At 37.3% G+C, this 144,179-nt stretch overlaps 2 protein-coding genes, 3 long non-coding RNA genes and 1 other non-coding gene across 9 annotated transcripts in view; 3 read left to right on the plus strand and 3 right to left on the minus strand.

Annotated features, from left to right (window-relative positions):
• Positions 1-8,960: 8,960 nt before the first annotated feature.
• On the minus strand, positions 8,961-49,504 carry LOC132002452 (uncharacterized). 3 transcript variants are annotated; one of them, XR_009399899.1, is made up of 6 exons: positions 49,455-49,504; positions 42,953-42,988; positions 34,018-34,205; positions 33,006-33,107; positions 11,356-11,418; positions 8,961-9,688 (listed from the first exon to the last, which is right to left on the minus strand). It is a non-coding gene; the product is annotated as an uncharacterized LOC132002452 (long non-coding RNA). The 3 variants fall into 3 exon arrangements; XR_009399897.1 differs by having other exon boundaries at positions 8,984-11,418; XR_009399898.1 differs by lacking the exons at positions 8,961-9,688; positions 11,356-11,418; positions 33,006-33,107 and adding an exon at positions 33,119-33,646.
• LOC132003029 (U6 spliceosomal RNA) lies at positions 22,305-22,411 on the plus strand. Its single transcript, XR_009400108.1, has one exon. It is a non-coding gene; the product is annotated as a U6 spliceosomal RNA (small nuclear RNA).
• Positions 49,500-84,080, plus strand: LOC132002451 (uncharacterized). Of its 2 annotated transcripts, none has more exons than XR_009399895.1 (7): positions 49,500-50,169; positions 51,033-51,119; positions 56,106-56,200; positions 63,777-63,843; positions 72,644-72,790; positions 75,762-75,845; positions 78,339-84,080. It is a non-coding gene; the product is annotated as an uncharacterized LOC132002451 (long non-coding RNA). The 2 variants fall into 2 exon arrangements; XR_009399896.1 differs by lacking the exon at positions 49,500-50,169 and adding an exon at positions 50,760-50,833.
• A 17,849-nt stretch (positions 84,081-101,929) lies between these two features.
• KCNRG (potassium channel regulator) lies at positions 101,930-109,376 on the minus strand. The gene is made up of 2 exons (XM_059377433.1): positions 107,042-109,376; positions 101,930-104,620 (listed from the first exon to the last, which is right to left on the minus strand). The coding sequence occupies exons 1-2, from the start codon at positions 107,620-107,622 to the stop codon at positions 104,380-104,382; spliced, it is 822 nt and encodes a 273-aa protein (XP_059233416.1). The 5' UTR covers positions 107,623-109,376; the 3' UTR covers positions 101,930-104,379.
• Positions 109,377-109,994: 618 nt separating this feature from the next.
• On the minus strand, positions 109,995-123,507 carry TRIM13 (tripartite motif containing 13). The gene is made up of 3 exons (XM_059377431.1): positions 123,290-123,507; positions 122,610-122,713; positions 109,995-111,586 (listed from the first exon to the last, which is right to left on the minus strand). Exon 3 carries the CDS (start codon positions 111,578-111,580, stop codon positions 110,357-110,359), a length of 1,224 nt encoding a protein of 407 aa, XP_059233414.1. The 5' UTR covers positions 111,581-111,586; positions 122,610-122,713; positions 123,290-123,507; the 3' UTR covers positions 109,995-110,356.
• Positions 123,508-130,364: 6,857 nt separating this feature from the next.
• LOC132003008 (uncharacterized) overlaps positions 130,365-144,179 on the plus strand; it is a 15,391-nt gene continuing 1,576 nt past the window's right edge. The window contains exons 1-2 of the long non-coding RNA XR_009400095.1: positions 130,365-130,445; positions 143,842-144,011. This is a non-coding gene — a long non-coding RNA (uncharacterized LOC132003008). The remainder of the gene's footprint in view (positions 130,446-143,841; positions 144,012-144,179) is intronic.

Below are 144,179 nucleotides of genomic sequence, written 5' to 3' on the forward strand. Positions count from 1 at the left end.
GCCCTAGTGGGGGGTTAACCCAAACCAGGGCGCCCAGAGGTTGGCTGAGGCTCTGCGGGTCGAGGCCCCGCGCACTGTTTGCTGGAGGGAGCCCCCAGGGATCCGCACGGGGCATGTTGCCACGCCTGAAGCAGGCGTTCCCTTTTCCAGATCATATTCCCCATAAAATCTAAAGCCAGATGCATCGCTTGGGCAAGTTCCCATTTCACCGCGAAAAGCACAGATTTGTTTCCAAACTAGACTCCAAATCGAGGTTTCTGGTGCGGGTTCCAGTGGAGTAGGCAAGGTTGGGCTTTCGATGGCTCAGGGGACTGCCCGGGCTGATAACGTTTTAAGTGCTGCAGTTTCAACCTAGAGCAGGAAATGTATTATTTGGGTGTGAGGAGATTTAAAAAAAAAAAAAAAAAAAAAAAGGAGGGTGGCGGAATAAAGGTAACTAGGGCTTTCAAAGCTGTGCATGTACTTTTTATTTAAGTAGGGGTGTAGAATAGACCAACTTCATAATTACAGATGCCCAGGTAAGCAAGATAACTTGATGGAACCTCTGTTACACAACAGTAAGTTACAAGAGGAAAAAACTTGCAAGAAAGTGAGAACAGTGGCCAGGTATGAAGCCAAAGGGCGAACATGGTGAAAGACATTTTTATCAGTCTGCTGAGTCAAAAACAGCTTCTGATGAATATATTTTTAAAGAAATAGATGGCTCTTTACAAAAGGGTAGCCTAAGGGCCGATAAACCCAAGGGTCTATTTCACCTGTAGCTCGCTTCTCAACATTGTATAAAGAAATTTGGGTGGAGTAGGCCGTCTTTTTTTTTTTAACAGTTAGAACTTTCTGGTATTTGCACTTGTGGTGAGAAATGAAGGAACAAAAAAACGAACTGCTGCTCTGGGATTGAGTACTGCCTGTTACCAGCAAAACACTAGCAGGAAACCAAAACTGCCTTCCCGAGGCTCGCCCAAGCGAACTCAGTTTTGCATCTTTAAAAATTACAGCTGTTTTAAAGTCACTTTGGTGAAATGAATAACCAGCAATGCGGGATCTAAAAGACGCAAACAAATACACAATTCCAAGTCTCTATTTAAAGAGCGAAAAAGCGGGATGCCAAAGCGCCTCTGAACAGCTAGAGATGTAACAGTGGTGGGCTGTACCGTGCACTAGGTGCCCCGTGAGAGAAAGCACAGACCCAAATCCTCACACAGAAAACTGTGTTTCCACATTCGACTCATTTAGGATCAAATGATTTTTTTAACACTTGCCAGAACTCACAGATATTGCTACAACAAATGCACCATTAAATAGAATAAAGTTAGTGGTTTATTAGGGTAAGGTGGTGCTTTTCTGCCGTTTGGCATTACACGTATGTACCGGAGTGACAGAGCAAGTCTCTAGCAGACCAGTCTTCCAGTGTTGGTTCACTGCGGGGATGGATGTAGAAGCGAGGACTTAATTTGGGACCGGCTGCCAACCCTGAGAGGGTTGTGGGGGAGTACCTTCACCTTGTGAAGATATTCTCAAGCCTCCTCTTAACTGAAAAAATCTGCGGCGGGTAAGGCCGCCCAAACGGGCCGCGCCTCATCCAAATCTGCGCAGGCCGCCTTTGTCCCCGCAGTGACTACCGCCAGGGAGGAGGGCGGGAGCAGAGGATGTCACCAAAGTTTCCTGAAATCTTTTCACCACGCAGAACTCTGGTATTTGCGGGGAGTCTGGGTGTTTATCCAACGTCAGTGAATCAACAATTCTGTGGGCCTCTGCGGCCTCTGTGCGCACTGGCTCGCCCAGGCCTCTCCCCGGGATCCGCCTCCAGGGGCCAACGCTCGCCTCCGCGCCACACTCCTTGGCCTTCGCGTCCCCTCCGCACAGCCCTAATCAGTCTCGAATTTCAACTCCAGACTCAGGCCAAACTTTCCCTTCTGGACTGGCATGCGCTTCTCCCAGGGGAAGAAAGAGCCCTAGGGCTCGTGGCAGCCCCCGGACGCCCTCCGGAGACCACCCCCGACCGAGTTTCCGCACAACTCTGGCGCCCACCCTCGCCTTCCCCACCCCAGAACTTGGCCTCACGCGGCCGCTCTCAGGGAAACCCAGGGAAGCCGCTGCGACTGATGCGCCTGGGTGCTTTCGTTTTACTTTCGCTCCCTCCTCTCCGCAGCTGAAAAGACTGCGGAAGAACAAAGTGGGGGTGAAAGACACGTGTCCCGACAAAGTGGCGGGGACACCGCGGTTTGGCCTGAAACGCGAAGGGGGAAGGAAGGCTAAGGCTCCGGCCTGGACACCCCTGTCATTTACAGGGGCGGGAAGGACCAGGAGGCCCTGGCTTATTTTCTTCCTGCAAAGAAACGTGGTTTGTAGGTATGGATGCAACAAAATTGGCGCGGAAACGAATTCGCCTTCATAGGCAGGCTGTCTTTTTCAAATACAGAAGACAAGGCAGAGTAGAAAGGCAGGAAGAGGGGTGGCCTGGACCTTTCACGAACTCGGAAGAGAGAGGAGGCACGAAAGCCATAACATTAAGAGTGAGTTCCCCCACCAGACTCGAAGACCCGTCAGGTGTCAAGGGACCTACACGTCGTCCAATTTGCAGCGGGTCTGCTGAGCTCTGCGCTTTGCAAATCCAGCAGCTACTGTACAGGTTTGCTTTATTTCTTCTCACCTCTCTTTATGGCGAGCCAAGCGCACGTTGCTAAATTGATGAACCCATATCAAGTTCTCCCCCTTAAAACAAACAAGGCCCAAACCAGGAACGGTTAGTCAAATAGAGACATATTTATTGTTGTCCCGTGTGGCCCGCGCGAAAGCACTTCTAGGTTTGGACAAGCAATAGTGCACCGCCAGGAAACGTAGGGCGCGGGTGCGGGCCGGTACCGAGGTCTCGCCTCTACTCCCCTGGTCCGCACTTGAGCCAGAACGAGGCTGAACGCACGTGTACAGTCTCTCCAAACTCCTCAGAAAATAATGTAACTCTTCCAGACTGTTTACCACACTGTCCAGCTGCCCAGAAAGGTCCAACGCATTTCCTGCACTCGTCCCAGCTCAGCCTGGGCTTTCCTCCATCCGTGATCTGATGGGCTAAAATATTTTACACCGACTCGGGAAAGTTAAATAGCGATCTAAATAAATAAGTTAGGGAAAAGGCCATAATGTGAGAAGGTAAATTACACTCAAACTAGCTACTTGCACTTGGTATTGTTCTAAGGCCTTCTTCTCGTATTTACTGCCCTCCTTGTTTACATCGAGCTCAGAAACAGAGGCTTTAGGCCGGCAGGGAGTTCAGTTTCATTTCGGGGATATGGCGGGGCCTATCATTTCATCAGGTTTTGAAGGAAAGTTCCAATGTTTGTGTCACATATCTAACTTCCAGTACCTACTTTAAAACCATATTCCCCCACCGACTGCAACTTAGGTCTGCAAACTGGTCGGTCCCTAGTTGTCCGGGAAGCGGTAACTGAACTCGCTCAATGCCTCGCTGCACCTGCGGAGTAGAGAGTGCGTCTCCGCGCGTCCTGAAACGGCCGCACCGCGCTTCCCGCGCTCTGCGGACCAGCTTGAGAGCCGCCGCGAGCCAGCTCCGCAAGTCTCAATCCCCCGCCCTCAACCTATCGTGCGGGGGAAGATGGGGGCGGGCATCCCAACGCCTGGGGACGCGGCTGGGCGAGGGACAAGTCAGGCCCCTGACTCCGAGGCGAGGCCCGAACGCGCGCACACTTCGCGACCAGGGCGGTGGCGCTCCCAAAGCGGGGTGGGGGGGGGGCCGGGAGGGGGGGGGGGGGGGGGGGCGCGGGGGGGGGGGGTGAGGGAAGGGCGCTTATGAAGGGCGGAAACGCCGGACGTTTGTGAGCACACCCTGGAGCCGCGGACCAGGGGTCCCCGCGGACACGGGTGCCCACGCTGCGCGCGACGCTCGGGCTTCAGCCGGACCCCACGAGCTGGGCGCACAGCTGAGCGGAGCAGCCGCGGCCGCCACAGAGCCTGGCGGGCGGCGCGGAGCCCCGGGGAGCTGGTTTTCCCGGGCGGGCACGTGACGGGGTTGGCAGCGCTCTGGCCCGGGCTAAGAGGAGGGGGAAGAGGCGAGCAGGAGGCCGGGGACGGGCGGGCGGCTGGCTCGCTGTGTACTTAGGTCGTGTGCTGGGGCTTTTCTCTCCCAGGAGCCGGCGGAGGGAGGGGGAGGGGCCACCGCTCCGCCTTCTCCTTTTCGCAATGTTGACGCAATCTATAAATAGTGGAACAAAAGGACCAACTTCCTCGGAGCTTTGCTGAAACTGCACAAAAAATCGAGCTGGGGGGTTCCCTGGTCCCTGGCGACGGGGCGGGGAGCGCGGCGCCAGGGGAGGGGGCGGGCGCGGTAGCGCGGGCCCCGCCGAGGGGGGACACCTGGCTGAGGCACAGCTGCCGCCGCACCGCTCAGCGCGAACCCAGGGCTCCGGTCCCTGCGCGGGCTCGAGAGTTCGCCCCGAACCGGGGTCTTCCTTCTCCGCCGTTGACAGGTCAGTTCGTACCGCCCCTTTCTACACTGGGTTTTCTTTTCCCTCCCCCAAGCCTCTACTTTTAGAAGGGAATTGAGGGGAAAAAATAGAACAAGGCGAAGCAGTGACAGCCACCAAATCTGCAAACCCAGCAGTCCACGGCGGGGTGGCCGAGGGGGCTCAAGAAGGCGGTCAGCGCCTGGCCCCTCGTTTTACGGCCGGTACCCGTGTCGCGGCGGGAGACGAAGACAGGCAGGACTATCGTGAACCGCCCAGGCAGCAAGGAGAGCGGAGGCGGGAGCGCTGCGGAGGCGCGGGTCGAAGGCTGGCTCCCGGTTGCCGCTCCCGCCCGGGGGCCGACCCCCCGGCGGAGATATGCCAGGTCCAGGAGGCCGCCGAGCGCGCCTCGCCTCCTCCGAGCTCGGACCTGGCGTCTCCGCCTCGTCCTGCGGCTGCTGTGGGAGGGTTGAGCAAAGGAGCTGTCGCCACACGCCGCTGCGCACCCTGGCTCCGGTGCCCACGCACCCAGAGTGCCAGGAACTGGGGGGGCAAGGTGGGGTCAGGGAGCAAGCTCTCACTCGGGAGCCCGGGACCTGTGCGCTAGCGCCCGCCGCGCCGCCGTGGCGGTTACTCAGGGCGCGGGGGAGGGGGCGGAGCTGGCGCTGTTGACAGCAGTGCTGGAGCAGGGAGGGCGAAAGTTGGGGAGAAGGGGCGGGGGAGAGGTGGGAGTCGGAGCTGGGGGAGGGAGGCGCGCGCGGGATTTGGCGGGGGGGGGGCTGGGTCACGTGATGGACAGACGCCCCCGCTACAGGTTAACTGTAGGGGGTGACGTCACCATCCCCTGACTGCAGGGGGTGGCACTTCCGCTCCCTCCCCCATCTCTTCTCCAGCCTCCAGTTAACTGCGGCTGCAGCCATTTCGAAGCGTGGGAGTGGGCGGAGGGTGGACAGGGGTTTTCCTCACTGCTCTAGCCCCTGGCTGCTTCCCCCGCAATCCAGAGTCCCGGGCCTGGACCAGAGTAGGAGCCGTGGCCACCCCCTCCCTACGCGTCCCATTGTGTGAGCCGCCGGCGCTGGGCGGAGGCTGGTGCCGGCCCCCCGCGGCTCCCAGCTCCGGAGGGGGCGGGGCGGCCCCGGAGCAGTCAAGGCCAAGTCTCGCTGCGTCCCGAGAGCGCCTTCCGAGCGTCCGAGGTCCCACACTTTCGACTCCGGGTTGGGAATTTGGCAGCCTTGCCCGCGTTCACGGGGCGCCCAGTGGTTGGGGACCCAATCAGTGGCGCGGGCCTACAGTCCTGCGGGTGTGTGGTAGGAGTCGGTCACGGTTCCAGGGGACGCGATTCCAGCAGTCGTTACAAGCTATTTGGGGAAGCTGGGGTTTTGGTGACTCAGCGCGGTAAGCGCTATTTATAAGTTGATGCGTTACTAGCAGGGCAATACACTTCACTCAGATCCGTCCGCGGGAGGAGGGCAAAGAGCTCTGTTAGAAACAATTTTTAAAAACAACTTTTTTTTTTTTTTTTTTTTTTTTTAAGAAAAAAAGGTTTGACTGTTAGAGCCTATGCTGTAAGGTCTCACAAGTATGCTAGTCAGAACACGTTTTCTCTCAAAAAGTTGGAACATCTTCCAGGGTAGATGGACAAGTTTAGGAACACGTCGTGATGGTAGGCTCTTTTGGTGCTGCGTGAACCAGGAGCCCTTGTAGCAGGTTACAAAATATTAGAACTGCATTTTTACAGGATTTCTTAAATAATACCTAACACTGCAGTGGCTAGGCATAAAGTAAAGGAAAATTGGATGATGCTGAAAATTCTATACAATATTCTGTAACAGGAAGTTGTGTGTGGTATTTATCATCAAAACTGCTAACAGGGTATGTGCTACGGTGAGTGCTGTGAAGTGTGTAAACCTGGCGATTCACATACCTGTACCCCTGGGGATAAAAATATATGTTTATAAAAAATTAAAAATAAAAAAAACAACAAAAAACTGCTAACAAATATAAATTACACATTTACCATCCAATTTCTTCCTAGAGAGTACTGTAAAAATGTATATTGCAGCCTAGAGTTTTACAGTGTACAAGTGCTGCAGAAACGATTATCAGTCCTTGCTTGTTTTACAGGCTTTATGTTTTTTTTTCCTTTTCTCCCCCCCGCCCCACAACTGCCTCACCCAAGTTCTGAAATCCAGAGGGTAAATGCTAAAAAAGAGCAATTGCTAGGCTACACAGTTTTCTCTAGGTAGCGTGATCTGAGGTGTTTCTTGAAAGAAAGAATGTGGTCTTCTGGATGGTCAGTTAGGCTAGCTAGGAAATGAAGGGGATTCCTAAGCTGAGAAGGCAAAGCAGAATGTATAAAGGCCTGGAACCACAGAGAGAGAAGTACAGCACAAGAAGGGAGTAAAGACCTGTGAGAAAGGAACCGGACAAAAGGCCAGAGGAGTCTGAACTTTATCCTGAGAGGTACACGTTTTTAACCTTTTTGTAGACAGGTACCCTTTTGAGAGCCTATAGGAAGCAATGTGGCCTCTCTCCAGAAAAATGTGCCTACAGATCTATACTACAGTTTTACATACATTTTCAGGGGGGTTGTGAGTAAAGGACTAATGGGCTTCAGGATTAAACCTAAAGGAAAGGGAAAACCAAGAAAGGATTTTTTTTTTTTTTAAGATTTTATTTATTTGACAGAGAGAGATCACAAGTAGGCAGAGAGGCAGGCAGAGAGAGAGAGCAGAGAGCCCGATGCGGGACTTGATCCCAGGACCCTGAGATCATGACCTGAGCCGAAGTCAGCGGCTTAACCCACTGAGCCACCCAGGCGCCCCAAGAAAGGATTTTTTAATAAAAATGCATGGTCAGGTGTGAAAAGATTACAGGTCTTTAAAAAGATGACATTGCCTGGGGTCCTGGAGACTCCCAAGATGGAATGTAAAACAACCTGAATTCCAAGTAAGAATGGATTGGGACCGCTGCTGTGTACCTAATGACAGTGGGCATAGAGAGAAGAGGGAATCAAGAAAAGTAATTAAAATGAATTGGTGGAATGGTTTTATGAGCAAGGGCAGGAGATCCCCAGGTTTCTGGTCCAGTGCATGGATTGGGATGAGTGGGCCTTAGATCCAGGAGGAAGAACCAACTCTCTTCTGTTCTGTGGGATTTGAGCTATTAGAGAACTGGCCCAGGAGCATTGGAAGTAAAGTCTGGCTCTCTAGGGTCAATAAAATGTAGATGGCAACTGAAGTCATGGGAATGTATAAGATGAACCACAAAGTACAAAATGTGAGGTCTGAGAAGAGAACCCTGGGGAGTGCCCACATTTAGGGGAAGGGGAGCCATAGGAACCTTTCAAGGACACTGATGAGTAACTAAAGCCAGAATGGTGTCCTTATTGTGTAACTTTGGTCAGTAAATCCTGCTTCCTTGATCAGGAATGAAAATATGTTGCAGGTTTGGTCCCTTCATGAAATTGAAAAGTCTGTATTCTTTTAGGGGAGTAGGGGAAGCACCTTTCCAAAGATTTGAATTCAGGAGAGATGAGGGCAGGAGATGATTAAATCTTGCTTTCCCCTCATTTTTGAAACTAGGGATACCTAGAGGAGAAGAGAAGGGGAAATATACTCAAGCTTTCTCTTTTCCCTGCTCAGAGGCGAAGCCTCCGAGGAAAAGAAGTTTAGATAGGTCCCCATTATGGTATTTTTTTGGCTCCTGATGGCACTTCAAAACCATACTTAATCACCAATAGTTAATGTTAGTAGGTGCTAAGGTCCCAGTATGGCTAAGAAAAAGAGGAAAAGTGGAGGGAAAGCATTTTCTTTTGCCTCCTCCATCTCCTTCCTACTTGTTACACCTAACCTGAGCTAGAGCTAGTCCCTGCAAACAGGCACTCAAGTACATAACCAACCACCCCAGAACCTATTCATTACTTTACTTGAATATGCAGTCTGGGTGGGGCTCTGCAGGGATAGCTTGTTTCTAATCCACTTGGCCTCCTCTGGAGCAGCCCATAGGCTGGAAGCTGGTATCATCCAAAGGCTTGTTCACTTAACATATCTAGTGATCAGTACTTACTGATGACTGGGACCTTAGCTGGGACTCTCAGGTCAGAACACCTTCACAAAAACCTCTTCTTAAGGTTTGGGCTTTCTTACAACAGGCTTGCTGGGTTCCAAGTGTCCAGAGACTCAGAGCCAGGTAAAGCTGTATCACCTTCTATGACATAATCCTCCTTAGAAATCATGCAGCATCATATCCATCACATTCTGTTTGTTACAGAGAAAAATTACTAATGCCATACATATTCTAGAGAGGGGAATTACACTCCTCTTTTAATGGAAGGAGTGCCAAAGAATTTGCAATGTGTTTAAAATCACCATACCTATTAACTTCAGATAAATAGATTTATAAACAAAATACTGTATATTAAAAATGTTTAAACATAAGAAACCAAACATCCTCTTTTGATAGCAGAATGAGATACAAAAACCCAAACATTCCATTGTTACAGCAAAGCTAATTCTAAACCAATCCAAGTAGGCAGTTTGTCTCATCTTTCCTCCTTCTCTCTCCTGACCATTCTCCCCACTGCAGGTCAGGTGTCCTATACACAGATACCCCCTCTCTCACAAACCAAGTAGGATCCCCACAGTGGCTATACCTTAAAGATAATCATGTCCTAAAAGTTTTTTCTGTTCCTTCCCTGAATAATCCCTGATTTTATACCTCACCAAATCATTGGGAAGGCCATCAATGACATGTCTTTACTTCTGAGTTAAAAAGCAAAATGCTATAAGGGGACTATTCCAGTAAACAATTTTATAACAAATTTCATGTTACATAATTAAAATGACACTTCTTTAAAAGAGCTGTATAAGTCAAGATCTTGACTTAGGCTTGTTTATTCATAAAACTCAATGATTCTAAAAGGAATGGTTGAAATTTTTGGTATTTTATAAGAATTTGTGTGTTGCCTTTTAGATGATATACCACTTGATTATTAAAATACAAAATTTAAAATGACTCTTCTTCCATGTTTACAATGCACATTGCATTATTTTTCTTTAAAACCAGTACACAGGGGTGCCTGGGTGGCTCAGTGGGTTAAACCCTCTGCCTTCAGCTCAGGTCATGATCCCAGGGTCCTGGAATCGAGCCCCACATCGGGATCTCTGCTCCACGGGGATCCTGCTTCCTCCTCTCTCTCTGTCGGCCTCTCTGCCTACTACTTGTGATCTCTGTCAAACAAGTAAATAAATAAATAATCTTAAAAATAAATAATAAAACCAGTACACATAATTATTTGGTTGGTAAAAAGGCTCAAGAGTTCTCTTAGGAACTGAAAATACTACCCTTCTTTGAGTAATCACAAACAATCTTTTCTTATAATCTAATATCTTTTTAAATTCTCCTAAAACTGGTATTATTATAATTTACACATCTTCGATGTTCTCTTAGAAAGATTTCATTTATGACTTAGAAATAGTGCTTTCTTGGCTTAGAAATAGAATTTTAATAATTTGTACTTTCCTAAAGGCTAATACCTCTACACAATTTGGTCATTTTGCATAACCATTTATAATTATATTGAGTCAAAATCATACTGTGAATCCATAGTATGGAATACAAGTTTAAAAAATAAGCACATCTAAAAGATGAGCAAAAACACATTTATGAACCCTTTGAGTATTTCTTAATGATTTTTGAAGAAGCATATGTGTTTTTAAAAAAAATGAATTACGTATATTTTTGTTTTTAAAGGTTCTTATACAGCAATGATAAAAAAAAAAAAAAAAAAAAAAAACTTGACAGAGCATTCACATTAAACAAATAGACTTTGTTATCAGGCCCTAAACTGTTCCTAATTCTGTGACTTCATAGCTACCATGGAGGCAGCCCAAAGGAGCTTAAGTAAACACTTTTAAATTACATAATGAAGTTCTGAGGGAGGAACAGCCCCAACCAAACTGTGCCATATAGTTTCACAGATGCTATTTTTCTACATGCCAGAATGCTTATTACCCTATCTATAGAATGACTTCATAGTAATGATAACATGAAAGAAAATTAAAGTAGGCAAGTCTGTTTCTAGGCACTAGGAATGAAAGCAGAGTTGAGGCAATTATTTCAAAGTAGTTACCTAGTGAATGTTTTTCTTAACCTTATAAAAACTAATAAGCATTTAGGAAACATTTTGGATAGTGCCATAATGAAAATGGCACATTAAGCAATAAATTCAATATGATTTCAGAAAAGAAATTCAATAAATAAAATACAATATTACTAGCTTATTGTAATAATGCTCTATTTACCACATTACGAATGATACACAGTCTTGGGGCATCTGGGTCGCTCAGTGGGTTAAGCCTCTGCCTTAGGCTCAGGTCATGATCTCAGGGTCCTGGGATCGAGCCCCTCATCAGGCTCTCTGCTCAGTAGGGAGCCTGCTTCCCCCTCTCTCTGCCTGCCTCTCTGCCTACTTGTGATCTCTCTCTCTCTGTCAAATAAATAAATAAAAGAAATCTTAAAAAAAAAAAAGAATGATACACAATCTTACCTTTTTTTTACTAAGTAAAATAATTTGGATCCTTCCTTATGCTATTTTTCTTCACCTTTGTATGTGTTCAAAATATAATTTATTTTAAAAGAAAGACTGCCAAAGTCAATAAAAAATACATTTCTTAACCAGCTGAGTAAGCATCATAGAGAAGACAAAGAATATTAAGTCCTTGAGATAGTAAAGTTATTAATATGAGTATATGTGCAAAAATGCAATTTTATCAAATTAAATTACACAGGAGTCTCCCCATCAGATTGATAAAGATTGAAAATAAGTAATAAGTGTTAATAGCTAGTGTTGCTAAGAATGTGTTCACATTTATAATCACATTTAATACTGTATTACCTTTCTGGGGTCTTAAAAATGTCCAAATCTTTGATACAGTAGTTCCACTTCCAGGAACCAATCCTAAAGAAATAAATATGAAATCAAGATTTTTTTTTTAATTTAAAGATTTCATGTATTTATCTGACAGACAGAGATCACAAACAGGCAGAGAGTCAGGCAGAGATGAGAGGGGGAAGCAGGCTCCCAGCTGAGCAGAGGGCCCCATATGGGGCTTGATCCCAGGATCCTGAGACCATGACCTGAGTGGAAGGCAGAGGCTTTAACCCACTGAGCCACCCAGGCGCCCAAAGGCAAGATTTATATATATACTCACTACAGTATCTATACAGAGGAAACAACCTGAATATTCAACAGTAGCGCAGTGGTTAAATGGTATATCAATCAAATGGAATATTATGTGATATCTAAAAGTACTTAATGCCACAGAAAAATATTAATAGTAATTTAATGCACAGTTAAATTTTTTAGGTTATAAAACTATTTCTCATTTATTTGAAAATGCAGCTATTTATATGCATAGACAAAGGATGGGGAAAAACATATCAAAGTGTGTTACGTGTGGTTATAATTTTTGCTTTTTCTTTTTTAAAATGAGCCAAATTGGGTGCTTGGGTGACTCAGTCATGGGATCATGCCCCACACTGTACCCTCCCTCTCTGCAGGGAGCCTGTTTCTCTCTCTCCCTCTGCCTTGCTGCTCCCCCTGCTTGTGCTAGCTATCTAAATAAATAAAACCTTTTTAAAAAATGAGCAAAAATTATCTTAACAATCACAAAAAAACCCACTAAAACTCAAAAAACCCACTAAATATGTAAGTCAAATGACATATATTTACATTTTTACACTAGGATATTTCATAAAGTAACACATCATTAAAGTTATTCTTCGTAAGTACTTTTTTCATTTTGTATACTTGTAATAATGCCTACCAGTGAATAATCTCTGCTCTCTAAAATTAAATTAGATAAAGTATAGGCAAGTGGAGAATATTCTGTGAATGGCATAACCTGAGAGGTAACCTTTGGTGGTAAAATTGATTTAAGAAAAATTTAGCATAGTCAAAATCTATCTGTAAAGCTATAATGGCTGGATCTATTTTATAACAGTATGTTTAAAATTTTTTATTTTTTATTTTAAATTGTAGTAAAAAACACATAGCGCAAAATTTACCATCTTAGCCATTTTTTTTAAAAGTACAGTTCAGTAGTACTAAGTATATTTACATTGTTGTGTATAATAGTGTTTTTATAAAAATAACAAATGTTCGTAATACATGTTCACTTACAAATATTTTAAACAATATAGAAAGTTATAGGAATGTTTTAAAATATCAGATCCTAGATCTTAACGTCAGTTTTAAGTGAACGTCATGGTAGGCATTTCTATGCATTTATACAAATAAGATAATCTTATTTAAGATCAGAATGTGTACATTACACTTAAGTTAAAAAGTATTAAATTTAAAATTATTTTAATTTGGTAGTGGTAAGATAACTGAAGGAATTGCTGAACTTTTAGGGAAATGTTTCTTTACCACAAGAGATCTTATTTTCTAAAATACCTGAAATTTAAATAGGAGTTTGGAGACTTTGTTTTAAATCTATGTTTCAAATTTAGAAATGCTAACAGACTCTGCCGTGAAAAATGTATTTTTACATCATCATTTTTACAAAGTTAAGGTTTTAATGTTTATTTCTGATTTATAATTCTAATTTCTTTGAACACTTGGTCTTGATCTTAATGCAGTGCTCACAACATGGCTTGATTCTCAATATCCTAGTTATTAATTTTGATTGATCAGTTATCTGCTCTTCACTAGTTTCTTGTTTTTTGCTTTTTTCTACATGGATCCATGGATGCTGTGTTTGCTTTTTTCATCAGTTCTCAAATGACACTTACTTAAATGTAATAGTTTGGGGTCATGCTGGCTTTGCCTCAAAACTGTACAGACATTTTTCCTTTGTTTTCTGGCTTTGAATATTGCTTAGAGGAAGTCTAAGGCCAGCATGATTTCCTCCCTCTAGATAAGTTATTTAGTTTTCTGCCTGGAGATCTGAGAAGTTTTTCCTTCATTCTTTATGGTTAGTAGCTTAACCAGGATATGCCTCAGTTACTGAATATTATGTGTTCATTATTTTTCTGCAGGTTCAGTTCTTTCATTATTTTGTGGAAATTCTCTTCCGTTACATCTTTATGTGCTTTTTCTGATTCATTTGTTGTATTATGTGCTCAGGAAGATGAATCAGATTTATTGTGTTATCTTTGTCTCACTTACATGATTTTCTTTGCAATTACTTTGGTCTACTTTTCTCCTACGTTCACTGCAATTTATTAAATTCATTTGTCACCTGGAATTTATTGAGTACTAGCACCAGTGGTAAATAAGATATTCTGCCTTGATGAAGCTTTTAGTTAAGGATAGGGGAGAGAGAAATAAATAAACTTGTAACAATGTCAAGTAGTAATATGAAGAACCCCAAGTAAGAAAGTGGAAGGATAGGGGAAGGAATTGTGCATTTTATATGGAACATGAGAGCAGGCCTCTCTCCGTGTAAAATGACACCTGAGAAGAGATCTGAGTGAAGCCAGGGAAAGACCTGGGCACTCCAGACACAGAAAAGAGTAAATACAAAGGTCTTGTAGTGGGAAAGTGGTGTGTTCAAGACAGAATCATTAGAGCCAAATGAGTAACCAAAAAGTGGTGAGAGATGAGACTAGAGAATGGATAGATCAGATCACAAAAAGGGTTGTGAGGCGAATGAATTTTGTTCTAAGTGTAATGAGAAGGGGGGAGATGATGTATGCTTCAGAGCAGTAATTCAGGTTGCCCCTAAGTATTTCAATAGCAATAACCAGGTATAAAGAATGGTCAGATAGGTGCTGTAGAACTGAAAATGCAAAAAGGGAACACTGAAATAAGATTAACTTCAAGAAGCAGCCACTACACCTAAAACTCGATAAACACAAGGAAGGCCTAGAGTTTTTAGAACCCAGAAGCTAGAAGGGGAGACTAAGCAGAGCTGGAACCCTGGCCTCAGAAGACAGGTTGCTGCCCATTTGCTGCTGGTACCTCTGACAGGGTATGTTGGGTATGCTGGAACTGGTTCTAGGAGAGGGAGATATTTGAAATTTGGAGCTGACTGCCACTGTGAGGGTGAAGGTCCATAACTGGGACAACCCTGACATGTGCAGAAAGATAACAAGGAGAGAGTTCTTTTCCCCTCTCTTCTTGACTTTCAGTCTTTCTCTAATACGCCTTATTAACAGAATGCGGCAAGGATTCAGTTGCCAGAATAGAAATGTAGTTTACAGAGTCCCATCCTGTCAGGACAAAAGATTATAAGTGTGGAAGGGTTTATAATTAAGAGATAACAGCTTAGTAACCGGCACAGAAAGGAATTAAGGATGACTTCTAGATTTTTGTCTTGAGCAAAGGGATGAAAATAATGTCATTTATTGACCCAGGGGAAGACCTGGAGAGAAGTAAATTGAGGGTGAGAAGAAAATAAAGAGATTGGTTTTGAATGTGTTAACTTTGAAGTCCTTGCTGGACATCTCCTACGCTGGCAATTGGGCATAAGTTCAGAGTTCGACAGAGATATGAAGAATAGAATACAAATTTTAGAACATCTGCAACATTAAAAAAGGAAAAAAAGAACTTGATGAGATGACCCAAGGGAAAATAAATGTTGATAGAGAAGGAAAAAAGGAGTGAGGAATATGCCTGCCATCCCAAACATTTGAGAAGAGGAAAATGATGTGGCAAGAAATTCATTGGTGATTTCAATAAGCCTAGTTTAGGTGGGACTGTAGAAACAGTAATCCTAATTGAAATGGACTGAAGGGATGATGTAAAGCGAGGAAGTGGAAACTGCAAGCACAGTCTTTAAAAAGTTTTATATAAAGGGGAGTAGAAAAATGGGCTCACTCAGTAAGTAGAGGGGGAAAGGTGGTGATAGTATATTTAGAATGGGAAACATTATAGTATGTTTACTGATTAGAATAATCCAGTAAAGAGAGAGACAATGAGGATGCAGGAAATGGAGGAAATAATCACAGGAACACAATCCTTGAGTTTACAAGATAACAGAATGGGGACACAGCTAGGGAGTATGCCTTATTTAAGAGAAAAAATAGTTGATCCTTCATAAAGGAAAACAGTATTAAGTACAGAAGAAGAGAAGTTGGTAAACAGGGTGTAAGAAAGATGAGTTTTTCTTGTGACTGCTTCTATTTTACAGTAACACAAGAGTTTGGGGGAAAGGGGGAAATATGAGAGATTTAGCAGAAGAGATGAGGTGTAATCACTTAGAATAGAAAAATGAATTGAATAGGGGAATGTGTTGGGATTTTCAGTCTTCCCATTTGCTGAGAATTTGATTTCCAGGCATATTTCATTTCTTGGTATTCAAATGTATTGGTCTTGAAATAATAGTATTATTTTGGTCTTCACTGGCTTAGGTTACAGACATTTTTTGTTTTTAAAGGAATTTTTTACTGTTGTTTGCTTTTCCTGTATTGTAAGAGATTTGAAGAGGAAGACTTTGTGGTCTGCCTTTACTTCCCATCTTTATCTGGAGGTCTAGAATGTTTTTAAATAGATTGCACTTCATATTTTTTCAGCTCACTCTATATATAGGAATAGAACAATAAGATGTCACAGTAGTATACAGTATTATAAGAGCCACCATTTACAGAATACCTGTGTGCAGTGCATGCTAGGAACTTGACATACATTACCTCTAACACTTACCACAAGCCTACAAGGTAAGTACTATTGCTAGTTATTTCCACAAGAAACCTTTTTGCTAGTGACATCAGATCACAGAATCTTACCTGAAGCTCACAGCTGACCAAAATAAACAAGGTAAGAACAAATTTTTCTCTCTTTTGTGTTTTTAATAAATTAGCACATAAGAGACCCTTCTTTTTGAAGTACAAAATAATAGTTTGCAAAAGTGCACCACACAAACTAAGAGGAATTTTAGGGACAGCTTTTTGACACTGTAATATATCATTAAACCCTTGGTGGAAGAGGTACTACCTAACAGACAGATTCAAGGAACTTGATAAATTAATTGAGGTGCCCTTACTCTAACCATCTTCATCATCCATGAACATATTGAGAAGCTACTATGTTAAAATCATTACTAAACTATATTAAACCCTTATACTTTTATAATTTATAGGAGATATATCAGTATTTGTTTTGGATACTCCATAACCAGTAGCTCTCTTATTTACAGGCAACTGACTATTGAGGTTGACATATTTCCACATAGTTTTTTAAGCTTAAGAGATTTAAACTACTTGAGTACACTGCCTTTTTTCATAACAATATACCAGAAATGTTTCCTCAAGTTATTTAAAAGTCCTCAAAAAAATTTTCAATGGCTGTATAACATTATATATTTGAGTAGTATTTCTAGCTCATTTAAGCTGTTTTCCTTTGTTTCTTATAAGTAATGCTGCTATGAACTTTTATGCTTAAGTCTGTTTTAGCATTTCACGTTATTTCCTAAGTTAGGACAAATTCCTAGAAATGAGCTTAAAAGGCCAATATTTTCTAGGATTCTTCATCTGGTAAAAATTTTGCTATAAAAAAACTTTTAATTTTCTACAACTTTTATACTGAAAATAAGTCTAAAGAGAAAAATGTACCTTTTAAAACTGAGACTAATATTTAAGTTTGGGTTCAGTGTTTTGGTTTTGATTTTAGTATCTTACCTTTAAGGAAAAACCCACTCTTCAAAATATTTACTTGTTTTTGTCAGGTTCAAAACTTACACTTACTTTGAGGATATAAGTTTAAATATATACTTATTTCAGCCTAAGGTATCATTATCTCGCTTTTCCTATTTTCAGACATGCTCACCTAACAGTGTTGTCTCCCAACTCATCATCAGTTTAATCTCACATGTACACCACTAATTCATGGTACAGATGTACACATTCATCTGTGGATGGAAATCTAAATAAAATTGCAGGCCAAGGTTATTTCCAAACCGCAGATTTAGCACAAGAGTTTTAAGAATGCCTAAACTAATACTATAAAACAGTTCTGTTTTAACAGTTAACTTTAAACAGTTAACAGTTTAAACAGTTCTAGGCTGAAATACAAAGCATATGAACAAAGCAGGTTCATCTAATTCTAAAATTAACTTAGACTGGTGATGGAACTGCAAAGCTTGAGAAACTATCCAGAAGAAATCTAGTCTAAGTTAATACAGGATTACTGCTTCTTAGTAGCTATGATTCATTCACTCACCAAATACTTAGTGATTTGTGTGTCAAACACTTGCTGGGCACTGGAATCAACAGAAAAAAGATATAGGCCTGTCCTTTTGGAAGATATATTCTAGTGGAAGAGGCAGACAAAAGCAGATGAAAAAATGAATAGTCCTAAATTGTAATCTAAGCACTTCCACTACCAGTATTACATGAGACAAAGAAATGATTTGGGTTCTACACAAGTTGTATTAAGCGTAGGCCTTCAGCTCAGGTCATGATCCCAGGGTCCTGGGATCAAGCCCTGAACCTGGCTCTCTGCTCAGCAGGAAGCCTGCTTCTCCCTCTCCCACTCCCCCTGCTTGTGTGCCCTCTCTTGCTGTGTCTCGCTCTCTGTCAAATAAATTAATAAAAATCTTTAAAAAAAAAAAAAAAGTTAAAGATTTAGAATCCTAAATTTCTAATTTCCTAATTAGAATCCTAATTTCCTATATTAGGATATACAGATATCTCTCTACATAGATACCTCTATAATTTTTTATGAAAGGTCATTATCATCCCCTTCTGCTCTGTACTCCCCCCTCCAAAAGAAAGGATAACCGGGCACCTGGGTGGCTCAGTGGGTAAGCTTCTACCTTCAGCTCAGGTCATGATCTCAGGGTCCTGGGATCGAGCCCCACATCGGGCTCTCTGCTGAGCAGGGAGCCTGCTTCCTCCTCTCTCTGCCTGCCTCTCTGCCTACTTGTGATCTCTGTCTGTTAAATAAATAAATAAAATCTTTAAAAAATAATAAAAAAGAAAGGATAGACTGGGATATCTAGACTTTGGCCTTCCCTTCATTACTCTTTCTTCTGTGTCTGACCCAATCTCTGATGTAGCATGTAGTAGTAGAAAGTGAAAACATTCCAAATATGGGGACTTAAGAAAACCTCAGTTACAGCAACTGGCAGTGCTAAAGGGATTGAAACCTTAGGTGAGACATTTCATTCTCCAGAGTATCAGTTTCCTTTGCAAGATGATGGATTTTGTCTAAATGAACTCTAAAAATCACTTTAGGTTTTGAAATTCACTGTCTATGCATCTTTCTGTTAAACATCTCTTTCATTATGCTCCTATTTATATGGAGGATGAAAAGGAATAAGATTGAATCCTGTTTAATAGGGATAAAGGATTTATAGTTTTTAATGACCATTTTTTCATGTTATTGAATATTTTTACAAGATGCTTCTCACATCCATATATTGGAATGTATGGATATACCAAAATGTACTTATCCATGCCCTTATTCTAAAGATCTTTTTTTTCCCCCAATTTCTGCAGTATTGTAAAGGATATCTTAGAATCCATACTTATTGGGGCACCTGGGTGGCTCAGTGGGTTAAGCCTCTACCTTTGGCTCAGGTCATGATCCCAGGGGCCTGGGATCGAGTCCCGCATAGGGCTCTCTGCTCAGCAGGGAGCCTGCTTCTCCTCATCTCTCTCTCTGTCTGTCTCTCTGCCTATTTGTGATCTCTCTCTCTGTCAAATAAATAAATAAAATCTTTAAAAAAAAAATCCATACTTATCTACTCAAAATACTACTATAGGCTTTCTCTTTTGTTTTATTCCTTTTGTTTGGGAAAAATAAAAATCACTGTGATTCTCTCTTAGCTACTCCAGCCTCTACATGCTTTTTATTAATATAAGAACTCTACTTTGGACAATGTTACAAGAGCCTGTTCTTTCTCCTTTCTAAAACAGCATCCAGAGTAAGGTCCGTATTTCCGCAGCTTCCTGCAGTAAAAGAATGTGAAGAAAAGCCAAGTCCATGCCTGCATCAAGTCTGGATAATGTATAGTTTAGCTTTAACCAAAGTTGAAATCCATGATATTAAAACCCCAACTGCAGACAAATTAATTAGCAAAGATTCACTTCTGTTAGCCATACCAAAAATGTGATTTAGTGTGTTAATTATGACAAAGGTAATTATGACTTCAATGATTTTGCCAGAATCCTGAACTTGCTATATTGGCTATTGCTACATTGAAACACTGGAGCATAAATATACGATTAGGAGAAATAAAATTTAAGGCTTTAACTACTAAATTCAGTGAATAACTATATACTCTACTATTTAATTTTTTCCTTTTTTTCAATATGATATGATATATTATTTCAATAGATAGCACATTCTGCATTAGCATTGGTACTTTTCCACCCATGAGCACAGAAATCGGAGAGGTGTGACACCCACTTTAAAATTAGATACCTTTTCAACTTAGTAGTTTTTTTATTTAGGAAAAGAATGGAACCTCTCTGTGCCTCTTTCATTATGAATTGGTGCAAGTTAGATACCTTTTTAAAAAACTTCCAGGAGGGGCACCTGGGTGGTTCAGTGGGTTAAGCCTCTGCCTTCAGCTCAGGTCATAATCTCAGGGTCCTGGGATTGAGCCCTGCATCAGGCTCTCTGCTCAGTGGGGAGCCTGCTTCCCCCCCACCCCTGCCTGCCTCTCTGCCTACTTGTGATTTCTCTGTGTCAAATAAATAAGTAAAATCTTAAAAAATTTTAAAAACTTCCAAGATACTAATAAGACCTCTATAGGATCAATTTGGAATCCAAAGGAACACTCACATTAACAATTATTTCTACCAATAGCTCCATAGCTATTGACTGTCAGTTATGTCAACTGATATTATATCAATGACATTATAGCAGAATTTTAGTGATGGGATCTTTGAGTTCATATAATCCAGCTCTCATCTTACAGATGAGGAAAGCAAAACCCAGAAAATTTTTATTACAGCAGTAAGCTTGGAGTGGGTGAAGGCAGATGAGGGATCCTAACACTCTTTCAGCCTAACACATACCAGAGGGTATTAGGTTATACAAGTATAGTAGGTAGCTAACAGTTGAACAAATCTAAAAAAAAAAATTCTGATTTGTATCCTAAATATGCATTTTCCCCTTAAGATTTTTGTTGGATGATGCATTCTACCTCAGTTTGTTAGCACAGATACAGTATTATACAAACTGATGCTTGTGTACAATAAAAAGTAGGAGGGTAGCTGGAGTTAGTTTGGCAGAACTACATTGTTGCATAAGTCCTGGGATAAAGATTTATGTATATCCATATGTATACATACCTGTAGCTTCTTAATCCTACTTCAGGAAATGCCATTTATATACATTACAATGTAAATAATGCCCAATGGTGTTGTGCATCATAGGGACACTGCAAATACTAGTTTTGTATATTAAATTAATTAGGGTAAGCTAATTGCCATACAGATCAATCCCAGAATGTATAATTGCTCAAATTATATTTGCTATAATCAAGTTTCTTGCTAAAATAAACAAGAAGTTCAGTACTTAGTTTCCAAGGTATTCTATTACCTAGGCTTTCAGTACCAGACTTCTAAGGTCTCCTGTGGGGTCTTGTCTATTCCAGTCCATTAGAAGAGGAGTTTTTTAGGAGACTCAAAAGCAGTGCATATAACGGCCATTCTTATTCCACTGGCTCTAACTTGGTCACATGCTCACAACTGTCTGCAAAGGAGGTTGGGAATGAGTTTATCTATGTGGCCAAAAAGAAAGGAGAACATGGATTTGGATGTCTGACTAGGAGTTATTGCTCGCTTTCTCTCTACACACACACACACCCACACAAAATCTGAAGTGGACACCAAAAAATAAACTACATTATTATGCTTCAGATAGAACAAATAAATAAAGAGGCTTTTATTTAAGAATTGCATTCACCTCCACCTTTTCCCTCCTTCAGGTGGGACTGTTAATTAATGCGTAACAATAACCAACTGGTAATTGACATCTGAAAAGGAGGGAAAAAAAGCAAATTTTTTCAAGTATTACCCTTACATACATTATATGTGTATGCGTGTGTGTGTGTGTGTTTCAAGGACACAGGACTACCAAGTTCCCCTTCCTAACTACACTATTAGTAAATGATGTTTGAAAAATATTCAACAAAGATAGCAATTCCACCAAAAAAAGCAGTAGTAAGTTTAGTGTCCCCCCGCCCCGCCCCTTGGATAAGTTGTCATTGTAATCCTCAAACTGTTCTCAGTCACTCAATTTTTAATAGAAGCACTGCATGGCTGCACTTCTGAAATCATAAACAGGAAGTATGATATATAAATGTCAGTAAAACTAAAACTCAATTCTGTGGCTTGATATTTTATGTTAATGTGGATTTGTATGTACTTAAAATGATTACATGAAGGCAAATAGGAATATTACTTGATAAGTTTTCTTTGGCAACCTAACACTTTGGGGTTTGGAGGAAATATAGAGAGTAACCCATGTGTTGTAGACTTTCACAAAGAAAAATGGGAGTGACTCAGAAACTATTAGTTTGGCATCCTCAGAAACTGCTTTGTTATATAGCTTGCCCAACTTTATAGCCAGAAGACAGTGTAGATGGAGAAAGAAGCAGAGAGTGCATGACTCTTAATCTATTCAAAAATGCATTATAGAAAATAGTCTTAGACTTTGTGTATTTTTATTCTGACATCTCAGTAGTTCCTTGAATGCCTTCTACTACATTAACTCTTTCATGAGACAACTAAGGAATAGATTAAGTACTGCAAAACTCAGGATATCTCTGTTTCCTCTCTGAAGAAATTAGGGGTCTTTTTAGGATTGGTGATATTTTCTACATAATACTATTTTAGTTCCTTTGCTGCATGGACATCTCTGTGGAAATGACAAGAAGAGATGCAGTGCTCGCTTCAGCAGCATAGGTACTAAAGGTGTAACAATACAGAGAACATTAGCATGGCCCCTGTGCAAGGATGACAGGCAAATTCATGAAGCATTCCGTAACAACAACAAAAAAAAAGCAGAAGAGATTCAAACTGACCAGTCCAGAATTTTATATTACATTAAATATTTCTAGAGAAATGTACCAGCATATAGATACTTCTATAACTTTAAAATGTTTTTTCTTTAGGAAATGGTTCCTTAATTTCTCCTTAAATTGAGCACTGAAGGAATTTTACTGAAAGTCACATAATAGAGGAGTGAAATACCAAAAAATATAACCTATCCAGTATCTAAACTCCCTTTCAAAGCAGATCACAGTGATCCAAGAATGTCTTAAAAGGAGGTAGCCTGGGGCACCTGGGTGGCTCAGTGGGTTAAAGCCTCTGCCTTCGGCTCAGGTCATGATCTCAGGGTCCTGGGATCGAGCCCCACATTGGGCTCTCTGCTCAGCAGGGAGCCTGCTTCCCTTCCTCTCTGCCTGCCTCTCTGCCTACTTGTGATCTCTGTCAAATGAATAAGTAAAAATCTTAAAAAAAAAAAAAAAAAGGAGGTAGCCTGCCCATCTATTGAGTATCTAGCTTTCTACAGCACCTGAGGCACTGTTGAGCAGCATATATAATATACAAAATTTGAGGTGTTTTTTTTTTTTTAAGATTGATTTATTTTAGAGAGAGAGGCTGCATTTGAGTGCAAGCAGTAGGGTGGGGGAGGCAAAGGGAGAGGGAGAGAATCTCAAGCAGACTCTCTGCTGAGCACAGAGCATGATGTTGAGATCAATCTCAGGACCCTGAAATCATGACCTGAGCCAAAATCAAGAGTTGAATGCTCAACTGACTGAACCACTCATGTGCCCCAAGAATTTGAGGTATTTTTTGAAAATACAGCATATGTAAAAAGGATTTGGGAGTGTTTAAAAAGTAACATAATAAGAGTATCTTAATCAAATACAAACTATTAAGTAATTGTTAAGGAGAAGTAGAAAATGAAGTGATTTAAAACTAGATTGATAGTGGATAGAAGTTTACTGGAATAGGCATATTTTCTGACGATTTTTTAAAGTAGTGATGGATTTTGCCAGAGAGAAAAGAACCATTCATTCGTCAAAAATTTATTGAGTGTTCACTATGTGCCATGTGCTAGATGCTATTCAAGGCCCTAGAGATAAGGCAATACACAAAAACTATTGCAGAGCAGGAATGGATATTTCATTGCCCAGGAGGCTTTGATAATTTGATAGGAACAGAAAACACAAATATGACAGTAGAGAGAAATGAAAGAGAAAGGAAAAGAACTGGTAATGCGTTTGTAGTAGAAGACCTTCTAAATGGGAGTAAGATGTTTGGTCTGAATTGAACTCCTTTGGTCACTACAGTCAGAATAGACTACCTTTTTTTCCACCGACTGTCAGTCAGCTCACCTAGCCTTTTAGAAAACTTTGTAATAACAAGGATAACACAAAATATATACTGCACATATAAAGATTCCCAACTGAAGTATGTGGAAGGCAAAAAGGGAAAGAATGGGAGGCAAAAGTTGAATTTTATGTCTCCTTTTATCTTTCCAATGGCTATTATATATTATCAGTCTCTTTCTAGCAAGTCTTGTGATTTCAGTCCCTGAAGGTTCTGCTCTTCTTCTTTCCTTCAAGGTAGAATCACTGAAAGGAAAAGAGATTCTATTTAAATTCCCTTTTTCTAGTCAATCAGGAGTTCCTTATTCACCTAGCAATACTTCTCTAATAGTGTGTGAAGAGAAGTATTTTGTGTTTTGTGTAGGGTAGTGGGAAAAGGATAAGACAAGATGAGGGCTGGGGAAAATACCAAGAGGCTGTAATGCAATGCAATATAAGAGCCTAGAATACAAACTTGACAATTAAGAGTGTGGGTTAAATGGGCAGTTTTAAAAATGAAAAGAGACATATCTGAAGCACACAATAAAGAACAACTATAACAAGTAACAAGTTTAACCCCTGTTTACCGATGGGAGGATAAGAAAAGAAGGAAATGAATGTAAGATTTTAAGTTTGAAGGTCTGAAAATTTGTGTTGTCAATAAGAATAGCCAAGAAATTTGAAAGAAATAGCTTGAAGGAAAAAAATGAACTTAATGTCAGATCTAAATGAGATGTCACCAGAATATAGAGGACTTAGACTTTCTTGATAAGCCACTGGACCTATTGATGTACACGTGTAAGTAGGCACCATATAGAAACTGATTGAAACTCTATGGACTAATGAGGAAATACAATGAAGAAGATCAAATGGTTATGTATGAACTTTGTAAGGTGAGGTATCAATTTCAAAGAAGGTAATCTAGTTTTGGAACTCTTTCCTTCAGGGCAGACAAAGCTGTCTTTTATTAAACATCATCTCTTCATTTTGACTGACCCTTAGTAAGTGAGAATAACAAAACAAATGAATAAAATTGAAAGACTAATTTTTTTTTGGATTATCTCACTGGAAAATCTGGATTTTTTTGTTAAACATTTATTACTGGGGCACCTTGGTGGCTCAGTGGGTTAAAGCCTTTGCCTTTGGCTCAGATCATGATCTTAGGGGCCTGGGATCGAACCCCGCATTGGGCTCTCTGCTCAGTGGGGAGCCTGCTTCCTCCTCTATCTCTTTCTGCCTCTGTGCCTACTTGTGATCTCTATCAAATAAATAAATAAAATCTAAAAAAAAAAAAAAGATTTATTATCTGAGAGAGAGTGCACACACACAAGAGAGGGAGGGTGGGAGTGGTAGGGGTGGGGAGGCAGAGGGAGAGGGAGAAAGAGAATTTAAAGCAGACTTCCAGCTGAGTGGGGAGCCTGATGCTGGGCTCCATCTCAGGACTCCAAAATCACAACCTAAGACAAAATCAAGAGTCGACACTTAACCAATTGATCCACCCAAGCAACCCTGGAAGTTTTGATTTTTAACTGAATATCTTCCTAGCCAATTCATATGAATTATGTGCCTTAAGATACAACAAGCAAAACAAATGTCTGCAACTTTTCTTTGACTGTATACTTTCCTATGAAGGCTATGGCTTTAAAAATATAGAATTTTTTCTAGAAGTTAATTTATAAAATTAATATTATTATAAATTATATAATTTTATTATAATTACTATATTATTATATATTAATTTATTATAATTATTAATATTTTATAAATTATAAAAATAATAAAATTTACATCAGCATTTAAGTCATTCAAACTAGTTAGCTGTTAAATATGGAGTTTGTTTTATATAAAACTGTCAGAGTGAACATGAATTTCCATTCCCAAAGCAAATCTGTTATGGAACCACATAAATAGAAATTCACCTTTAAAGAAGACTCAATTATAAAATGCACTAGGCTACATATTTCTTTAAATAGAAAAGGATCAAACTTGATACTCCCTGAACTAACAGTTTTTAGAATCTATTTGATATTTTCTGTACACAGATCACATGAAAATAATTTCAGCATTTCATCATTATCTAAACTGGCTTTAGATTTCTATATTTATGTAGAAGTACCTTCATAGTAGCTAGCAGTGGAACATTTAGTAGAGTACTTTCTGTATGTTTTACACTACGTTAAGTGCTCCAATATTTACTATCTCATTTAATTAACATTCACAACTCAATTAAATATTACTAACCCAGGGGCGCCTGGGTGGCTCAGTGGATTAAGCCGCTGCCTTCGGCTCAGGTCATGATCTCAGGGTCCTGGGATCGAGTCCCGCATCGGGCTCTCTGCTCAGCAGGGATCCTGCTTCCCTCTCTCTCTCTCTCTGCCTGCCTCTCTGTCTACTTGTGATCTCTGTCTGTCAAATCAACAAATAAAAAATCTTGAAAAATAAATAAATAAATAAATAAATAAATAAATATTACTAACCCATTTCACAGATAGGCAAAACTGAAGCCCAAGTTAAGTTATATCTGCAATGTAACCTAGTTGGTAAGTGGGCAGAGCTAGGATTTGAGTTCAGATGTGTCTTGATTCCAGTGTCACTTTTCATAATACCCTTTGCCTCCAAAATTCACCTAAAAACATTTTTATTATAAAAGTTTTATGTCTGTTGAATTCATTCAGTATAATGGAATACTTTTTTTTTTCTTGTTTACTCTCATGACTTTAACCAAGAAAATCTTCTTGGGTGCCACTTGGACCACATATCAAACCATATCTCCCAGATTAGTAACCATTATCTAACACACACACACAGGAAATGAAGATTTCATGGAAAAGTTAAAAAAAATCCTCCTGTTCAATTTTAGGGATATAGGGATATATACACATCTATTTAATTCTACTTATAGAAGTGCATAGATAAATTACTGGCTTTAATATTAGCCTGAAAAAATCATCCAAAGTCACAGATTCAGTTTCTTAGTTTCAACAGACACAGCTATACTATGAATACTGAAAAGAGAATTGTCAAGACAAAGCAACAAATACTTCTTGAGTTCTTACTTGCTTATCAGCGTAAAACATTTTCTAATCTATAGTCAACAAACATGCCAGACAGCTCTATTAAGTGGTAAAAGGGGTATGGAAGAAGTGGATCACATAGTTTGAGATCTTAGTTATCTCTAGTATTATACCATCAGTCCTGCTATTGAACCACTGAATGGAAGCAATCTAGTATAGAAGAGTGTATATTTTGGAGTAGAACAAATCTGAGTTTAAATCTTTACATTACTTATAAATTCTGTGATCCAGAAAAAGTTACTGCCTTTGTGGGTCATAATTCTTTCATTTTGTAACCTGGAACTAAAACTCTGCAAAAGAAGAGACTTCCCAGGTTCAAATCTCAGCTCCGTTGTGCAGAAATTGTGACTTAATACCTCCTTTTCCTCATCTGTAAAATGAGGGTAATAAAAGTCCCCATACCTCAAAGAGTTGCAAGGATTTAACACCTTAAAATACTTAAAGTACATGTAATAGAGCTTGGCACATAGGAAATGATATATTTACATATACTGTAATTCTTAAAGTACCTACCTAGTTCTTGCCCCTTGGTATATTTCTAATAAATGTTAATTCTTTTTTATATTTCAACTGAAATTCTTTTCTTTTCTTTTCTAAGATTTTATTTTTCAGTAATCTCTATACCCAATGTGGGGCTCAAATTTACAACCCCAAAACCAAGAGTCATGTGCTCTACTGATTGAGCCAGCCAGGCACCCCTCCTTTATTTTCTAGATACATTTTTCAGTGTATTAAGCTAAGGTATAACTGATATTCAATAAACTGCATATATATAAGGTGTATAATTGATAACTTTAAACATGTATAGAATTGATTGAGAATACAATTGATAAATGTTAACATGTATATCTCTGTCAAACCATCACCAGAATAAGAAGTGAATATATCTATCAACCCTAAGAATTTCCCCTGCCATTTTATAATCCTCTCCCAGCACTTCTCTCTCCAGGCAACCAATGATCTCTCAGCCCTTTGTCCCAATAGATCTGTTTGCATTTTCTAGAATTTTATATTTTCCTCCTTCGCTCACAATATTGTTTTGAAATTAATCATGCTGGTGCACAGAACAATAGTTCATTACCTTTTTATTGCTGAGTAGTATTCCATTATATGAATATATCACAATTTATCCATTTATCTGTTGGTGACATTTGAGTTTTTTCAAATTGGAGACTGTTAAATATAAAGCTACTATGAATATTCATGTACAGATCTCTGTAGAAACATGCTGTCTTTTCTTGTGGAATTACCTACAATGAAATGGTATTGGTGTAAGTTTAACTTTTCAAGAAACTGCAAAACTGTTTCCAAACGGATTGTATTATTTTAGATTCCTATAAGGAGTGTATAAAGTTCTAATTTCTCCAAATCCTTAACAACACTTTTCATTTTAGATGTTCTAATAGATGTGTATAATTTTTTTTTTTTTTTTTTGGTATATGGATATCCACTTGTTCCATCATGGTTTTACAGTATGTTTCCCTAAAGACTAATGAGGTTAATAAAGTTGAACATCTTTTCATATGCTTATTTGCTATATGGGTTATCTTCCTATTGAAATTACTATTCAAGTCTTTTGCCTATTTTTTGAGACTTTTGTTTTCTCATTGTTGAGTTTTGAGAGTTTGTTACATTCTTTTACTTTTTAATCTTTATTTTTTCATGATCTCTATACCCAATGTGAGGCTTGAACTCATGACCCCCAAGATCAAGTGTCACATGCTCTTGCAACTCAGACAACCAGGCACCATGAAAGTATGTTACATTCTTGATAGAAATCCTTTATTACATGTTTCTGTCAGGCTGGAGCTTGTCTTCTTTAGCAGTGTATTTTAAAAAACAGAAGTCTGTAAAAATTTGATTAAGTCCAGTTTTTCAATTTGTTCATTTATGGATTATACTTTTGATGTCACATTTAAGAAATCTTTGTCTTAATTCAGAGTCACAAAAATTTTCTTACATTTTCTCTAGAAGTTTAATAGTAATGTTAGGTTTTACGTTTAGGTCTGTGATCAATTTTGAGTACATTTTTGTACATTGATTTATGAATCAAATTCCTATTTTTATAGGTGGATATCCAGTTCTTCCAAGTACAATGTATTTTTTTTTAATTATTCTTTCTTCACTGAATTATCTTTGTACTTTGCCAAAAATCTGTTATCATTATATGTGTGGTTCTATGTCCAGACTCTATATTCTGTTCCATCAATCTATTTGTCTATTCTTTTTTATATATACATTTTTAAAGATTTTATTTATTTATTTGAGAGAGTGTGAGAGAAAGAATACAAGAGCAGGGTGAGGGGCAGGAGAAGCAGACTACCCACTGAACAAGGAGCCCGTCGTGTGGCTCGATCCCGGGACTCTGGGATCATGATCATGACCTGAGCAGAAGGCAGACGCTTAACAGACTGAGACACCCAGGTGCCCCTATAAATCTATTCTTAATTAATACCACTCTGTTTTGATTACTGTAGATATTTAATAAGTCTTGAAATCAGGTAGTATCAGCCCTCCAACTGTTCTTCTTGTCAAAGTTAATTATTCTGGCTATTATAGGTCTTCACATTTCTATATGAATTTTAGAATCAGCTTATCTTTTTTATTTTTTTTTAAACTTACTGGGATTTTGGTTTGTGTTGAACCTATAAATCAATTTAAGGAGCTGGCATGTTAATATGAATGCATTGAGCCAGGTAAATCTCTCGGTTATTTAAGTTGTCTTTACTTCCTCTCAACACTATGCTGTTTTTAATGTATGGATCTTTCATGCCTTTTATCAGATTTATTCCTAAATATTTCATATTTTTTATGCTATTGTAAGTGCTGCATTTTCGGTTGTTTGTTGCTAGAACATAGAAATATAGATGATTATTGTACATTGATCTTGTATCCTGCAGTTTTGCTAAATTCACCTGTTAGTTCTAGTAGCTTTTTGTAGATTCCACCAAGTGGAACAGATGGATAATTATGTCAGTTTTATTTCTTCCTTTCCAATCTGAATGTATTTTTTTCTTTTCTTGCCTGACTACACTGGCAGGACCTCCAATGTTGAATAAAAGCAATAAGAACATGGGCACCTGGGTGACTCAATTTTTCTGTCCAAGTCTTGATTTCAACTCAGGTCATGATTTCAGAGTTACAGGATCCAGCCTAGTGTTGAGCTCTGTGCTCAGCATGAAGTCTACTTGGGATTCTCCCTCTCCCTGTGCCCCTCATCCCACTCACACTCTAGATGGATGGATGGATGGATGGATGGATGGATGGATGGATGAAAGAAATCTTAAAAAACAAAGTGGTAAGAGCAGACATCATAGTGTTGTTCCTGATCTTGGGGGACAAGCATGAAGTCTTTTACCAGAGATTATCTGTAGGCTTTCTGTAGATGTACTTTATCTGGTTGAAGTACCCTTCCATTACTAGTTTGCTGAGTTTTTAGAGAATGAATATCGGGTTTTGTCAGATGTTTTTTCTGCATCTATTGAGATGATCGGTTTTTCTTTTTTAGATTAATTTGGTGAGTTGCAATGATTAATTTTTGAATGTTAAACCAGTCCTGTATTCTTGGGATAAATAGCACCCAATAAATAATATTATCTTTTATGTATAGTTGGATTTGATCTGATAAAATTTTGTCTAGAATTTTTTACATCTGTGTTCATAAGGGAAAGTGGCCTGAGTTTTCTTTTCTTGGGTATCAGGGCAGTGCTGGCCTCAAAGAACAAACCTGAAAGTATTCCTCTCTTCGCTTTTCTGGAAGAGTTTGTGTGATTGGTATTTTTTTCTCTAAATGTTGGAAGGATTCACCAGTTAAGTCCTGTGGACCAGAACTTTTCTTTATGGGAATGTTTTAAACTAAAAATTCATTTTTTTGCTGGGGCACCGAATGGCTCCGTTGATATAAGCGTCTGCCTTCGGCTCAAGTCATATCTCAGGGTCCTGGGACCAAGCCCTGCATCAGGGTCCTTGCTCAGCAGGGAGCCTGCTTCTCCCTCTCCCACTCCCCCTGCTTGCTCTCACTCTCTTTCTCTCTCTGTCTTACAAATGGATAAATAAAATCTTAAAAATAAAAAATAAACAAAAATTCAGTTTTTTGGAAATGGATATGTGACCATTCAGTTTATCTCTTTCTTCTTGAGTTAGCTTTGGTAATTTCTGTCTTCCAAGGAACTTGGTCATTTCATCTGAGTTGTTAAAAATTTTTGCCTGAAGTTGTTCATAATATTCCCTTATTATCCTTGAAGTATCTGTAGAATTTGTAATGATGGCACCTCTCTCATTCCTGATAAGTATCTTCTCTCTCTCTCTCTCTCTTTTTTTTTTTTCCTAACCAGTCTGGCTAAAGGTTTATCAATTCTGCTCATCCCAAACAACCAGGTTTTGATAACATATTCTTAATTGATCTTTGCTTTGTATTTCATTGATTTCCACTTTGACCTTTATTTCATTTCCTTTGGTTGTGTTTAATTTGCTTTTCTGTTCTAATTTCTTTTTTTTTATTTTAAATATGTTATTTATTTATTTGACAGACAGAGATCACAAGTAGGTAGAGAGGCAGGCGGAGAGAGAGAGAGAAGGGAAACAGGCTCCCTGCTGAGCAGAGAGCCTGATGCGGGGCTCGATCCCAGGACCCCGAGACCATGACCTGAGCCAAAGGCAGAGAGAGGCCTAACCCACTGAGCCACCCAGGCGCCCCTCTGTTCTAATTTCTTAAGGTGGAAGTTGAGGTCATTGCTTTGAGACTTTAATTTTTTAACATAGGCATTTCATTTATGTATTCTGATATATTGTATTTTTATTTTCCCTCAGGTCAAAATACTTTGTAATTTCACTTTGGATTTCTTCTTTAATCAGTGGGTTATGTAGAAGCATGTGATTTTGTTTCCAGATAATCAGGGATTTTCCAATTAGGTTTCTGTTATTGATTTCTAATTTAATTCCACTGTGGTCGGAGGACATATTTCTCATGACTTAAATCCTCTAAAATGTATTGAGACATATTTTATAGTCTAAAACAGAGACTGGCAAAATTCTTTAAAGGGTCAGACAGTAAATATTTTAAACTTTGTGGGTCACATACAGTTTCTCCTGTCACATATTTTTTTCCTTTTCATAAGAAACCTCTCAAAATGCAAAAACCATCTTTAGTTTATAGGCCGTACAAAACCAGGCTAGATTTGGCTTCACAATCAATAGTTTGCTAACCCCAGCCAAGAATATGGTCCCTCTGGGTAAAAGTTTCATGTACTCTATTTAAAGAGAAAGTATATTCTACTGTTAGTGGAATGTTATTAAAGTTGGGTAATATTGGTGGATAGTGTTGATTTTACTATATCCTCGCTATGTTCTTATCCTAGCAACTACTGAAGGGGAATATTAAAATCTCTGACTATAATTGTAGATGTGTCTGTTTCTCCTTACAGTTCTATCAGATCTTGCTCTACATATTTTGGACCTTTTTATTTGGGGCATAAACATTTAGGATTGTTACATCCTCCTGATTAACTGATCCCTTTATTTATAAAATGACCTTCTTTTACCCTGGTAATATTCTTTGCTCTGAAATCTTACTTTGTTTCTGTTATGTTAATACAGCCCCACTAGTTTTTTTTTTGACTAATGTCAGCATCAGCATGGTATATCTTTTTCCATCCTTTCATTCTTACCATTCTTAAAGTGTGTTGAGTCTTGCTTTCTAGCCAATCTGACAATCTCTACCCTTTGATTAGGGTTTTTTAGGTCATTTACATTTAATGTGATTATTGATATAATTAGATTTAGGTGTCTCATCTTGCTATTTTCTATTTGTTCATTTGTTCTTTGTTCCCTCTGTTGTTCCTTTTTTTCTTTATCTGCCTTCTTTTGGATTACTTTATTATTCCATTCTTTTCTTTGTTGGCTTATTACCTATAACAGTTGTTTTATTATTCTACTGGTTGCTTCAGGGTTTATGGTCTACATAGTTATCACAGTCTGCTTTCAAGTGAATTTATACCACTTAAGATATAATAAAAGAACCTTATAATATCTTATTTCTATTTTTCTCCTCCTGGTTTTCATGCTATTGTTGGCATATATTTACTAATGCATGTTGTAAACCCCATAATACATTGCTATTACTTTTGTTTAAACAGTTGATTAGCTTAAAAGAGAATTAAATGTAAAAAGAGCTTAAACATTTACCCTGCAGTTACCTTTTCCAGTGTTCATCATTCCTTTATGTAGATCTGGATTTCCATCTAATATTATTTCCCTTCCATCTGGATTACTTTCTTTAACATCTTTTGTAGTGCAGTCTATTGGCAATGATATTAAATTATCATTTCAGAGTCTTTGAAACACTCTCAGGTTCAAAGTAAGTAATCATCAATTAATCTACTCCCTACCATACACTACTATAAATAGCCTGGGCTAAAGAGAAAACCGAAAAGGAGCATATTGTACAACCATCAAATAGCCTAGAACATTGCTCTAAAAGTCCAGTTTGAGACAAAGGGAACTTATAGTATGCCAGGGTGCTAAAAGCTACTGAATAAAACATGAGGCATCTTCTTAGATATTAATTTTACTCAGGGATTTTGAAAAAATTTATAAGTATTGTATTTATACTAAACATAGAACTATTATATATAATGCAACATTTATATTAAATTTCAGACAAAACAAGAAACTTAAGAAAATCCTAGTTTGGGGGATGCCTGGGTAGCTCGGTTGGTTGGGCAGCTGCCTTCAGCGCAGGTCACGATCCCAGCGTCCTGGGATCAAGTCCCACATCCAGCTCCTTGCTCGGCGGGGAGCCTGCTTCTCCCTCTGCCTCTGCCTGTGCTCATTCTCTCTGACAAATAAATAAATAAATAAAATCTTAAAAAAAGAAAGAAAAAGAAAACCCTAGTTTGGGATCAAGCTTCTAGGGCACTTTTTTCACTTTTCTGTAGTATGAACTACACTTTTGTGAAAAAGTTCGAGAAGCTGTGAACTTGATGATTATTCATGATTTACTAAAACCTCCCCTAAAATTGGATACTGTCAACAAATGTAGGTTATTCATAGAGTTTTTAAGATTTAATTATAATATGCATTTATGAATTGACCACTATATCCTATTATTCAGGTTATGAATCATTTCTTATTGTGCTCATGAAAACTACACTTAATTCCAAGTTTTTAAAATACCCATCATTATTCTTGTAAAGGGCTTTTACTTACCAATTCTCACTTTGTGGCTATCAGCATGCCTATATCATTAAGTACCTACAACACTGTCCAATTTCCTGATTCCCATGCAGGATAGAATAGCTAATACACATTAATATGCCTGTTAGAAATCAGCCAAAAACAAGAAAAATAGGCTGGCTATAAGATCCTACTGGGAAATCCACTTGTAAGTCTGCATCCTAAGGAAAAAAAGCAAAAATGTAGTTATTAGATTGTCCATTTACAAACAGAAAATCATATATATAATGTACCCCCAATAAGAAACTGCTTAAATTATGGTATATACTTATTCTATATGGAATACCTACTCAGCCATTAAAGGATATTAGAGCTGAATATTTATTACTGGGATGAACAACTAACAGGTATGAAAATGTAATAAAAGGGGGTTAACAGTGGTTAATTCTGGGTTTGGGTTATTAATTTTTTTCTACATCTTGTTCATCTTGTTGTATATTCTTTAGTAGCAACTGCATATAACAACAAACACCCAACGTTTCCAAAAATTCTAATACAATATGAATACTTATTCAAAATGAAGAGGTCATCATTTGTCTATCCATTAATCAACAATTATTTGCACTATTAAATAAGGCAAGTCCTTGTCCTCATGACTATTGATTTCTGAGGGCAAAAAGGACATATTCAGCAATCTTGGAAATTTATTATTCCTCTTTTTCATTCTCATTACTTAATTGCCCAGTCATTCCCTCCCTTATTTATAGAGGACTTTGGCACCCGACTTCCAGTATCTGCATTTCCTGCCATCATGTGCCACTTCAGTGTCCCCATGGACAACCCATCCAACAACCTTGAACTCTGACTCCAGCAGCTTACTATCACTTCATTCAGTGATCCATACCCAGACCCATACTCTCAATCTTTGATCACTAGGAAATTGTTCCACAGCCTTAGACTTCAATACTATTGTTCTCAGACAACAATCACTTATTGTTCCCCATTTTTTCACTCCCTTATTCCCATAACACCTGCTTTCTTATTTTAGCCTCTATTCCTAAAGTATTCACTTTTTTTTTTTTTCAAACCACAATCTTCAGCATGGCTTCATATCTTTTCCTGTCTAGCTTAGTTTCCCAGGTACATTAGTCTCTCTTGATAATAACTTTGCCCCCTGGTTAATTCCATCTCCCATTCCTTAGAGCATATATTTTTATGCCACTTTACTACAGTTCAAATGTGCTACTTCACCTACACCCTTTTCTTTAACATCTTCTTTATTAGAAAAAAAAACGTCAAAACTATAAGCTATGAACCTCTTGTTGAACCTCTAACCTTCTTGTTCCACATTTACAAGTTATACATGTAACTATCTTTTACTTACTTTCTTCTAATCTCAGGGAGGAGTATCCTATCTCTTTCTCCAGGTCAATTTCTTTACTGCTCCCTTGATCCCACATTCCCTCATCTCCTACAGATCTTTCTTTACCTTTATCCCTCTTGTCTTTAATCTCTTTTCTTTCTCTTCTGCTGTCTCTACCCACATTTTATAAACAGTAAACTCTCCTCACTGGAGAATCTCCTCCTCAATTCTACAAACTATTCTCTATAGTGAGCTGTTATTCCTGTTTTGAAGAAGAAATAAAAAGCCTTGAAATAATATAAATCTATTGTAACTTTTCTCAATTTAAAGTAATTTTCAGGATGCCTGGGTGGCTCGGTTGGTTAAGCATCTGCCTTTGGCTCACAGGATCCCAGGGTCCTGGGATCGAGTCAGTCATCGGGCTCCCTGGCTTCTCCCTTCTTGCCTGCTGCTTCTCCTGCTTGTACACTCTCTTGCAGGCAAATAAATAAATAAATAAATAAATAAATAAATAAATAAATAAAAAAGATCTTTTTAAAAATAAATAAAATACTTTTCAACCCAGCACACAATTCTGCCATCATCAACACAATGAAAATATTCTGGCAAACATTACAATGACAAAATTGTCAAATTCTATTATCTTTTTCAATTTACTTGACCTGTCTGTATCTTCTGATCCTCCTGACTCCTTTTTTCCTGAGTCCTCCCATTGGCTTCTAGAACACTGAGCTCTGTTGGTGCTCCCTTCCACCCTTCTGTGATTTACACTTAATTTTTTTTTCTGCCTTCTGTTACTTTGCCCATTTACTAATGTTGGTTTTCATTTCCTCTCACTATATTCAGTTTCTATGAGTAACAGTATCCAATTCCCTAAAAATTTCAACTACTACCTTTTTAGTGATATTTGCTTCAAGCTCCAACCTTTCTCCCAAGCCTCAGATGCACATGCTGAGCTCCCTACTGAACTTCCCTATATGGATATCCCAGTGACAATTTTCCATATTCAATATGTCTTCATTGAGTTTCTCATCACCTTCCTCTTACCCAGTTTTCTATTCCACATCCTTATACACACATACTCATAAGCCAAAATCCCTGTTCTTCTCCATTTGCCTCTGTCCTGGTTAATTTTACCCCTATTGTACTCTACAGCCAAGACAGGAACTAGAAAGTCATTCTAGATTCTTCCTTATCTCTAGCCCATCCATTACTACCCTAGTCCAGAATCTTATTATTTGCCCCCATGACTGTGAAACCATGTGAAACTACTTCCATTTACTTAAGAAGTAATTATTATTATATATAATAACATGTGATAATAATAGAGCACATTTTACATTTCCCCTAGTATTTAAATTAAGAAATTACAAACATGTTACCATATTAGCAAACCATAAAGGCTTACACAGAAGCATAAATAGCCTCCACTATTCCCAGAGATCAGAAATCTTGTTCATTCCCCCATGCCAAAGTTTTTAGCACACAGCAGTTACTGCTTTACTATCTGTTCACTTTTGAATAAGGTAAACATGGCACACTTAAAGGTAATCATAATAATCATTAAGCTGCATATTAAAAGTTAAATAAATAGTAGGATTCATATTAAGTTTATATAACAAGATATAACTTTATACCTTGTTAGTTCACCAGAATTTCTTTAAAACATATACTACACACATACCTATAAACATATATCACATTAGGAATTAGATAAACTAACAAAGTTTTCCCTATAAACTGAGCTTCCTTTCATATCCTATTCTACTGTTTTAAACAGCACTCAACCTATCCATGCTTCCAAAATTATGAAAGTGAACGCACCCCCATAGCCACCCTTGTAGTAAAGTTAGTGTGGCACAGGTAGAACAGAGGGGTCCCACTGCCTCCCCAAATCTTTTCCACTTTGCTTTCTGATGCCTGGAAGATGGAACCATCTATTCCACAAGATACAAACTGCAATTTTCCTGAAGAAGAAAAACCAAGTATAATATATAATAATGCTAAATGAATAAAATTCAATAATACCGAGAAACAAAAGACAGAGTCTTCCTTTGTCAGTTGGGAAAAGAGAGTAAAGTAGGATATTGTTAAGGGACCTTCAGAAACAATGCCTCGCAAATCATTCCTGATTTTTTTCAATATTGTTTAATGCCCATGTATTTTATAACTGGGGGGATGTTCAAAAGTGAGTCCACAGGTCTAGTGTCAAGGGCAAATAGAAGTATTTTTACATCAAGTTATTTATAAGAAGCTTTGAACTCTATCATAATTAACAACTGTATTAACTAACATTTTTTATATCTAAAGGGTTAAATTTTAGGAACTTTCAATTTTACATTCCTTTCCTTTTAAAGGAAGTATGTGTATAAATAAAGGTCAATGGGGAGGATTATTAGGTTTGGTCATATGCTAAAAGAATTTCTTGTCAGGGGGCATCTGGGTGGCTCAGTGGGTTAAAGCCTCTGCCTTCAGCTCAGGTCATGATCCCAGAGTCCTGGAATCGAGCCCCACACTGGGCTCTCTGCTCAGTGGAGAGCCTGCTTCCCCTCCTTTCTCTCTGCCTGCCTGTGTGCCTACTTGTGATCTCTGTCAAATAAATAAATAGAATCTTTAAAAAAAAAAAAAAAGAATTTGTCAGGAAAAGTTTTGTATCCATCATAATATATTAGTAGTTTTCCAGTTTATTAAAAATATTGCAGTTAAGTCACATGAGCTTTTGGTTGTTTCGCTAATGGCATAAATATCTTATTGTTAAAGAAAACCCTGGGGCGCTTGGGTGGCTCAGTGGGTTGAGCCGCTGCCTTCGGCTCAGGTCATGATCTCAGGGTCCTGGGATCGAGTCCCGCATCAGGCTCTCTGCTCAGCAGGGAGCCTGCTTCCCTCTCTCTCTCTCTGCCTGCCTCTCCGACTACTTGTGATTTCTCTCTGTCAAATAAATAAATAAATAATCTAAAAAAAAATAGAAAACCCTATGCTTATAAAATACATTCTCCCAAAAGGGGAAAAAATTAGTATGTATGATACTTCAAACCACTTATTTTTCTTTAATAGTTTCCTTAAAATTATGTATATGTATTGTATATACCATCCTGGGCTCAGTGGATCAAAAGTTAATAGAATAGGGTCATCAAGTAAATTACATGTTAACAGCAAAAATTAAAGGACTTAAATTCAAAACACAGGGCCTAATCCTGTGATGAAAAGTGAGGAAAAAGTGTTCCCACAAGAGGTGTAAACTGTTCACCTATTTAAAATAAATTACTTCTTCAGAGCTGCCTTAAAAAGTTAATTTGTTTTAAACACATAAGCATTTCTATGCCAGAAAAGAATGTGTTACATTTTATTCTCATTTCCCTATAGATTTGTGCTACATGGAAGAAATAATTTTTTACACATGAAGAATTGAAATATAGCATGAAGTTCAACTGTCATAGAGAACTCATCACACATTGAGAACTCATCACACATAATCGTATCTCCTAGAGACCAGAGGGTCTCAATTTTACTTCTGTTTACTAAAAATAAATAAGAAATGAATGATAATAGATTCCTGGTTCATTGTCCTCAACTTTCAGGACAAGGCTTGCCCCAAGTCAACAAAGTCTCTGAGAAGGTCATGAGTTACAACTTTTAAAAGTTTTTACTCAATGTGAAGTTTATTATATTAAAACCCTTCAATTTTCTTTTGATAAAGGATCAATAGATCCATTTCTATTATTTACCAGTCCTTTTTATTATCTGAGATTAAACTGTTTCCCAAATACAAACATTTTAATGGCTAGGACAAAAAGTTAACTAACACTGGGTGTATTTCAGACCATATATGGTATATGATTTACTGTTCTGGGTGTGTCACTTTTTGAGAGGGGCCCTAATAAAATGGTGCATAACCGGAAGAAAGCCAAGATGGTGAAGGGTTTAAAATCATAAGGATGTTTGGGGGGCAGGGATTCAGTTGCCTTCATGGTTGAAGATAATAGTGATCTTATTTATTTATTTATTAAAATATTTTATTTATTTATTTGACAGAGAGAAATACAGCAAGAGAGGGAACACAAGCAAGGGGAATGGGCAAGGGAGAAGCAGGCCTCCCGCTGAGCAGGGAGCCCAACGAGGGATCAATCCCAGGACTCTGGGATCAAGACCTGAGCAGAAGGCAGAGGCTTAATGACTGAGCCACCCCGGTGCCCCTATATTTATGTTTTTAAGCTTCTGTATTTTTTTAGTAATCTCTACATCCAACATGTAGAACTCACAACCCTGAGATCAAGGGTCTTGTACTCCTCCAACTGAGCCAGCCAAGTGCCCCAATAGTGGTCATATTTAAAAGGTTATCACACATAGATGGGAATAAATTTATTCTCAGTAGCTGCATGGGGTACTTTGAAAATGGGTAGCAGTTGTAAAGGACATGTTTTAACTATAAGATTCTATGACTCCAAACCTATTATTTTTAAAAACAACATTCCAAAACATTGTATTCAATATTTCATCTAAAGACAGCATAGCATGTTCACACGAATTCTTTAGAAAGTAGATAACTGCAATCAGTGGGTTTATCCTTTTCCTGGTATCCTTATTGGTAAAGAGAGTGAGGGGAACTCATACTTCTTCAATAAATATTAACCATTATTAACTGTAATTGAATTTTAGATCAGCCTTATAATATGTGCTCAAGACTATATAAATAAAACTGTTCTTCATATGGGGAGAAAACCCCTTATACTTCTCTAACCGTAAATCAGAATTGAAAATGCAATGTATGAATCTGTTCTGACTGCTTCCATAATACTCACTCATAATACTATTTTTAATTGAAATAAATTTATATTAGCCTAATTTTCTTAAACATTACAAGAACTTTAAGTATATAGATCATTCCTACCTAAGCTATAATAGGATATGTCTGATTTGCTAAATCATTCTACATTTAATTTGTATCTTCTTGGGACTAAAACTCTGACTTCCTGGTAAAAAATGCCAACTCAAGCAAGTTAGAGTTACCATGCCAGGCACTGAAATTAATTATCAGAGCCCCAAAAAGAGGTGATCTTACAGACATATAACCCAGAATCAAATTACACATAACTTAATTCTTCCATGTACCACTAAGATTATAGCTAATTTTCATCACTACTTAGTTCATTTTCCATATTTCTGGATACCTTAAGATCATCCAGTTGGATTTTCCATCTCTCAAGTTCTACAACTAAAGTCATGCTAACAACTGGGATCTAATTTTTTATGAACGAGAGAAACAAATACTTTAAAAAATAGATTTATAAGAATTACGTGATCCATCAGTCCATCAACACCCTCCAGTCTCTCTTTTTTTTTTTTAACATCCTCCAGTCTCTTAACAAGGTCCTCAATTACTGATTTTAAAAAAGTAAATCGATAAAAATGGGATAGATGGTGAAAACTTAAAATTACTTTCACTTTCAGGTTTTGCTTTTTCAAATATTCATTAAATTTTTAATGTATTTGTTTTCCTTCTTTTGTTAACTGTGTATTTGTTAATTGTTCTATTTTTCTTATAGACTTATCTCTTTGTTCATTGAGTATATTAACCCATTATTTGCTTTATAAGTTGAAAAATATTTTTCAGTTTGTCATGTATCTTTTGTATTAATAGTGAATTTTTTCCTGTGTATTTATTTTTTGTGTAGCTACCAGACAATGTTCTCTGGGATTCTGTGTTGAACCTCTTTATAACTCCACATACATTGGTGACCTCATCCAAGCCCATAGTTTAAATGACCATCTATAATTGGTCAACTAGTAAATCTATAGACAACATGCAAACCAGACCTTTCTCCTAAATTCCAGACTTGTAAATCAAAATCCAATCCTGCTATCTAGTTATCTGTAAGTAAAGATGGGAGGATGTACTTAACCCACCAGGCATCTCAAAACCAATATATCAAACCTGTTCTAGTTTCTGTATCTCAGGAAATGGCATCCATTGCCACTCAGGTGCCCACACCAGAAACCTAGGAGTCCCATGACATATCTCCTCCTCTCTTCTCCATAAACAGAGCCTCCTAAACCTTCTCTGTAGTCTTACCTTCCAACTTTTTCCATCTTTACTTACTCTGCTCTAGCCACATGGGCATTGAATTTACCAGTCCTTCCTGCTCAGGATGTTAACATATACTCTCTCTTTGCTTAGAATGTTCTTCCTTTCTTTTTGGCCTAGCTAATTCCTAAGTCTCAGCTTAAACCGTTCCACCTTAGGAAGGCCTTAGTTAAACCTCCAGTGTTAGGTCTCCATAGTGTATGCTTTCAATGCATCTGTGTTCTTCTGGTACAGTACTTACCACAGTTGTAATCTGTAAAACTATTAACTTAAACATTGTTTCTCTCATGAGACTATACCACAACAGGAGGAGCCATGACTAATATGCTCGTACCTTGAACAATACCTGACACTTTGTGCTAGTTACCTGGAAATACCTACATATTAATACTAAGTAAATTCAATCCCTTTGTACTTGATTTCACTCCCATTTCTACTTCTTTAGTTCAAGCACTCTTTATTGCTAGACTGGATAACTACAATAGCCTCTGAAGGACTCAACCATTACTCTCACATTTTTTCATCTATTCTTCAGTATCCTTGGATTTTGGGGGGTTTTTTTGTTGTTGCTGTTTTTGTTGTTAAGATTTTACTTATTTATTTGTCACAGAGAGAGAGAGAGCACAACTAAGGTGAGTGACAGGCAGAGGGAGAAGCAGGCTCCCTGCTGAGCAAGGAGCCGAATGCAGGACTTGATCCCAGGACCCTGGGAACATGAGTGGAGCCGAAGGCATACGTTTAACCAACTGAGCCACCCCAGCATTCCTCCAGCATCCAATATCTTACTCACTGGTTTGAGATTTTTCAAGTGCATTTTATAAAGGTGACATCCAAGACCCTTCACGGTTACCTCTATCCATTTGATTAGGCTAAACCTCCTCAACTCCTCCAAAGTCATGTAGCAACAAATCATATAAACTACCTGAATTTTCTTGAACATGCAGGTTCTTCCTGACTTCTGTTTTCTTACAATGAAATGATTATATTTAAAATGCTTTCTATGGCCTATGTCTACTCTCTTTCACACTCGAATAACCTTAGTCCCTTTAGGTTCCATCAAGATACCTCTCAAGATACAGCTCTACTGGGGTACCTGGGTGGTTCAGGGGGTTAAGCTTCTGCCTTCAGCTCAGTTCATGATCTCAGGGTCCTGGGATCGAGCCCTACATCAAGCTCTCTGCTTGGTGGGGAGCCTAATTCTCCCTTTCTGCCTACGTGTGATCCCTCTTTCTGTGTCAAATAAATAAATAAAATCTTAAAAAACAATAAAAAAAGATATAGCTCTACTCCTAAAAAGCTTTTCTGAGCCACTTATTCCTAATCTGGTTTAAACACTCTTTGTCTATTATTTCTCTAATTGTCATTTTTAGAGAATTTCTCTATCTTTCATTAGACTTTCAGTTTCTTCCCAGCAGGGACTACCTATTTTTCATCTCTATATATCCAACCCTGGTTTGGGCTTTGGTAATTGTTTGATTAAATGTGTTTGCCAAAACATATCAAACCCATCAAAACATACCTACCTACAGGAACTGGTATTCCCACCTCTGGGAAATCTTCTAATAAATAAGCAAATAAATAAGAAAGTCAGTTAGAAAAGGTATATGCATAAAAATGTTCACTTCAGAATTATTTTTAATAGCAAAATACTGGAAACAACCTAAATGTCCAGCAATAGAAGAGTGGTAGAATCTGCTGAATGACATGTAGCAGAGCAATTTAGAATGAAGATTATAAAATGATATAGTAACTCACAGATGCTAACAACATGTTGAGTGGAAAAAGATAAAACTGATTTCACACTATGACCCTTTAAAATTTATATGTATAGACACTGACTAAAAGAGAACATGAAAATTGTATGAGTGGCTTGTGTGTGGATTGTGATTTTGTTGCCTTTATTAAGAACTTTGTAAATGTTGCTATGGCGTCTTCTCAGTTATAATTATAATGAAGCCCATATCATTAATATATGTATGTAAGTGTATGCACATTTGTTTGTATGTACGTTTTTGTTTGTATATATAAATATTCTGTATGTATGTATATATTTCTTAGTGCAGTCATATGAAAGATCCAAGAAGCAGAAACACTTCATTAGCATGAGCATACCTATCCTTGGTCTCTAATACCATTCTGTACTAACAGGAAACAGGACTCCTTAGAGAAAAGGCTAATTCCAGGGCTAGCGCAGAGTAAGCACAAGATGAACATGGAACATCTTATTATACCAGAAAATAAGGAAGTGCCAAAAAAAAAAAAAAAAAGAAATGATGTAGGCATATCACAAAGACACAGTACCCAAACTAAAAGTGCTCCCACTAGCTTAATCTGGGACTATTTAAATACCAAAATAATTAAATACAGACTTAAATATTTAGAGGTGAAAGGTCATGACATAACAACTTAGCTTCAAATGACTGATTTTAAAAAAGTGTACAGGGGCGCCAGGGTGGCTCAGTCATTGGGCATCTGCCTTCAGCTCAGGTCATGATCCCAGGGTCCTGGGATTGAGCCCCACATCAGGCTCCCTGCTCTGCAGGAACCTGCTTCTCCCTCTCCCACTCCACCCTCTCTCCACTCCATCTATTGCTGTCTCTCTCTGTCAAACAAATAAAATCTTTAAAATAAATAAATAAATAAGTGTACAAAATTAAAGCTAGAACTCAAGAAAACAAAAATAAATACACAATGGAAAAATAGGAATTCATAAGTTAATGCAGACAATAAACAGAAGAAAGGGCTCTTTTTTTTTTTTTTTAAGATTTTATTTATTTACTTGACAGAGATCACAAGCAGGCAGAGAGGCAGGCAGAAACAGAGAGGGGGGAAGCAGGCTCCGTGCTGAACAGAGGGCCTGATGTGGGGCTAGATCCCAGGACCCTGGGATCATGACCTGAGCCGAAGGCAGAGGCTTTAACCCACTGAGCCACCCAGGCGCCCCAAGAAAGGGCTCTTTGTTCACAGTGGAATGCTGTGGACTACTTGGTAGATGTGGAGAGAGTATTAGATTTGTTGAATCATTTTGCAATCATTATGGCAAAATTATATCAGCAATAATCAATGCTAAATTTAAACGGGGATTTTGATGATGAGCAGGATGTATCTTCAAATCTTTCCCCACAATTTGTTTTTTTAATACCAGGAAGAAAAAAAAAAACAAAACAGTAACTATACAATGGAAAATTCAGGCCACATATGGACCAGGTGATCAAAGTAGTATCACCAAGGAGGGACAGATGGATCATGTGCTTCTGGAAGTGATACACTACACAGGACACAATACCACCTGTGCAATACTCCAGTTGAGAGTATATATAACCCCACTTTAATCATGAGGAAACATCAGACAAAAACAAAATAAGGAACGTTTTGTTAAAAAGAGTGGTGGAGGCATGCCCAGGTGGCTCCCACAGTTAATCCAGCTCAGGTCATGGTCTCAGAGTTGTAAGATCATCAGCCTTGGGCTCCATGCTCAGTGGGAGTCTGCTTCTCTCCCTCTCCCTCTGCCCCTCCTCCCACTCAGGCACTCCCCCCGCTCTCCCAAATAAATAACTCTTAAAAAAAAAAAGAAGAAGAAAAAGTCCAATGGAGTAAAAAGCTATATTCTTTAAAAAGGTCAAGGTCATAAAAGATAAAGGCTGGAAATGTGCCAAAATAAAGGTAGCTAAAGAGTAATGACATCTAAATGTATTCCCTGACCCCAGACTGACTCCTGTACTGGAGGGGGAAATGCTAGTAAGGATCAAGCTACAATATGGTGGTAGACTGAAGTATTATTTCAATGTAAATTTAACCCTAACCCTAATTTGTAGGAAATACTCTTAAGTATTCATGGGTGACAGGCCAAAATGTATGTAACTTAACCTCAAATGGTTCAGAAAAAAATGTACGGAAGCATACATGTATGTGGTAAGAGAGGGACCTTACACAAGAGCAAGTAAATGATAAGGAAGTTCTTTGAACTATCTTAATTTTTGTATTTTTTGATAAATTTTAAGTTATTTCCTTTTTAAAAGATTTATTTATTTGAGAGAGAGAGAGAGAGCAAGCATGTGCAAGTGTGGAGGGAGGGGCAAAAGGAGAGAATCTCAAGTAGATTCCCCATTGGATCCCAGGATCCCTGAGATCATGACCCTAGCCAAAATCATGAATGGGACTCTTAACCAACCAAGCCAATTTTAAGTACTTCTAAGTCAAAAGGTTTTTAAAGAATTAAGTCCACCTTGGAGAAACAAGACCAGTAAGAAAATAAAAGTTACTTTAAAACCCATCAAAGCAAACTGTCTTTTTTTTTTTTTTTTTAAGATTTTATTTATTTGTTTGACAGAGAGAGCACAAGTAGGCAGAGAGGCAGGCGGTGGGCGGGGGAGGAGGGGCCTGGGGAGCAGGCTCCCCACCTAGCAGGGAGCCTGACCTATGTGGGGGTTGATCCCAGGACTCTGGGATCGTGACCCAAGCCAAAGGCAGAGGTTTAACCCACTGAGCCACCGCGGCGCCCAAACAAACTGTCTTTAAAACATTCTCCCATGTATACTAAGTTTTCAAGTTACTGTTCAAAATGTTTTCTTCAAGAGTCTTCATTCTTTTGTAAAAGATGAACAGACCTATAGCTTTCACAGTTTTATCTAAATAAGTTACTATGTTGAAGCCAACATTTCATCAGTTGTAGCTTACTCATTAGAAACAGCAGGAAGGAAAGAAAGCATTGAAATTACAAAACCTCTGTTCTCCACTCTACCCGTATTTACCATTCATGAGCTGGTGATTGCATTCCAGTCTCCAGGTAAAACCTCAGATTTTAAATTATAATTTCAGTTCTATTGTTATGACAAGTAGAGTGTGCAGAGACACAAATGGGGTAAGGAGTCGGGGTAGGGCTGATGAACTCTTCACCATGTTGAAGATGAAAGAGCGGAAAACTTCTGTCCTAATTGAGTACCTAAATAACTGACTTATTCATTAAGTACATAACTATGTGGAGTATTAAAGTTTGGAGGAGGTATTCTTACTAGTTTTTTACCTGTGAATTTGATAATTTGAAGTAAAAAGCACTTTTTTTCCCTTTAAAATTCAGCTCAATTATTTGCACCCCCTTGTGGTCAAATATAACTGGATTTTCAAAACATTTTTTCCAACTGGGCTTTTTGTTCAGGCATGGCAACCATGTTACTTGATTTTGTTTTCTCCCATTTTGGTGAATTGAGAAGATTTATGAAGGGTTTTTGGTTTATTGAATAGTATTTTAAACAAAACAGGGCTTAAATCTTCTAAAAGTAACCACCATATAAACTTCAGTCTGCAAAATGGAGATGATTACACCAGCCTCAGGTGTTATTATCAGATTGAATTCAAGGGGAAATGCATATACATGCTTAGCTGACACATAGTAGGAACTCAGTAAATGTTACTTACCAACAACATCATCACTTTAGAATTCTCCTGACAGACTATATCTAAAAGGGGGCTAGATCAAAAATTTACCAGTTGGGGGCACCTGGGTGGCTCAGTGGGTTAAAGCCTCTGCCTTCGGCTCAGGTCACGATCTCAGGGTCTTGAAGCCTGCTTCCCCCTCTCTCTCTGCCTGCCTCTCTGCCTACTTGTGATCTATCTCTGTCAAAGAAATAAATTAAAAAATCTTAAAAAAAAAATTTACCAGTTCATTTAATTCAAGCACAATCATGCAAGTAAGTTCCTCAAATATACCACTTATTCCAGACTACCTCTAGCCAATTCTCACCACAGATACATTTTTTTTTTTTTTAAAGATTTTATTTATTTATTTGACAGAGAGAAATCACAAGTAGATGGAGAGGCAGGCAGAGAGAGAGAGGGAAGCAGGCTCTCCGCTGAGCAGAGAGCCCGATGCGGGACTCGATCCCAGGACTCTGAGATCATGACCCGAGCCGAAGGCAGCGGCTTAACCCACTGAGCCACCCAGGCGCCCCACCACAGATACATTTTTAAGGAGCAAAGAATATGTATTTATGTCTGGATGATAGAAATTTGGACAGTTTTTACTTTATATTTTACTTTATATTTTAGATTGGCCTGATTTTCCCCTCCCCCCTTAATTTTAAAAATTAGAAAAAGCAAAACTATTCCATTTCCGTATGATACTCTTATGAAATGATAAGACAAATTAACATTCTTACTCATCTGGCAGAAATCATTACTCATATTTGGCAAAAATAATTTGTCAGGCTGATTTGTCATTTTAAGGGACTTTTGTTCTGTGTTGTTGTTTTTTTTAAAGAAAGATTTTATTTATTTATTTAACAGAGAGAGGCCCAGCAAGAGAGGGAACACAGGTAGGGGGTGGGAGAGGGAGAAGCAGGCTTCCTGCTGAGCAGGGAGTCTGATGTGGGGCTTGATCCCAGGACCCTGAGGCAAAGGCAGATGCTTAAGGACTGAGCCACCCAGGCGCCCCTTTAAGGGACTTCTGAATACAATAGCCTAACTCCTAATGGCGCTAACTTAAAACTTTTTAAGACACAAGAAGCTATTTTAAATGATCAGTGTTAATGGCACACAATAACATTTACCAATACACCAAACACTTTTCAGATGCCTTTACTACATGTTAGCTCATTAACTTCCTTACAACAACCTCATGAGATGGTTACTCCTTTTCAAAAGATCAAAGTGAGAAAAAGTAACTCACATAGGATCACAAAGCTAGTTAGTAACAGAACTGAGTTCCAAAACCAGGCAGTTTGGTTCCAGAGTCCACACACCTAACCAATGCACAAAAGTACTATACAGATAGATAGATGTAAGACAAAATACTATTCTGCAATGTTACTTCTTGATAATCTCAAATTACTAAAACCCAGTTCTTTCCTAATTCTACTTAAGTAATGCAAATTACTCTCTTAGTACGTCAGACATTTTGAATATCCATAGTCTTCTTTAACCCTCCTGTGTTTTAATATACTCCTACAGTTAAGGTTCATCACAAGTTTTGCAACAAAAACTGGGAAAAAATGTAGCAAGACCCCAGATTTCAAATTGTTGGATTCTTTAGAAAATGTATTTTAACTTGGAATCAGGAAAAAAGTAACCAAAAATAAACTTAAAATGTCATAATTTAGAATCAATGGCAGTGGTATTGTTTTCATTTTCATCTTAACTAGCCTGGTGGCGGGTAGGATAACGCTCCCAAGCATATGAATGATTCAAAGAGGTTTTTAAGGAAGGTGTTAAGATACTATTTTATTATCATTTATTGTCCTGTCTTAGCGTCCAGTTTTTGAAGGTAAGCACGGATTTGTCTAGGTCTTTTGCTTCTACTTACTAGTTATAAGATTTAGGGCCAAACTTCTTAATCTGAGTCTCGGGTGTCCTCATGTGTAAAATGACGATAATACCTTCTTAATGGGGTTGTTTTGAGCAGCAAACAGGATCAGTCCGTAAAGCATTTATTTACTACCGTGCCCCGCCAGAGTACAGTCAGTACGTGATCTCTATCTACTATTATTTTATTAATGTGTTGCACAGTGGAACCCCGTCTTTGATAGTTTCAGTTCCTTTTACCATCCTTAATATACACACAAACACACTCACACACTCACACACACAAAGTGATGACCAATTTGGCCCATTTACCCCAAACAAAGCAAAACGTTTAAGAACAAGTGAGGCTGTAAGAGAAACTGGACTGGATGAAAGCACCGACTCAACAGGCAGCCTAGAACCGGGAGGTAGAGCTCCAACACACTTAAATAATCCCGAACGCCGGAGGCGCGCGCACGCACACACCGCACACACATCTCTCTCTCTCTCTCTCTCTCTCTCTCTCTCTCTGTCACACACACACACACAGAGTTGTTGAGCGGGGGAAACCACGCCTGTGTGAGTTCAGGTTGCATGGCACAGCGGGATACAAAGTGGCCCAAGTTCCAGAATCTGACAGATGGGGACTCATCCACGTGCTTGCTACCTGTGTCTCCTAAGGCACATTTCTTAGAAGTCTCTGAGCCTTGCTTTCCTGGTCTGCAAACCGATAATAATAACTGTACCTACCTCATAAAGTTGTTCTGAGGCTTAGGTGCAATAACTCCCGTAAAGCGTTGACATACAGCAAGTGCTCTACACACACACCAGGCTGTTTTAAGTACACGTGTATCCATACACAATTCCGTTGTTTAGGAGTTTAGACACTGGCAATAAAACGTTTCTTTTCGTCTAAGCTGCACCCTTATTTGTTTTCCTCGAACAGTAGAATAAATACCTATCGACTGACAAGTCGTCTATGGACCTCTGGCCCACAGCCGCACGGTTCCTCCACGTCCGCGGCTGAGCAAAGGACTTGCACGCACGCGCAAGAAAGGAGGCCGGAGGAGTGAGACTGAGGAAAAGAAGTGAGAGCGGCGAACAGCGACGATTCTGCGCATGTTCAAGGCGCGGATATTGGGGTAGGAGTTTGCGCATGAGCAGAAGTGTAGGGAAAGCCGGAGAAGGGTTTGGAGGCGGTATTGACAGCTGTGGAGGCAGCCCGCGTTCCCGGCATGCCCTGGGGCGGCGGGGTTGGCTCTAACGAATTTGAATGAGGAGCCTCAGCGCTTTCGGCGCCATTTTCGAGTGATGCCTGATCTCATCAATCTAGCGGGAGAGACGGGATAACCTGTCCGAGATTATAGCGCTACTAGGACTCCGCCGAAAAATCACTAAAAAAATCGCCAAAAATTACTTCGACCAAAGGGCAGTCCGTGGGGCTTCGCCAGGGTTGCGGCAGACGGTAAGAACCTGAAGAAGTAATAGCGGGACCTGGGAGGTGGCAGTGGTGGGACCGTCAGGCGTTGGGGGGGTGCAGGGAATGGGCACTGGGTCCGCCCTCATTTTAATTGCTAAAAATGCGAGGAGATGGTTTGGGGGTAATTGGGTGTCTGGGAGTGGGCGGCGGCGGGCGGAATGTGGCGGGAGCGCGGAGAGACGGGGGCGTGGGGGGAGGGGAGTTGCAGTTTGAGCGGGACGCGGACGGGCTGCGGCGGAGCAGCCGCCGCCCAGCGGATCTGTCAGCCGGACCCCCCGCCCGGGGCCGGGCGCGGGGCGCTGCGGGGCTCCGCAGGCCGCGGCCCGTTGACAGGAGAAGGGGGACCAGCGTCCCCTCCCCCATTTGCCGAACCGAGCGGTCTTTTATCGCAGTTTTCCCGGCCCGCGCTGACTGCCGCGTTCTCGTGACATGAAACTTAAGGTCGGCAGAAAATTAAGAACCCGGAGTGGCGGGTGCCTCCAGTCCGTCGTGCGGACCTACCTTCTGCGGGACCCAGCACTGTATATTGTGCTTGACGCTAAAGCATGGGGTGCCCTAGGAATGTGAGTTTCACAACGTAGCCCTCCGGCTCTGCGCTCCTGGGTCCGGACAGGGGTAACCCTGACGGTGTCTGGCTTTTCCAATTTGGGTAAGATAGGGCGGAGGGAGACTTTTGAGGTTTTAGCGGGCTCCTAGGAAAGATGCTGGGCTTTCGCTTTTTGCTCGGGATTTTTGTCATTTGCTCTCACCGTGTTGGTTTTTTCGGGGGCGGGGGGAGACAGGGCTTCGAGCTTGCAATTTCTTTCACCCAGATGCACTTTTCTTAGAAGACTTTTTTCCTTCTCCAGTCTTTGAAACATGTCGCAAGGATAAAAGCAATCTGTGAAACTATTGATGTTTTCCTCCCGAAAAGTCTTAGCCCGGACAACTTAACGGTAATTTTGCAATCCCCACCTTTTCTCGGGAACTCTCTTGACTCTGAGGCGGAGGGAAGAGGGCTGTTATTTGTCTTTCCCTTTAGTGGCTTTTTTTATCCTCGTAGTTTCTACCAATTCTTAGTCGACAACTCTTGAATGATTTGGGCCAGTGACGGCTTTAAGTAGTACTTTATAAATAATGGCCTTTGTAAAAATTCTTCATTAAAGATATATTAGGTTTTGAGTCTTTTTCCGCGCTGAAGTCACCTCTGATTAACCCTTTGCTAGTGTGGTGTTTTGCGTGTGGGGCGCGCGGCTCTGGGTTGCGAATATGCCGGAGATGGGTTTTGCAGCAGCAGTTCAATTGTTCGCAAAGAGGAATAACGCTTTCTGGGAACCCGCAATCTTACATTCTTTAGGACCACCTGCCTAAAGTGTTTTTCCTCCTGGAATTGATGTAACGATTGATCGATTTCTTATTTCTATTAAGACCAGAGGACCCGCCCTCATTTAGAATCTATCCCCGAGGAGAATAGGAGAGCGCAAAGTGATGTTTTTCAAAATGTATCTAACGGAGTTCCCAAAACACCGGACTTGTCACCCCCCTGATTGGCTGGAAGAGAGCGGGACTGGGGGGTTTGAATGTTGAACACTAGATTACAATTCTCGGCTTTCCGAAAAATTATACTTTTAGAGAACACGGAAATAGGAAACGTTAAGACGAGGAGTTGGGGGGGGTGAGCTGGAGTTTAATATTTTTTTCTTCCATAAAGGACTTTCGAATGGTTCTGAAATGTATATTAAAAGTAAAACTGAGGAGTCAGTTTTCTTAAAAATTTTAATTCTGCTGGTTGAAATTGCAAAGACTTTAACGTATTTGCTTCCGTTCTTTTTTGGTTAAAAACTGACTGTACGATCTAGGTTTTTTATTTCTTTGACAGAAATTTTCCAACTTAAGCTACATATTCGATGGAGATTACAGGAGAATAGTTTCTTTTATTTTGATGAAAAGAAACTTTAATTTTCTTAGGAATGAGCTTCTCCACATTCTACATAAAAATTGGATGTATTTAAATTTTTTCACATCTAACTTAAAATACATGGATTTTGCTAATTCAGCCATTGCTGTGGACTTAAAACTTTATAAGAAATTTATCTTGCATAATTTAAACAGTACTACAGGTAAGTATGCACAGGTGCCTATGTATGATTTCATTCCTTTGATAAATTCACTGTGAAGAAATACATTGCATACAACAGTGTGGGTGTGTTGTGTCTTACTTGGTTGGTTTTCAGTTGATTTTTGTTTAATGTTGCTTGAGACAGCCGTCAATATATTTCTATTTATTACCAAGCTTGTCATTCCGTTTAATTGCATCTTGATAAAAGGCGGGTGTGGTTTTCTAAGAAAATCGGTAAACTCAGTGATAAACAAAATAGCTGCAGATGCTTTTTTAAAGATTTTTTTGAATTTAATAGAAATCAGTGTTCTTTTATGAATAGCGGTTGAAATTTTGAAACTTAACAGTTTATGGTTTCACATTAGGTCAAATATGCATTCTTAGAAAATACTCAAATGAAAAGATCCCACAACTTTTATAAATCTCTGTAGAGCTATAAATATAATTTATATTGAGTGGAATAGCTGAGTTTGTAAATCATACTATTGTGTTTTGCCTTTGTAACAGGAATTGCAATTACAGAATCTTTGTTCATTACCTTTTTTCAAAGCTGTTTATTTTGAATCATCTCATGAAAATTTCATGAAAGGTGCTAATTATCCTTTCTATAAAATTTGACTTAATGAAGTTGTAGGAGACCCCATTTCTATTGTAAATGTAATTTTATCTATGATAACAGATCTAGCAGGTTTTGCTTTTTTATATTTGTATGGGGTTTTGTGTTTTAATTTTCATTCAAATTATTATGTGACTTGCAGAGTTCTGAGGGTGGGGTGGGGGAAGTCTTTAAATTCCACCAGCCTGGTTAAATTTAACCCTACTTTTTTAGTGCTTTGGTTTATGGGATTTTTTTGTTTTGAGGGGTGATGGTGAAGAATTGTTTTATTTAATAAGCCATTTTTAAAAGAAGTGAAGGATTCCTTTATTTAAAATACTACACTTAAAGCTTGAGAATGCACTAGCACCTAAATAAAATCCACAGCGTTCAAGATATTTTCCCTTGTGATGCTAGATAAGAGGAAGATTTGGGTTTTTAGATTTGTGGGCATGTAGGTATGACAGCCAACAGATGTATTTTTTTATTGTTATGTGTATTATACATATTACTCTATGGAAATTGATAATTCTAATTTATTTTCTATTGTGAGGACTAGAAAAGTCATATATTATCACTGGAAAATAATGATGGGGAAAGGTGTTGCTACAGTAGCTCTTCTCTTTCTAAAAGCTAAGTTTATATAACGTGAGGGAGAGGGAGCTAGAGAAGGTAAGGTGTTTGTCTTCCGGGTAGCACTGATTTTCATTTGTTTGCCTTTCATAGTATTTTTAAAAATCCAAATAAAAGGGCAATTTTAGGCTTTGTTTTAATGCTGTCAATTTGTCTTAGTTGTACATTTACAAAATGCAGCCTAAGGTGTTTACGTGTAACACCACATTTTTTTCTGATCAAATTAATATCACTTTTAACGTTATCAAGAACTGGAACTAAGGATGAAAATTTCAAAATAGCTTTCGTATTCTGGATTCCCTGTTTCATCATGCTTTGTGTACTACATTTTTGTCTGGTTTTTGTTTTGTGAAAACGTGTATAAATATACATTTCTGTTTATTGGTATGCAGTTACTATTCAAAATGTCACAGTGTACTTCATCCAGAAATACTGATATTGGTCAGTTAATTTGGTTTACTAAAAGAAAAAATAAATGCCCAGACACTGTATTAGATATCTCTTCTACATGTTACGTAAGTTTTCTCCAATTAAAAAGAATCAGACACACAATTTTGAAATTTTATTCTATAAAAATTTATCTCATTTCAAAAAATTAATGGCCTTAAATTTGCTCTTGCCTTTTTTCCCTTTTGTTTAGTGAAGCTTAGTAATTCCCACAGTGATTTTTTTTTTTAACCCTTTTTTGGAAGAAACAGGTTATTTGGTCTTACAACTAGAAAACACTTCTTAGAATTGTCATACTATTCATTTACATGTAGTTTTATTTCTTATTATTAATTTTTATTCAGCAAAGTTAGAAACACTGTGGCCAGGCAACTAATTCTGGCATGTAATTAGGCTCAGACTATGACTTGCTGAAATTTGGTAGCCCCAAATCTCTTTAAGACCAAAGGAAATCAGTAATAACAAACACTTTCTTCAAACAAGTGTCAAAAATTAGATTAAGCCATTTTTGCTTTAAATTTTTACAAGTGACAGTATTAGAATTTTAAAGTTGTGATTAAATAAAAGTAGCATCAATTTTAGAATATCACATTACTAATACATGTTTGTATATTTGTCTGTTTGCATATATAAATAATTGTAAAGCCTTCCTATAAATATTGCTTTCTTATAGGGAAATGATTTTCTTTTGCCTTTTTTTCTCCTCTTCTCTGTCTTCTTTTAGGATCTCGTTTTAGAGAGATAAATTTCAAATACTGGATTTGAAATTATGTATATATGAGTTTTATTCTTAACATTTTTTATCAAATTATGAGAAGTTTAATATACTTTGGATTATTCCAGTCTTATTTCACTAAAAAATCTTTGCACTGAAAAGACTTTGCCCTGGGTTCTTAATATAAATAATAAACTGTATTTTGTAATAGATTTGGCATTGAGTTATACTATTTCAGAGGGTTTTTTTACATCTTTTTTTCTTACACACATTTGGTTTAATATTTGTCTTACTTTCAAATGTCTTTTGTTCTTTATTATCTAGTATTTGCTGTTTCCCTACTATTTAAAAACTTAACATTTGGCATGGAGTACATACTGGTTTCTTCTATTTTTCTGTGATTTTTAAAGTTACGATACCTGAATTTTCAGAGTGCTTAAATACAGAAAACTGTGTCTTTTGAGGAAGACTGTGTGGAAGTGATTTTAATTTTTAAAAGTGTCATGGTATTTGGATTGGTATTTGTCAGTTACATTTGTGTGGGTTTTGTCATTAAACAGTCAACTATTTGGCAGCAGAGGAATAAAGTTTTTTTTGGTTTTCATTTCTTTTCCTAAGCTATCCTTAAATAAAAGCATTATGGTTAACATATGATATGTTACAAGCCTTTGGTGATTTAACTAAACTTTATATTTTTAGATGGTTGATTGCCGCTAAATCATTAAGATTCAGGTGGAAAAAATGAAGAAGCTTCTTGTATACATTTGATTATACCACATTTATTTGGAAATATTAAAAAGCCATTGGCCCAATAGCCATCCACCTTTACTAATAAATATTTTGCTTAAAAATTTAATTGTAAATTTTGTTCTGTTAGAACCGTAATGTCTTAAAATATTCAGAAATATCAGTATAATTTGTTCACACAGGCAAGGCAAAAGACTAAACTATAATAATGGTAATTTCTGTCATCATTAAAATATTCAATGATTTGGGGAGAAAGGTAGTTAAAAATCTATCCTTTGAATAGTTTTTGTTAACTATGGATTTTATGAGTTTTGGAAGCACAAACTATATTTCTGATATATTCTTTATGAAGTCCCCTTTAACAGTCCTCCAGTACTTACCTACACATACACACACACACACGCACAACTTTAAAAATGAGTGCCCTAAAGAGAAATGAAAGCAGAAACATATTAATCTGATTTGCTTGAAGAGGCTTCAGATGATAAAGCATATCACAGGTGTTTCTAATCAAGTTATTTCTACTTAAAAAACATTATTTTCAAGTTAGGTTTTCTTTGAACACGGGCAAGATTGGGGTCATTTTGAAGATTTTACCTCAGTGTTCAGGAATCAATTGTGGAACTTCAGGAGGCGGAAATCTGTTGAGTGTCTTCATGCTATAATACATGACATTTTTATTGCAGGTTTTGACCTTTAGGAGAGAGCCAATTCTGGAGAACAACCTAACTTCTTTGATTGAACACTCACATAATGCATTGGAACATGATAGGAGATTAAGGTATACTAATGAATTTTAAAAGGGTAATATTTTATATCTTTGCAATATAATTGGACTAGACAGTAAAGCTAGAACTTTTTTAAGTGATCTAAAATCAATGAAGATTTATTAATAGAAATCTGTGAAGTGGCCCAAGTGGACTTCTCTTGATTATTGAAACTCCACATTTTTAAATATAATTGATATTCTCATTATGTTTTATTAGGTCCAATTCCAATTGAAGTTATTCTAAAAATAAGTACATAGAGTGATTTTTCTTTTTTCTTAAGGTTATATATATATATGAATTAAATAGGACTTTCCATCTCAAACTGGGAGGTTTAAATTATATAGAATTTGGTGCTCAACTCTTTGGCAGGGATAGTGATAGGTAAAGCCTATAAAATTAGATAAGATTAGACTATTTTAAGAGAATTTAGAGTATTCCAAATACCATCCTAACCAAAAGTGGCATTTTGGTTGAAACTGAAAAACCCACTTTCTTAAGCAGAAACTACTATCTTACTCATAAATACTCTGAGTAAAATATTTAAATTATTAATATGAAAAATTGCAACTCTAAAAATGTAAACTGCCAAAACTTCCAGTAACTTATTTTTAACTCCAAAATTCTTTATCAGAAGAGCCACTTTTCTAGTATATTTATTTTCATTTTTATAGTTTTAGTTGAAAGTTTCAGATACCTAATAAAAATTTTGATTGCTAAATAGTGATCTAGTATAATATAAATGAATTTATTGAACAATATTACTAAGTATTGATTAATTTTTCCATGTTAAAAATATTAGTCTCATGATAAAGTACTAACCAAATTTTTTTTTAAAAACTATTTGCTAAAGTGAGGTCTTCTAAAATAGAGCATACTACAATTTTTTCTTTAAATTTTTTTTCACCTAAAAATATTTACTTTATATATATTGGATATGGGAGATAAAGATTTATTTTCATAGAAAAATATAATTTAGTCTTAAGAACAAAGTGTAATTGTGGTCATAGAACTGTTTGTATCTTTAAACAACGTTTAGTTTTTTCCAAACAAATTCTCCAATGTGTTTTTGAACATTGAGATATATACCAAAATATTAAAAACTAATATCTGATATTTATTATTAGATATTAGATAATCCAGGAATATGAATCCACTACCAGTTAATGTTACATAAAATGTTAAAATTTAATACAAATCAGTTTAATGTAAGGGTAACATTCAGGTATTGATGTCATTATACTGTAAAGTGTCACTATATTGTTCAAGATAAATACAAGGTATAGAATGTCTTTATAACTTAGACTTGAGAATGTTATGAAAAAGCAGCTTAGTTTGAATAAAATCAAATCGAATACAACTCCCCCCCCCCCCCCGATTTAACCAGTGATTTTCAGATTAGAAAACATTAAGATGAAAAGTGAAAAATACGGTTTCTGAGTGGGGAAAAAAAAAACAACTAGATTCAGTTTATCATTTTTAATCCAGATATCTTTTACACACAGCCTACTATTAAAGGGAGGAATAAACATAGTTTTTGAATTCATATTTTAAATAAAGACATAAATCCAGAGTTCTTTCTGATTTAGAGTGTTTATGATTTGAGATCTTTAAAATTGTCAAAACTTAGTGTTTGAACACAAATATTTAGCATCATAAAATCATCCCTCTATAGCTATATATTGGCTTATAAACTTCCAGATTTTTAGCTTCCTAAATAATTTAACATCTAAGAGACTTGATGCAAATATTAATAGTTTTCTTGTATTTGGTCAGCTCTTACAGAGTAAGAAACTTTAACCTAATTAGTAGTATATGTTATTTTAGGAGACAGGTTAATAAAGGTTTTTACTGCTATGCGTGATTGGCTAGCCTTTACCCCTTAAAGGACATTTTCTAAGGATTTTGAGTGTTTTAAATTTGCAAACCTGATTATATCTAGCTAAACCTTGATAAGTAGTTTATTATGTCACGATTTGGAGGAAAGGATTTACTTTTTTTTTTTTCACTGATAGACTTCTTTTTTGTGCAGCAATTATATTTTTGGTTAAATGCACTTTCTGGTTTAAATGACATTCATTTTCTCAAGAAAAAATTCTTAATTGTTCCTAAAATATAGCTATACTGTCAATGTTCCTGTTTTGTTGAAATAGTTACTCTTGGGGGAAAGAATATTTTGGATAAACTAGAACAGAAGTAATTTAACATGTCTACATGTTGAAGGGACTTGAAATTATTCTTTATTTGTCATTGATGTATAATTCTAGTTTATAAGGACAACATTTGCAATTTCTCAGCTATAACAGCTTCCTTTATTGAGATTTTCTAATGTTGCTGAGAATCACTAAAGAATAGACAATTAACTTTCTAAAATTTTTTTAAATGTTTGAAGCAATTTTGTGTATATTTTGGGTTATTTTCTGACCAACAAATAAAATATATATTTAATCTATTATTTCTTTTCAGAATTTTATTTTCTAAGCACCTTCAAACTGTGTTATTTAATTAATGAGATGATTTAAATTTTTCATTAAGTATTTTGAAGTAGAATTTCAGTCCTTAGCACCCCAAATCACACTTGGTATTTCATTAACATATATGATTTGACTTAGTTTTACTTTCTTGTTTCATGATGAGAGTCACTTGAAAGAGAAGCTTGCAGTGTGTTTCAAATGTAGTTCCTGAGACCGATTAATCAGCTAGTTAATAGTTTATTAATTTATTACTGTTTTGTAAATGTCTTAATTTTTAAAAATCCTTTTTTGATATTTGCTGTCAGTTTTTTCCATTCTCTGGCTTTCATAATAAAATAGTACTTTTGTTATCCTGTGATCCTCAGAATTATTTCTTTTATTTTTATTAGTATTATTTGTTTTTGGACTGCTACTAAGCAGAACAATTGTTTTTGTAATTTTTATAAAAATAAAATATTTTTCCCCTTTTTCCCAAAATATTTTGATCTGAATTTTCAATATGACTGTATTTGATACTTTTATTTTAAAAAATCCCAAATCTAGCCTTCTTGACTAGATCTTATTTAGACTTATCAGCCAATTCTAGCCTTTTAAAAATAATTTATAGATTCCTAATTTTTCTGACTTCCTAAATATTTTTCAAAATCAAAAATTGCCTAAGGTATTAAAGGATAAAGATTGCATTTAAAATTGAAGTTATAAACCCATAATTAACATCACGTTTAAAGATAATTTGACAGAATAAATATTCTCTGTTACTCATCATTGATCTTATGTACTTATACTCAGTTTTAGCTTTGTAGTACACATTTAAAGTAAATAAATTACAAGTAGGAATTTTTTTAATGGTTGGAGTTTTTGTTAAAAAATATTTATGGACTAAAATCTTACTTCTTTGTTAATAGGATCTGATGTCAAACATATGGTGATGATTAGATATGTGGAACTTGGGAGCCTGGAACTTTCTATAAGCAAAATATAATTTCATTTCTTGATTAAAGTTTAGGTACTTATTTTCCAGTAGAGTGGATAGGAAAGATAATACAGATTTATGAATTCATGCCAAACCTTGTTAAAACTCTTCTGAGAATGTTGATAATTGAGTTAAATCTAAACTAGGAGCTGAAGATTATTACAAGTGTCATTAATTTTTTTCCTTAGATACATTATGGGTTCCCTTTCTGATCAGAACATTCATTTTGTCCTTTCTTCTTCTCTTCCCGTCCTAATTTAAAAAAAAAAAAATTTTCTCTTTAAGCAATTTTATCATAGAATGATGAAAGCTGACCTGTTAGGTAGGTTGGACTAGAATCATTTTTGTCTTCTGTGTCAGTTGCATATGCTTTTCTTAGCTTGCTGCTTCAGTAGCAGCAGCAACAACAATGAATAAACAAGTATCACCACAGCCCTTGTTCTTGTCCCTTACAGCTGGGAACAGGGGCTGGGAGATTGATACTCTTTGTCAGCTGTTGTATAGAATAGCATCAATATGTAATAATGATGGCCAAAGGAGCTGCAGGAGCTTTTACAGACCAGGTAGGAAGGGCCCAACTATCATTATAACCCATATATAGTATAATGAATATATTCTTTGACAAAAAGTTACTTTCTTCCAAGCTGCATAAAGGAAACTTAGTTTTCTGCTTATAGCTGGTAGACTTACATTATTTTCTATTATGTACTATGTGGGTTTAGTTCATTTAATTTTTATCAGTTAATTCCATCTGTTTGAATGGAAAATCATCTTGTTTCTGGAATTATGTTTGGTGTGTTTCGTGTTTTTCACTTTCAAGCTGGTAGATTGAAAAAAATTGTTACTGGATAGCACAAGCTAGGTGTTATATTAAGGAAAGAAAAGTTGACTATGGCCACACAGGAGTGTTTCTATCACTTTGGAGCCATATTCTGGGCCCATATTATCTCTGTTTTGTAGCCTAGTCTAAAGAAGGCCAAATTCTTGTTGATTTCACTATAACTAAAAAAGAATATGGGACACCTGGGTGGCTCAGTTGGTTAAGCAGCTGCCTTCGGCTCAGGTCATGATCCCAGCGTCCTGGGATCGAGTCCCACATCGGGCTCCTTGCTCCGCAGGGAGCCTGCTTCTCCCTCTGACTCTGCCTTCCACTCTGTCTTCCTGTGCTCGATCTCGCTCGCTTTCTCTCTGACAAATAAATAAATAAAATCTTTAAAAAAAAAAAAAAAAAAAAGAATACCCCATACTGCTTAGTGTTTAATTTAATCACAAAGCAGGCTACAGCTGGAAACTCAGCAAGTCTTCACATTTTCTATTAAAATGTTGTATATCTGAACTTTATATCTAGAAATAAAGATTATTCTAAATCTTTTGGAAATAGGGCTTTGTAATATAAATAGGTTTTTTTTATTTTTACAATTTGAATTTGCACATATTTGCATAACCTAAATATCTGCATTTTTCTCATCTTGTACCTGAATAAAATTACAATAGGTCGTAATTACAGGGAAGTGAATATTAAATTGCTATTAAAGTTCCAATTTTATTTGTAGCATTCTAGGTGGAAAACTACAAATGACATTTTTAGTGTATAAACCTAATGTCCCAGTTTAAAGTCTTGACATTCGCAGTAGCATTCTTTTAAAAAGGTAATCATTGTTTTTCCTTGGTTACCTTCATTAAAATCACAACTAATCACACCCACTCTTAATGTTTTCCATTTCCAATAACAGTAAATTCAGAATATGAATTTTCTCCTAATACTATCAAAACAAGCTTTGTTGTAGTATGTGCTTACCCGAAATAATAAATGAGCCTAAAACCTGGTCTAACATGAAGTGTCAAACATTCAACCATAACTTTTTTTTTTTTTTTGCTATTACCAGGATGTTTGATGTAATTCGTGTTGATGTAATTTAACAGATAACATTTTAATTAGCTACCTCTCCTAATTAAAAAATGAGTTACAAAATCCTTTATATTTAAAACACCTTGTTTTTACTATGAATTACTGAAGTATCTATGGACCAGAATAACTTAGAAGAACAAAGCATTTTATCAGACCTGCTGAATCAGATTCTCTGGAGCCCTAGGACTCAGGAATTTGTATTTTTTACAAGCTCCAAGTGGGTTTTTTTAGAAGTACCACATGTGAGGAGCACTGCCCAAAATGAAATGGAGGATTCTTCACAATAATTAACCATTTATATTTTCTGCTCCCCCTACCCTCTTTGGTCATTGTGAATCTAAGCTTAGTAACTAATGCTGAATCTTACCATTTCTACCACAATAGTTCTAGATGAAGTCTTGCTATTTCCTCAGTCATATGAGGAAAATCTCTATCATGAAAGCTTTATTTTTGTGCAGGTACCCTAGAACAAATTTTAGTCTCTTTTGTTTAAAACATTTAGTATACCTATGTTAGACCTACACTTGATAAAAACAGAAGGATTTGATCACTTAAGAATTTTGAAAATACTCCTCTAGATAGTGGCGCTTTTTCTTAAATGTACTTCAAGATCTTGGAGAAAATGAACTTTCCATATGCTCCTTGTGAGAGCATCTGACAATATCTTAGTAAAATTGAGTATACATAGGCTTGAACCCAACAATTCCATTTCGTAGATGTTCTAGATAAACTGAGACATGTATGGCAAAGTCTTATTACTTTTATTTTTAATAGAAAAAAATCAAAAGCACTGTAAACATTAAGCAACAAGAGAATGGTGAATTGTGGCATAGTCATATGATGAACTGTTTATTATACTGCTATTAAAGTGAGCTCTGTGTATTATCATGAATGAATGTCTTCAGCAAAAACAAACTACAAAAGGATATGTATGTATAATAACATTTATAGAATGTGTGTATATAATACACATTTTAATAAACCTTGAAAACAATGATACATGTTTTAAGTACTTGAATTTACAATAGTAGTAGTGTAAAAGCGTGCATAGGAAATAAATTTCCAAATTCAAGATTGTGATTTTATGTTAGGAAGGATAATGGGATCAGGGTACGGTACAGAAAGGACTCAACTGTATGTATGGTCTTTTTTTCTTAAAAAAAAAAAAAAAAAGGACACATAAAACAAAATAAGCATGGTAGTATATTAGAATTTAGTCACGGGGCCCCTGGGTGGCTCAGTGGATTAAAGCCCCTGCCTTCAGCTCAGGTCATGATCTCAGGGTCCTAGGATCAAGCCCCAGGTCTGGCTCTTGCTCAGCAGGGAGCCTGTTTCCCTTCCTCTCTCTCTGCCTGCCTCTCTGCCTACTTGTGATCTCTGTCTGTCAAATAAAAAAAAAAAAAAAAAAAAAGAGTGCTCCATTAAAAGCATAGATGAGTTTATTTTACTTATTCTATTCTATATCTTATAGTAAGTGCTTAAGCATTAATTGGTATCAAGAACTACAAGTTACAGTCATGGCCCACAGAAAGTAAACGTTCTAACCAGTTTAAATTAGTATATTTTTAAATTTTTTCAATTTTAAAGATAAGCAGTAATGTTTCCTTTCTTTGCATACTGGCTTTTAATTCTTCCTGCTCTTGTAAATAAAGAACAACCTTGGAATCAATTTTCTTATCACTACTCCTGCATTTTTCATGTTATTTCATAATAATATTTTCTATTGCTATGGCTATAGATATAACATTATTTTCCAACATATCTGTAAACATTTGAAACCCCAGTTTAAGCTCTGTATTTATACTGTATCACAGTAGAATTCTTGGACAATATATGGATTTTTAGATTTTGCGATTGTATACATGTGTGTATGTATATGCCTAAGAGAAAGACTGGTCAGTCTTGAGGTATGATCTTGAATTTATCTTGAAATATCTGCAATTGTATGATGTCCTCTAGAAGCTCAATGTGCTCCAAATTAGACATTGAAGTATTAGTTTTAGTTGCATTTACATATTTGACTTTTATACTTTGAGAAGGAAATAGTAATAGAGAAGAGAAATTAAGCAATTAAGCTACTTTAGACTAAAATATACAAATGCTGCTGGGTGTCTATAATCTGTGGTTGTGCTGTATAAGGATCAGAAAATCATGATTATCAACCCCAGTTGAAAATTTTCTAACTTTTATAATGTAATCAAATTTTTAAAGTCTTCACTCTTTTTTTTTCCTAGGTTTGATATTGATAAAATGAAGACCATAATAAAACAGTCCCCTACTTAGCCCAGCAGTTCTTATCTTGTAAGTATTAACTCTCAATTAATATTTAGTATTAACCTCAACCATTTTTATAAAAAGCTAGTGTTTGGTTACAGGTTTTGCTTTATTTCTGAATTTTTTTCCTACTAGCCTAGATTGACAACTTTTTTTTTTTAGAGCAACTGTGGTGCGGGGGGCAAGTGCAGAGGGAGAGAGAGAATCTTAAACAGGCCCCATGTGCTCAGTCTGATGCAAGACTCAACCTCATGACCCTTAGATCATTACCTGAGCTGAAATCAAGAGCAGGACACTTAATCAACTGTGCCACCCAGGCACCCCTATTGACAATTTTCTGATCTCCCCTTACCCCCTATACACTGAAGTTTGGTATTGATTTAACCCAGTTTAGAGCAAGAATAATGTCATTGCTTTGGGTAAGTTTCGATTTTGAGAAGTATTTTACAGCCAGGCCTTATCATCTCTGAATTTGAGAATCACAATCTTTTTTTTTTTTAAGATTTCATTCATTTATTTGACAGACAGAGATCACAAGTAGGCAGAGAGCAGAGAGGCAGGCCGAGTGAGAGGAGGAAGCAGGCTCCCTGCTGAGCAGAGAGCCTGATGCGGGGCTCAATCCCAGGACCCTGGATCATGACCCGAGCCGAAGGCAGAGGCTTTAACCCACTGAGCCACCCAGGCACCCCGAGAATCACAATCTTAAACACTTTTTCTTCAAAGGACTTTATATATGACTAATTATCTTTTTTATTATCATCATGAATCAGGTTTACTAACAATTATTTAATGGTTTTATAAATTAGAAATATTCTCTTCACTTGAGAAATAGTTTTTTCATTTATTTTTGCATTTCACAAGATTGCACTGCAGACTTTTCTGTGAGATACTTAAAATTAAACTTTTAAACTTCAGAAGGTAGGAAAAATAGGAAGGCAGTCACTTTTCCTTCCTTTTATATATGCACGTGCACACCTTTCTGAGATGAGAATAAGAAATGTTTTTACCCTGATTGATTTAAGTTTTGAGAAACAGATTCTTTTTTTTTTTTTAGGCTTTCATTTATTAGAGAGTGAGAAAGAGTGAGCATGAGCAGAGGAAGGAGCAGAAGGAGAGAGAAGCAGACTCCCTACTGAGCAGGGAGCCCTGTTGGGGCTTGATCCTGGAACCTGAGATCATGACCTGAGCAGAGGCAGACGCTTAACCACCAACTGAGCTATGCAGGTGCCCCAAGAAACTTAAAAATTCTAACAGGTTAGCTGAAATTAATGTCATACCCCTAAAAAAAACTCTAAAATCAAGGTCATTGTAACTGTACAAGATAACTATTTTCCTGGTAATCAGTTACCAAAAAAGATTCATTTCTGTCTCTTCCTTGAGCTAATTCTATATCTCTAAATAAAAGAACTCACGTGCGACTATTTTCTGACCTTGGTGTTGAGGGATCGCCCATTGAGGTGAAAACCAGTGCATCACAGTCTTCTCTTATCTCATCTAATACCATTATATTAGTGACTTGGTAAGTAATGTATATGTGTTGAGGAGTGACCTTATGATCGTAGAAGATCAGCCATTGAACTCAGTAAGTAGTTTTTAGGGTAGAAATCAATTAAATATTTAAAACCTTTATTAATGAGCCAGTTGGAAGAGTAGTAGCCAAATACCACAGGTCACTTCTTTCTCCGATTTTTTCCTTTTTATATTTTTGTCTCTGGAAAACTATAATGGAAACATTTACAAATCCCCAAAGAATCCTATATAGCTTAGGCATAAGTTCCTTAATTGGTCCCTTGGAAGCCAGCTGAGTTTTACTTTAGCTTAAATCTTAGAAAAAGAAATCTTTTTGATTGGTATTGAACTCCCAACTGTATATACTAGAGAACAGTCAACTTTTCAAAAAGAAATAGGTATTCTTTAACTTCTAACAGATTTATAAGCATAGATAACGTCATATTCCTAATCTTATTTCATCTCCTTTTTAAATTTCTAAACAAATAGCCTTTCTTGCATATTGTCCAGCATCTTTTAAAGATAGGTCATTTGCTATATTTTATAATTGGAATGTTTTCTGGTTGTTCTAGGTAGTATGTGTGGAGTTCTTTTTAATCTTAGTTATTAAAATGGTGATTTTTCCAATTAAACAGTGCCTAGAAAAATGGGTACATAGTGACAGTATTCAGTAATTCTATATGATTATGTGGGTATATCCCCTCATCTGTCATTCTCTTATGTTTGTTTAATGCCATTCTTTAAGAAAGGGGTATTTTTTAAACTATTCCCAACTTGCGGACTGTAGATATTCCAGAATTTATAGAATATTGGTGTTTCATTATACCTAATGCTGCCAGAATTAAATAATAGCAGTGTTTCAGGTTCATTTTTACATATTGTTTACGGTTCATTTTTATATTTATTACTTAACATAAAACATTCAGAAATAATCATTTCTTCCCTTAATTTCCCACTTTTTCTTTTTTGAGCGGTATTTTGTTTTTTTATGTTGCAGTTTTGGGTACATATGCTTAGATTACATATTTCTGTTGTATAAACTTAAAATAACTAGGTATGTCATTTGGTGGTAAATGAAATAACACCTTTAGGTGTACTGTCCTCAGTAAAGATCATTGCTTCTTTCTAATCTATAACAGAAATTTTAAGACACTGACTTTTTAAATAAGAAACAGAAGATAAAGCAGAAAATTCATTCAGGGCTGTCATTGTTAGTCCTATAAAAAAATTTTTAAAAAGGTCATGGAAACAAGTGACCTTGTAATTCAGGAGACTGATTATTTTCCTGCTATAGATAACTAGTCTAATATAAATATAAATGACAAAAATTATTTCTCACATTGGACTGAGTAGGTAAGTTTTTAGAAATGTTATCAAAGTTAACAAAAGAATAGCAATGGCATATTGCTAATTATACCATATTAGAAAAAAAATAGTCTTTTTTTTTTTTTTTTTAAGATTTTATTTATTTATTTGACAGAAATCACAAGTAGATGGAGAGGCAGGCAGAGAGAGAGAGAGAGAAGCAGGCTCTCCACTGAGCAGAGAACCCGATGCGGGACTTGATCCCAGGACTCTGAGATCATGACCTGAGCCGAAGGCAGCGGCTTAACCCACTGAGCCACCCAGGCGCCCCTCATTTTTTTAATTATAAATAATGTAGGAAGACTTAGGTGGCTCAGGCAGTTAAGCATCTGCCCTCAGCTCAGTCATGATGCCAGAGTCCTGGGATCAAGGGCCCTGGAGTACAACCCCACCGCCACCCCTACCCCAGTCCTGCCCAGCTTTCCTGTTCAGCAAAGACTCTAATTCCCTTCCCCCCTCCTCCATGTTCTCTCTCACAAATAAGTAAGTAAAATCTTTTTTAAGAAGTAATTTAAATGTGGGGCTGACTAAAAGTACTGCAAATAAAATCAGAATGTTGGTAGGGCAGTAAGTAAGTAATATTGCAACTGATATAAATTCTGTTGTATTTTCAATGCAAATGTAATGCTTTTGGTATGAGTTACTAAATATAGCTGAATAGTCTGTTTTTACATATTTGTAATTGAAATTCAGTCTTCTACAAATTGCTGTCTACCTGTGGCACTCGAGGAAATTTTAATTATCTTGAATAATTTTATAATGTGAATGTTTCTGGGAGAAAGATTTGTGCCAAAAGAGATTAAAAAAAAGAACAGATTTCTCTTTTGGCACTTCAATTAGTGGTAAGCAGTGTTTACAATCAAAAAAATTTATAAGGGTGCTAGGTACTGTCAGCATTTAGTAGTAAAGAAGGTTTGCAAATACCATTTGATATTAATTTAGTTCAATATATCAAGTCGAAGCTCTTACAAGGGTATGTCCTAAGGTTTATGAACACAGAAAATTTACAATGTGCTACAACCGTTTTTCAGTCATTGGTCAAATAATTGCTCTTTTTGAGAATTAGATAATGTTTAATTAAATGTCAATTGTTCCTGTCTTTAAGATCTTAAATGTTTGACATATATGTGTTCAACAGAGTAATTTAAATTAATGAAATCTGATCTTTTGTCTATGCAAGGCTGTTTCTGCTGTCAACAAAGTGGTAGCCATAAAATTTGAGTTTTAGTGCCAAAATTACAGAAAGGAGGTGGAGTCATTATTTATCCTTCCTGAGCAACTTCTCAGTTCAAGATGGATGATTCAAAGAATATTAAGAGGGAATTTCTTATTTATGAAGTTAGTTTTGATGTTTTCTTGGGAAAACGAAAACAAGACAAAATTTAATAGCACAGGCCTTAATTAAAATAGGAAATAAATATACACATATGATGAATTCTGCTGTAATAGGGATTTCAAGTTTAAGCGTACATACTATATAGGTAACAGTCCTAGACTATTCAGTGCAGTCTTGCCCGTTGACACTATCTTTTTGCCTGAAATTGAGTTGTCAGAGTGATTTCTGTATGAAACAGGAATAAGTTGAATGCAGAATTGAAAAGGATACATGTCAGGTTGTCAGTAGTCACACCTGACTTTTTAGTCTAGACTGTTAGTTTCAGTCTTCCTGGTACATCCAGTAAATAAATTTCTTAAAATTTTTTTTTGTTTCATTTTCATTTAATTTTCTCCTCAAGTTATTTCTTTATGCCCCTTATAGTTAATGCCCTATTGTCAGAACTTAAATGCAGATTGTCCTTCAAATCCTTAATAAGACAGCTTGAAATTTTCTAAAAGTCAGTTTTTAAAAATTTTGTTTATTTACTTGAGAGAGAGAGCATGTAGAGGGGCAGAAGGAAAGAGAGAGGAAGAGCATCTTAAGCAGACTCCCCAGTAAGCACAGAGGCCCACACAGGGCTTGATCTCACAACCCCGAGATCATGACCTGAGTTGTTTTGTTTTGTTTTTAAGATTTTATTTATTTATTTGACAGAGAGAGAGAGAGATCACAAGCAGGCAGAGAGGCAGGCATAGAGAGAGGGGGAAGCAGGCTCCCCACTGAGCAGAGCCCGATGCAGGGCTTGATCCCAGGACCCTGAGACCATGACCATGACCTGAGCCGAAGGCAGAGGCTTAACCCACTGAGCCACCCAGGCACCCCATGACCTGAGTTGTAACCAGATCTCAGGCTGCTTACCTGACTGAGCCACCTAGAAACCTCTGAGAATCAATTTTTAAAATTTTTTTTAATTTTTTTTTTTTTTTTGACACAGAGAGATCACAAGTAGGCAGAGAGAAAAGAAGGGAAGCAGGCTCCCCACTGAGCAGAGAGCCCGATGACCCTGAGATCATGATCTGAGCCACCCAGGCGCTCCTAAAAGTCAATTTTTTAATTGATCTATAGTCATTTTATTTTAATCCTCAGAGTTTTAGAATTAGAACCATAATAGATAAGCTTTTTTCCTTAATGGTATAAATTATGTCAGTTGTAATAATTGATAAAAAAAAATTCTCATAAGAGAGATTTCAGTTCATTATATAATTTCATCCTTTGGCCCTAGATAGGTCTTCTAAAAATAGTTTTTCTCTCTTTTCTCTAGGCTGAGCATACCTAAGTCTTTCCACCTGTTCTCATAGTATGAATTCTAGATCACTAGTATCCTGCATATTCCACTTTTGGATCCACTACGTTTTGTCAGTGTTCCTTCAGAAATACTGCATACAGAACTGAGTGTTCTCTGTGTGGTCTGAGGTACACAATACAGTATTTCTCTTATGAATAAGATCTGTTAGTGCACCCTTCCTGATTCCACTAACTTTCTCTTTATCATCAGCACTGTTGGTTCATGTTCAGTCACAGTCCCCTGAAACCCTGTTTGTCCAAAGTATGTCGCAAAACCTATGAAGTTAGATTCAGCAGTCATTTATTAAATACCTGTTCACTACTAGATGTGTTCATAAAGTTTAAATTTGTACAGTTTTAACGGGCTATGAATTGGGCATTACTAACCTATTTTACAAAAAGAAAACGCAAGGTTCCATGTATTGAAATAACTTACTGACGATTCAAAAGCCAGGATTCCATCTTGGGTCTCCCAGATTCAGATAAAATTGGAAATAAAAATTGGAATTTACTATTAAATATTAAACTCTTTTGCACTCAGGATGATGTTAGAGCCCAGGAGAGATACCTAGAATGTTTTATGTTTTTGTTAGGTGCAGTAATGTCTTATGTAAACTAGATTAACTGAAATTACAGGAGCATTAGGATAGAAAGTAAATATGCCCAAACAAAAATGTCAATGGAATCAAAATTGGAGTGACAAATCATTTAGAAGGAGATGAGGGGTGAAAACCATTAATGCATATAAAATTTGTAGCTTTTTTTTATTGTGTTTTAAATTTTTATTAAATTTTTACCAAATGTGAAAACTAAGGTATTTAAAGATTTCTGTGTACTCAGATCCATCTTCAAGTTGACTTTTTAAGCTAAACATATTTATTGTCTAACCTTTCAAAATGACTGTCTTTTTCTTAGAAGGCATAAAAATGAAAAGTTGATATATATCAAAAGCTAATAAAGATAATTAAAAGCCTACAATCCAGAATATAAACCACCTCACTTGGAACTAAGACTGATAAAGGTAAAGGACAACAACTAAATGGTACTGTTCTCTAATTTTTTTTTAATAGGTCTTTGTTTGCTTCTGCATCTAGCCAGTAAGGCTCTTCCCATATCTAGTTAAGGAATGTGGCTTTTCTTTTAGCCAGCAAAATGGAAAGCACAGTTTAAGGAATGGAGGCACTGTAATGTTTGTAGTGGACTGATATAAAAGTAGAAAAATGGTGTGGACCATACCAGGAAGCATTGTTAGGTATATAGGTAGTCCAGTTTGAATAGTTTGAATGGATGATAGATATAAAATAATTAAGCCAGTTATTTGCTCAACACAGTACTCAGAATTGAGAATAATTTTCTCTATTCAGAAGTTCTTATAAATGGGCAATTCAGTATCAGCCAGAAAGGTTGACGTAAGAATGCACTAGAGAAAATACACTTAAGTTGTCCTCAAAGTAGGAATAAATAGGGGATTAGTGAGTATTTTAGCCTCCAGCAGCAGCTTCAGTGAAGATTCAGAGAGCAGGTGGGAATATATAGTTTAGGAGAATAAAGAACCGAAAACAATTTATTAAAAGCATGATAAGGAATTTTATTCCACTTGCTATTTACCTGGTGGCCACAGCACATGCCTGATCAGTTTTTGTCCACTTATAAATACTTTCTATGCTTCTCTAACTTATAGGAATCTTTTTCCTAAATGTATAGCCACCAATACTTACATAATAAAATGAATAATAATCCCTTACTGTAATAATATTTAGTTTCTCTTGAAATTCCTGATTATTTCAGAAAGGACCACATACTGTATTGGGTTGTTATGTCTCTTAAAAGAGACTTTTTAACTGGAGTGATAGAGGGTTCTGATTGGAAAGAAATAGGAAATACTGGATAGGTCCTAATTACACAAACCTTGATGTTTTGGGTGTTTGTTTATCTGTCTGTATTAAGCAACTGAGCCACCAAAGCTCCCCAAAACTTTCAGTTTCTTAATAGAGTAATAAAAAATTATTACGTTAAATAAAATTGTCACAGTGTTTAAACCCCATAACTTACGCCTATTCTTGAAGATATTACAGCATGACTAATTTTAAATTTTCTCCAGGTATAGTATCAACATTTCATACCATGAGTGTAGTATTCCATTGGCCTGAGCAAGTATAGTTATTCTGTTTCCCAGGGACTGTGTTGCCAGCTTCTTATAGGTTTATGTTGCAGAATTTGAAGCATACTTGAAGAAAGTAGTTATTACAAATAGTCTTGATACCAGATTAAAAGTGAAGTTAAATATTTGAAAAACCCAATGCAATGTACTAATACATAGTGGGTATGTCTAAACAAAAGAGCAAAAATATTTTCATGGCATGTATTAATATCTGAATATCTCTATCATGTGATGAAGCCCTCTGTAGATTCAAAGAAATTTATAGTTTAAAATAACCCCTTCTTGGGGCGCCTAGGTGGCTCAAGTCAGTTAAGCATCTGCCTTTGGCTCAGATCATGATCTCAGGGTCCTGGGATTGAGTTCCACATCTGGTTCCCTGCTCAGTGGGGATTCTGCTTCTTCCTCTTCCTCTTCTTCTACCCCTCCCCCCTTGCTCATTCCCTCCCTCCCTCCCTCTCGCTCTGAAATAAATAAAATCTTAAAAAAAAAAAACTACTTGAAATCATAATATAAAGCCTACTTTAGAAGGTCATTATAAGTGGAAAGGAAGACTTAAAACTTACAGACTGGGAGATTATTGTTGTTTTGTTGTTAAACACAGGTAAAGGGAGATTTATCTGGCTGGAACTACTCTACTGGAATTATTCAATTTATTCATACATTTAAGTCAAGAATTTCCATATTTTTCTTGAATATGAAAGATACTTTTGCTAATAGCTTAAATCTATCAGGCTTTCAAATAGAAAGCAGTTCTTTTTTTATTATCTCAGTTAAAAATAGAAATAAAAATAGGAAAATATCTTCCCCTGAGGGTGTTTATTAAAACATCAGTGATAAAATTGCAGTAACCTCTAAGAGATGATATTAAGATGAGAGAAATTATAGTGTTTTTTTTTTTTTAGTGATAAGAATGATCCAGTAGAAAAACTAAAGTTGCAGGGAAGAGTGCTAAAGGATTATCCTTAAGTGAGCAAGAGAGGATAAAATATAGTATATAAGAGAAGGTTTGTATCTTAAGAACAGTGATTGCTTATCAATTATACAGAGAAGGAAGAGTTATATCAGCATATATATATATATATATATGTAAGTAGATGTAGTAGAAATTGACAAAAATTCTCTTTTAATAGCTTCTGTTTCCTGTGTGAAAATGAGGAGGAAAGGAGAGAGATTATGGAAATTTGAAGGGAGAGAAGAGACATCTGTCTGATGGTTTTCTAGAAGAACGAAAAAATGAATAGACCAAGGCTGCCAAACAGCTTCTGGACCAATTTTAGGTATAAAATATTTATAAAGTAAAATTACTTCTGGTCACAGGTGACATCATCTTATACATAGAAAACCCTTGCCCCCCCAAAAAAGTTACAACTAATAAAGCAAATTCAGTGAGGTTGCAAGATACAAAATCAACACTAAAAAATCAGTGGCATTTCTTTGCATTAAAAGTAAACAATCCAAAAACTAAATTAAAACAATTACATTTATAATAACATCAAAAAGAATAAAATGCTTAGGAATAAAATTAACCAAGATGGTGAAAGGCTCCTACACTGCAAACTACAAAACATTACTTAAAAAAATTTAAGACACACAAAAAAATAAATAAAAATTTCAAAAAAAATTAAAGACACAAACAGAAAAACATCCTGTATTCATGTTTTGGGAGTCTTGGTATTGTTAAGATGACAGTACTATCCAAAGTGATCTACAGATTCAGTGCAATCCCTGTCAAAATCCCAATGACATTTTTGTAGAAATAGAAAAACTGCTCTAAAATGTATACAGAATCTCTCAAGGGACAACAAATGGCCAAAACAATGTTGAAAAGACAGATTTGGAGATCTCATACTTCTGATTTCAAAAGTTCATGCAAGGTCCTGGTAATCAAACAGTATGGTACTAGCATAAAGACAGACATATAGACCAATGGAATAGACTAGAGGGCCTTAGAAATAAACCCTCACATATATGATGAAATGATTTTTAATATGCGTGCCAAGACCGTTCAGATGGTTCAGTTGGTAGAATGTGTGACTCTTTTTGATCTCAGAGGTATGAGTTTAAGTTCCACATGTGGCATAGTTTACTTTAAAAAAAAATTCAATGGGAAAAGGACTGGATATCAACATATAAAGTAATACCTTATACCATATGCAAAAATTAAAATGGATCAAAGACTTAAATGTAAGAACTAAAACTCTTAGAAGAAAACTATAGGGAAAACCTGATGACATTGGACTTGGTAGCAGTTTCTTGAATAGTACACGACAGGCAGCAACAACAAAAAGGTAAATTAGACTCCATCAAAACTTAAAACTTTCTATCAACAGTGAAAAGGCAGCCTAGAGAATGGAAGAGAATGCTCGAAGATTATATATCTGATAGGTAACTTCTATCCAGAAAACAAAGAACTTTTATAATTCAACAACAACAACAAAACCAAACAACCCAGTTAAAAAATGAGCAAAGGACTTGAATAGACATTGCACTAAGGAAGATATACAGATGACCAATAAACAGAAGATGCTCAAAAGACTACTCATTAGGGAAGTAAAGAATTAAAACCACACAAAGATACTACTTCACATCCATGAGGGTGGCTATTATTTTTTAAAAGAAAGGAAAAAACATAAATGTTAGCAAGGATGTGGAGAAATTGGTACTCTTTTGCATTTCTGATGGCGGTGTAAAGTGATAGAGCCTACTATGGAAGACAGTGTGGCAATTTTTCAAAAAATGAAAAATAGAATTAAATGCCATGTAATCCTGGGGTTTAGACCCAAAAGAATTGAAAGCAGGATTCAAAATAGATATTTGTGTACCATGTTTATAACAGCAAGTTAATCATAATAGCCAAAAGAGCAAAGCAACTTAAATGCCCGTAGACAGATAAATGGACAAATAAAATGTATATTTACACAATTGAATGCTACTCAGGTATAAAAAGGAAAGTCTGATATATGCAACAGCACTGATGAACCTTGAAAAGGTTATCTTAAATAAAATAAGCCAGACTCAAAAAAATAAATACTTTATGATTCCATTTATATAAAGTACCTAAAGTAGGCAAGTTCATCAAGACAGAAAGAATTGTGGTGTCCAGGGGCTGAGGGGATGAAGGCATGGACAGTGTTCAATGGGTACAGTTTCAGTTGGTGTAGATGAAAAGGTTCTGGAGATGGAATGTGGTGATAGTTACACAATAGTGTAACTGGATTTCATGCCACACAATGTATAAAATGGTAAAATTTATGTGTATTATAGCCACAATTTTTAAAAAAATGATATTCTTACTGTGAAGTTTAAAAAAATTTATGAAAGTGACTTTCATTTTGCAATATTCACATTTATTTCTTTCAAGATTGTCACCTTTGACTTTGTTTAAAATATATAGACTTAGCAAAAAAGAAAAGAAAGAAGATTGAAGAAGTGACCAATGGATTTCTTCTTGATTTTGAAATTATCGTGGATTAATTATTATTATCATGTATATGTATACATGAGTTAATGTATACATATACTGTGGGGAGCAAGAACAATATATAGTCTTAAATAGTTGTTTAATGAGCATCTTCCCATTAAAAAATATACGTAGCTAATCTCCCAAGCAACCTCTATTTCATATACTACTCTGCTCTATTACTGTCTCAAATTTCTTTTTTTTAGAAGATTTTATTTGAGTGAGAGAGAGAAGTAATTGCATTTCCTACATTTGAGTAAGTGGAAACTGTTTAGGAGAATACTTCCTTGCCTAGTGAAGAGAGGAGGCAGGTAGGATATAGGAAGATTTAGAGTCACAAGATTCCAGTTTATTTCTCATCTCTGAATACAAAGTTGACTCATCTTTCCAAGGCTACATAATCTGGAATTACCTTTGCAGGAGGAGATTGGTATCGGGGAGAGGATAGAATCTTAAGCTCTTAAGCAGGCTTTTCCTTTAAAAATGTATTTGGGGGCACCTAGGTGGCTCAGTTGGTTAAGCATCTGACTCTTGATTTTGGCTCAGGTCATGATCTTATGATCATGAGATGGAACCCTGTGGGCTTCATGCTCAGCATGAATCCCAGTTAAGATTCTCTTGTCTGCCTGTGCCTCTCACCCACTACCACCCCTACTCACAGTCATGCATGCACTCTGGCTCAAAATGGATTAGATAGATCTAAATAAAAGTATATTTGCATTTGCCCACTTAAGTTTATTGAAACTGAGCATTTGTATGTCATTTCTTATTTTTCCCTTGACATGAAGTCTTAACCTACTTGATGAAGAGGACTTTTGAAAGTTGTACTGCAAGGGATGCAATGCTGTCTGTAAATTAACGCTTTTACAAAGGTAAAGACCAAATTTTATTAATTCACTTTGTGTTTATAAAAGGAAAAAATAACTTCTATATATTATAACATTCAAAAATTTAATCAAATATTTAATAGTATTGGCTTATTGACAAAGGATGAAAAATGCTTTTCATTTCCTTATATTATACATCTTTGTGTTCCTGACCTATAGCAATGTGCTTGGCACATAGTAGGCTTTTCTTAAACATTTGATGTAGAAATAAATTTTATTACGCTATTGTGAAGCTTTTCATCAGTTTTGATCTTTAAACATAGGTTTCTTAATGTATTCTTTTCTAAAAGAAAAAAATTTTTTGTATCTTTAGGTGCTATTGTGTATTTAAAAAAACAAAAACCTTGGAGTAAAGTAGCAGCACATAATGGTTTGTGGATTTTGAAAAGGTGCAGGCCATATTGTGCTGCCTCAAAAATACAAGGATCTGATCTTCTGAAGAAAATATATTTCTTTTTATTCATGGCTCTTATGATAGTGATGTCAGCAGTGCCTTAGCAGCACGTAAATATTGGCGTTAAGATTCTAAAATTATCTCCAGTATTAACTGTGCTGCTGAAGTAAGGTTGGCCATACTCTACAATCTAATGTTTTACAGTTTACTATGTCTTAATATGTATCAATATTGCTGATATATCTTCAGTTTTGAAAATGTATTTTCAATATTATTGATAATCTTGTTATATTTAGAATGATTCTATAAAAATAAGTGCTAACTTTTCCGATGTATTGTATATGTATTAAAGTAATATATAATTGTGGGGCACCTGGCTGGCTCAGTCAGAGGAACATGCAACTCTTGATCTCAGAGTCATTAGTTCGAGCCCCATGTTGGGTGTAGAAATTATATATAAACATTTAAAAAAATGAAATAAAATCTTTTTAAAAATAGACTAAAATAAAATAATATAATTGAAATTTAATAATTCCGTTGAATGCCATCAAGAGTTTATTGAAAGAGCTTATACAGAATCAAACTTACTTTAATGCATATTTATATTCAATGTAAATACTGAAGTTTTTACTTAAATATTAGTTTTCCCTTTGTTTCTCTAGTGAAATGAAATTTAAGATATTTGCTTATCTCACAGATAAGTGTACATTATAAAATACACATTCTGAACAGAACTTAGAAGACAGTTTTTAGTAATATTTCTAAATATTTCCTTATAAAGGAAGGAGGAACTATCAAAATATGTAAATTAAATTCCCGAAATCCCGGGTCTTAAAATGCTCCTGATCATAACTTCAAAGTTAGGAAAGACCTCACAGATGACCAGCCTATTTTTTGGGTTGCTCAGGAAACAGAAACTCAAATTAAGTAATTTACCCCATATGATAGATTGTGATCTTTAATCCTATGCCTTCTAACTTTATACTATGATATTTTGTAAGTATACTATGATATTTTTTCCTCCTTTTTATTAAATGTTTTTCTGAATTCTTAGGCTGAAGATTTTTGACAAGTCGAAAATATGAAGTCCTTATTTGTTTTTTTATATCCAATATTTAACTTTAGAGTAAAAGTAAAAATTATTATATAGCTATTTTATAGATGGAAACACAGTCAAAATTTTTAACTTAAGATTTGAAGGAAAATGTTTTCTTCGTTTTTTTGTCCTTAAGATTTTATTTATTTGAGAGAGAGAGAGTACAAGCAGGGAGGAGGATCAGAGGGAAAGGGAGAAGCAGACTCCACACTGAAGGAGCGTATACAGGGCTGTGTCCCAGGACCCTGAAATCATGACCTGAGCCAGAGGCAGCCAGCCGCTTAATCAACTGAGCCACCCAAAAGCCCCAGGAAAATATTTTCTTTACCTTCTTTTTCTTACTTAGTTACTTTATTAAGTTTTATTAAGTCATTAAACTAAAAATTAATGTTCAGGATAAGGCACACTTCCAGTCTTCTTTTCTACAAGGAGTATCCTAACCTTTTCTGTATCCTAACTGTAACCAAGCAGAAAATCTATAAAATGAAAGCAGTTCTTAATGAATCATTTCCAATTATTGTCTCTTTTAGAAACTCTAAAAGTATTTCAGATGTAATTTAAGGAATTGTATTTGAGGATCTTCTGTTTAAATTCTAATTTGAAGGTAAAGAAAGTATATAAGATAAAGCATTCATTTTCAAGAACAGCTTTTCTCCTGCAAAATTTTTTTACCCCAAATAAGGAAGCAGCATACCATATATGTGGTAGCTAGAGTTAAATGCCAGCATTTACATGGAAATAAGTATTGCCTTGGTGCTTTGAAAGATCATCATCAAGTTTTTAACCTGTTTTCCTTTATTTCATTTCAACTATTTTAAGTTTGTCTAATATTTTCCAGAACTCAGGAATTAGATTTCTTTTTTCTGTTCTTATTTTCCTAAGTATATTTTGACTTAATTTTAGAAAATTATATTTAGTTTTATCTGCTTTCTAAATGACAGAAAGAAAACCTGGATTTTACATTTACTAGGTGAATCTTTATATCTAGATCATCCAGATGTGAAGAAGGAACATGTGGGGCTATTACAACTAAATGAAAACTTTCTTGTTTTAATCCTGAGAATGAATTAAAGAAAAATTGAAATATTGGCAAAGTGAGAAACTATAGAAAAACTGTTAAATTGAAATTTATTATAACAGCATACAGCTTCTTTCCAGTCTCTTACTAAAGAAGAGGAAATGGCCTGTCAGTACCTAATGAAGCCCACATTTTAGGTAATTCAGTGAAACTGGGAAGTTTTATTTGTATGAGTTAATACACTTCCATCCTTGTATAATTTTGAGCACATAAAGTGCAAATAGTAAAATAAAAGTTATACCCTTTAATGACCTTAATTTGGTTATTTTACAAAGAAAAATAACTATGGGTGTGTATTAAATTCATTTTTTCCATCTTCTTTGGAAAAAAAAATCCTCATTTTTTTCATCCAGTTTCTTTTAAGTTGATGCCATATAATTTCAATATTGAACATCTAAAATCTCTTACATGGAATATGGATTGAGTTTGGAGCTAACTCAGAGGATTCAGGCAAGTATCCAGGAGGTAGCAAGAACAATATTTTATTAGTTGAATAAGTCAGTTTACATTCCATATTTAGATATAGATCTCTGAAGATCTCACATATGGATATGTGATGGTAGATGTGAAAATTTGGCCAACTAAATTCTATACTCAACTGCAAAGGTTTTCTTTAATCAATTGTATATCCTTTTGGTTGTTATAGAATTACATGTTGTTTGTAAGCCACTAAGTATCATTCTGGATACATGCTCAAGTTAGCCATAATTGGATTAATAAGATTAAACTTTCCTAAACTGTGATCTCTAAGTTAATAATTTATTTCAAGTTGACATTCTAAATCAATTTTTTTTCCTTTTACAGGTGGATATTACTATCCCTTATTCATCGAAAAAATTTTAATTAATTCTAAGTGTACTTTCTCATTGAGTATTAACAAAATGGACAAAAATTAGTGTCCCAAACTTTTGAGATAGATTTGGCTCTAGTAAGTATTTAGACATATTATTTGCATGTCTAGGAGAAGAAATGAGACCATCATCATTTCCAGCCAAAATTGTTTTTTCTTACCTCTGTAAAAGGATTTCTTACAATTTATGTTTTATTACTAATAACTTGAGCCCCTTTAATGAAGAACTAACTCACCAGAAATGTGAGAGTATATGTTCTTGCTTTGTTTGTTTATAAATATATCTCACAGATTTCTGATGTCTCTTTTTTTTTGAGCTATATACAATGAAGAAAATGTTGACAAAATAAACAAGTTTAAACTTTTTATGTTAAAAGTTACTGTTGCATGGTGACAAGTGAGTTGCTTTTTTTTTTTGTCTTTATTTTTACTGAAATTAAATTCAACATTTATAATTTTTATTTGGGTCTATTTCTTGATTACTAATACCTGGAATTCATTCAAATCTTTATGAGTAAAATACTTAAATTAGCATATTAATGATTCTAGGTCCCCATTAATTCTGTAGAACTTTGAATAATATGATATTTATTGTATTCTTGTGATTGAATTTTTGTGTTCTGAAGAAAGATAAACTACCTGGAAAATGGTGTTATTGTTTCTATTTATCATATGCTGTAGGGTTAGATTTTAAGAAATTATGCTGAGAAAGAAGAAATTTTAAGCTACTTTTACACAGAATGTTACTCAGTATAATTAACGTATTATTTAAAGGTTTTTTTAATATCTTTGTTTTATAATTTAACCACCTACCATGGGTTAGTTTATTAAAGAATCTTTAGGAAGTAGTAGAAATTCTGAATCACCCCAGAGTTTGCTTATTTCCACATTTCATCATTTTATAATCTTTGGGAATGCTTATAGCATTTCAATGGCAGGCAGAGGCAGAAGGAGAAGCAGGCTCCCTGCCAAGCAAGGATCCCGATGTGGGACTCGATCCCAGGACGCTGGGATCATGACCTGAGCCGAAGGCAGCTGCTTAACTAACTGAGCCACCCAGGCGTCCCAGGTTTATAAGTTCTTATAGTGCCACTAAAACTTTTTTTTCTTTTTTTGGACTTAATCATATGATAGTAAATTATAGTTTTTTTAGGTTTCCCTGTCATCATTTAAAAATGCCATTTTAGTATGAAACAAGCAATGAAGAAGAAAGGTATTTGTTTTCCTATAGTTTAAGTCAAGAAAGTTTGAGTACATCATTTCTTAAGAGAATTTTTAAATTTTAAAATAGTTAACACAGATTTTTATATTAATTTGTTTATACTTTCATGGATATCTTTTGTGGCAGTGTGAAAATTCTGTGTCTGACAGGGAGCATTAAAAATAGATTTGAAACAGTTATATAGAGAGAGGTACAAATTAATTCTATTAATTAATTTCTATTAATGCTGAGAATCCACACTGAACAAAACAAATTTCCACCCTCATAGAGCTTACAGTCTTGAGAATGAGACATAGGTAATAGAATAGACCAAAAAAATGAATAGGTTCTATATGTGATATGTCAAATGGTGATAAGTTCTATGTAGAAAAATAATGCAAGGGAGGGGAAAAGGATGAAGTTGTTTAGAAGTCAAGAGAGATGTTTTTAAATATGGTCAGAAAACGTATCACAGAGATGATATTTAGTAAGAAAAATATTTTTTAAATGATAAGGAGTAGACCATTGGGTATCTGTGAAAACAGCCTTTCAGGCAGATGAAATAATAACTACAAAGATTCTGAGGCTGAAGGATTTTTGCTGTGTACAAGGAACAGTAGGGAGGTTTGGGTGGCCATGATTAAATATACAAGAGGGTTACTCATAGCTCATGGGATGGAAGAGTTTATAGGGGCTTGATTTTATGGCTGTTTAATCTTTTAGCTTGCTCTACAGATTTAATTTTTTATACTTCTTCAAGAGAACCTTGACGATGGTATGGCCTTCAGCCTACTTAACCTTTGTAGGTAGAACAGTATTTACGAATTGGACTCAAGATTAGAACCTCCATCTGACACCATTTATAATATAAACAAGATGTTTAAATAGTTGGTTAATAGGTACATGTGTGGTGATCAGGTTTTTACAAATTGTGCTTTCATGGCTTGAAGTTTTCTGCTTGATCAGTTTAGCTTGTCAATGCTAATGGCTCCAAGAGACAGTGACCTTACTCATGTTTGTCATTTACCCAAACAGTCACTGCCATCTCTGACTCCTCCCTTCTGGAATTGCTGCTATAATTATTTCATTATTTCTTACCCATTCTGTAACATCTTATCTGAGGAGTTCTTTGCCTGTAATTGCTTCATTCGTTATGATATATAGCCCACTAAAACATTACTTTTGCTTATAGGATAAAATTTAAACTCCTTAGTTTGCCTCATGATCTTGCCCTGGCTTTAAGTTTTTCCACTTTTCTTCAAGTGAACTAGTCTTGATGCATCCATTTTTTCTCTTTCCCTTTATTTATGCCATTTCTCCCACCACAACTCTCTCCCAACTAATTCTTTTGTTTGTTTATGATTTTATTTATTCATTTGACAGAGAGCTAGAGAGCACAAGCGAGGGGATCTGCAGACAGAGGGAGAGGGAGAAGCAGGCTTCCTGCTGAGCAGGGAGCCCAGTGTAGGGCTTGATCCCAGGACCCCAGGATCATGACTCGTTAAGCAGACGCCTAACGATTGAGCCACTCACGCGCCCCTCTCCCAACTAATTCTTACATGCTTAAAAATGGGTCGGACCTCTTGTGTGTAGTAAACATTTCCCTACTTTAACATTTGACATTATCCCTCCTTCTTGTAGTATGAACAATTTATATATGTAGTTCTTAGCCTTTTTCTCTAACGTAACACACCTGAGGTACAGAACACTTCCTCATTGTGCCTCGTTTGTTAATACATATTAACCTTTTAAATGTATTAGCCCTATGAATAAAAATTTAAAATTTTACAAGCAGAATGAAGAAAAGCAAGTGGACTAAGATGCCCAGAACTTGAAAACATCAGCGAAAGTTCAGGTTCCAAAGCTTAAATACTAATTTTATGCTGATCAGTGTTATAGTTGATTTTTTTTCTGTTGTATGAAAAGCGCCTCCTCTCTCTCCTTTCTATCCCCCCTTCCCTCTTTCTTTCTCTCTCTCTCACCTATACTTGAGTATGGACCAACCATATACATTTCTAGGATTTTAACATATTTAAAAGAATAATAAATTCTCTATTTTAATTTTTTAATATTGTAAAAGCAGTTAATAAATATACTCCTTTAAGAAGTAATCCATGTGTTTGTTATAGTGTTGTTTATGATATTAAAAATTCGAAAGAGTTTTTAAAGTGTCCAGTAATAAAAGGTTGATTAACATGCTGAGTGAAATATTATACAGGCATTTAAAATAATGTAATGAATATTTAATCAGCTAGAAAATTGTTTATGATTAAGTAAAGGTATGTCAGATATTATAAACAGACTCCTCAAAAGAAATCATTTGCTAAACTGTTAATACTGGTTTACTTCAGGTGTGAGACAAATATTAGGGTAAGGTGGGTTGGATCTTATTTTCATGATTACAAATAAGCATGTATGATTTTGTGACTCAGGGAAAGGAAAGTTTGTTTTCTGAAAAGGAATACAGAAATCCTTGAAAAATAAAAATTAGTTGAAACAGACTTACAACTGCATAATCAATCCCCTTTGGAAATCTGTGAATGGAAATCCTACTGAGTTCAGGAACTTTAGAAGTGACAGTGAAGAACAGAAGAAGTAATTTGAAAAATCAGATAATTTTAAAATCAGCTGTGGGAGAGCAATCTATATTTTCTCAAAGGAGTGTTGAAAAGAATTCAAGAATTTGTTGAGTGGTTTTGCTGTCATTTCTCTACTCTCCAGCCCCCAAAACCTCAAAAGGTAAGTATAAAAAAGAAGTAGATGAATCTATTATAATTTTGAAACCATATTAATGAACTATATAAAGAAAAATCAGTTTATTTCATAGATATAAATACTTAACAGCAATTAAACTGACTTAGATCTAAAAATTAAGAATTTTCCTGTTTGGGGGCACCTGGCTTGCTTAGTCAGTAGAGCATGTGACTTGATCTTGGAGTCATGAGTTCAAGCCCCACTTCAGGTATAGAGCTTACTTTAAAAAAATTTGGGGGGGGGGGATGCCTGGGTGGCTCAGTTGGTTAAGCACCTGCCTTCAGCTCAGGTCATGGTCCCAGCATTCTGGGATCGAGTCCCACATCGGGCTCCTTGCTTGGCAGGGAGCCTGCTTCTCTATCTGCCTTTGCCTGCGACTCTGTCTGCCTGTTCTCTCTCTCCTCTCTCTCTGACAAATAAAATCTTAAAAAAAAAAAAAAAAAATTGGCGGGGGGGACACCTGGGTGGCTCAGTGGGTTAAGGCCTCTGCCTTCCGCTCGGGTCGTGATCCCAGGGTCCTGGGATTGAGCCCTGATTCGGGCTCTCTGCTCGGTGGGGAGCCCGCTTTCTCCTCTCTCTGCCTGCTTGTGATCTGTCAAGTGAATAAATAAAATCTTTTTAAAAAAAGGAAAGAAAAGAAAAAATTTTTTTGTAAGATTTATTTATTTTACAGTCGGAGATCACAAGTAAGCAGAGAGGCAGGTGGGGGATGGGGCAGGAAGAAGGCTCCCTGCTGAGCAGAGAGCCTGATGTGGGGCTCTATCTCAGGACCCTGAGATCATGACCTGAGCCGAAGGCAGGGGCTTAACCCACTGAGCCACCCAGGTACCCCAAGAAAAGAAATTTTTTTAGTAAGAAAAAGGATAAAAATTTTCCTATTTAAAAAGATTTGTCTTAATGTTTCCTAGCATGAAAATAATACATAAACATAGAAACTTAGGAAAAGGCAAAAAATTCTATTTAAAAATCACATTTTTACCATCTAGTAGCAGCTCCTTAGCCTTATTCCCTTCTAGTTGCATAGTTGGATTAGCGAATTTTTATTTCTTAATCCAATTCGTAACTATGCCAGGGATAGCAATTTCCGTAATATTTTACTGTAAAAATGCTTAAAAGTTTAGTAACTTTTTTCTCAATATTAGTAAACTTGAACATATGAGAAGGTACATCTTAACTGACCCTATGGTCTCCTCTACCACACCTTCATGCCAGCCCCAACGGTACCTTTCCGTAATGTGAAAGCATTCTGAGGCAAGGGAAGTCATTGAAGTTTTTCTTGCAGGAGAGTAAGAAGAATAAATACTTAAGTATGTGTAGTAACTCAAGATTTTCTCAAAGAGAAATCTAAGACTAGTATATTAAATTACGAGTTTGTTTCTTTTGTATCTCTACTGCCCTATCGAATTTATCAAAAAGCTGATCTATTCTGAAATTGTGAAATTTGCATTTGATATTCAAAAAGCATTTATTACGGACATTTCAGTTCAAAATATGGCTAAATGTAAATATGACACAAATTATGAATTCATAGTGTATGACCTTTCTGTTACTTTGACCCAGTTAGAATGTAAGCAAAAATGTTATGTCTCAACTTGTTTTTCTCACATGCAAGTATTTTAGAACTTAACTAAAACTCTTAAGTACAGTAGTAATTTAGAAAGGTTTAGAACCTGAAAACAATTTGGCTAATAGGATAAAGAAAATATTTTTTTTGAAATCTAAAGATCTTCATTTGCGGGAGGGATTTTTGTCAGCAAAACAGGCTTATGGTACAGATTTCAAGTCAGATTCCCTGTTGTGCCACTTTTGTCAGCATTAGTGGTTTATTGTATCCTTTGGAAGAATAGGAAAAATGCCTAAAAGTAATAAAGCTATTATTTATTATGGTCCATAATAAATAAGCTACTGTACCATTCTTTTAAATTAGTGATACTTAGATACATTTACCTCTAAAACTCAAGGAATTGGGACCTTTAAAATGTGATGACTTACTCATTTTAGAAAATGCTACGCAGTTATGCTCTTTAGAAAACATTTATGGTGGTTTTACCATGCTTCCTATATTCATTATGAAACTAAATCCCCCCACCGCAAAAAAAAAAAAAGAATTCCTTTAATGTACCTTTTTTTTTTTTTGAGATTTTATTTATGTATTTGACAGAGACAATACAAGTAGGGGGAACAGCAGGAAGAGGGAGAATCAGGCTTCCCGCTGAGCCGGGAGCCCCATGTGGGGCTCTATCCTAGGACCACAGGATTATGACCTGAGCCCAAGGCAGGCGCTTAATGACTGAGCCACCCAGACACTCTTCATGTACTTTTATTTTCCATAATACCAGATGTTCTTGGTTTCTGGATAGCCAGGTTGGATGATGTAATTTGGAATTTAGGTAAAGTTTGAACAAATTTCAAAACTAGCATGAAAATTCATTTATTTAGGTTAACCTATTATGCTAATAAACACTAGTTCCGCAAGTGTTGCTGATTAGAAGTCTTGTAAAATATGGATGTGAACTAACTAGAGTGCGTTCAGAGAATTGAAAAACATGGGGTGTTCAAATGTCATAAGGAATGGTTGAAGGTATTGAGAAGCTTCCTTGAAAAAAGACATAGCAAATCTTGAGGCTTGTGTATTTTGTTTTGCACTGGAGGGCAAAAGCAGGGAGACCAAGTTTCAAGGATGCAAAAACATCTCCTTAAAACAAATCTACTGACTTTGGATGCGTGCATTGTGGAAGTGAACTGCTTTACCGGGAACCTCAAAAGTGAAATGGGGATGGGGATAGTTAGTAAGATTTAAAGATACTATTTGAAATGACAATGAATGCATCATCTTAAATCCTTGCCATTAAAATGTAAGGGCATTAGTACTAATAGAACAATTTTTGACTAAGGGAAATTACAGGGAAACATGGATTTTGTTTTGTTTTGTTTTGTTTTGCTTTTGGACAGTTTTTATTGATAAAACATTTTTTTAATCAACCTAACACTAAGGAAAGTGGTCTAAGAAGTTCAAGATCAAGTTTTCCAGAAACATGTCACTTGTCTGAGAACTATGAAATAAATGAAAATGTTAACTTATTAAATACTGGAGTTGGAACATAATATTTAAATACTAAAAGCTTTTAGTTGGCATTTATTTTCAAGGCTGTTGGACAAATCCAGTATAGAACTAGATCATTAAGTTTTCATTTTCCTCTTAAGACTTCAAAGGAAAGTAAAGTTAAAAAAAAATTAGAAAAACCAACAGAAATCAATTCTACACAAGTTCTTAATTGTACAGTTTTGGTTTGAGAGGATTTATAGTGTCAATGGGGACATTATTTGTTGTTTATATTCTGTGGTATTTGGATGTTAATAAGCCTGAAAGGCCATAGCTTGGACTTAGAATTACACTCTGGAGATTCCCTTTTTGTAGTTAAATACAGGGGACTCCAGCTTCAATTGGAGCTTTTCCTCTTGCTAAGCACTTAGTAGGTACTCAGTTACTTACTAGGTGGAGTATTCCCAGAAGGATCAATATCACTCTGAAATTGGCAATGTGGTCTAGCTGATTCTGGCATCAGGTATGCAGGAAATAATTTTGTAGTATCTTTGCCAGTTCTTTTGAGCCCAAATCATTTTTGGGCTCACAATTAAACAATGTTACGGCTTGGCTAAGAAGATAATTCTTTTAACATCTCTTAATGCAGGCTTCTTATTAGTTCTTACAGTTAAGTACTTTTTCAAACCACTCTGGTTCTCTTCCAAATAAAAGATTATGAATATGAGATAACTGTAAATACAATAATGAACATCAGCCATGGCACAGTTTTTATGGTGTATTTGCCCCTCTGGGAAATCCAGTGATTTTTTTAAAATTATTTAAATGGTAGTTTTAGTGAAAATGACCCAAATCTATCAAATTATTTTAATACCTTCTAGGATTAATTTTTTTTAAGTGCATATAAAAACCACTCAAGCTTTAGGTACTGCTATTAATGCTAGAAATAACTGCATGGCTGTCCTTTGCCAGAAACTTTTACATTTTGTAACCCATTTAAGTCTCATAACCAACTGGTGAGGGAGGTATATCATTATCCCTGTGTTAGAAATAAAGAAATTGACTTGAAGGGAAATAGTATGCCTAAAGCCACATAACTTGTTAGGGGGCAGGGGCTGTCAGCTATTCAAGCTTAGGTGGCTTGATTGCAGATATCATTCCCTTAGTAATTATATTTATAGCCTGAGTCCCATAGCTAATAGGAGGCAGAGGAGACAAAATTAACAAATATTAAGCCCTAAAATGCTAAAAATAATACTGATACCTTAAAAATAGGTTTGTATGTGGAAATATTCTACCAAATACAAATTATCTTCTCAAATATTCCATTATGGTATTACTGTCCAACTGAAAGGAAACATACTCTTAGAAGTGTATTTTGGTATATTTGACATGGGGTGTGCTTATGTATCCATGTCCTTTTGTTTCTGTGGTCCATGGATATACATGAAGATACATGAATTCAGACAGCTTTAGTGTAATCGTGTAGTCCTCCCCTGAGAAAACTGTTCCCACCTAACTGTCCAGAGTAAAGATCTATCTATCTATATGTTATACTTAGTTGTATTATTTTTAAGGCATTAAAGCATCAAACATCATTGTCATACCAAACTGTGTGTCTGAAAGCTCATCAAAATCTAAGAAAAACAGACCTTTTGTAACTAAAAGGCTGCAAACTATACAGTATAAATTGTGACTTGTTTTGGAGATTACCTGTAAGCTATCACACATTCTATTTTCTTATTATTTCCTATCAATTTAAAGAATTGGACTTCTGGAAGGGCTTAATAATAAACTTCATTCTGTCTCAGAGCAATTCCAGGCATTATAGCAAATCCTTACTTAGCATTTACAAATATTCTCTGGTATTACCTCAGAAGGGCAACCTCCTCCCAGCCTGTCCATGTACATGCACAGAAAATTAGTAACTCCCTTTTCTGTACCATCATCATTATAATAGTTTTATTATTGCTTATGTTATGCCATACTGTAATTTCCTTATTTCTCTGCTGTTGGGCTAAAAGCCTAACGTGGTTGAGCCCAGAGACTATATATTTTAATTCTGCTCATTTATGACTGGTGTAAATAAAATTGATGACTTTACATAGCACTAAATATGTTAGTTCCTTTCCTTATTATATAATACATTGATACCAATATTAATATGGCTACTCAAAGCAACTCACTAGTCAGCTAGACATTAGATCTTGCTTTTTAGTGAAATTCTCCCAAGCTCAATTAGGTCAAATCTATTTATAGATCACGAGTATCACAATTTCACTAAAGGATCAGAAGGAAAAGATAAGTTAGAAACACGAAATATTGTTTGCCAGGTAATATAGTTTTATATGTGAAATAAAGTCTGTGTAAGGGCTCTTTATTTCTCATTGCGATGATGTACTCGTTAGGAATAAAGAATTTCACAGAACAGATTTTATCTCCTAGGTAACAGGCAAGAAAAATTTTGACAACATATCTGATGTTAAGTCTTAAGAAAAATTGTCCCTAGAACGCTGAAATGGATTCTTAGATATTCTTTCTCAGATTTTACAAGAAAGCACTATGGAGGTCAGAATTTTGGTTAGCTATTCTACCATCTCAAGATTTAGAGTTTTAAGTATTAAGTACTTTAAAAGTATTAAAATTATTTAATGGCTGTTTTTCTACTTCATTGATATCTGATTGACCCTATAGCTGGTTGCTTAAGACAGCTTCAAAATCCAAGTCAGACTTGCTTAAGCTAATGAATTCATACAAGCTTGTATGTAAGAATCCAACCAAAACAGCTCTTTGTAACTCTTCCACATCAAGGAACAGATGTTTTCACCTGAATCTTTGAGATCTGGGTATGACTCCTTTACCTAGCACTGGATTTGTGTTCTTGATGATCTCCCAAACCCTGCTTGCCTGAACCCCCAAAGTACCCAGCCTTTGAATCTTGTCTACCTGAAACTATGATATTCAGTTGCTTCGCTCTGTATATGGAAATCTGGCTTCTGGCCTCTACTTTGTTTGGGGGAACCCAAGTATATTCCCAAACTACCAAAGCTCATAATACCTTGCTTGCTGTGTACATAGCCCATTTAATATATTTCACATGGTAGTTTCTGTTGCTCTTCATACTTAAGTCCTCCCAAACTAGACCCACCTTGTCAAATATTTGGGTGTTATATTTATAGTTAACAAATGAATTCCTTGATAATTTACCTGACACATATGCTACTCTAAAATAATTTTTACTTTTAATAACTTCTCTAAACTGCTCACTTTCAGAGAATACACAATATCCTCATTTTTAGACAAGTAAAAGCCTGAGATATCATTGTGTTAGAATAGGGTTTTGATATCAAGGTTCTAGATACAAAACATGGCACAAAGGAAGCATAAGAATGATAAAATTATCTTATAACCTTGTCTTCAGTACAGGCCTGCATATGGTAGTCCCACCTTATTCGTGGGGGATATGTTCCAAGACTCCCAGTGGATGTGCGAAACCACAGATAGTACTGAACCCTATATATAATGTGTTTTTCCTATACATACTGTTTTTCATGCACACACACATACATCCATGGTAGAGTTTAATTTCTAAATTAGGTACAGTAAGATTAATAACAATAGCTACTAATAAAATGAAGTATAACAATATGCTATAATAAAGTTATCTGAATGTGGTCTCAAAATACCTTGTACTCACTTTTGTGATGATGTGAGATGATAAAATCCCTATGTGATGAGATGAAGTAAGGTAAATGATGTAGACATTGTGATGTAGCATTAGGCTACGGTAGATCTGATGGTTCATTAGAAGAGGGATCATCTTCTGGACTGATTGACAGCAGATAACTGAAACCATGGAAAGCAAAACCAAGGACAAGGGAGACTACTGTAATTAGCCATGGAGAGATCTAAACTGGTTGGAAACTACTTTTTCTGGCTAAGTGTACTTTTCATCTTGTTTCATTTCCTGTCTTAGTATAATAATCTTTTTATATGAAATTATACTGTTTGCATTTTTGTAATTTTAATTTATTCATACAAGGACTGTATAGTTTTACAATTTGTGATATCTGATGTTATTTCAAGTTACAAAATTTCCTTATACATGTAAGAACAACATTAAAATTAAGCTGAAAATATATCTCACATAGTAGATATCTAGTAAGTAATTAATATTGCATAATTCTGAGTTATTTCTCATGGGGGTTTTTAAAGGGAAGTTAGAATTTTTAGGATTCTTTTATCAACAAATCATCTTATAACTTTAGAACCTTCTCTGTACTTTCAAAGTTTTTACTTTTAGTAGTATTTTTTTAATTTAATTTCTCACGGTTGAAAAGATTAAATGTCTCCTGGAAATAGTAAAATGAATTTTTTAGATTAAATAATTCTTTTTAGACTATGCTTTTGGTTCTGTTACTTGCTCCTATAGAAAATAATATAAGCATCCCTTAAGAAATAACTTAGAATTGATATTCATTCAAGAATTCATATAAGAATTAGGAATAATGTAGAAAATCAGGTAATAGAAATTAAAATTTTCATTACATTACTTTGAGGATTCTAGACATGCAAATCTGCAGGTTATTTTCTATGATTTTGTCCTTATCTTTAAGGTCTTAGACACTAAAATTTCCATCAGCTCATTCTCATTCAGTAATGTTTTTATAGCTATTCATTCATTTAACAAGTCACTTTGTTCAAAGGCACTTGCCTCTATACATATACATGTCTCTTCAATGTCATCGAAATGCCATTTTATTCATATAACAGTTCAGCATGTGAAGAAGCTAAAGTTTCCCACTGGCTTAGAAGACCATGAAATGAAGCAGAGCAAAAGGTTGTAATGCAGTAGAATAAATTCATTATTTGTGAATATTATGCTAAAGAGCTATTTGGGTAGCGTGGACAATTTGCCAGAGGATTGACAGTATAAACAGAAGCTTAAACTGTTCCTATCCAAGAGACGTTAAGTGTGGTCATATTCAAATTAAAAATTTTCTGTGGTACTACAGGTTAGTTATGTCACCTTACGAAAGTTGCTATCTCTCTCCAGTCCTCCATTTAAAATTGTAAGAGACTGAATTTGGCTCTGTCTTGTCCCATATTTTAAAATCTGAACAAAGTCAGCCTCCAGTATACCCATTCTGCAAATAATTCTTTATATTGACATATTACAAAAGCAAAGGAAAAAAGTTAAATCTTGTAGGTTTGTGTGGAAAGTTTAATATCACCTTAGAATTTTGGGAAATTATGTTTAACTTTGCTGTTGTAGAAAAGGTGGTTAGATTTGTTTCTCCTAACCTTTGTCAAACTGACACCTTGACTGTGAGATACAGTAAAAATAAATAAATAAATAAATAAATAAATAAATAAATAAATAAATAAATAAAAGAAAAACATTCCCTCCTGGAACTTAGAGAAGGAGAAGCACTTGCTGTACTGTAAATGAAAAATAATAATAAAATTTTTAAAGTTTACCAGATGAAGCTTAAATTGATTTAATAGGACAATGTGGAGTACTAGATGATTTAGGTAACTGAAGTTTGCAATTACCCTAAACTTTTGTTTGAATATTTTCTAAAACATAAGAAGTTACACTATTTCAGTATATTGTCTTAATATTGTTAAATTTTATGAGTAAGGAATCATTATCAAGTCATATAAAATATTCTGTAATAATAGGTATAGAAGTTTTAAGAATTATCTTCAATGTGTTTTAAGCCATATATACCAGAGGGTATTTGATTACAAGTTTTTTTGTGAGGTATAGTACAAAAGACTAATTCAGACTAACTAAGGAGTTGATTTGAAGAATTTCAATTTCCTCTAGGCAAAATTTCACTTTATTTTCAAGCTGAACATTACTATATTGTATTCATGATTTGACAGCACACTTAAAGATGTACATTCTAAAGGATTTGAATTAAAAACTTTCCATTATAATCTGTTGCTTATAAACAAGGACATGTACTTGTATATCTCTCCTACTATCAGAAATTGGATCAGAAGGGATTAGATTATAAGAATGGCCACTGGTTTTGATCATGGTTATGTATATGTGGTAGAGTAGGACAGTTTTATTAATACACAAATCTGTTTTTGGATAGTGTGAAAATCTGAGTTGGTTGTAATTTGAGGCCTCAAATTCTATGCATGAGAATAAATATAATTTTAAGTCATCAAAAATAGTTACTAGGGCGCCTGGGTGGCTCAGTGGGTTAGGGCCTCTGCCTTTGGCTCAGGTCATGATCCCAGGGTCCTGGGATTGAGCCCCACATTGGGTTCTCTGCTCCACAGGGAGCCTGCTTCCTCCTCTCTCTCTGCCTGCCTCTCTGCCTACTTGTGATCTCTGTCTATAAAATAAATAAAATCTTTTTTAAAAAAAGTTACTAAATGCAACTTTAAAATTTTTTAAAAGTTGAGGTGCCTAGCTGGTTGAGTCAGTACAGCATGCAAATCTTAATCTTGGAATCATGAGTTCAAGCCCCACTTGTGGCACTGGGTTTACTTTAAATTTTTTTTTTACTTTGCATTTTTTGAGTAATTTTTAAAGGCCTATTCAATGCCCACTGTAGTCCTAAAAAGATTGTCACTGTCAACAAAGAACTTACAGCCTAGAGGGAAATAATATATTAACATACAAGAAACAACTAGAAAATAGTGTAGTGTAAATTCTGTCATGCAGACGAAGTTCAGTAGAAGCTCAAAATGTGGACTTAGACTTCTTTCATCAAAGAAGACTTCTTAGGTGGGAGATGACCTGGCCTTAAAGAAAAGGTAGAAGTAATTCAGTGAAATGAAGAAATCAGAGACTTCAAGTATAAGAAACATGAGTCAGTGCACCATCAAGTAGGAAAGAATAACACATACTACATCAAAAACAGAGATTGGTATTGGGGAATAGATAGGGAAATGATTGCAACCATGTTTGAGATTCCTTTTTTGTTGAAGATTCTATTTATTTGACAGAGAGCACAAGTAGGCAGAGCGGCAGACGGAGAGGGAGAAGCAGGCTCTCCACTGAGCAGGGAGCCTGATGCGGAGCTCGATTCTAGGACCCCGGGATCATGACCCGAGCCAAAGGCAGATGCTTAACCAACTGAGCCACCCAGGTGCCCCTGAGAGTCTTTTTTCTTTTGCCTAAGGTGCCCTAATTTCTAATAGAAGACAAGAGTATTTGAATTCCCTGCAACCCTGTGAGCCAAAATGTGATGACTTGAAAGGGGGGGGGACACAATTGGAAGGAAATCTAGAATTAAATTAGACAAGTGTACCCTAAATATTAGGGAGTCTATGGATTTTCACTCAGCAAATCAAGTGAGAAATCTTGAGAGGAAAGGATTTCATAGCCAATATTTCATTACCAGGGATATTTTTTGCTGTAGATAAGAGGAATATTAATGCTATGAATTAAGCTATGCTATGAATGACTGTGAATTAATAACAAAGTACTGTTAAGCCAAATAGAAATACTCCTTTTCCAAATTCCTCTCTAATTTGCAACTGAGCCTTAGCTCAGGTTGTTTATTCTTAAGAGTGTCATTTCTCTCATCTTCACCTGTCTAAATCTTCTCAGGCTACCTACTCTGTGCATTAAATTTTCCCAGTTCATTTTTCCTCCTCAGCTGGAAATGCCTTTTCTCTCTTTTGTGCTCATTCGTATACCTGACTTAGAACAATTAATATATCGTACTTCATGGACATGGATTATCTTAACTCTGTAGTGTATACTCTGCAAAATTAACATAGTAGGTGCTTGATGAACAGCAGTTGGTTGCTGAAAATCAGCAATAATATCTTTACGATAAATTTATTCTGGAAAGGCTGAATATGGCTAGATAAATACAGAAATGCCTAGGCTCCTTCCTGGTAATGTAAAAAGTTCTTCATCTTTTACTATGTTTACAGAGCTCCTTTGATTCTGTGCTATCTACTATCACTCGTGCCTCAAGTCGTATTTATCTTAAAATGTTGTCTTTAAAATTTTTTTTAATCAAAGCCAAAACCTGTGGGTAGGTTTATGAACAGTTAGAAGGCCCCTGAAATTTCAGTATCCCTCTGGAGGGCCATTTGTAATCTAATTGATAATCTAAAGCTTGTCAATGAAGTATAGTATAACTGTTTTCTGTTGGCCTTTATTTGTATGTCTCTGAGGAGATGGGAGATGATAGAATGGAAAGTACTTACATTAAAAAATACTTCTCAAGAAACACCATTACCATAATAATAAAAAAAAAACAAATGTATTGAGCACCTGCTGCAATTTTTTGAAGTGTGTCTTTAAAGTAAATTATATCCTTCTGAATCCCTCTGCTTCCTGGAACCACCTTATTGAGTGAAATAAGTTTTCTAATTTTCTTGGACAGTTGTGTAAAAGACTATCCACATCACACCAATGAAAGCTTTTTTTTTTTTTTTTTTTTTTTTTTTTTTTTTTAAGCGCTACTACACCCATCATGGAGCTTGAACTCAGACCCTGAAATCAAGTCTCGTGTTCTACCAACTGAGTTAGCCAAGCGCACCCCAGAGAAAGCTTTTAGAAATCTAAGACTAGGGCGCCTGGTTGGCTCAGATGGCTAAGTGTCTGCCTTGAGCTTGGGTCATGATCCCAAGGTCCTGGGACTGATTCCTGCACTGGGTTCCCTGCTCAGGGGGAAGTCTGCTTCTCCCTCTCTCCCTGACTCTCCCCCGGCTTGTGTTCTGTCTCTTTTTCTCTCAAATGAATAAATAAAATATTTCTTTAAAAATCTAAGACAAAACTGTGACTCAAATATTAAGCATTTGTTTTCCGCTAGGACATTTAAATCGTATTTATAATGTGATAAGGATTTATTTTATATACCCTTAGATCTTTTATATAAAATCTGTATGACATTTATGTCTTTTTCAGAAACTATATGTAAATTACATTTTTTTTGAAAGATCTGTTGTTGCTATTGAGTTTGATTTAGCTTTGAGGGTGGTTGACTTACATTGAGCTGAAAGCCAGAATTTCAACCAGCAATTAAATAATGGTTTATATGGCAAAGCAATTTCCCCTCTATTGATTTGCTTTATGACCTGTTTTCTAGGCATGTATTTCGATACCACCACCGCCTCCCCTCCTAAGGTGAGAACTGACTATTCCATGTGTACATAGACCATGTGGAGAAAGGACTGAGACTGAAAACAGAAAACAGACATTGTCCGTATAGAGCAGAGTGCCTAACCACAGCTCACTCTAGCAAAGGGCAATAAATGCCACACCAGATGATCTCTCATCACAAAACTGTAAGTAAATTTGAGGAAGCACAGGGGAATTAGACCGTTGTCCCTACTGACTCAAAAACTGTCTTCATTTTATAATTTGTGGCCTGTCTGCCATAAATTAAGGTATACTGAACTGTTAAATAGTGGACTTTCCTAGTTTGTGAATAAGAATTTAAGGTAAAAGAAAGTGCAATATTCCCTGAAAAAGGAACTTGGAACCTTTGCCTTAAGACCTGAAATGAAGGTTATATGAATTTGGAGAACTGGGTTAAAACTACGTAAATAGGCCTTTGCCTAGAAAAAAAACTAGAGAACTTCAGTCTTGATATAGCATAGAATAGGGAGACATTATGGCCTCTTCCAACAAAACAATGGAAGTTGACAACGTAATGGAATTTTTGGAAATTAAATATAGCAGTACTATATAATATATAGGATTCTGAGATATAAACTCCGGTGGCAAAGAAACTGGGCATGTGTAACTGTTGTAGTAATCTAGGAGTAAAGAAAACCTGAACAGAATAATATCACTGAGAATGGGGATAAATAATAAATTTAAGATATTTTTTAAAAATTTGTAGAACATCATCATGAGTTGGATAAAAGGATGGTGTCAAAAAGTATGTTTTTGATACTGGAAGACAACAGCAGTATCACTGAAAGAGGACAGTTAAGAGAAGCTAGTGTGAGATAGATGTGTCCCATTTTGGTAATACTGAACTTAAGATGATATCCAGGCATTCCATTTGAAATACTTTAATTAAAGATCACTGAATATAAAAAAGGGGAATTCTATGTAAAAGTCGACCTTGAAAGGTACATTTATCAGTTATCCTCATAAAGCTGGTAAGAGTAGACCAGCTAACTGAAACTATTAAGGACAGTAGATCCCTTTCTTTTATTTCTTTTTTCTTTTTCTTTTTTTTTAAAAGATTTATTAGGGGCACCTGGGTAACTCTGTTGGTTAAGCATCTGCCTTTGGCTTAGGTCATGATCCCATGGTCCTGGGATCCAGCACCATATCCGGCCCCCTGAAGAGCAAGAAGCCTGTTTCTCCCTCTACCTGCCCCTCCCCCTGCTTGTCCTCTCTCTTTCTCTCTATGACAAATAAATAAAATACTTTTTTAAAAAAAGATTTAGGGGCGCCTGGGTGGCTCAGTGGGTTAAGCCGCTGCCTTCGGCTCGGGTCATGATCTCAGGGTCCTGGGATCGAGTCCCACATCGGGATCTCTGCTCAGCAGGGAGCCTGTTTCCTTCTCTCTCTCTCTCTCTCTCTCTCTCTCTGCCTACTTGTGATCTCTCTCTGTCAAATAAATAAATAAAATCTTTAAAAAAAAAAAAAAAGATTTAGTAGCACACATGCGCTTGCAAGTGTGCAAGCAGGGGGAAGCGACAGAGAGAGAATCTCAAGATGACTCTCCACCAAGCATGAGCCCCGTTCAGGGCTTGATCTCAAAACACTGAGATCATGACCTGAGCTGAAATCAAAAGTCTAATACTCTACTGACTGAGCCACCCAGGCACCGCAATCCCTTTATTTTAAAAAAGAAATATGTAACACATAAATTTACATGAAGAAATTATTTCATTAGGTATATAATCTTAAGTAAACATTTCCAAAAATCAACTCTCTTTTTTCCTAAACTGTCATATCCCAAGCTTATGCCTGTAAGAAAATCCCTACACTTATATTAGTTATGAGAATTAATAACTAATGTGTGTTAATATTCTTGAACCTTACCTTCATGTCTATTAATAAAACAGAGATCTTTCCCAGTATTAGATTGAGGGAATGAAACTGAGAACTTAAAGTTCAAATAAGTATGTCAGTTAAAATTTTATAAAATTGACATGGCTTTAATTTCTCAAATGGAAAGATAGGTAATTGAATTGTGGGAAATGTGCTGGTCTCCAGTTTCAAGAGACAGTAAAGCACAAAGACCTGGCATTCTGGCTGAGGAGCTATAATAATAAACAGAAATTTGAAAACCAGGAAGACAAGTTTTCCAAATGTGCAGTTTTGGCATTTCAAAGGAGATATAAGAAATTCCAGAAGATGGCCAAAAATAGGTTTAGATAACTGATATTCCTTATATGAATACTTGTTTTTGATGGAGAAACACAGTCTAGTAGAAATGAAGTTTCTAAGAGGCTGTGACTTTCTTCTTCTCACCCTAAATCAGGTTTGCTTCTGAAAAAAGCTGTTAGCCAGTACAAATCCAACAGGGATTCAGTAAATTGTAGCCAGGAATTTAAAAGTGACCAAAGGGGAAAAAATTTTAATTTTTCAAATATTTTGGGGCGCCCGGGTGGCTCAGTGGTTTAAGCCTCTGCCTCAGCTCAGGTCACGATCCCAGGTTCCTGGGATCTAGCCCCGCATCGGGCTCTCTGCTCGTTGGGGAGCCTGCTCCCCCCTCTCTCTCTCTGCCTGCCTCTCTGCCTACTTGTGATCTCTCTCTCTCTCTCTCTGTCAAATAAATAAATAAAATATTTTTTAAAAAAAGAAAGCAAATATTTTGCTTTTCTAGGAGCTAAACCGTATGTTGTAGGATTTCTACTTAGAGTATCAAAGTATCTTGTTCTGTTTACCTAGTTACTACTTGCTGTGAAAAACAGCCACCTTCATCAGACAGAAATTCCACATTATTCTACATCTTGAATTGATTTTTTAATATATATACCATTTTAATGATATGTAAGGAACCCTAAGATGTTAATCAGTAATATGTCTTCTGGATATATCAGCATCTTTTAGACCATTTCACCTCAACCTCTGAATCATTTGATTAATTCAAGTTCAATAAACCTAGGACTTCAAGTCAGGTTATATAGAACTGGGAACATTTTATTCTGTTTCTTTCCTAGTTACATCTGACTTACATGCCTGGTCTGATGACTTCTTTTTATGACTCCTAAATTGTGGAGGTAAGTCAAGATTTAATATCAATTATAGTCATATAACATTCATTCTGAACTTGTATTCCCTTAACATTTCTTTAATTACAAGCATTCTTATAATATTGCATTTTTATTAGCAAATTATGTATGTTCCAATTTTGCCTGGACTGTTCTACTCTGATTAAATGTGTAATTTTGTGTAACTTTCAACTAGTTAGTATTCCTATATAAATCTGTATTTTCATTCATTTCTATTACCCAAGTAAACTTTTTTTTTTCAGATTTTATTTATTTGAGAGAGAGAGAGAGAGAGAGCACAAGCAAAAGTGGGGCAGAGGGAGAGGAAGAGGGAGAAACAGACTTCCCGCTGAGCAAGGAACCTAGTCATAGGGCTTGATCCCAGGACCCTGAGATCATGACCTGAGTTGAAGGCAGATACTTAATCTACTGAGCCACCCACACATCCTACCCAAATAAACTTTTAATAGAAAAATACTATGGGATTTTTTTCTGTAGTCTTTAGCTTGAATCAGTTCCTTCAGACTCTTTACATAAAGTGTCATCTGTCTTTGAATCTGCTATAATACTTGTTTTTCCAAGTGCTTATTCAGTGAGACTACAGTGTTCCAAATTTTTCAGTTCAGCTGAGACCATTAAATGTCCAGCATTGTGGGGGAGTATAAAGATCAGTATAAAGCACAATCCCAGGCCTCATCTTAAAAGAATTCGTGGAAGCTCAGACATTGCAGCCAGACTTCTTGGGGGTGTCTTACTACAAGGAGAGTAAGCAAACCTCTCCTGTTTGGCTTCCAACTTGGGAACCCAAAGACATTCAGATTCTTGCTGGAGTGTGAATAGTGGAGAGTAATATGAAATAGAAACACTTGGTTTGGGGTATGTTTTACTCAACTGTTAAGAATAAAAAGCCACTTTTAAAAATAATGATCTCTGGGGGACCTGGGTGACTCAGTCAGTTAAGTGTCTGCCTTGGGCTCAGGTCCTGATCTCAGGGTCCTGGGATCCAGCCTCACCAGGCTCCCTGCTCAGGAAGCCTGTTTCTCCCTTTCCTTCTGCTGCTCCCCCTGCTTATGCTCTCTCTCACTCACTCTATCTCTCTCTCTCAAATAAGTAAATAAAATCTTAAAAAAAAATAATATAATGATTTCTGTATTTGAGGTGTTGGTATGAAATGTGAAGGTACAGAATACTGCCTACCTAAAATTTCTGTGTAATGAGACAAATCTTAGGCACATTTTAGTTTGGGGAGCGAAATCCTATTTATTTTGCTTCATGTTGTTGCTCTTTTACTCTGTGCCATGCTTAATACTTATTTCCCATTTACCATGTAAGGTGTTAACTTTCTTTCCATTAAAAGATTTTTGTGGTTGGATCTATCTCATAGTTTAGGTAAATATTAAGACATTTCCTAAGCTTAATATTTATGACATAATGAGTTTTTTGGTGAAATTTTTACATAAATTTTCACCTCTAATAGGTCTGATAGAAGGCCTAATAATTCTTGAAGTGTAGTTCTGTGGCAAAGCTAGTGAGTAATTATGGCTTTTACTAGGTCATTGGTAGTCCAGAAGTCTTAAGTATTTTTAGTAATGTATTCTCATGTCAACTCTATTTCTTGAACTTTGTTTGAAACACTAAGTTTGATATCACATTTCTCTTTCATGGGTTCTTTGGCTCCAGGAAGGTGATAAAATTTCCTAAATTTATTTTTTAAAACATTCTCCCATAGTAGCTCTTCTGCATTGCTAAACTTGCTGGTAAGGAGTCAACTCCCCCAGCACAGAGGAGAAATAAAGTAGAATATGGGAGGTTTAGAGTGCTCTAAGCAAGTCTTTCATTATCTCAGCAATGTTTCTGGTGATAACCATTTCTATTATTTGTGATAGAGAACCAATACAGAAACTTACAAAGCAAAACTGAAGTTTGTCAGTTGTAAGCAGTATAGAAGATAAATTTGAAATATCTTATGATTCCCTAAAACATGTATTATTGCTCTAGCTGCTTTCCTTTGACCATTTTATGTCATTTCAGGCTCCTGATTTCAGATATATTTTGGAAGCACCCCAAATTAATTCCAACTTTACCATAACCTAAGAACTCCTTGTAATTGTGATTTGTATATTAAATTCAAGAGTAAATTTCAACATTAGATCTCCTTTTAAGAAAATCTTTTTAGGGACATCTTCCAATCACTTATAAGGTAAAATTATTGAGGTTCAAGAATAAGCTATTTAGGGGCGCCTGGGTGTCTCAGTGGGTTAAAGCCTCTGCCTTTGGCTCAGGTCATGGTCCCAGGGTTCTGGGATTGAGCCCCGCATCAGGCTCTCTGCTCAGTGGGGAGCCTGCTTCCTCCTTGCTCTCTGCCTGCCTCTCTGCCTACTTGTGATCTCTTGTCTGTCAAATAAATAAATAAAATCTTAAAAAAAAAAAAAAAAGCTATTTAGTGCCTTATCCAAAATAAAGCCATGGATGATGGAGAGAAACTAAAATAAACATAACAGAAGTAGGAGAATAGGGTAGACCCAACTACTAATGGTCCTGTTAAGGACTGACAGAACTTACTGTATCATTGTGATAATTCATGTTTATATATGAGATGGATTGATAGGTATGTATGATTTGATAGGTTTTCAGCATCATTTGCCCAAGACAAGCTTCTGCCATTATTTTCTTATAATTTAAATTAACACTGACAAGTCAGTTCAGTCAAGAAGTTAAGTGGTATCTGTATGAAAATGTTGAAGTTTTTTTCTTTTCTAAAGCAGGCAAGAGTTTTTAATTTGCCTGTAGTGCATCTAATATATGCCTGTTTTCTTCATACTGTATTTGCCTGCCTCCCTTTCTAAAATGAGACTCTATTTTTTGCATATCTTGATATCCCAGTGACAGTGTCCCATTCTATTTTAGAGTAAACACAAAAGGCTTACTGAGATGATCTTGACAGATGTGTCTCCAGATGCGATAATCTCTAAAATATTTATCAAAATAAGAAACTCAATCTACTCTTTTCCTAATGAATAATATATTTTCCTACGCTTTTCCTAATGAATAATATATTTTTTTAAAATGGAAATAGTCTATCTCCTAAAAACCTCTGCATTGAATTCATAACTTTTTAGAAGTTGTTGATAATGCTTGTTATTCTTAATAATAATGTTTGTTATTCTGATTAAACCCATTGTCAATGTTATGAATTGTTTTTGTGAAAAAACTCTAGAAGGGAAGGCATTGTTTTGTTCCCTGTAGTATCTCCAATGCCTAAAATAGTATCTGGCACACAGAAGGTGTCAGTAAATATTTACTGAATGAATGAATGAATGTCATATATATTGTGTCTCTATAGGTATTATGTTTCTACTAGCATATTAAAAAGAATATTTTATTTCTCAACTCAGAGTAGTTCTCTGCGAATGTGAATGACTGAGAACATATTAACAGTGATTTTTAAAAAGATATTTATTTGAGAGAAAGAGTGTGAGAAAGAGCATGAGCAGGGGGAGCGGCAGGCAGAGAAGCAAGCAGATGCTTAACCAACTGAGCCGCCTAGGCATCCCCTAACAGTAGTTTAAACATTTCCTGTCTTATTATTTGCCAACCTTTTAAAATAATTTTTGTTTCAGTATTTTAAAACCAGTTATCAGTTTTTTAATGCTCTTATTAGCAAAGCTCTATACAGAATTAAACAGTGTTGTATATATAAACTTGCCAACTGCATCCAACTAGTTAAGTCACAAAATGTCAGAAATTTAACAGAATAAAAATATTGTGCCCTAGAATATGGTGCTAGCAAGGAAACCAAACACATCATCCCCAAAATTAAGATGACACAGTAAAACAACTAAATTGACTTTTTTGCTAAAAAGTGGGGATAGGTGCGACCAAAAACAAAATACTTATTCAAGGGGCTTTTTCTCTTATTTGGGTCATTATTTTCAACTGCTAACCTTGATGTTACTAATCTTGAAGTAATTTCCACTTCTACATTATATAACCTGTTGAGATACTGTTAGGAAATTATAAAAGTATTTCTTCTCTACAATCTAGAACACAAATCTATAATTGGTAGAAATTTCAGAAATGCAAATTCTTTACTAGGGGGAGGGTTTTCACAGGAAAGGTAGATAAACATTTTTATCAGTATAAGATAATGGGCCATTCTATGCCATTATAGCCCCCCTAAAATTCCTTTCTCCACACACACATACATGTTTCAGGTGTATCTTCTTCCTTTCTTTTTTTTAAAATAGATAATACATCTTCATGATCTGTTTAAAGTAGGTCTTCATTCCATACCTAAACCGCACTAACCCTGTTCCCTTCTACATAGGTGTCCCATATCTTTGCTGAAAATTCTATACATGTATAAGAAAATGAGAATGTTTCCACAAATGGAAACTACACACACACACACACACACACACACACACGCATATATAATGGAAATAGATTTTCCCCTTTATACATCATTCTGCACCTTGCATTTTTTTCCACTTACAGATAGATACTTGACAATCTTTACTTAGTTTGTAACCTGTTGCCCTATTCTTTTTAAGGCTACATAGTATTTCATTGTGTGGATCATAATTTACCCATTCCCATTGATGAACTGAGTTTATTTCTTATCTTTTGCTATTATGACGATGTACTTTCTCTCTTGAATATGAGCTCTTTGAGGATAAGAATTTTTGTCTTACTCATTTAATCCTGAAAACCTACTATGATGTCTAACAAATGTTTAACATCATCTTTGAACGAATTAATTGTACTTTTTAAAAAGGTACTCAACTGCTTCCATGCAGGTTTTTAAGCTTGCTGTGTGTTTGGTGCTCTTTGAGTTAATGTTTCCTTTTCTAGATGTTTATCCTAGGGTTCAAAATAACATATATATATGAAGAATTCCTACAAGAGGAATCACTAAGTCATGGTATATGGATATTTTAAATGTTAGGAGAGGTTATTCAGAAGCTTTTCACCAAATGTAGGTGCTAATTAGTAACAGTTTATTCCTCTCACCAAATGTTTAATAGTGCTTTACACACAGTAGTGTTAAAACTATTGAGTTGACTGAGCTCACATTCAAGTGAAAAAAGTTTGTTTTTATGATGTCATGTAAGTCTGTACAGAGGAAAGGTCTGATTAATATGCCTGGGAAAGAGGAAAACAAGGCCTCATTTTTTCTTTCCTTTTTTTCTTTTCTTTTTTTTTTTTTTTTAAGATTTTTATTTATTTATTTGTCAGAGAGAGAGCGTGCACACACAAGCAGGCAGAGTGGCAGGGAGAGGCAGAGAGAGAAGCAGGCTCCCTGCTGAACAAGGAGCCCAATGCAGGGCTTGATCCGAGGATCCTGGATCCTGCTGAGCTGAAGGCAGCAGCCTAACCCGCTGAGCCACCCAGGCAACCCCAGTCTTCATCTTCATCATCATCATCATCACTGTCACTAACAGTTACTTAGTGTCTACCATGTGCCAGACAGTGTGCTGAGTACTTTGCATTATCTCCTTTTATTTTCATATATCCTATAAGAAGATACATTATCCCCATTTTGATAGATGAAGAAGTTGAAGCAGAGAGAGCTTAAATAATTTGCCCAAGTAATATAGGAAGTAACTGATTAAGTTGAGATTTGAAATCAAGCAGTCTGATTCCAGAACCCACTCTTGAGAGCTTATTTTCATGAAGAAAAGAAAGGGAAAGGGGCATTGAAGGTGGAAGGAACATGTGCCAAAGCACCAAGTGGACAGTGTTATTTAGAGGGCAGCAAGCAGTTAGTGTGGCATAAGCACTGTTGAGGTATAGTTGCCCGAGATGGCATACTAGGAGATAAGACCAAGAAGTAAGGATGAGTATGTATATGACTAACACACATGCCATAAATATGGAATTTCCAAACAAGAAAATGGCAATTTCTCTTTACTCTAAAAAAGAACAGAGAACTTCATTTCTTTTTCTGAGATTGCTCTGACGTGATGGTAAACTCTGATTTCAGTGTTTTGTTCATGGTGAGAGCTTCAGGCCTTTTTATCCTTTCGAAGCTATAGCATTCACTTTTGTCTTCAGAAGATAATGTTCTAGTGCTGACTAGGTGGAAGCCTTCCATTAATAAAGTGTCGATTAGTAAGCCGAGGACATTAGTTCCGTTGGCCAATTTTCGGTTATCTGGTTTTATAGAAACATACCTAGGACACACAACAGATGTTTGATTATAAAGCATCCCTTAGTAACTAGCAAAATTAAACATACCAATTTGATTTAAAACCTCAAATAAAGTTATTATACCATTTTTTTTAAAGATTTTTATTTATTTATTTGACAGAGAGAGATCACAAGTAGGCAGAAAGGCAGGCAGAGAGAGAGAGAGAGAGGAGGAAGCAGGCTTCCTGCTGAGCAAAGAGCCCGATGTGGGACTCAATCCCAGAACCCTGAGATCATGACCTGAGCCGAAGGCAGCGGCTTAACCCACTGAGCCACCCAGGCGCCCCTATTATACCATTTTTGATCAGTTTTTTTGAGGCTTCCTTTATAAATCCAAATTAGTAATTACAGGGTACTGAAAATAGAGACCTTCGTGTGATCTCCAAAATCACTTAAATCCACATTTAGGAATATAACCAATACTGATGAATTTTCATTGAGAAATTACTTTCTGGAGCAATTTGTCCAAACAAATTAGCTTAATTTTTTAATATAATTTAACTATTTCTAATTTCATTTCAATTTACTTAATGTTATTTTAATCATCTTAATTAAATGAATTGATTCAATCATTTTAATGAATATTTTAATACATTTAGTTTCCCCCTAGATCTAATTCTACCCATTATAAACACTGACATTACAGAATTTTACTTTTGTAACTTATTTCTATCAAATGCATTTTTTCAGGTACAATTTTGCAGATAAAAATGTCTATTTTATTGTCAATTTTTACTCAGTAACTATCCATTGTTAAAGAGTAAAGCACAGGGTCAAAAGGCCTCAGGAGTCAAAAATGACAAAATTTTATATTTCCTAGGAAATTCTATAGAACCAATATGCACAGTTCAAGAAAAAAACCAACCTGAACTTTTCAGATTGGCTGTATGTTAGTTTTAATAATGTCAGCATAACATGTCCACATTGATATAGCTGTATTACCCTTTTAAATATTATCAAGGTTATTTTTTTTAATAATTTTTTATTTTTTATAAACATATATTTTTATCCCCCAGGGTACAGGTTTGTGAATCACCAGGTTTACACATATTTTTATGTCTTTGAGTCCTCTCAGCATTTGTTTATTTGATTTCGAGGGGCACCTGGGTGGATCAGTGGGTTAAGCCTTTGCTTTCGGCTCAGGGCATGATCTCAGGGTCCTGGGATTGAGCCCCGAGGCAGGCTCTCTGCTCACCAGGGAGCCTGCTTCCCCCTCTCTTTCTGCCTACTTCTCTGCCTTGTGATCTCTCTCTCTCTCTCTCTCTCTGTCAAATAAACAAATAAAATCTTTTAAAAAACAACAACAACAACAAAACACTCTGAGATAAATTAAGTTCTCTTAATTTTTCTTCACAATCAACCTATTAATTTAACTAGCTCCCTTTTCCCAAAGTGACATTTCAACCTTTCTTGGGAGGGCAGGAAATTATTAAGTGTACTAACTGAAGAATTGTCATATTGCCCAGTGTTCTTCAGTTGGTAAGTAGAACAAAGGAGTGTGTTGTGGGAGAGGCAAACATTGATAGTTCCTGATGATAACTGCTAAAGTCAAGAAAATATCCTAAACTATGTGTACCTTTTCTCCCCCACAAAAAAAAAAAAAAAATTTTTTTTTTAAGTAGTATCAGTAAAGACCATATGCAGACTACTTTTTTTCCTCCTGAAAATTAAAGCCAGCTTTCAGTTACTAAAGCAATGGTGGGACAGTTACTAAAACATTAAGACATTTTTAAGAAGAAAAAAAAGTATCCCTGACAGCAGAGTAGAAATCAGCCTTAGTGTTCAGCCAAGAACAACAGGGGGAGAAAGTGAATAATTGACTCAGGAGCTACATACTGACAGCCTATCCCAATATTTTGAGTTGTCTCAGAGTGCCAAAGATGTAATGGACACCAAATTTGCTATGGGATATATCTGCCATAATGGTGTTTAAAAGTAAAGTGAGACGGAGGAAAATCAGTAGCCAAATGATAAGGACTAAAAGAACAAATATATGTAGAGTGTAAGGAAATCAAGAGAAACTACTGAGACTTTCCTATAAGCCAGCCACTAAAAGAATCTTCTGGGGGAAAAAAAGGCGTTGTCTCAGTCCTAAGCCAAATTCACTAACAAAGGAACATAATCTATAAAATTATTTCCTCTTAAAACTTGAATGACCATGGTTCCAATTTTCCCTGGACAGTCTTGGTTTATTCCTATTGTCCTACATAGTAACAATACCCTCTTTCCCTCTGAAAAATAGCCCAATAATTATCTGATCATTCTACCCAACTCTATTTATTACCTCCAAAACATTTGAGTAATAATTTTTTCCAAGAAAAGTTTCAACCTTGAGAAACTTGCAGTTTTGAGGGGAAACATCAGGAACTGGTATTAGAAGAGAGATACTTCAAAGTACAAAATACCTGACTCCAGTTTGGTTATCAGTAGCGCTGTCAGAGCCACATTGGAAAACCAGGTCATGGTGAGAAGGTCTTTGTGGAGGCAGTGGAAGTAAGGTCATCTGAGGAGGGAAGGAGTTACTACTCCAGGTCAGTGCTGAAGGTTGCTCTATAAACATTGTAATCCTCCCAGTTAGCATCTCAATTGTTTTGCTGCAAGAGCCAAACACTCTGAAAAATGCTTGAGTGTTTTGGCTTAGGAAATGCACCTCCACAAGGGCAGGTCTTGGCTGTAGCAGGTGTTCTTGGTTTAAGAGATCAACCAGAGGATCCAGTCCATAGAAAAGAGCCTCTCTCTGAAGCCTAAGATGGTCTGAAAAGTCGGTGGGTAATAAGAGCTGGTGAGTTCTTAAAAAATCCAAGATGAAACTAAATAGAACACCATCTCTGTCCACAAAAATCTGGCCACCAATCATCTTAAATTCTTGGTCTCTGCCATCTATCATTCGTGTCAACCGAGAAGCAGGAAACTGCTTTATGGTAGAAAACTTTGTTGTGAATATCTTCCCTCCCACATTCAAAGTGACCAGTTCCTGACTACTCATCCTTTTCTTGCTTCAAACTAGAGGTTACCGACTTAGGAACTTGCAAATCAACCTCTAGCCATAGCTAGTTATATATGATTAAGAAATGAATGGGTGGGGAAAATAACAAAAGAGAACTATAATCCCATATAATTAAAGCAAATATTGTATCCATAGCTGTGTTTGCAAATTTGAGTTGCTTGGGAACTTGCAGTATACAAAATGAAAAAGCAACAGATGAGGAACTGGATTGTTTAAAAAAAACGGCTAATATTTCTAAGGATAGATGTCAACTAGATCCCTTTCCTGTATCCCATTTAAAAAAAAAAAATATCCATGGGGGCACCTGAGTGGCTCAGTGGGTTGAAGCTTCCGCCTTCAGCTCAGGTCCTAATCAGGGTCCTGGGATCAAGCCCCGCATCAGGCTCTCTGCTAGGCAGGGAGCCTGCTTCCTCCTCTCCCTTGCCTGCCTTTCTGCCTACTTGTGATCTGTCAAATAAATAAAATCTTAAAAAAAAAAATTATCCATGAAAACCTATTGTAAATCTCTATTTTTAAAAAAAGTACTGGGTGGGACGCCTGTGTGGCTCAGTTGGTTGAGCAGCTGCCTTCGGCTGGGGTCATGATCCCAGCGTCCTGGGATCAAGTCCCACATCAGGCTCCTTGCTCCGCAGGGAGCCTGCTTCTCCCTCTGACTCTGCCTGCCACTCTGTCTGCCTGTGCTCGCTCTCTCTCTGACAAATAAATAAATAAAATCTTTTAAAAAAAAGTACTGGGAGGGATGCCTGGGTGGCTCAGTGGGTTAAATGTCTGCCTTCAGCTCAGGTCACAATCCAGGGGTCCTGGGATGGAGCCCCACATTGGGCTTCCTGCTCAGTGGGAAGTCTCCTCCTCCTTCTCCCTCTGCCCCTTCCCCTGCTCATGCTCTTTCTCTCTTGCTCCCTCTCTCTCAAATAATCTTTTAAAAAAGATTTAAAGATTTTAAAAACCTTCAAAAAAAAAATGCTGAGCAGAAAAGCATTCCCCTTTCCCCAGATCTCTTATCTATAAGTTGTCATGGCAGAAGATTTGCAGAGAAATATTATTGTAATTTATAAACCCTTTAGCAATTTAGTGGCTAAATCATTATCAGTTACGGATGAGACAGCCATTACCTCAACTAGCAGCTTAATTTGACTTACTCCCATTGCTGGATTCTTTTTTTTTTTTTTTTTTTTTTTTTTTTAAGATTTTGTTTATTTACTTGACAGAAATCACAAGTAGGCAGAGAGGCAGAGAGAGAGGGGGAAGCAGGCTCCCCGCTGAGCAGAAAGCCCGATGTGGGGCTCCATCCCAGGACCCTGAGATCATGACCTGAACGGAAGGCAGAGGCTTTAACCCACTGAGCCACCCAGGTGCCCCCCACTGGTGGATTCTTTTGTACTTTAAATTTAGTTGCTTCCTCTCAAACTAATTAAAGAACAGGGTGACACTCTTGGCTTTCTAAGGAATATCTTGTTCCATGACAGAAATAGGGGACTAGAGAGCAGTTCTAAGATAAGATCACTTCTTGTTTTCATCTGGATTCTAAGCAAGATGAGTACATGAAGTATTTTTAATCTATGCGAGATAGGAGGCACCTGGGTGGCTCAGTCCATTAAGCATCAGCCTTCAGCTCAAATCATGTGGGATTGAGCCCTACATCAGGCTTCCTACTTAGCAGTCTCCTTCTCCCTCTGCCTCTCCTCCTTGCTCTTGCTCTATCGCTCTCAAATAAATTTACAAATAAACAAACAAAAAAACTGGGAGGTAGTACATCTTTATCTCATGTGAACATTAGGGTTTTAATGCCCCCCCCAGTAGTGTATGTATGTATGTATTGCTATCTTTTTATTTTTATTTAAATCCTAGTTAGTTAACAAATATGTTTTTAGCTGATTACTTTGTACCTTATAATAGCTGAAAGATTGTTCCATCTATTGTCAAATTAATCTTACTTCTCTTTGAAAAGATGTTAAACGATGGATTGGTTTGGTTGTACAGTTGCCATGATACTTTGGAATGGCATAACACTTAGCTGCCAGTAAAGACTTTCCCATTTCCTGTTCTTGCCATGTGTTAAGCTTTTTTTTTTTTTTTTTTTTTTTACCTACACCTTTGCTTGCACAGCCACCTAACATTTCCTTTGAATTCCTTTGGTGATTCACAAAACCAAAGGAGGAAAAAGGCAAGCGGAAATCTCCACCCTCCTAAAAATGTAAACTTAATAGAAGAAAAATGCCACTTTTTGTTCACCTTAAATTTACATTTTAACAAAAAAGTAAAATTTAGAAATTCAAATCTAGAAAAATCTGAAGTCCAATTCACCCATATCTTCTTTCCTTTTTAAAAAGAATGTCCCGTCTCCAAAAAAGTTACTTTACAAGAATAGTCTTTATTACATGCTTAAATGAACAATCAGTTACACTACCTCATTTACACAATATTAGATCATGTTGTGCTTTCACTTCTTTTCCATAGCATAAACACAACCAATACTGGGGGTAAGAGGCGTATTACAAAAGCACTATTTAAAAAGGGAAGAAGTTTCGGGACTTACTATTAAATCTCACATTTATCTTTATGCTACATGAACAACATGTAGAAGACATTATTTTTGAAACGAATACTTTTGCAGGAAAATACCTGACTGAAATCTTGACCAAATATTAACTACCACTCAGCTCTTTAACAAATTTCTAATAAAAGACAGAGAACTATACACTTGCAACAGATTTTATAATAGTTTATATTTGCACACAAATTCTGCCACATTGTTCAGCACCACCAAAGTAAAATTCTTAAATCTTTCACTGAAAATGAAAAACCCATCCATCACCTGTTCCCAGTAAAACATTGATTCTTCTACAAAATCAGCTGATTTAGTCAGATAGGAACTGAAGTTTGAGAGATGGTCTTTCCAACTTGTGAATTCATCAAATAAAGACCCTTCTAGGAATATAGTGGGACCAAAGAAAATAAGAAGGCTAAGCAGAATGACTACCACAAATAACTGATAAAAGCTCCAGGGAATCTTGCTAATGAATGTACCAGTGTCTTGAGGCAAAGAAAGTTTATCCACATCTACTAATTTTATGTCTTCCCACTGACTGGTATCAAAGTTCTTCATTAAAGGGCTTGTGGGCAAATTAGAAGGAGGTAAAGGAGTTTCCTTGATTACTTTTATTTTCTCTCTGAACTCCTGCATTTGTTGCAGAAATATGATGGGTTCTGACACATCTTTGAAAGCCTCAGCAATGTTAAAGGCCATTCGTTGTTCCTGCAAGATGGTGTTGAGTTTGTTGATCTCTGGGTCATAGGCTTGCATAACTGCAAGTTTCATGGTCTCAAAGTCAGACAGGATTTCATTCTTTTTTTGGTCTAATGTATGTTGTAACTTCTCAAAAAACTCCTTTACTTTATCTGAATCTTTAGTCAGTAACTGTAGAGATTTCCTTTTGCTAGTTTCCAGGGTATCCAAGCGAGAAAGAGCATCTCCTCGACGCCAGGTCTCAAAGCTCTGGAAGAGGGACTCAAAGGCATCTCTTTCCTGAGCATAGGCATCTTCAATAGAACAGAAGACATGCTTGGTGTGGTCACCACGAGTAGCACAGATCCCACAAATAAGCTGCATATCAGTCAGGCAGAAAATGTTGAGAGGCTGCCCTAAGTGTCCTTTGCACACTGGCATTTTGGGAGAGATCTTGATCTTGTTATACTTCTCCACAATACCCTTCAGGGAGTAATTAACCTGAAGGCTATTAACTCCAGTAGCTGAAGTTTCCTTACGGCATGTAGGGCACTTGAATGGAGAGGATCTCCACAGGGAATTCCGCACAGTCCCCTCTAAGATCCCTTCTAAGCATTTTTTGCAAAAGTTGTGTGAGCAGGGCAAAACTCGAGGATCATCAAACAGACTGCAACAAATTGGGCATGTGAGATCTTCTTCAAGCAGCTCCATCACATCCTACCACAGAGAAAGAAATATTTTACTCCAGTAATCCCCTCCACTCAGACTATGTAATAATCAGAAGAAACTATCTTCAGAAGCATTAAAAAATGATCTCTCACAGAAATAACCAGGCAAACAAAGGAAATGAGTGAGAAATTTGGGAAGGGAATGCACACCAAAGCAGATTTAATCTGCTGGGACTAGAACACACTCCTTATTAGCAGGACTCCCTGTACACAAGGCCTTTGTGTGGGCTTTCCAACAACAGTCTTTGGCTGAGATAGGGTGAGGTCTAGGACAACTGCAAGTTAAGCCAGCAGGACCCAATTGATTGTTTTAAAACAGAAAGCTGACTACTAGCTGTCAGAAACAAAGCTACTCAGTGTCTGAATAGAATGAGCTCTTTAATCTGGGCCCACAATTATAAAATGGTATGCTATTTAAAAGAAAGAAGCACAGAAATATAAATTCAAGCATGCATCTCGTGCAGGCTTTTATTAAAATTTGGCAAATTTTTCTATTTCAGAGGCAAGATTATAATTACTCAAATTGTAAGTAAAAACATGAGAGTTGCAATTCATCCTTCAGAGAATTAAATGACGTTTTCTTTTATACCACCACAACTGTCTAATGTGCATCAATTCTCAAAATGTGAGCAGAAATCTGGTGTTCCTAAGACTCTGTTCAAGTCATTTGTGAAGGTCAATACTTTTTTCACAATAATACTGAGATGATATTTGCTTTTGGCACCGTGTTGACAATTGTACTATAAAAGTAATGGTGAGTAGACACTGCTGGAGGCTTAGTGGAAATCAAACAAGGCAAAAGGCAGTACCAAACTGTACTACCAGTTATTGTACTCTTCATTACCACACACCCATGGTATGGGTGGGAGTAGCCAGCTTTATTTAAGAATCATCTTTATGAAGCACCAAAATTACTCATTTTATTAAATCCTGATTAGTGTCTACATACCTTTTCAATATTTTCAGTGACAAAAAAGGAAGTAAACAAAGCATTTCTACTCTACCCAACAGATATTGTCTGGAGAAAAAGCACTTTCATGATTGAGTCACAATCTGAACCAGCTGCTTTTTTTTATGGAACACAATTTTATTTGAAAAATAAGTGACATACAGGCTATTTAGACTTAGGTAAAGCAGACATCTACTCAGAAATGAACAAAATAAGCCCTTCACTTCAAGGGAAACATGGTATTTCTGGCCAATAATAAAAGTTAAGTTTTTGAATGAAAGTTAGAATTTTGGAAAACATTTTGCCACGAAAGGGCTTACTTCCCATTAATTATTTTCTAATGAAATAAGTGGTAAATTTAACAAGTGTGGGCTTTTACTCTTTTAGGGGGCCATTACTGTATAATAAAATGTTAACATTTGGAGATCTGCATTACACAATTAACTAATTAGTTCAGATCATCAACGCATGTTACAAATCATAAAAATCAGGCAAAAGATCAAAAGACCAACACCTTCAATAATATGATTTCAGATTCATATTGCAACTTTTTAAGAAATTACCACTTTTGAGTCTTGGTATAGTATCAAAGAAGATCCACAATTATCAGAAAGGGCTATTAAAATATTCTTCCCTTTACCAACACCAATATTTGGCCTTATACTATCTGTGTAAGGCCAAATATGATCTTTGTATATTTCAACCAAAATAACTTCTTTTAACAGGTGTAATGCAGGGACAGATAAAAGACTCGTTATAATCTATTAATAACAATTCATTAAAGAGATCCATAAATATGTAAAGCAATGCCACTCTTCTCACAACTTTTGAAAATGTTATTTTTCACAAATTATGTTACATGTAATAGGTTTATCTATATCTATCTATCTATATATATAGATTCTCAGTTTTTAAAGAGTATAGTCATCCAGAGACAAAAAAATATTTGAGATTCCTGATCTAGATACCACTTTTCAGCTCATTTATTGTTTTTAAATGTACATATTAAAACTTCTATCTTTAAAGTTTTAAATCCAAATATAGTGCTATATCCTCATTCAGCTTACTAAGGGACAAAATTATGTCACATTACCACCAAACTAATAAATAAAAGAGGGTCTAATAATCTACAGATCATCTTATAATGAAAAATAAGTAAATAAATTTTAGCAGTAATTTTAAGTCACAATCAGAGCTATAATCTAGAAGATAAATTGTATTTAAAAGATTAGTTGAGTTTGGGCACCTGGGTGGCTCAGTGGGTTAAAGCCTCTGCCTTCAGCTCAGATCATGATCTCAGGGTCCTGGGATCGAGCCCTGCATCGGGCTCTCTGCTCAGCGGGGAGCCTGCTTCCCTTCCTCTCTCTCTCTGACTGCCTCTCTGCCTACTTGTGATCTCTGTCAAATAAATAAATAAATAAATAAATAATCTTAAAAAAAAAAAAATTAGCTGAGTTTGCAAGGATAATTAATTTAGGGCTTTACATTAAGTTTTGAGAGACAGATGTATAATAAATTGTAATAAAATTATATGCAGAATTAAAACAAAGAATATTCTGTCAAATTTAATGTCAAAAGGCAAAAATATGTGATGAGCTTATTTTTCAGAACAATCTTTTGTGACATAAGAAATCACAAGACCTTTTAAAAGCATTGGGAGGAGAATGGCTATACAGACTGGATGGAGTTAGTGTTCTAAGAGAAGTTATCAAGCAGTTATAAAACATTCTGCCTCTGGGGATGCCTGGGCGGGTCTGTTAGTTAAGTGTCTTCCTTCAGCTCAGGTCATGATCCTAGGGTCTTGGAATTGAACCCTGTATCAAGCCCCACATCAGGCTCCCGGCTCAGTAGAGTCTGCCTCTCCTTCTCCCTCTGCTGCTGCCCGTGCTTGTGCTTGCTCGCTCTCTGTCAAATAAACAAAAATTTTAAAATTCTGACTCTAGAACAGAGAAAGAAAACATTTGCTGATCCTGCTACCTTAGTTGTTTTATATTTTTATCATCTCCACTGTTATCTTCTTTCACCTAAGAATTCCATGCTAAAACTATAGAGTTTGGAGAAGGAAGTAGAAACAGGAAAGTAACAGAGGGCTAAAGTAAACTCATTTACTCATTCTTGCAAGGTTAATATTCCCATAGAATTTTATACAATCATATTAAATAAATAAGAGGAAAAATAAAGAATACCAAGTGGTTGGGATGCAGTGGGGAAAAAATGGGCACCCAAGGCAAACAGAAACTTTGAGGAAAACTAAAAAAGATACTGCAATAGGGGCCAGAAAGAATTTCAAGGCAATCAAGTATGAAAAAATAAACAGGAAAATGTCATACATAGAAAAATGTATTAGTAAACAGTCATCCCAAAGCCATAATCACCTTATAGCTCTGAAAATTAATCAGAGGAAAAGAGCAAAAAAACCTCTTAGAAAGCCCCTTTCTAAAAATCTGCATCAAGGGCCACCTGGGTGGTTCAGTTGCTTAAGCAACTGACCCTTGATTTCTGCTCAGATCATGATCTCAAGAGTCCTGAGATCAAGACCCCCATGAGGATCCTTGCTCAGTAGGAAGTCTTTTTGTCTCCCTCTTCCTCTGCTCCTCTGCCCCTCCTCTAGCATTCTTTCACTCTCAAATCTTTTTATTTTATTTTATTTTTGACAGAGACAGACAGTGAGAGAGGGAATACAAGCAGGGGAAGCAGGAGAGGGAGAGGCATGCTTCCCTCGGAGCAGGGAGCCCGATGTGGGGCTCGATCCCAGGATGCTGGGATCATGACCCTAGCCGAAGGCAGGCACTTAACGACTAAACCACCCAGGCACCCCTCAAATCTTTTTTGAAAAATAAAAATTACATCAAAATTCTGGTGGATCCAGATGCAGCTTACAAATTTTGGTTTATAATTTAAAGATTCTTATTTCTGTTGACTTTAAAGCTAAACATTTTCTTTTCTTTATACTCAAAACTTTCTCTGTGAAATTAATGTGACCACTCCCACAGCCAACTTTTAGAGAAAACTGAAACAGCCGAATCCAAAAAACCATAGAAAGTTTGTTGCCTCAAAAGTTTTCAAGGAAAATATGTCACTAATAAGGTTTTTAGGCTCACTAAGTGAAGAGTATGCTTTGCAATAAAGGAACTTAGAGATTCTTTTCTTAAAAAGTGTGGCTAACGGGGGTATGGAGACGGTGGTTGAGTTATGGACATTGGGGAGGATATGCGCTATAGTGAGTGCTGTGAAATATGTAAGCCTGACGATTCACAGACCTGTACCCCTGGGGCAAATAATACATTATATGTTAACAAAAATAAAAAAAATTTTTAAAGTATGGCTAACATAAAAATCTGAAGAAGTCAATAAAACATACTCCTTTGTAGGTACTAAGGTACATATCCCCTCTTTTCTATAGCTAATTTTCGTTACCAGTATAGAAGTCAAGAAACTATGTAAACAAAATTATTCCTCTCCAGTAATAAAATTTCAACTTAAGCACTGTCAAGTTCAGTGTACAACAGCAAACACATTTCCAAGATTCTTTTTTTCCTTTGAATGTATTTCTGAAAACCAAGAAAGACTAAATTTTGAAGCACAGAAATCCATTTTACCCACTAATTAGAAATTTCCCAAGTTTTATACCAACCAAGTAGCAAATATATAATTATCTACCACCTCTCATTTTCAACCTCATTTTCCTGCCATATGTGTATTTTTAAATATACTTTTAATTTACATACAATAAAATTCACTCTTTGGTATACAATTCTGTGAGTTTTGACAAATGCATGATTGTATAACACCACCACAGATTTATTTTTAGGCAAATATTCATGATATCTGCACTCAAGGAAGACTATGAAAACTCTTCTACCTTGAGTGGGTATATAGCAACAAGTCTCTACAAATGAAAATTGAAACATGATAACCAGAATATTAAAAATGGAAAAGTTAATACTTAAAAAGGGAAGTAGTCTTAAAATAAAAAGCAAAACCTATATATGTGTATTAGAATTCTCTCTCCTAGAAGTCCCTTGCTTTTAAATGATCAACTCAAAGACTATAATGCAAAAGGTGCTCATTTGTTCACTCAAAGTTAATTTTAATAAAAAAAACTAGTCAAACTTCCCTATTAAGCCACTGAATTTAATAGTAAGAATATAAAGTTGTTCAAGATATTCCCCATTATTTCCTTCCAAATCCCATTAGAGAACAAAAAGAAAAGTTAATAATACTTTGTATCTTAAGGATTTAAATCAAATTTCCATCCTGCTTTGAGGCCTCTCTGGATTCAGGAATTCCAAAGTAGATACCTAATAAGAAACATAACATAACAGGGGCGCCTGGGAAGCTCAGAGGGTTAAGCCTCTGCCTTTGGCTCAAGTCATGATCCCAGGGTCCTGGGAATAGAGCCCTACATACAGCTCTCTGCCTACCTCTCTGCCTACTTGTGATCTCTGTGTGTTAAACAAGTAAAAATCAAGAAGAAAAAAAAAGAAACTACATAGCAAATATTGAAACATACCTCATAGACAAAACTAAATTATGCAAACCTCTACTAAACTGGGAGCCATCCATCTTTCCTGAAGCAATGCTTGGAATAAAAGGATTGCTTTTTTTAAAGCATTTCCTCTCAGCATATTAATTTCTTTTCAAGTAGTTTACTGTATTCTGCTAGTATGAGATCCACTAGTAATGCTTTCTTGAAACTTAGGGTCAAGTTACTGAATCTAGATAGAGGATGTAAGGATATTTATTGTAGTATTTTAAAAATTTTCTGTATATTTGAAAATTTTCACTAAAAATTCTTTTCTTCTTTAGGAAAAAACTAAAAAGGGAGACCAATTATAAGAAAACCATACTGAACTTAAAAAGCAAAACTTCAGAAGCATTAGCTAAGTATGATAAGCTTTAAAGAGCTTGATCTGCTACAGTATTGTTTTCTTTTATAAAAAAAAAAAATGTATTAAAAGAATCTCGATCCAGGTCTGTGAGGCTGACATACTCATCTGATCTTAGACAGTGGCCTTTGACAAACCACAGACATACTGCAGTTTCTCTCCTCATTATACAATTGTTTTGAAAGTCAATAATGTATGAAAATTATTTACAAAATATGTAAGTGTTCTGTATCGATTTGTTATTACACTTTATTTTGGCTTTTAGAGACTGTTCCATAACTTACATGATCAAAACAGGATAAAGTGAGTTGAAGAATCTCAAAAAAGGATTATGGAAGATAGAGTGTCTAAAATAGCCTAATTCTTATGCAGCTCCTGCAAACACAACATAAAAGTTACTTATATGTCAATGTAAGACAGTAAGAAACTTCCGTTTTTTGGCATTATCCCAGAATTAGTAGTTTCTAGGGTATTTCTAGTAGTAAAACGTTTTAGACTATGGTAACATTCTCGGAAACATAAAAACCAGGTCATTATCCTTACTACTTAATCCAGACCACTCAAAAAAATGTGTTTAAAAAAAAAAAAATGTGTTTTTTTTTCCTTTCCTTCATTCTCTTTTCTGAACCGCGATTTTGCCTTGACTTTCCTTTGTTTATTTATTCTCTTAACTCATCATACTGCCCATGTCAAGGTGTATAGTCTTTTGATTTCCTCCTATTCTTTCCTTATCCCCTACCTGCCCCCTTTACCTTACTTATCTTTCTTCCCCCCTTTTTTTCCCTTATGTCTCTTGATAATTATCCCAGCTATTATTCCACAGCATTATGTCAATAGGATTTTAGGACAATAGCTCCATCAGATATCCCTATCCCACCTCTGCACAAATGTCAAGAAATCTGGGGGAGGATGTCTGGCTGGCTTGGTCAGTAGAGCATGCATCCTTGATCTCAGGATCATAAATTTGAGCCCCATGTTGGATGGAGAGGTTATTTAAAATTTTTTTTAATTTAGCAACAAAAAATCCCCACAGAAGTCTGTGTGATTTCCACACGGTGTTGAAGGCTATTCTCTCCCACCCATTTTAGGGCATTGGAAATCCATTTGATTAAATCACCAGGTGAAATCCATTTGAGTAAGTCTGAATTTGAGGAAAACATATATATAGACTAAGTTATTTTCCTGCTCTGGTACCAAACAGATTCAGATCTTTACCTTTACCTGTGAAAGAGTCCCAGTTAAGCTGGAACTAATGACTTCTGGAAAGGTCAAACCAGAAATGTCTGGTCTCTTTTCCCCTAAATAAATACAAGCGAGTTTAATTAAGATAGAAAATTTTTACCCCTAAAACAACTTCTTATTTTACGACTATAAATTTGGCAATCATTATTGGTTGGTATCTAATAAAAAGTCTCCATCATCTAAATCTGTATTTCAGGTTAATGCCAGCTTTCAGAAGTACTATCAAAGTCTATCATTTGGTAGGTAGCTAGCTGGATTCATCTAGATAACTGAGGTTACTTATATATAATACCATAGAGGGGAAAAGAGGCATTTTGTAGATATATATAAGCACTACTTACCAACTAATAAGAACTTACTTCTGAGATGCCTGTTGGAAATGTAATTAGTTTAAACAAAGGTCCTTTTGCTCAGTGTAGAATTATGTATACATCTCATTCTAAAGTAAATGTGGGCTACGGGCTACAGAATATATCAAGGAGAAAGCCAATTGTGCTAAACTTGAGCAATTTTTAGGTTGGCTATATTATATATACTATGTTGGCACTCCTCGCTCATATTCAATACCACAAATATGCAGGGTGAATAAAAAAGCTCCTAATGGAGTTACAATGAGGAACCTGGCTATTGCAGTAGAATATACTTGTGGCACTAATGACACAGGAAAAACAATAATTTAAACTGTTAACAAAAAATTTGCAGTTCAACTCTTCCTTAGTAGTATGTCTTCATCTATAATGGAAATGAATTTATTTTTTAAGTTTATAGGAAATTGCTTTATAGAAGGCTTAATGGATTCTGTATGTCAGAGGATGCCTGTATTTGGTTAACTATTATGAGAAGTGGGGATAGCACTCTATTCTTCAGTACCATTCTAGTATCCAGAGTTCAAGGCCAAGGTAATGAAGATGGCAGTGTTTTTGTTGAGTAACAAGAATGAATAATCCAATGACCTAATGATATTTAAAAAGATAAAATATAAGCCAAAACTCAATTCCTGCCCTAAATTCAGAAGTATAGCACATTTATAAAGATATTATTCCTGTAAAAGGTATGATAAATGCCTTATAAAAAGGACACAGAAAGTTGACACCATACTGAAGTTAGAAAGGTTATCCAAGCAACCAACTTTTATGTTTTTCTTAAACTAGAAAAGTAATTTGTGAGTATAGAAAATTCAGAAAATACAGGGGAGAAATCACCTATAATCACATCAGCAAGGAATAACCATTATTATTTATTTTTTCCAATCTTGTGTGTGTTGTGTTTGTGTACATACCTATTTTAACAAAACTGGTAGCTTCACACTATTTTGTATCCACCATTTTTCACTTTATTACATATATTTTACCTATTGTTACATATTCTTCTAAAATGTGATAGTCCATCTTACGGATATGCTCTTACTGGCTATAAGTCTTTTTGGGTTATAACATTTAAATGAACATCTTGCAGAAAAGGTCTACAGCTCTGATTATTTCCTTAGATGGTTCCTTTAAGTGTACTGTTAGGCATGTCAATGAGAAGAATTTTAGGACCTTGAAAAGATTACCAGGTTTCTCTCAAGAACACGTATACCAGTTTATGAACTCTAACTAATGATGTAGGAGTGCCCTACTTCTCCATGCAGTTCCTGATCTTACAACAGAACCTACTTTTATAGTTTAGTTAAAAAAAAAAAAAAGAAAAAAGAATAAGGCATACATGTTTACCATACCTACCCAAATTTAAAATATAAAACAGTCTGGGGTGCCTGGGTGGCTCAGTGGGTTAAAGCCTCTGCTTTTGGCTCAGGTCATGATCCCAGGATCCTGGGATCGAGCCCCACATCGGGCTCTGCTCAGCAAGGAGCCTGCTTTCCTTCCTCTCTCTCTGCCTGCCTCTCTACCTACCTGTGATCTCTATCAAATGAATTAAAAAAAAAAAAAAATTAAAATATAAAACAGTTTAAGGCAGTTAATATGTATTTAGGATTACTAATATGTATAGGGAATATATGGTAATAAAAGTTATGGAGTAGGAATAAAAGAGAAGTACTGGGTCTAGGGGTGCCTGGGTGGCCCAGTGGGTTAAAGTTTTGCCTTTGGCTCAGGTCATGGTCCCAGGGTCCTGGGATGGAGCCCCACATCGGGCTCTGTGCTCAGCTGGGAGCCTGCTTCCCTTCCTCTCTGTCTGCCTGCCTCTCTGCCTACTTGTGATCTCTATCAAATAAAAAAATAAAATATTAAAAAAAAAAAAAAGTACTGGGTCTAAAAGTATCTTAGAGACTACCTAGAAAAGACCTAACTTTATAACTGAAAAAACTGAACCCCCCTGCTCCAAAAATGGAGCTTTCCCAATTATACACAGCAAGCTAGGCATAGGACCTGAGTTTCCCAATTCTTAGGCTTTTAGCACGATCCAGAAAGTGGATCAAAAATTCAGTGTTCTCTTGGGGCGCCTGGGTGGCTCAGTGGGTTAAAGCCTCTGCCTTCGGCTTAGGTCATGATCCCAAGGTCCTGGGATCAAGCCCCGCATCGGGCTCTCTGCTCAGGGGGGAGCCTGCTTCCCCCTCTCTCTCTGTCTGCCTCTCTGCCTGCTTGTGATCTCTGTCTGTCAAATAAATAAATAAAATCTTTAAAAAAAAAAAATTCAGTGTTCTCATAAAATAGAGAAGTTTAATCATGGCTCTCTAAATCCCTTCTAAAATTTTATGATTTTTACAAACTAGGCTATAACAGGCTCTCTAGTAGAGGAAATAGAGCACTGAACCTGTCTCTGAATATCTAACTTTAAGCAAGAGTTTTAGCCTCCATAGAATGAGGATTTTTACATTATCGAACTCATCCTCATCATAGAAGATTAAGTAATGAGTGCCAGTTTTGTAAATTGCTAAACTATATAAATATAAGATGGATGGATTACAGTTGTGAACAAATACACAAAATGCAAGTTCACATTTAAAGTGTTATTTTAGAGCATGAGTATATTAACCAAGAAAGGTCCTGAAAGAACTGGACTCTTGAACTACAATTTCATGAAAAGTTAAAGCCATTATATAGGATACCACATACAAAGCACTTTCCCAGAAATGGGCATATCTGAACATAGCTGTGGTACAAGTTAAGACCAGGTAACCATAATTACAAGTTAAGACCCGGTACATAAATGTACAGAATGGAAAGAATAACCTGGTGTTATGTAAGAACTTACCAGGGAGGCTTAGTATCTCAGCTAGTGCAAAGAAGGAGGTGTTTTTAAGAAAAAGAGAGCCTTAAGAAATGTCTCTTCTCATTGTGTAAGACAGAAATACAACCAGTTAATCAACTGCTCCATCAAGTTCTACCAGGGGTGGCTATGTAAATGAAATTCTGCTTTTAAAATACCTATTGTATAAAAGTCTCTAGAGTTAGAAAACTCAGTATTTGTACAAGTCCTAGCAGCATGGTAGGGGAGAAGGGAAAAAAAACAACTTAGGGGCGCCTAGGTGGCTCAGTGAGTTCAAGCCTCTGCTTTTGGTTCAGGTCACGATCGCGGGGTCCTAGGATCGAGCCCCGCATTGGCCTCTCTGCTAGGCGGGAGCCTGCTTCCTCCTCTCTCTCTGCCAGTCTCTCAGCCTACTTGTGATCTCTGTCAAATAAATAAATAAAATCTTTAAAAAAAAATCTTAAAAAAAAAAAAATGCTACCGAGGCATCTCTTTTCCTTCTCATTATAAATCTGTGTACTGCAATATTTGTAGAATAACTGCTACATAAAAATTTTCCAAATACTGAATCTATTCTTCTGAATTTTGAAAAAATATGAAAAGGACAGAGACCACCCATGAGGACCGAACACAGTTGAATTTTGCATGGTTATTCTACACTTAGTTGAATTTTGCATGGTTCTCGGCCTTAAAAAAACTGGGTGCTTTTTTGGTTTTTTAATGTAGGGAGAAGTATTGTAGTTTACCTCTGTCCCCTGCGAGCAGGTGTATTCGTCAGGGTCACTATTTCCCAGGACAAAAAAATCAGGTTTGGGTTTTTTTCTCACGTTTTGATCGACAATCGAGACTACTGCAAAGAAAGAACAAAGAAGACAGTAGTATGCATTAATTTACACAGCACCCTTAGTCTTGATCCTCAATTTTTTCAGTCGTCCCCCACAAATAAAGCCAGCGTGCTAGGTAGGACCTGGTGAAAAAGCCAGGAGCATGGCTGGAGATCTTTGTGCAGTACTAAGGAGCTTCCCGGTTAGGGCGCCCTCCCCCGACGCCAAGGCACCTCCCCAGATTCGGTGCCAGAAAGTGGCTGAGCGCTCCGATTTAGGATTCATGGTCGCCTTTTCTTTCGTAGGCGATTTCGAGGCTCTGGCCGTGAAGCCGGGCATAATCGGTAGCGGAGCAGGTTTTCTGGAGCACAGACAAGCTGCACCGGCCAGGCGGACGCCCCCTGCACGCCGCTGCAATTCACGCCTCTTCCAGTGCCCAGCTGGCTTCCGCCGTGCATCTGGGAGTGGAGCTCACACTGAGCTCTCCGCCAGCCCCCCACCCACGCAGGTCGCTGTCCTGCCAGGGCAAGTCCCCATCCTCGCAGCAGCCCCGAGGATCAGCCCCTTCCCTGAGAGGGACCCGGCGGGTACTTATCTCGGACCTCGGGGGCCCCGCCTGGAGCCCTGCGGTCGTCTGTCCTCCGCCCGCGGGGAGCACGCGCTACCGGCTGGGCACGGCTGCAAAATGGACTCGCGGCGCAAGCCGTGCCCCGCCCCAGCGCCCTCCCCTCCCGGCACCTCGGCCCGCCTCCTCGGCCGGGCTTCGCCTTTGTTCCGTCTCCCGAGTTTCGCCTTTCCCCGCGGTGGGGGTGGGAGTGGGGAGGGGCAGTGGGTGAGGTGAGGCGGGAGTCCTTCCGGTGTCAACAACCGTCACCAATAACCGGCGCCGCCCGCGGTGCGGCTGGAAGGGGGGAGGGTCCCGGGCTGCTTGGTTTTCTCCCTTGCAGAGGGGCGGCGCAGAGCGCGGTACCGGATCCGGCGGAGCCCGGCCGTTGGGCGGCTGACGGCGTTCGCTAGGACGCGGGCGCTGTGCCTGACGGAGCGCGGGCAACCAGAGGCGGCGCCACCCGGGAAGAAGGCTGGCGCGCGACAAGATGGTTGGGTTTGGATTGTTGTACTTTTTTTTTTGTTCGTTGCATTTTTAGGAACAAAAAAAAAAGCCCAACCCTTCACACCACTTCATCTGCATCTCTCAAGACCAGAAACCCAGCCACAGTGGCTTGGAGGGATGGAGACAGCTTTCTGCCTGACACCCCACAACTCGGGTTGGGTGGGATGGCCATTCCTCTTGGGACCAACGCCCAGGCTCTAGTTAAGGGCTCCTACCAGAGCGCAAAGTAAGGTTAATTATCCTCCTCCCCAACCGTGCATCTAATTTCTTTGGAGGCTTTAGGCTGAATGCTACCAACCCAATTCAATTTAAGATTTTCTTTTAGGAAAAACACCACTGTTCTTTCCTTTGGAGAGAAGGAAGTGTTAGGTCCCCCAATAATGGGTCCGTGATTAAAAGAGCGAGACTGATACAAAGCGAAGGTCAAGCAAAGCTTGATTTCAAGCCAAGCATCAATCAAACCAAAGGTTTGGGGCCACCTCTAACAGAGAGGACGACCTCTCTCTGCTTCACAGACTAGCTTTTCCCCGGCAAAGACCATGTGGTTGGGCCTGGCCCGCACAGGTGGTCAATGAAATTGTAACACAGAGAAAGCTGCAGTCATGTTAGGTCACATATAAGTGACCAACTGAATTACCATTTACCCTAGTAGATATCTGAACCAGCCTACTTTGGTCAGAATTGGCGCCCAAAAGGTGCCCAAAGGGTAGGGCCCATACTCCTTGGTAACTAGGGAGACAGTATGCGCCCCCCAACTGATCCCCGCAATAATCCTATGTCTCCACCTGGCCTGATCCACCCTTGTATTTGGGCTTTGTTACCTGGGACCGGTTTCCGGGACTTGTTTTTAAGGCAGTCGCCTAGGGGAAGGGAGTTAGGGACAGTTTAAGTTTTAAACAACAAAATTATTGTTTAACTGGATGGAAGCGCTCTGGCTAAATAGGTCCTTACAGGAAGAACTTAAAGTTGGCTGTAACTTAAATATTGCTAATGGTTATTCAGTTGCCAATCTGACTCACTGATCTGTATGGGGACTTTGTCTAATATTGAGCACATTAAGCACTTACACTAATGATCTGTTTGGTTCCCAGGAGGATACAAAGATGAAGGAATGGATTCTCCAAAATGTCCAGTCTTGGGGAAAGGGCAACAAGGACAAAAATCACAAAACATACCCCGGGGCTTGGGTTCACCCCCAGTGGGGAAGTCTAGTCTTTGGAAGTAGAATTTCAGGGAGAGGTATTCTAGGCCTACCATACATAGTACTTGGGCTCTGTGACTAATAATGTTTAGTTCAAACTCCATAAAAAGCCCCTCCCCAATTCCCCCTGAGTAAAGTTCCTTGCCATGCTGCTGTCCCTTAAACCCAATTTTGCCTCTGTAGAACAGCTCCTATATGCCAAATAGTCTTCATAAAAAACACTGTGGGATGGGAATTATGATCCCCTTCCTGTAGATGACTAAATAAATGAAGTGATTTGTTCAAGATAAAAATCAAGAGGCAGAGCCTAGACTCTATAAAGTTAGATTCCAGGTATAGGTTCTTTCTATAGCACCATAACTGTCAACGCCATTGAAAACTGCATCCCAGTAGCCTACTAAAAATTAGTATTTTTTTAAACAAACCAAAAAAGTCTGATTTATAAAAGCATTTTAAATACCTAATAGTAAAAATGATGCAACAGTGAAAGGTTGTTGACTCATAAACACAAAGTATCCTTAATGTAATTATGTAATACATATTTACATAGTTAGAGCTGTTTGGTGGCAAATACTTATTAATAAACTTCTGGCCAACTCAATGTAAAACATTGGTTAAATCAGCATAGAAATCTTTAGACTTTTAGATTACCAAGAGAACATTATATGGTAAACTCTCAAGTGTAGAAAAATATAGAATAGCCTCTCCCCTCCCATGGCCCTAATAAAACAGCAATGGGAATTGCCACATACAGTATAACTAAAGTAAGAGTAATGGCCCGATTGAAACCTACATCCACAGCTACATCCTTCCTGAAAGTTCACCATGTAACTAGATTTCGTTAGAGATAATATTGAGGGACTGTCAAAATTCTTGTCACACTGGAATTTCCTTCTATTGACTTTTTCAAATAAGTAAACTAACAGCTGAAAATTCAAATTCATCTGTCAGAACAAGAAGAATACGTAGTCTTATTTAAGTTTGTCTTCTGTGGTCTATTACAGGCAGAAATTCTAAAATACATAAGAAATACATGTATATATATTCTTATATTGCTGTGTTGATTTCATTCTATTGTTTTTGTCTTGTTCCTTAACAAAGGTAAAAACTGCCAGCTCTCCTTCTACCTACCAAGACATGGGATCAGATATTCCATTACAAAAGGGACAGTGCCAAATTTGGTGTAAACTGTAATGTAAATTGTTGGGGTGGGAACAACTAAATAAGATTGGAGCAAATGTATGCAGGAGAGGAGTGCTGGTGAGCCTCCTCAAACACGTTGAAATATTTTATTATTATTCTGTCCTTCCCAATAGCCAACAAGGTCATCAGTATAAGCCCCAATATTCCCCAAGTAGAATTCCTGGCAATACACGGTACCAATATTGCAAGATGTAGTGAAAACAGCAGAGACTTTAGAATTCGTTGTGCATCCAAACTTCAGCGGTGCCACTTACTAGTTGTTCCAATTACTTAACATCTCTAAGCCTCAGTTTTCTCTTCTGTAAAATGAGAATCATGATTCCCTTATTTATGATAATTATGTGAGAGATGAAGTAATCAACATTGTATCTGACATATAGGAGGTGATTAATAAATGGTCGCTACAGTTACATGGTGGAAGAGAACCATGCTGGTTTGGGATTATAGCTGCCTTGGATTTGTAGATGTGAAGCTCCAGCATAACAATTTTAAGCAGAGCAAAGCTGTCTGTGCAGTAGAGGAAGTTAGGACCATAATTTATGCTTTTCTACACCCAGCCCAGTGTGGGCTTTTAAAAAGCGTATATCCTACCACTTCTATACCCCCTTCCCTTTGCTCAGTTAGAAAGGACAGGAAAAAGGAAAAAAAAAATCACAATCAGTGGAAGGAAAAACTTGGCAGTTATTTTAAAACTCTATAATTCAGAGAAATTGATTGAACATCCAAAATAGTCCATTAAAAGGAAAAAAAATCTGGGGTGCCTGGGTGGCTCAGATGGTTAAGCATCTGCCTTCATTCACTTCAGATCATGATCTCCAGGTCCTGGTATTGAGCTCCATGTCAGGCTCCCAGCTCAGCAGGGAGTCTGCTTTTCCTTCTTCCTCTTCCTCTCCCCTTGTTTGTGCTGTCTCTCTCTCGCAAATGATATTTTTTAATCTTCAAAAAAATAAAAGGAAAATATCTGTAAATACATATTTATCAGAAAAGACAGAAACTTACTTAAAACTTGATGAAATTAAAGGTGTTAGCCCCTGGTTTGAAGAAAATTCCAGATTCCATATATTTCAGTTGCACAGTGAAGTTCACGCATTAAATGGAGCAAATAGCAAAGTCAGTTGGCTTCTGAAGAGAATGACACACTACAGCAGCAGTAAGCTTGGGCTTTTGTTGTGCTGTTTCTGGAGATGGAAAGAAAAAATGTAAGAATAAAATATCAGAAGTAATTAAGATGATACTAGCATGTACTTATTAGATACTCAGGATTGTGCTAGGCACCATAGGCACTAATCAAGGAATTTCCCATTTGGGAGAAGAGACAAGTCTTAAAAACAGGAACTAGTTCGGTAACAGTCCATGAGAGTGGCTATTTAAAAGCCAGCATGAGTGTTAAAGATAAGATTAGAGGAAGGCATCAGAAACATTAGGGAAATTTTCACAAGGGAAGTGGGAGTCAAATGGAACATTTAAAGATCATAGGGTTTGGGGTACCTGGCTGGCTCAGTCAGTAGAACATGGGACTCCTGATTTCACCATTTTGAGTTCAAGCCCCACCTGGAGTGTGGAGCCTACTGAATAAATAAATAAAGGAGCAAGCAAACCAACCAACCATAGGATTTGAAGATGAAAAAGTGCAACATTGAAGTGAGGAACACAGCTCAGGGTTAGAATGAGCTTCGCTAATACTGAGTCAGTGAAGAGCATGGCCTGGTTTGAAAATAAAGTTTGAGGTCAAAGCATGGAATATTTTGAATGCCAGAATAAAGAGCTGAACTTTATTCTGTAGAAAATGGGAGCCACTGAATAATTATCTATGTGGCACTAATAAGATGAAAGAATTTTAGGAAGATTAATCTGATTATAGGATCCAAGATTTAAGGAAGAAGAAATTTAATACTTTTGAGGTTTGTTGTTGAAAATTATAGATCTTCAAAAATGCAATAATGTATATAAAGGACAGCATATATGGGTAAGTCCTACTGAACCATTTAATACCAAATAATTATTCATTAAGTTCTTAACTTGTAAGTAAAATACAATATAGAAAGAATTAACTATGACACATATTTTCCTAAAATCCTATAAGAGAAAATTATATGTGTTTATGTATATCGATTTATTTATTCATCAATCATATCCATAACTTATTTTTCTATAATCTTAACTACATTTGTGACTAATACATTACTACATTGCTTAGCTACATTTGAAAGTGTGTCTCACTAGAGCCTTAAAAAGCACTACATATATATACTCAAATGTACTGCTCTGTTTTGATATTTTAATAATGATTCATTACATTCAATTATGTTAACTAATTTTTTTTCTGAATTTAATTCCCATTCATGTAGAATTTTATTCTTGATGAAGAGTAACTTTGTGAGAGCCTTGAGAATTTTTAATTCTGTTAAGCTACATATACTATCTATTTACAGTTGTTTAAGAACTAAATTTGTAGAAACTTTATTTTGGAATCTTTCTGTTGAGTTCATTAATCATTATGTGCTCTGTTTTTATCTTGGAAAACATCAGTTTTGATAATAAAGCCTTATAATTACAACTTAGAAAATGACTTTCATCCTGTTCTATGGGACATTTTTCAGAATACTTCTTCCACAAATAAAGATACAACAGGGGTGGGGTTCTGCGGTTTTTCAATAGCTGATTCCTGTACCTTCAACAATCTATCTTAAATAAAGGCAATAGTACATTTCATAGAGCTTTGGTTCTAAAGACCTAGATTTATCAGATACCTATCTTTACAGCACTGCAGAAGAAATACATGCTTCATGGTTTTTGATGTGAGCCCACTTGAGTCTCTCTGATATTAAAGCATGTGGTAATAAATACCTTGTCAAAAATGTGTTTATCTTATACTTGTCTTGTTTATTACATCATGCTGGTTGTTGCTAGAATGAGGTGGGGTCTCTAGGAGCTCGTGCTGGATCTAACCCAGCCACACCCACTCCCAATCAGGCAAAAGACACAATTCAGAGGATGCATGGGACTTCTTTTTTTTTTTTTTTTAAAGATTTTATTTATTTATTTGACAGAGAGAAATCACAAGTACACTGAGAGGCAGGCAGAGAGAGAGAGAGGGAAGCAGGCTCCCTGCTGAGCAGAGAGCCCGATGCGGGACTCCATCCCAGGACCCTGAGATCATGACCTGAGCCGAAGGCAGCGGCTTAACCCACTGAGCATGGGACTTCTTAAACAGTATCAGCACAGTTTAGGCATTTTGCAGAAGTCAGTACTTCAGTTCCTCATTTTCCTTGATCTCTTAGCCATACTCAACTGCGTCCTTCTTAAAAGGCCTTCTTTTCCTGGACTTTAGTAAGGTCTTGTTCATTCCTGGCTTTTCCTTTCCCAACTCAGGAACACTTGCTGGATCATTGTCTTCTACCCAGCATTCATATTCTGGAATTCTTTGAAGATGCTGCTGTTTCAGAACTCTTTCAGGAATTCAGTCACCATTTAGTGATCTCACATTCCGTGTAAAGCAGGGATCACAAATCGATAGCCTGTAGTCATACCATTTATTTTTCTTTTTTAAAGATTTTATTTTTAAGTAATCTCTCCACCCAGCATGGGGCTCAAACTTAACAGCCCCACTATTAAGAGCTGCATGCTCCACTGACTGAGCCAGCCAGGGGCACCCCCATCATACCATTTGTAGATGAGAAAAACTGTTTGAATTTAAATACTTCAGCAGAAGCATGCTTCTTCCTCTCCCACAACCTTTCTTCTCTGTAGGCAGTTGAGTTCGCTCTCTGTTGCCCAAGGCTTGAGCTCCTTCCAGCTGGCTTCAGGGTTTCTCCCCCCAGAAATGTACCCTCCCCCTGCCACCAAACCCCACATCCCCACCCTAGACCCCCAACTCCTGCACCGCTGACACATCCAAAGTTAGCTTTCCAAAATCTTCCAGGCCTGGGGCAGATCCCTCTGAATTCTGTCCTCTACTCTTCTTCCATTGCACACACTGCAGTTAATTTTTATATATTAACTTGTATGATTATTTGAATAATGTTTGTCTCCCTGTGACTGGAAACTCTTAAGAGCAGGGGCCATGTGTTTTGTGTGTGTGTGTGTGTGTGTCGATGCTCCCTTGTCATTGCATTCCTAGCACCTAACCCAGTGATCATAAACTTTTTTTATGAATGTTTCAGGGAAGTAAGAATTCTCTCTTTCAAAGGCTACTGATGCATTTCAACCTTCTAGAAATGAGCTGTTGAGACCAGCCAAAAAGGTAATGTACTTTGAATTTTATTCACTTAAAATAGGAACTTTAATCCATTTTATTTGCTCAAAACAGTGTCTTCCCCCCTTCATTTGCAAAGCAGTTTTTTAGACTCCTCCTACAGTTTCCAAGATGGGTCAACAGTCTTCACAATTTCACAGCATAACTTGTCTCTGAAAATGAGGGTAGTTTCTTGAACAGTACAGAGAACTCCCATAAAAAATTGAGAACCTTCTTTCTACACATAAAAGTTAAGCACTACATCATAAAAAAAGACTTAATAATATAATTCAGTAAAAATGTACAACTATTCATGTTTAAAACATAATATAGTCATGATAGCACACAACTATTAAAAAAGATAAGCTGGGGGAGCCTGAGTGGCTCTGTTTGTTAAGCAGCTGCCTTCGGCTCAGGTCATGTTCCCAAGGTCTTGCGACTGAGCCCAGATCCTGCTCCCTGTTCAGTGGGGAGTCCGCTTCTCCCTCTGCTGCTCCCCCTGCTTTTGCACAGGCCACAAGTGCATGCGGGCTCTCTCTCAGATAAATAATAAGCAAAATCTTTAAAAAATAAAATGATTTTTTAAAAATAAAATAAAGCTGTATATTTGTCAATGGGATATGTATAAGATTTAGTAAGTCAAAAATCAAGTTAAATACAATAGGTATGATTCCAATTTTGAGAAGAAATGTAATTGGTAGAATATGGATAGAAAAAAAATTAGGAGGAAACATACACCAAATTATTAATTTGAGGGTATAACTTTGGAGATTTTCAGTGTTTGTGTTTTATATTATTACAATTCTCTTGTATTTTTACATTGAGCATCTATTACTTTTGTAAAGAAGAGAAAAATTTGTAAAAGAAAAAGACACTCGATTAGAACAAACTCTTCCAACTGAATAACGAGGCAACACTGAGTTAGAAAAACAGGCCAAATACATGAAACACAGGACATTAAAAAAGGAAATACAAATGACTGATAGGCATGAGGGAAAAAATTTCATTCTCAATGATAATCAAAGAAATACCAAGCAAACATTGATACAGTCCTTTGCAGTTCATTAAATTAGCAGAGATTTAAAACATAATGACCAATAGTCCAGCATGAGGGAGACAGTCCATCTTGCTTGCTGCTGGAAACCAACCTAGGTGGATACAACCTTTTTAGATGACAACTTGGTAATCTATATAAAAAACATTCAAAAATTATACATACTTAATTCAATTTCTAGGAATTTATCCTAGGAAAATAATCATAAACACTACAATTTATATACCAAGGATATTTGTTACACAGCTATCAGGGAAAAATTAGAATTATTGCTATTATCCACCAAAAGAATATGAATTAAATGAATCCTGGTATATTCATACAAAATAATAATATGTAGCCTTTTTTTTAAAGATTTTATTTATTTATTAAGTAGGCAGAGAGATAGGCAGAGAGAGGAGGAAGCAGGCTCCCCGCAGAGCAGAGAGCCCGATGTGGGGCTCGAACCCAGGGCCCTGGGATCATGACCTGAGCTGAAGGCAGAGGCTTAACCCACCGAGCCACTCAGGCGTCCAATATGTAACCATTTTAAAATCATATTTTAGAAGACCATTTAACAACTCAAAAAATTCATATCTTTTATAAGTGAAGAAAAAGCAAATTTCAAAAGTATATATGGGGCGCCTGGGTGGCTCAGTGGGTTAAAGCCTCTGCCTTCGGCTCAGGTTATGATCCCAGGGTCCTGGGATCGAGCCCCACATGGGGCTCTCTGCTCAGCAGAGAGCCTGCTTCCTCCTCTCTCTCTCTCTCTCTGCCTGCCTCTCTGCCTACTTGTGATCTCTGTCTGTCAAATAAATAAATAAAATCTTTAAAAAAAAAAGTATATATAGCATAGTGCTGATTGTGTGTGTGCACATAGTAAAAAGTGATCACGGTGTTAACAATCATTATCCATAAGTAATATAAAGTGGGAATGACTTTTATTTTTGTCCTGATTCTTCCCTGCATTTTTCAAAGTTTCTCTAATGGTTATATAATGTATTATCTTTACAGTCATAAAAAAAAGTTCTTTTAAAAGCTGCTGGCCTATGCTTTGGAAAAAAATTTGGCAGTTCCTCTAGAAGTTAAACAGAGTTACTGTATGATCCAACATATCTACTCCTAGATATATTCCTAAGAGAACTGAAGGCATATGTACTAGCAATAACATACACATGAATGTTATCGCAACATTATGCAGAATAGCTCCCCTCAAAAATAGAAATAACCCGGGGCGCCTGGGTGGCTCAGTGGGTTAAAGACTTTGCCTTCGGCTCAGGTCATGATCTCAGGGTCCTGGGATCGAGTCCCGCATCGGGCTCTCTGCTCAGCGGGGAGCCTGCTTCCTCCTCTCTCTCTCTGCCTGCCTCTCTGCCTACTTGTGATCTCTCTCTGTCAAATAAATAAATAAAATCTTAAAAAAAAAATAGAAATAACCCACGTGTCTGTGAACTGATGGATGGATAAGCAAAATGTCCTATGCCTATTCAATGGACTATTATTCAGCCATATAGAGGAGGATACAGATTCATGCTACAACATGGATGAAACTTGATTACATTATGCTAAAAGTAAAAGGAGTTTGTCAAAGAGGCCACCTGTTGTAGGAGTCCTTGTCCAGAATAAGCAAAATCATAAAAATGGAAGGTTGGTTACTGATTACCAGGGACTGGGGAGAGGGAAAAATGATGAGTGACTGCCAATGAACACAGGGTTCCTTTGGGGAATGATGAAATAATTCTGGAATTAGATAGTGGTGATGGTTTGCACACAACCTTGTGAATATACTAAAACCCACTGAATTTTAATGCTTTAAAAGGGAGCGTTATTATGGTATATGAATCATATCTCAGTTTTTAAGTGTGGAAAAAATTTGGTGGCCTATCAAAGTTCTCTGGAAAAGAGAAATAGCATTTTAAGTAAATGCTACTTTATAAACATAACCTACCAAGTGGTAAGTGCAGTGGTGGAGGGGTGGGAACAGAGGGAAAGCACCTGGGGGTTAGAGGAGACCTCCATTAAAATGGAGATTCTCGGGGCGCCTGGGTGGCTCAGTGGTTAGGGCCTCTGCCTTCGGCTGGGGTCATGGTCTCAGGGTCCTGGGATCAAGCCCTGCATGGGGCTCTCTGCTCGGCAGGGAGCCTGCTTCCCCCTCTCTCTCTGCCTGCCTCTCTGCCTACTTGTGATCTCTGTCTGTCAAATAAATAAAAATCTTAAAAACAAACAAACAAACAAACGGAGATTCTCAAACTTTTTGCAAATAATAAATAAAATTACTAATTCATTTAAAAACAGCAGTAATGGTCCATTGTATCACTCAGTTCTCTCAATAATGACATTTTACATAACTGCAAGACATTCTCAAAACCAAGACCTTCATATTGGCATAATACTGCTGACTACAGACATTATTCACTTTTACCAAATCTTGCAGGCACTCACTTAGCTGAAAAGACTATATAACAACATTAAAATTTTTTTAATAAATGATTAGAACTACCCATTTCCCTCTAAAAGCAGTCTGATTACCTTATACAGAAATATATGAAATTTTTATTATAAAATAGTTTAAATATACAGAAAGGTTATATTAAAATATAGCTATGGGCGCCCGGGTGGCTCTGTGGGTTAAAGCCTCTGCCTTCAGCACAGGTCATGATCCCAGGGTTTTGAGATCGAGCCCCACATCAGGCTCCCTGGGAGACTGCGTCCTCCTCTCTCTCTGCCTGCCTCTCTGCCTACTTGTGATCTCTGTCTGCCAAATAAATAAATAAAAATCTTTAAAATAAATATATATAGCTATGTACCTACATTATCTCCATGTACATCTTTATACCTTTACTACCTATGTGAATATCCATGAACATAAATAGTATTACTTTGCATATCTAAAACCCTTATGTACAAACTGTATCACAATACACAAAAGAATCTATTTTTTAAAATATAAACATTCTATCATAGTAATACATACTGTCAAGTGCTAGTTGGAGAAGGAACTTTGTCACTCTCTCTGCCCCCCTTTCTCAGGAAGGGGTTATGTGGAAGTCAGAGCTGATGTTCTAGAGAGGACTTGCCTGGACTGGAATCCAGAATCTTCTATTCACCAACAATATAACACTAGACAAATTACTTAGTCTGACTCTCAGTTTCCTCATGTGTAAAACAGAGGTAATGACGGTTCCTGTTTCATAAAGCGATTTGAGTATAAATTAAGGTTATGCACAGGAAGTGCTTGGATTTGAGTATAAATTAAGGTTATGCATGGGAAGTGCTCAATACAGTGATGCAGAATACCCAGCCGTGCTCAGTGGGTTGTCATTGTCATCTCTGTTGTTGCAGATGCAAATTTAGATGTCGATCTAATGCTCTCCCCATTTTTTTAAAAAAGATTTTATTTATTTGACAGAGAAAGAGAGATCACAAGTAGGCAGAGAGAGGGAAGCAGGCTCCCCGCTGAGCAGAGAGCCCGATGCGGAACTAGATCCCAGGACCCTGAGACATGACTTGAGCCCAAGGCAGAGGCTTAACCCTCTGAGCCACCCAGGTGCCCCTGTTCTCCCCATTTTTAATCCAGAGCCAACTCAGAGGAAGGGAGTGTTGCATGTTCTCTGGCCATGTTACCTGCCCTCCCCTGGTGGTGTGCTGATAGTTAACATTCAGCTTTGAGCAAAGGTAGGGAGTGGGAGGCCACACTTTGTAGTGTTCACCAATTTCCACCATGTAAATATTCCTGCAAGGACTAATTTCAACCTGAAGTCCGCTAAACGGAGAATTAGAAAGAGATGATCAGAATCTGCTCTCTCAAGCTTATATGAGCCTGCCCCAGCACACCCAAGAGACAATCTCTCTTCTTTGCAGCTCCTTTGTTCATTGTTGAAACCCTGCCCTCTCAGGCAGAGGCATCTCTCTCTGATGTGCTCCTGCAGAGGTAAGTCTATTTATGCCTGGAAGATAAAGCCAGTCTTCAGGCCTGACGCCCACAGGGGCATTCAGGCCCAGCAAATGGCACCTTAATTCTCATCAGTTGGTGTTCTCTGCACGTCTGCTGCCCTTGGGGGATCTTCGCTGTGGCTGTGGCTTGGGTAGGATGTCTTCAAATCACATAATGCTGTCATAATACCTTCTTAAGACCAAAAGCTCCTTACCTATTTTTAACATGTAGCATTCTCTATGGCACTCTTTCTATTTAGGATGTTAAAGTAATCATTCCTGCATCTTTCCACAGTCTTCATGATGATACTTTATTTTTTTTTTAAAGGATTTTATTTATTTATTTGACAGACAGAGATCACAAGTAGGCAGAGAGGCAGGCAGAGAGAGAGGAAGGGAAGCAGGCTCTCTGCTCAGCAGGGACCCTGCTGAGCAGAGAGCCCAATGCGGGGCTGGATCCCAGCACCCTGGGATCATGACCTGAGCCGAAGGCAGAGGCTTTAACCAACTATATATCTTCATCAGTACACCTACATGTAAGGTGTATGCAAAGGAAAAAGAACCAGGACAAACACTGGGAAAAGTGGCATAAATATGAGAAAAGAATAAGAATTTCAAGAACTGAGTATAGTCTTGAATATCGACAAAGAAGTGTACCGCTGAATCTTCCAATGGGGTAACTAACAATTTTAGGAGGAGAAAGTTCATCTCTTTCTGGGGGGCAGAAGTAGGTAAAGGAAGTGAAGGAATCAAGAGCACATTTTGCTATCTGCCAGGGACGATGTTTCTGGCATGACCTCATCCACAAGTCAGGGTGAGGAAACTGAGACCCAGAGTCCTTCATTAACCTGCCCAGGTTGACCAGATCAGTCAAGAGTCAATAAGAATGAAGGCAGTGAAGACAGAAAGAATAAACAACTCTTTCTGGAATCATGATGGGGAAAGAAGACAAAGAGCGATAGAGAGATAAAGTATAAGGATATGGAATCACTGCTTTTCTAATAAAAATAAAACTCAGTTCCTCCAAGGTTGACACCAAAAAAGAGCCCCCAGGTGACTATAGAGCCAGAAGCAGAGACCACCGAACCCTAAACCCTGTCCCAGGCATTCATATTTCTTCTGGGAGTCGTGGCCTCATTATCTTTGCTCCAGCAAAGGCTCCTTGATGCTGTTTTCCTTTCATACCTGAGACCCGAGCATGAGATAACAAAAGGAATTTTTTTTACGTTGAAGTACAGTTGATACAAAGTTACATACAAAAAGCATTTCTTAGCATCCCATGGCACGACCAAATCAAAGCTAGAAAGTTTAAACAACTTTTGTCAGGACAAGGGCAATGTCTTCTAACTTTGCGTGGCCAGGATGCTAGCTTATTATTATTTTTAAGATTTTATTTATTTATTTATTTATTTATTTATTTGAGAGAAAGCACAAGCAGGGGAAGGGGCAGAGGGAGAGGAAGCAGCAGACTCCCCACCAAGCAGGGAGCCTGACATGGGCCTCCACCCCAGGACCCTGGGATCATGACCTGAGCCAAAAGCAAATGCTTAACCAGCTGAGCCACTCAGGTGTCCCCAGGATGCTAGTTTAAACAGACAGAATGTTAAGAGATTTGGATTCAGAGGTCTACAGTGGCAATCTGAAAATAGGTGTTTTAAAGTAATGCCAGTTTATCCTTAAATTCCTGCAAATTTGGGTACCACTGCACTGGCAAGTAGCAGAGAAATAAACACAGTAGCATAAATGCATGGGGTCTGACTCCCAAGAAAAGGCATACTTATAACCATGCTGGGGTCTTCACCCTAACCCTATAGGTTTGATGCTGCCTTGGCACATGCTGGCTATTTTAAACTCCAGACCAATCTGGACCCAACAGAGGGAAGGCCTCTGCCAAATCATAGATGGCAAGGGAGCGGGAAAAGAGGGCTTCCTCTATTTTTTTTCTCTATTTCTTTCTTTCTTTTTACTTTATTTGTTTATTTGACAGAAAGAAAGAGCACAAGCAGAGGGAAGAGTAGGCAGAAGAAGAGAAAGGAGAAACAGGCTCCCATCAGGAAGCCTGATGTGGGGCTGGATCCCAGGACCCAGAGCCGAAATCAGACACACGACTGACTGAGACCCCCCCCCCCCCCCCCCCCCCCCCCCCCCCAGGCACACTGCCTTCTTCTGCTCTTAACATTTTCCAAACACTGGGTCATTGGTTCCTAACTAGCTTACCAATATGGGCAAGGCCCACCTTGCCCCAAGCTCTCCTCCTTTTACTTGTCATCCCTCCAGCAGAAGGGATGACAACAGCCAGATCTCTCCTACTGGCTCCTGTATCACCAGGAGTTAAGTCTTTGGGAAGGTGACCACACATCCAGGTTGGCCTGGGGTTAGTCCTAACCTACTCCTGGAAGCCCAGAGTCCACTCTGGTTTGCTGTACTCTTTCATTCTCAAAAGGTCTCAGTTTGGATGATAAATTAGATAGTCATGCTGTCTATGAACAACAGATCTAGAACAAAAACGTGAGTGCACAAAAGCAAGCAGTAGTCTGCCAGCAATTTACATAATAACTTCCATTTATCAAGCAAATCAGTCTGCAACAAGATACACACCCTCTCAATTAACCCTCACAGCAACCCCACGAGGGAGTTTCAGGAACAAGGAGTTTACAAATGACGCAAGTAACAGGGTTAAAACGCCTTGACCAAAGTCATCTGACTATGAGGAGAGGAACAGAATTCAAACACCCATCTGCATGACCCCAACTTCTGCCCTGAAGGGGGCCTGGCTGCCTCTTCAAGGCCTGTGGACACCGCACCCCCCAATTCCTGACTGTGAAGAAACAACTTTACCAAGAAAGTTGGTCTGTTTCAACACTAAAGGAGTACTCTCAATATTCCCTTTTTCATCTTACATTTGAAAGGAGAAATCTGTTTCTGCAGCTGTCTGTGTAATTCAGCTCTTGTTTCTGTAACCTAATTTGAAAGAATACTTCCAAAAGAAGCAACCAAGTCTACAAAAGCACAGTTTGACTCAAGTGGATCCAACCAGTTCGCAAATGGAAAATAACACCCAGGAGTGAGTTTTGCATCACAAGCATCGGTGCTCTGAGTCATTCCCAAGGACACCTTGAAGATGTCCATCCAGAAAACGAATGGTTTAAAATCTTTGCATGGCTTAATCTTCTAAACCCATTGCTCTCCCAGAAAAGGTGGCTTAAGTTTTAGCCTTTCCTCTCATCACCAGATAGTCTGCAGTGTTCTTTTTTCTCCCTTTAAAAAAAAAAAAAAAAGTGGGTATTTTTTTTTTGCATTTTCATTTTTAATTCAAAAACGCTCCCTTAATGCATTCTCTTTCTCTCTCTCTCTTTCTCTCTTTCTCTCTCTCAAACACACACACACACACGTAATGCTTAAGTGACCTTTGATGAATATCCCAATCTCAGACCTGTACAATGTTACTGAGTTGTATTGTGTCCTTCTAGAGCGTTTTCTATCCAGTAAATTATTTTTATTCTTCTACTTTCTGCCTTTTCCAATACCAGTATAACTGTTTTTCTCTTCCTCCCCTCAAACTCCATCATGGGGAAGCAACCAAAATCTCAGAGGTTAAAATCTCCCTTGGAGGTACAGCCGTCTGCCTCTCCCTCTGTCACTTTCACCTTCAGTCCTATGAGTGCCTAAGAGCAAAAGCTCTAGAGTCAGACTTCTGGGTGGGAATCTTGGCTCCATTACTTACTACTTGAGTGAACTTGAGCCAGTTTATTCATTCACTATTCATTCAGCAACTGTTTATTGAGTGCCCATTATTATGTGTTAGAGATAAAATGGTGTATAAAACAATATTTCTACCCTTATGGAGCTTACATTCTAGTGGGAGACATAGAATATAAACGTATGAATGAATATAGCATAATTCTAGGAAGCAATAAATGTCATGAAGAAAAATGAAACAGAGTCAAGGGACAGACTTTTTTCGATCTGGACGATCGAACAAAACCTCCCTGAGGATGTGACATTAGAGCAGAGAGCTGAATAGACTTAGAGAACCAGCCATGAAGAGATGTGAAGAGAATGGCAACTACAAAGGCCCTGCGGCAGAAACAAGGAACAACAGTAAGGTAGGTGAGCTGAAATGGAGTATAGGAGAAAGAATGGTGGCACATGAAGAATTCCGATTTCCAGCCCCCCCATCTTCCTAGCCCTGTAGTCCCCCAACACCAAAATTTCTCCAGCTCCATTGGACCCTCCAGTGGTCCACTCCTTCCCTACCTTTTTATTGCCCCCTCCTCCCTCATATCCTCACTCTCATCCTTAATCAGCTTAGATCCAAAGTCCAGTGTATTAACTATTCCGTTGCATAAACTCAGCTCCCAGCTACATGTCCTCTTTCTTTCCTCAAATCTGTAACACTTCCTCCCCGATCTTCGTCTTCACTGACAGACTTCCTATCTCACTGAGAACAACAGCAAAGCAGTCAAGGACATCCACAAGCTCCCAGCTGCCCCTGTATCCATCCTCACCCTCCGTCCTGTGGGTGCCAGGGCTGAAGGCCTTCTGGCAGGTATGCACGCTCCATCCCTCCAGCCTTCTCCAGCAAGTGTCCTTCTTTCTCCTTTGTGATACCACCAGCATAAGGAACTGCAGTACTTTCCTCCACTGTCACAAATTCATCTCTTGATGACCCACCACCTCAGGCTTCTGACAATCTCTACAGCATGAACGCTTTCGCTCACAGTCTTTACCTCCTTCTCCCCGTTCTCTCTGGACCCTCTCCAGCAAGCTGCGGCCACCACCCCACGGCAAGGGCCTCATTTGCTAGATCTCTGCCCTTGGCACATCCAGTGCTTGATCTTCTATCCTCGTTTCCCAGACCCATGGGCAACACTGGATCCCTCTTCCCGCATTGCCTCCCTTCTGACCTTTGTCTCCATTATTGGTCTTGCATCTGATTCCAAGCAAGACTATGCCTTTCTCCAGGATCACATCACTGCCCTGCTCACATTCTTCCCCAGAAGCCCACCCACTCAAAATCCAGGCCCCAGGAGTAGGGGTGTGGTAGGGACATACAAGTTCCTACATGGCCTGATCTTACCCCAACCCCCACCCAGGATCTCTCTGACCTCTGCTTACTCCCCTACCTTCCTGTCTCTGTTCTAGCCACAGGTGCCTCTTTGCTGTTCCTCAAACAAGCCAAGCACACTCTTCCTCAGGGCCTTTGCACTAGCTGCTCCACCTATCTGGAATGCTCTTCCTCCAGAATCCCCTGGGCTCACTCCTTCCTTACCTTCAGGTTTCTTTCTTTCTTTTTTTTTTTTTTTTTTAATATTTTATTTATTTATTTGACAGAGAGAGACTTTACAAGTAGGCAGAAAGGCAGGCAGAGAGAGGGGGAAGCAGGCTCCCCACGGAGCAGAGAGCCTGATGTAGGGCTTGATCCAGGACCCTGAGACCATGACCTGAGCTGAAGGCAGAGGCTTCAACCCACTGAGCCACCCAGGTGCCCCTACCTTCAGGTTTCTGCTGTAGTGCCACTTTCTCAGAAAGACTTCACTGGCTATCTTCTTGGCCATCCTGGTGGACCCTCACTGCCACTCGGCACTCACTATTCTCCTTTTGTTTCTTTTTTAAGTTCATTATTTTTTTTAGTAATCTCTACATGGTAGAGCTCAAACTTACAACCCCCCAGATCAAAGGTCAGCAAGCTCTATGAGCCACCCAGGCACGTCCCCATTGTCCTTTTCTTTCTAGAACTCATTACCACCTGATAGCCGACATATTTCTTGTGCTATTGTTTCCTCCCACTGGAATGCAAGCTCTATATAGGAATAAGATGCCCGGCATCTAAAACAGTGCCTGGCACATAGTAGGCCTCCACAAATGCTTGTTGACTGAATGAAGAATTATCATGCAGATCACGTAGGGCCTTGTAAGGCCTGGAAAGGACTGTGAATTTTATTTTAAATGTGAAGGGAAGTCACGGGAGAGTACATGGCGTGACTTACAATTTAAAACAGACCACTCTGGGAAGATGTAGACTTCCAGTTATGGAATGAATTAGTCACAGGGATGAAAGGTGGGACACAGGGAATAGAGTTGGTGACACTGAAATAGCTCCGCATGGGGACAGATAGTAGTTTCGCTTTAGTGAGCACAGCCTAGAGTATAAAGAAGCGGAATCAGCTATGTTGTATGCGTAAATCTAATGTAACATTGCGTCCACGACGCTCAAATAAAAACACTTTTAAAAAAATAAAAATAAAAAGACCCCTCTGGCTGCTGGGTGTAGAGAAGAGAGTCCTAGGGGATTAGAGAGGCACTGGGGGCTGCTGAAGGCTAATGCAATGTTCAAGCAAGATGGATAAGGAGGGCCTGAGCTAAGTTGAAAAAATGTCAGAGTTTGGGATCTATTTCGGAGTGATCACAGACAGACAGAACTTGTTATAAATTGGATGAGGGATCTGAGAAAAAAGAGGAATTTGGTTTTGGGACTCAGTGACACTGTTTCCCCTAACTGTGAAATGGGGACAAATAGAACATCTTCCTCATGGGATTGTTGCAGAAAGGGGTAGAGGACATCGAGTCTCACACAGTGTCGGGCCCATGGTAAACCCTCTAATAACCGTTGGTGCCCAAGATGATTGCATTTCCCTGCATCCTGGGTAAATAGGATTACAGAAATACCCACCCCACAGAGACTGAGGAAACAAAACACTTTATTTGCAGAGTGTACTCTCCCCTTCCAAGGGACAGATTTTGACTTTACTTAACAGAATACTTAACATTAGTGTTGGAGCAGTTTCCTCGCACACAGATACATAAAAGGATTCCTCACATTTCAAAAGAATCCTACGGCCCCTTTAAGTTGTGTTTGTCCATTCAACACTTAGCAGAAGGAGTAACTAAAAGCTAAAATTACAAACCTCTGCTGATTCAAAATCAACCCAAATGTAAGAAAAGTACATCTGAAATAATAATGATTTTTTAAAAACAGGTATTGCTGCGTTTTAATACACCAGAAGCCAAAATACCACACTGTCCGGTTCAATACAGGACACCTGGCAACGCTGTTTGCCTGTGTAACTCAGCTTTCTGCAAAGGCAACACCCAGCCCTTTTTGGCTGCCTTGGCCTGTCCTCATTTCCCCCTGGAAAACTGTTTTGAACTTAGTACAGATAACATTCTGCCGCTATTACAATTAGCAGCTTCTCTCAATGGGTCACCTGGTTTGGCAAGTGCTTCTATGGGGTAACCCAGGATCTTGTTTCAAAACCTCTCAGTGGCAGCCTCCAGGTAGCATGTGAAAAGCTGCCTGCAGGGAATTTAGGGGCTGCTTTGGGACCTTCAGTTATTAGCATCTTTTGCCTCACCAGTTCTTCTGATTACTGATTATCTCCCTTATTATTATTTCCCCACTTATGGGTAGATTGGGCCATTCTTCTTCCTAGCCCCCAGGCACCTGGGAGGTTGGTGAGGACACCCTAAATCCAAGACTCCTTTCCCTCCTTGCCCCATAAATGAACTCCTCCTTAAATGCTTTTACTACCTGGGAACCTGCAGACAACCTTGAATGTAAACTGGAGCTGCAAGAATTTGCCCAGTGATTGGGTCTATGCTCCATGACCTCCAGATTCAAACGGGAGAGACCTTTGCTTCTGAAAGCAGTGTCCTGGGATCAGCAGGCTCACCAGGGAACTTGTTAGAAAGGCAGAATTAGAGGCAGTATTCCATACCTCTGAATCAGAATCCGAGTTTTTACAAGGTCCCCAGGTGATTCCCACTCATCTGCAAGTTTGAGAAGCCAGAGAGGCGCTCAGACCCCTCCCTTCCTGCTAACTAGGGAGAATTTCTTGTATGCGTTCTGTTAACGGGCCCTTAAACCCCAGCCTACTTCATTGTCCACACTTTTCTTTCTTTCTTTCCTTCTTCCTTCCCTTGATCTCTACACCCAACATGGGGCTTGAATTCACACCCTAAGATCAAGAGTCACATGCTCTACCCACTGAGCCAGCCAGATGGCCCGTCCTCACTTTTCAAAGAATCCTGAGCCCAGGACCTTTGACACCCATTCTGTCCCCTTACAGCCAGCGTCTCTTTTATAGACCCCTTTCCCTTCTACAAGAACCCCCGCTCCACTCCTGGGCTCTAAGGAGGCTCCAGGCTCCTCTCCTGGGACATTTCCTGGAGGGTGGCTTTCCTGCTGGGCCCAAGGAGGGCCTGTGACAGCAACGCAAGTGCTCCCCTTCTGCCCTTTTTAGAGTTGCCTTAACTTGTCCAGTGACAGCCCCTGCAAGCTGGTCCAGACTGCCCTCCGCCCAGGTCTTTGGCAGGGACGTGAGCTGTTTGTCTCATGCAGAGCAAGGGATTCCCTTTGCCGTGGCTCGCCCTGAAGTTGAGACCTCCCAGACTTCCCACTTAGCACGAACATACTATCCTGTTTCTTTTTCCTGCCAGGTAACTCCCTACAGCCCCAGCAGAAAAAGAGGACACAAGTAAAGGCTGCCTTCAAATGGGGACATCAGGAGAAGGAGGAGGATGAGGACTGACAACCGGCCTTGGAGAAAGAGTCATGGCCTTGGAGAAAGAGTCATGGTTCGTCAGAAACAAGCCAACAGGAGGGGCAGGTACATTTAAAATGCTCCAAGCACTTGATTCTTGGAAGGTTTGAGGATTTTAGTTTGGGTGTTTTCTTTTAAGCTTTCCAAAAGGGAAAAAAAAAAGCTATTAGAAAACTTTTCTGGACCTTGGACACCGGAGTCGCTCCTGAAATTGTAATGTAAAGCCTTTTGGTC

The sequence above is a fragment of the Mustela nigripes genome, chromosome 15 (genome assembly GCF_022355385.1).
Source record: "Mustela nigripes isolate SB6536 chromosome 15, MUSNIG.SB6536, whole genome shotgun sequence".
NCBI lineage: Eukaryota > Metazoa > Chordata > Mammalia > Carnivora > Mustelidae > Mustela > Mustela nigripes.

Excerpts from the sequence above, each read along its gene's own strand:
- KCNRG (XM_059377433.1), bottom strand. The coding sequence starts at position 107,622 with ATGAGTAGTCAGGAACTGGTCACTTTGAATGTGGGAGGGAAGATATTC. Across the intron at positions 104,621-107,041 it reads GATAACCAAACTGGAGTCAG|GTATGTTTCTATAAAACCAG; the intron begins GTATTTTGTACT and ends TGTGTGTCCTAG.
- TRIM13 (XM_059377431.1), bottom strand. The coding sequence starts at position 111,580 with ATGGAGCTGCTTGAAGAAGATCTCACATGCCCAATTTGTTGCAGTCTG.